General features: G+C 41.0%; 1 protein-coding gene across 3 annotated transcripts; it reads left to right on the top strand.

The window, feature by feature from the left end:
• The first annotated feature begins 13846 nt into the window (after positions 1-13846).
• On the top strand, positions 13847-78275 carry RHOH (ras homolog family member H). Of its 3 annotated transcripts, XM_073608551.1 has the most exons (3): positions 13847-14076; positions 67193-67411; positions 70346-78275. In XM_073608551.1, exon 3 carries the CDS (start codon positions 70539-70541, stop codon positions 71109-71111), a length of 573 nt encoding a protein of 190 aa, XP_073464652.1. In that variant the 5' UTR covers positions 13847-14076; positions 67193-67411; positions 70346-70538; the 3' UTR covers positions 71112-78275. The 3 variants fall into 3 exon arrangements, with proteins under 3 accessions (XP_073464652.1, XP_073464650.1, XP_073464651.1); XM_073608549.1 differs by lacking the exon at positions 67193-67411; XM_073608550.1 differs by lacking the exons at positions 13847-14076; positions 67193-67411 and adding an exon at positions 54474-54631.
• Positions 78276-132106: the final 53831 nt, after the last annotated feature.

Raw genomic sequence — 132106 nt, 5'->3', positions numbered from 1 at the left:
TAAGATTTGTGTGACCGTGTGTATGCAAGACAAGTTTGAGCCAACATCCATCGGAAAAAAAACATGGATTTTGTTGTCCGCAAATCCGATCGTGTGTACGCGGCATTACTGTGAAGAAACTTTTCCATATTTGGAGATTAAATCTCCACAACCAAGCCTCAGTCCAGGGTTTTACTTACCTCCTCACAAAAGGAAATCAGATTTGTTTGACAACTTATTTCTTTTATGAATCCATGCTGTCTGTTGCTTAACCAATCACTGGACGACGAACGCTGATATAGGTCCTCATTTTGAGGACCTGCCGTCGGCAGTGGCGGAGGCAATCCAGTTCCTTCTGCTGGCTAGACATGGAGACAAGTGAGGGGAAGATGGCCCCCACCCGTCTCCATGACATTCCAAGGCGAAAAAACATCACTTCCACTCATAGCTCTTAATGGGCCATTTTTTTTAAATAATTTTTTTAAATGACAATTTTTTTTTTTATTTTTTTTTTTTTTTTTATTGCATTTTAGTGTAAATATGAGCTCTGAGGTCTTTTTGACCCCAGATCTCATATTTAAGAGGTCCTGTCATGTTTTTTTACTATTACAAGGGATGTTTACATTCCTTGTAATATGAATAAAAGTGACCAATTTTTTCTTAAAAAACAGTATAAAAATAAAAGGTAAAGAAAATAAGAAAAAATTTTAAACGCGCCCCGTCCCGCCGAGCTCGCGCGCAGAAGCGAACGCATATGTGAGTAGTGCCTGCATATGAAAATGGTGTTCAAACCACACATGTGAGGTATCGCTGTGATCGGTAGAGTGAGAGCAATAATTCTAGCCCTAGACCTCCTCTGTAACTCAAAACATGCAACCTGTAGAATTTTTTAAATGTCACCTATGGAGATTTTTAAGGGTAAAAGTTTGTCGCCATTCCACGAGCGGGCGCAATTTTGAAGCGTGACATGTTGGGTATGAATTTACGCGGCATAACATTATCTTTCACAATATAAAAAAATTGGGCTAACTTTACTGTTGTCTTATTTTTTAATTAAAAAAAGTGTATTTTTTCAAAAAAAAGTGTGCTTGTAAGACCGCTGCACAAATACGGTGTGGCAAAAAGTATTGCAACGACTGCCATTTTATTCTCTAGGGTGTTAGAAAAAAAAATGTATAATGTTTGGGGGTTCTAAGTAATTTTAAAATGTTTTTAACTTGTAAACAACACATCTAAAAAAGAGGCTTGGTCCTTTTATTACACTCTCCAGTATCTTCCCAACTATAGAAATTAAACTAACAGGTCTATAGTTCCTTGGTAAAGACTTTGATCCCTTTTAAATATAAGCACCACATTGGCCTTACGCCAATACAGTGGTGCTATTCCAGTCATTAAAGAGTCCCTAAAAAATTGAAACAATGGCTTTGAAATGACAGAGCTCAATTCTTTTAGGATCCGTGGGTGGATGTCACCTGGTCCTGGTGCATTATTCACCTTTATTCTGTCTAAATATTTCTGGACCATATCAACTTTGAGCCATTGTGGATCATTTGGGGCTGTGTCATTACCATCCCCTTTATGAACATGAGCTCCCCCATGCTCCTTTGTATACACAGAGCTGAAGAAGGTATTTAATACATTTGCCTTCTGTTTGTCCCCAGTCACTCACTCTAGATTATTTTGTAAAGGGTCTACGTGCTCAGACCTGATCTTTTTACTGTTTTTTTAATTTTTTGGGGGTTTGTCCTGCTATCTTTTGCAATCCGTCATGCGTTTTGAATTTTCACGTCCTTGATTTCCTTTTTACATAATCTTTTATATTCTTTGTAACATTTAAATAATGATAGTGTTCCTTCATTTTTATATTTTCACTTAGCGTCTGCAAAATCTTTGTGTTGGAGGCTTGAAGACAAGATCTGTGGTGATGAGGAGACCCTCTAGCTGTTGTCCTACCAGCCTGGAATGCAGCTTTTCATTAGCACAAACCGTAGCGTGGCACTGGAACTTAGTTGTACAAAATGCCAACATAACAATTATGGCTGTCCAAACTGGTCTTACCAAAGCTCAATAGTGACATGCAGCCAGGATTCCTGCGTGATTTCCCTTCAAATCTGCCACTTACATGCCCACATAACTCCTTTCAAAGGCAGTGTTGCCATGCATTGCACAACAGGGAAGTGGAAGGTGGGGCTGGGCAGACACAGCAGGGATGGGGTGAGGGGTGGAGCAGATCCAGCCTTTGTCCAACGCAGAGAATGGTGCTGGGCACTGGAAGAGGCTCTTGGAGAGAGTGACAAACAGCCTGATATGACAGCTGCAGCCAGCTGCTATATTTTCATGGACAGTTTCTCCCATCCACAGACTTTTACAGAAGGGCGAAATCCGTTATTTTTATTTTTACAAGCTGTCCATATTGATACTGATGGTTGGCAACCCAGGTACATTTTCATGAACAGGTTTGACCTGTCACAAAGACCGTTTTATACTGAATGGGCAGAGAAGCTAAATGGCATGCTGTTTTTTTTTTTTTTGTTTTTTTTTGTTTTTTTTTTTGTTTTTTATAAACTCTTAATGAATCTTGAGTGTACAAAAAATTATTGGGGAATCCACTTGTGAGGCAGTGACACCTTCCTTGTGATGTTTTGGGAGGATGTGGTACTAAAGACAAGTGAGAAGCTGGGGGGTAATTTAACCATTCAGTGCCTACCCATAAAAGTAAGTTTTACATGCAGCTGGACTTAAAAAAAAATATAAATAACATTCTTCTTATTAGTAGGATTTCACTATTCCTTATTGTTACATCTATACATTAGATCACTTAAAGTGTAAATTTGTCAAATATTTATGGTTTTGCTTTCTCTTTCTTTTCTTGTTTCATGTTTGTTGTATCTCCATCTTCCTGTTTCAATTACATTTTCCATTCATTCATTAACCACATTTTCATATTGTTCACATTCTCGTAATTTCCTCTTTCTGCTGTAATTGCTGAAATCCGATTTGTCATGTTGATAAACAGTGTGATTGCTGCATATTTCTGATGAATTTGTGTGTAAAGAAAAGAGGAACAAAATTCACTTTTTAAAGAACTAAATCAGTGCAGACGAATGCCAGTTGCTAGGAGCAACCACCCCTTCCAATATTCAATATGGCTGTGTTTATCATAAGGCACTCAAGCCAAGGGAGGGGGTTGGTAACAGTCAGTCCAGGTAAAGGCAATAAGGAAGATACATTGTATGTGTGCAGACTAATCGGGCAGATTGATCTTCCGCTCAGCAATGCTTGCATAGTTTTTATTGCCAGGTGTCATTCAACAGAGCCAGTGAGTAACTGGGCATCTGGCACACAACCCAGAACCCCTCATCGCAATGTACTAAGCCTGTCTGAACTATAGAGCTGTGGGCTATGGATCTGCATTTAGAGTTTGAAGTATCTGCATATTGATCCCCCTCAGTTCTGGGGCATTTGGTATACTTGGTGTAGCTTCTTGTAACAGTTTATGACTGGTTTAATAAACGTTAAATATGGCGGGCTAATGGCATGTACACACAACCGGACTTACCTTCAGAATAGACTCTGACGGTCTTTCCGACGGAGTTCTGCTGAAACGGAGTTGCCTACACACCATCACACCAAAGTCCGATCGTTTAGAACGCGATGACGTACGACGGGACTAGAAAAAGGAAGTTCAATAGCCAGTAGCCAATAGCTGCCCTTACGTTGTTTTTGGTCCATCAGACTAGCATACAGACGAACGGTTTTCCCGATAGGAATTGAGTCCGTCGGAAAGATTTAAAACATTTCTTTCTAGGTCCGTCAGAATTTTAAAAAGAAAAAGTCAGATGAAGCCCACACACGATTGTAATGTCCAACGGAATGATTCCGTCGGACCTTTTCTGCCGGAAAGTCCGGTCGTGTGTACACGGCATTAGGAGAACAGAGCCAGTAAACTGGGCCTATGCAAGAATCTGAATATTCACTCCAGATATTTCATGTATTTTGTAGCTTAGTTATGAAAGATTTATTTATAGTTGATCAATTACTTAACCTTACTTGCTGTGTAGGCATCATTCACATAACTGTACTGATGCGTACACCCATGCAAAGTTCATCCACGTGGGGTGCACAGGCATTTCGTGCAGCCTGTTGAAATCAGTGGCATGGACCCGAATGCAAACTCTTTGCAGAAATGATTATAGTCTTCATTCGTGGTCTGGTAGTTGCTGCTCCGTCAACTGCTTGACCTCAAGCTGATACCACAGTCGTACTGTCTATCACAATATTAATGTGTTTATCAGGGAGCCATCTATGGGTTGTTAGCTGCAATTGCTGGATCATTCTTTTCAAGGAGGAAGCAGAAAGTGCTTTGTATTTGTTTATAAAGTTTCACCCTCACATCATTGCAGAGCCATCTTTCACTAGTGAAGCTCTCCATTTTTTTCCCTTTGCTACACATATGCTTGGAAGTCTATTTATTGTTTGTTAAAGTTTATGGTATGTTTGGATTACACTGCTATGTATTTACTGTGGGATTTGAAGGCGAGCTGAAAAAAATGTGTTTATGCATTTGAAAGAGGCATATGTAAAAGCAAATTGTAACCTCAGTTTATTTGGTTGTATTGTAGTTTTACAGAACTATCCACAGAGGTAAAATGTTAAAGGAGAAGTCCAGCCTGAGCTCATTTGGCTGGGTTTTTCCTATGGGTCACAGGAGTGCAATTCGTTTTCTGCTCTCTGCTGACGTCACTGAAATGAATCCTGGCACCGCGTTATTACGACAATAAAGTCTGGATCTGCCAGGTGCCTGGACTGATGCCCCTCTCAGAGAGCTGCTGAGAGCCTGAGATGGCCGCTCCCCACCCCTCCACAGCTTAGCGCTCCAGTGAGCGAGGAGGAGCAGAGAGGAGAGCTGCTGTTTGACAGGCAGCAGCTCTCCGCTTAGGGATCTGTGAGAACCAAGCCATCGGTGATGTTCGATCGCTCGGTTCTCAGTGCAGAGGCGCCGGGAGACAGATGTAGCATCGGACCGATGCTGCATCCACCTAGGTAAGTATGAATGGGCAAAAAATAAAATAAAACATACTTCTCTTTTAAAGTAGATGAATAGACACCACTTTTAGAGGATTTTTAAAAGCCCTATTTTTTTTTGTATATTTTGTCAGTGTCTCACTGGTGAGATTAACAGGAAACAACAGTACAGTAAATATCTCCATAAATAGTGAAAATTCCCTGTTGTCAACAGAACTGGTGTGCCAATTAGATGATTTCTCCTCGCCTCCTGTTCTAGGGACAACAGTAAAATTTGGATTTCCTATAATTTTCTGTTCTTGTAAAATTTGTCATAGAGCAAATAGAGAGCTTGTGCATAGAACAAGGATAGGGTTCTGCAATTAAATTTATTTTTTTTTTTTAAAGACAATTTTTTTTTCTTTTTTAGTTTTCGGATAGCATACAGAAGGGTAATATGCCTGTCCCCACTGGGGAGATTTACCGTAATGTCCTGGTGACCCTTGTCACTGGGCTGAAAGTGAGGAAAAATAATACATTTTAACCACTTCAGCCCCGGAAAATTTGGCTGCTGAATGACCGGGCCATTTTTTTGCGATTCGGCACTGCGTCACTTTAACTGACAATTGTGCGGTTGTGCGACGCTGCACCCAAACAAAATTGATGTCCTTTTTTTCCCCACAAATAGAGCTTTCTTTTGGTGGTATTTTATTTTTTGCGCTATAAACAAACAAAAGCGACAATTTTGAACAAAACACAATATTTTGTACTTTTTGCTATAATAAATATCCCCATTTTTTTTTTTTTTTTAAAAAGCTATTTTTTTTCTCAGTTTAGGCCGATATGTATTCTTCTACATATTTTTGGTAAATTGCAATAAGCGTATATTGATTGGTTTGCACAAAAGTTATAGCGTCTACAAAATAAGGGATAGGTTTATATTATTATTTTTTTTACTAGTCATGGTGGCGATCTGCGTTTTTTTTTTTATCGGGACTGCGACATTATGGCGGACACATCGGACACTTTTGACACATTTTTGAGACCATTGGCATTTATACAGCGATCAGTGCTATAAAAATGCACTGAATACTGTACAAAATGTCACTGGCAGGGAAGGGGGTTAACTGTGTTCCCTGTGTGTGTTTCTAACTGTAGGGGGAGGGGACTGACTGGAGGGGATGACAGATCGTGGTTCCTAGCTATTAGGAACTCACGATCTGTCATTCCTCACAGAACAGGGATTTGTGTTTTTACACACACACGTCCCTGTTCTGCCTCTTCTGCCTCTTCTGCTCGCGATCGCTCGTGACCATCGGCACCCCTGCAGTGCAGCGGGCGCCTGCTATCACAATCCCGCAAGCCGACATATAGCTACAGCGATTCACGGGATCGTGCCGACCTGCTGCAGTATAATGACGGCGGCTGGTCGGCAAGCGGTTAAATGATCACTAGAACAGGAATAGAGTGTAAATCTTCCAATGATGATGCTTGTTCCAGTGACAACTAAAGATGGCTATAAATGGATCCAAATTTGCCCGAATTTTGATCGATCTATATGTTGTAATATATTGGCCAATTTATGTATAATATTGTATTGGAGTGCCATGCTGACCAGAAATTCAGTTGCATTGTCCAACTGAATTTTAACAGCTGAAGACTCTTTGATGTGTTAATCTTATACAAGTCTATTTGAACATCTCAAAGGGTATTCAGGTGGTATACACATATCTAAAGGGGACTTGTTGATGTTGATATGCGGGAGTGCAAATTGGGGTGGTTCACGGCTGTTCACGGCTGGGGGTTGTTGTCTGTTTGAAAGACTAAAGCTAATCAAAGTCCTAAATTGAAACGGCCAATCAAATTGCTCAGCCATTCAATGCCTAGTGAATATAACACGGCATTCAGTCTATAGGTTTTGGGGGAGTGAGGCTCATCTGTGTATGAGAGAGGCTTGTCTGTGTATGCACACTCGGACCTAAGACATGGGGTTCTGAATTATATCTCCTCTGTCGGATTTCTTTGTCATCTGTGGACTTTGGACTTTGTTCTGTGTTGGAAGTCAATAAAGTGCATCTCTCTGGAAGAATTGGGTTGCTGCGGAAGAGTACTTACATCATCATCATTATAATACCTAAATATTAATTATCTATACACCCAATATACATATTATACCCGATCACTACATTTGGTGCCGTGACCCGGATCATCATCATCATTATAATAATACCGATATATTAATTAATATATTCGATCACTACACTGGTGCCGTTCAAGCGACCAGAAGAGCATTTTCGGACTTAGTAACAGAAGTCGGTGGTGACAACAATCCTGTGAGGTGGACAGAAGTCTGATGAAGAACCAAGAGCTGTGCTGTGACTCTAATGTCTGGTTGTGACATAAAAGAGTCTGGTCTACAAAATTTAACAAGTTGGGAACCCCAGAATTATTCTCTGGAGACTGGAAACAACAACAAAAAAAGGACTGTGTAGTGTACCAGAAGACCTGAAGTGGAAGCTGAAGGAGTAACTAATGCGGTGAGTAAAATATTTCCTTTTTTTAATTATTAGTAATATAGTCAAAATGCTTACTCAGTGTGAAGCCAGTGTCAGTTCTGATAAAGTTAACAGATGGGTATTAAAATGTATTAAGCGCCATGGCGGTCCTTATGAAATTCCAGAAAAATGTAAGCAGACATGGACGATGATGAAGGAATTTTTAGAGAAAAATGTTTTTGATAGCAAAATTTCAGAAAGTAAAAGAAAAGGTTGTATTATACAGGGCTTGTTATCTTGCTGTTTAACAATGGAAAGTTCTTTGAATAATAAGGTTGAGGAAATTACCCAGTTACAGAAGGCAGTTGATAATAGCAACAATGTTTGTGAGAGGTTACAAAACCAATCAGACACTGAGGCAGTAAATTTAAAATTGCATGCGGTTACCATTGGAGAAGCTTTACTTGAGAAGTCTAAACGTTGTGATGAATTATCAGAGGAAAATGAGAGATTAAAATTAAGAATTATGGAATTAGAGAAGAGATCTCAGGAATGCAGATATGCATCAAATCTTGGATTCAGCAATCTGCAGCAAACAGAACCTCATATTAAATCTGATAATTCATTACCAGCTGCCCCCACTGTGACTACCACAGTTTATAACAATAATAATAATACAGGTGAAGTTCAGCTTGTAATGAAGCCATTGAAACCAAAATTATTAGACGCAATTCTTAAAGAAATAGGAATGGTTCCATACCATGATTTAAACAGATTTTTAAAATGGTTTTGTGACGTGCAGCAAGTCAGAGATATGTACAATCTCAACCCATCTGACTTAGAAAGAGTTTTGCAACATTCTGTAGGAAGTGGTCTTTGGATGAGAATTAAACAAATCTGTATTCAGCCTCTGAGGACAAGGGACATATTACTGGAATTATTATGTGTTTTGTATGGTGTACGTTCTGATGTTACTATTCATGGGAGGATCCAACAAATGCAAAATGAATCTCCCTATGAATTGTCACACAGGATAGCAACTATTATGGAATTATTGGTCGGTAATAATCTTGCATTTGAGCGTGGTGGCTTGATACATATGAGTATGTTTCTAGATGCATTGCATGAAGATATCAAACAAAATATTTTATTAGTTACCCCAAATCCTCATGATTTAAAAGACATATTGTTGAGAGCAGACCATTTATGGAGAAAGTCAAATGAGCAGGCTGTCAAAATTGATTTAGCCACATTGTTTAGGACAAATACTGAACATAAAGATCAGAAGATAATATCCTATGACAACACCCAGAGAGGACACTCCGGGTCAAACATAGGTGATATTAATATGAAAAACAGAGCTGAACAAAATAATAATAAGAAAAGGTCCAAGACTTGGATACCGTTTTCTCAGTTAAAACAGAAATATGACCACCTGAAAATTGAGTATGACAAGATGAGAGGGGAACGTGATAAATTATTACAGCAGTTGAAGGGGGGACAGGGTGTCATGAATGTACAAGATGTACATTCTCCAGATCTGTCTTTGAATGCAGATGACACTTGTCTAGCAGTGGGGGTGAATTAGCTCCAAACTGTAAACGTGTAAATAGTGTTTTGTTTTAACTTCAAACAATGTTTAAGGACCTTGCTAATTAGTTTTGTTGGAGAGTTTTTTTGTCTTTCAGATATTGAAATTTAAATGACGGTGAATAGCAGAAGCACAGTCTGAAATTGCTGGCTAGTGGGGGAGAAACGCTGAATAAAGAAATATATCACTATACAAGGAATTATAAAAAATTCATGGACTCTCAATATTCATCAAGCAATGGACCTTTTTTTTTCTTTTTTCTTCAACGCCCTAATTTTTAATTTTTCTCCCTTTTCCTGATATATTTTACTTTTCATTTTTTTATTTTCTTTATGTTTTATTTCTTGAACGTTATCTTAAAACCAAAGAGAAGCATTTAAACCTAAAAGGATTTTCATAACATCTGTACATATTACATAATGTGTATTGATCAATATATTTGACATCTAAGGTGAGATGCTGCACAATGGCTTGGCATAGAATAAATTTTAGTATGTTGGGTGGTTTTCCTAAATTTATAAGAGGGGTGAGTGAAATTCATCACTCTAGTCATGATTTGAAACTTTGTTGAATCAGTTGTTTATAATATGCTAAAGACTATGACATATATGGATGAAAAAGACCTTTCTACCTTTCATGGTGAAGATACTGGCAAGAATTTCCACTGCTGCTTTGTCTGGATAGAAGATCTGATAAACACTGATGTCAAGCTGATTCTATCTGAACCATCGTGTGGGGGTATATGTATATGTTGGTATACCATTCAAGTGAAATTATGAACTGAATGATCCAAGTAACTGCTCTATTGAAGGCAATGAGGGGTCGGCCTACAGCAAATTACAAAAGCAAATTGTGGCTGGCAATCAACAAATTCTGATACTTGACAGGTACACATCCCAGTCATCATTGTTCAAATAGGAAATGGAAAGAAGTAGATGTGAATTGTAAAATGCTTGCAAGATGGACTCATGAATGTCAAGTGCAAGGAAATATTTTGCAGTACAGTTAACCTTTTTGCCCTTGAAAGTGAGTGCTGGTACATTGATGATTCTTCTTACTATAAAGATGAAAGTAGAGTGTTTGCGTAAAAGCATCTTTAAAAATGGAAAGCTTGAGCCTGGAGATGAGAAAATCCTGGACTTATGTGGATTGGTGTTCCCAGAGCATACCAAGTTTACTTTCAGTGAGATGGTGAGAGATGTGATGAAGTCAGACCAAAGGATGGACTGTGACATCAGCTCGTCTTTGCGCAATATTCAAGATCTTGATGTGATATAAGGCCTAACAGCTATATGGGCCACTGACGTTTACCAAATCCTTTTCCGGTCATGGTCTAAAAGTTATATTATCTAATAACTGTTTCATGGGGATATTTTAGAGGCTGGCGAAGAGAGATGTAACCAGTTTCAACTTCATATTTTATATGAGCCATTGTAAAGCATCCAGTACCTTAAATCGTAATGATATTTTTTTTGTTGTTTGATTTATGGGTCAGTTCTAGTAGTTAGAACCGACCCAAGTGGGGGTATATGTTGTAATATATTGGCCAATTTATGTATAATATTGTATTGGAGTGCCATGCTGACCAGAAATTCAGTTGCATTGTCCAACTGAATTTTAACAGCTGAAGACTCTTTGATGTGTTAATCTTATGCAAGTCTATTTGAACATCTCAAAGGGTATTCAGGTGGTATACACATATCTAAAGGGGACTTGTTGATGTTGATATGCGGGAGTGCAAATTGGGGTGGTTCACGGCTGTTCACGGCTGGGGGTTGTTGTCTGTTTGAAAGACTAAAGCTAATCAAAGTCCTAAATTGAAACGGCCAATCAAATTGCTCAGCCATTCAATGCCTAGTGAATATAACACGGCATTCAGTCTATAGGTTTTGGGGGAGTGAGGCTCATCTGTGTATGAGAGAGGCTTGTCTGTGTATGCACACTCGGACCTAAGACATGGGGTTCTGAATTATATCTCCTCTGTCGGATTTCTTTGTCATCTGTGGACTTTGGACTTTGTTCTGTGTTGGAAGTCAATAAAGTGCATCTCTCTGGAACAATTGGGTTGCTGCGGAAGAGTACTTACATCATCATCATTATAATACCTAAATATTAATTATCTATACACCCAATATACATATTATACCCGATCACTACACTATGGTTATTCCTGTTCAAGAGGAGTCAACCTAGTGGTTGACTCCTCTTGCATGGGGATGTTGCAAAATTTGTGTCTGATCAGTGTATTATGACTGCGGTGGAACCCCCAGTCCTCCTGTATGGGGCCGCTGGGGCAGGGGTAAAAGTATGTGAACAGATAGGGTGATTGGTGCAAAGAAGGGGGAAATAACTGGAATTGATCCCCATGCAGCAGCTGAAAGTCAGCTTCTACTCCTCTCTCTCTGGCCAGCTGCTGCAGGGGGATCCGTTACACTAATTTCCCCTCCCCATCACACCAATCAATCCACATCCTTTTCCCCCTGCTGCCTGGGCCCCTCACTGTGTGCTGCCCCGTGTGTATGCCATACTGTGTACCTCTTCCTCAATGCAGCGCTGCCAGCTTCTCGCCTCTACCTCATTCCAGCTGCAGCCAGCACACATGGCACACAGGGGATGTTGTACATTGGAGAGCAGGGGAAGGGGCTGGTAAATATGTCATATTTACTGGCCCCTTCCATTCCTAAATGAACACTGTGAGTGATTGGTACTGATCACTCACTGCGTTCATTCATAACTGAAGCATAATAAGCAATGTTTACTATTCGTTAGCTTGTGAATGAAAAGGAGCCCCTGTACAGAGAGCCTCTTGTTCATTCATCTGTAGTGCAGCTAAGGCTGCAAAGAAAGGACTAGGGATCTATGCCCCCCTTTCTCTGTTTTAAAAGTGAGACATCAGGGGTCTGATGCCACCCCAACAGCATTGTGAAACAAAAAATGTAAAACAAATTGTAAAAAAGCATTTACAAATTAACTACTAAATTAAATTAAATTAAACTATTAAAAAAAATGAAGGGCTCATTCACCCCATGACCGCATTTACACACAGAGCTTTATTTATTAACTTAATACAGTTTGATCTTTTAGATTTAGAAGGAAAAAGACATGCTGGTAAGTTAATTGTCTTCTGTCTAAATTGGCCCTAGTATGTGTGTATACAGTATGAATGTGAATTAAGTGGACTTTAGATTTTAAGCTCCCTGAGAGCAAGGACCGATGTAAATGTCTGATGTGAATGAACAAAATATGTGTAAAGCGCTATGTAAATTGAGAGTGCTATATACAGTATCTCACAAAAGTGAGTACACCCCTCACATTTTTGTAAATATTTTATTATATCTTTTCATGTGACAACACTGTGTAATTTCTTCAGTGTTGTCACATGAAAAGATATAATAAAATATTTACAAAAATGTGAGGGGAGATACTGTAAGTACCTGTAATAAATAAATGAATACATTTTGCAAGTCATGTTGTGTTTGTGTCTACTAATAGTGATTATAGTGTATTTCTTTAGCAAAAACTTTGTTTTGATATTCTTGGGAAAGGGATGGAGTCAGGTAGCCTGAATTGGGGGCACATGATTTCTAACAGGAACCCTGCATGTATGGTCATCTTAAGAGGGGATTTCCTTTACTTTGGAGAGATTTCTTCTAACTTCTGGCTGTGTCAAGATGACAGGAAGTTAGGAGAAAATTCCCCACTATGGCACAGGTGACAACAACAACAAAAAAAGTGACAGGGATTTTATGCTTATATGCTAACATTTTATTAAAAAAAAAAAAAATTGTATCCTACCGTAATTTTTATTTCCTGGTGCCTATCCATGGCAGCATACATGTGATAGTAGCCCCACCTACTTACGCCCACAGGACCAGTGTATAGCTATAAGCGTTAACACCCACACAACAGCCCTTTCCCTGTACATCACTAGGAACGAACTGGGTGGGTTCAGTATTCTGCTATGGATAGGCACCAGGAAAAGGAAATTACGGTAAAAATGATACAATTTTCTGTTTTCCTGGTGTCTCCATGGCAGCATACATGTGAAAGATCAAGAACTAGCTACCAGGGTGGGAAGCTTCAGCAAATCCTATTATAAGAAAGTGAGTAAGCTACTGACTTCACGCCAATGACCGCTGCAGTGAGGACTACTAAGCTCATCACAGGGAATGAGCTGTTGTGTGGGTGTTATCTCTTTATAGCTATGCACTGGTTCTGTGTCAGAAGTAGGCGGGGCTACTATCACATGTATACTGCCATGGAGGCACCAGGAAAACAGAAGCGGAACAAGCATAGCCTGTCATCCGCCTGCTCAGCGGGAATCAGCGGAACGACCCCCTGGAGAGCAAGCAGAATCTACAAGATGGAGGTGCACGTGTATAAGGGGCCTTCACAGTCTCATGCAAGCATTTCTATAATTTGGCTCCAAACTACCTGTAAATGTGCTGCATGTTTTAATAATTTTTATCTGAGTGAATCCTGTAAGAAAAGCATTTGTAAAATTATTTCTTAAATTTAAATAATTAATTTAAATTAATTATTAATTTAATAATTAATAATTAATTTAAATAATTTGTAAAACAAGAATATCTTTAATAAGAACGTGTACTCTTAGTTCCTTTATGTATGCACTTTGGGACAGTCTAGCGGTGACATTACTAAGGCATATGTCCTCTTGAAATTTATGTTAGAAATAACTGTTTCATTTTTGGCGTAGATTCTTGTCACCAGCACTCCTCGTTCAGCTAACACCTTGTTGCTGCTACTACTGCTGTGGGACAGGAAGCGGATATGTACATTTAGTTATCACACAGCACATATGACACATCTGTCTGAACTGTTCCTCCTTAGCCCCCTCCTTCTCACATTGAGCCCCTTCCAGACGACCATCATTTTCACTACTAAAGACATCCGCTTCGAGGGTCTACAAGCACCCACGTTATGTCTCTGATTACACCAACAGAAGTGGACCTCCAGCCTGGCACCATAGCATCTCTGCATTGTCTGGTAAAACATTTCCGTTTTAAAGCACCTTATTACTACTATAGTTTAGTAAAGAGACAGATTTCTGCACTAGATATCTTTTATTGTACCACTAGTTATTTTTATTATAATATATAAAGGAGTAAAGAGACCTAGCCAGATTGTAATCACTGTATACCCCATTGTATGATTGTGTGGTTGTTTGCTGGTCATGAATATGAAATGTACAGAACCTTCACCAAGTTTCATAAACAATATTCAGATGGATGTTTATTTGAAGCCCTCCAATCAAATGGCTATATTAATATTTGATGCTATAGCTAAAATAAGAGGCCAGTCCAGTTCAAAGCTGGCTTGTTATGTACTCTCCTCCACATTTCTAATGATTTTATTATTTTCATGTTAAATTAACTGGTTGTCTCCACTTTGAAGCCAGTAAAAAAACATACTGAATTGCTTGATTCAGAAATAGTTGTTTCAGCTTTGACTATCCAGTAGACATTTACATTTCTGTAGTTTTATGGGATTCTCAATTGCTCTTTAAGTGCTTACGGAGGAGAAAAAATATTTTTTTGTTGTAATAATAATCCCTCAGCAATATATATTGGCAGCTGGATGAATGGTTTATTTTTTTCCCAAGCCAGCAGAGCAAAGTCTATGACTATTAATTACCAAGGGTATATGAATTTCCAAAGATACTGGGGACCACTGTAACTATATTTTGCTCCAGAAAAGGACATTTTGAAATATTTAAATAATATTAGGCCATGGATTTCCCACTTGTGATTTAAAGTAATGTTGCTTTTACTACTGGTTCAATGGCCTCGTTGTTTCTATAGAGTTCTATGACTGTTTTGTAGGATATAAGTCTTTCTGTCTTTCATTCCATCATCTTAAAGCGTATTTTCAAGTGAATTGCTTCTTTTGGAGCATGTTTATAAATAGGACACAAGAGACACCTTGAAGTTGTTCAGAATAGCTTGTAAAGTACAATTGGGCAACAGACGGAGGGACATTTTTCTTTGTTTTTTTAAATGTGATACCATACAATGTTCAACCCAAGCCTTGATATTTTTACCCCTGTGTTATTACAGTGTGCGTGTCTAGTATACAACTAATAATGAGATCTGTCAGCATAGCACAGGCATAATGATGGCAAACATAATTCCCAGGCCCCCTCCTCATAGAAAGGGAATGTTTAGATAGGCTTTTTAAGCACGTAAAAGGTAAGCAACAATTTTTAAGTATTTTTTAAGGTAGGCTATGCAAATTAAAACATGTAACAAATAAAAATAGTTGTTACTTAGAAGTGAAACTATACTAAAATTACATTTCCGAGTGTTTTACCTGCAGTGTGTTTCTAAAAATTCAATACAAAGAGAAAGATGATCAATGGGAAGCGCCACATTTTTGCGCAGTTTTCATACGTTTAACAATTGCCATTAAACACAAAAAGCAGTTTGTTTTCCAAATCCTACAATTTCTGATTGGGGAAACAATGTCACAAATCAGTTGTATGCATTTCACATTTTGTTAACACAATTTTTAAAGCGTTATGTGTGATTTTGTCGTTAGTGGGGTTGATTTACTATAGGAGTAGAGAGTGCTCACATTACAATGTAAACATTCCTGGAGCATGGTAAATACAGTAAAATTGGGTTCACTTCAGGCCCAATCAAATGCAAGGGAAATGGAAAAAGGACACACAAATGGAAACTGACGTGAACACAGTTTCACATTATTTATTATGCTTTGTGGACGCTTGTTTTCTTTCTTTAGTAAATCGTCCTTAATAAATTCAGTTTCATAAAGCTAGCCTTTGATTATTGCAATTATACTGCATTAATATCATGTGACGAATGCCATGATATTTTCAAGCAGATGGTCTAATGTCTAAAATCCTGCACGAGGCTGTTTCATTTAATTTTGCATTTCAAAACTAAGGGCCCTTTCACACTGATACTTTTTCCTGTGTTTTTTTACCTTGGAAGAAAAATATTTCCCTTTAAATCCTATGGGACTCTTCACACCACTTACAGGTGCAGTGCATTTTGAAAAATCCTGCATGCTGCATCTTTGCGGTGTGGTTTTGAAAATTGCACCAAAAATGCAGCTTTCCATTGAAATTAATGGAAATTGTGGTAAAATCGCTGCAAAAATGCACCGAGATATGCGTTTTAGGCGTGTTTTTGAGTCACATGTCCATTTTTCACTGGTGCAGGCAACTTAAAAATGCACCAGAAACACACATCTGATACACAGCAAAATCGCCGTAAAAACGCATATGCATTTTTACCACAATTTTGCTACAGAGCAGTGTGAAAGGACCCTAAAGCTGAGCAAATGAATTGCATATAGACATCTTCCCTGCAGTAGTTTGCATAACTGGCCTAGCAAAGCATAAGTAGAGCCAGAATAGGAATTTATTATCATTTGACATTATTTGTTTTTATGAAAAAAAAATATCACATTTTGTTTCTCTTGGTCATCCTGTCTTTCGGGCCACACTAGTGCCACATTCTTCCTTGGATCTTGGTGTATGATCAAAAAGTAAAGTGGTAATAGATTATTATTTTGAATTCAATTCTCATTGCGGTATCAAGATATGGCTTTCCCTACACATTTATATTCTATAGATAGTACCATTGGTACTTATTCTGTAATGCAGTGTACTTCTATAGATATTGTTAGTAATTATTCTATAAGGCAGCGTAATTCTATAGATACTGCCGTTACTTATTCTGTAAGGCAGTGTAAAATTTAAGGATGATCTGCAAGATGGGGTGACCCATCACAACCACTCACAGTTGTATTTAATTAAGCCAGATCAGAAATCTGATTGGTTGTTGTGAATTACTATGCTTTGCACACCATTGTTGCACTTTGTACTGCTTCCCTGAATCTAGTAGCTGTAACGATTACTGGGCAGAGAACAGCGAAAGCTCTACTAATTAGAAATCACCTCTTTTTAGACCGAATTCACCCAACCAAAGATTGAAATTTTTATGGCTATGGTACATCATTGTTCTTTGCACCATGGTATAAATCAAACTCTGCGTAATGAGAATTTTTTTTACTGTCAAACAAGATTTATGGCTATTTCGCAAATTAGTTTGTAAGCAATAAGTAACTGTATATGTGAGGCACCTACATATTGTTAATTCAATAAAGACCAGTTATTTGTAAAGATTGTGTTTTCTCACAGATTGCATTACAATTAACAAGATTTAGATGCTAATGTAATAATCTACGTCCTACCCACCTTATCATTACTAAAGCTAGGGAGTTCTTGCCCTTGGAAACAGCTGCACTATAAGAGTAATTTAATCGTGCCTTTGCACAATTATAGATATAAGCTTGTGATGACCACTATGACCATGACTGTTCCAAGAGAACACAGATTTTCAGAGTTGATTCTGCAAAATTCCATAATGTCCCATCACAACCACATAAACTACTATGACTAACGACTATGATGGGGATACTTGCATCTGTTGATCTTTAAAAAAAAAAAAATATTGGCAAATGTTAATATATTACTGATAACACATATTGATCATGGTAGAATAGACATTCTAGAGCATATCAATGTCATGTTTATCAGACTACATATTCAATGACTTTTTTTATCATATGCATTATACAATGTTGCATCATAATATAACATTTTGATGCAACATATCATAATGTTTTATTGTGTGAAGTATCACTGTACAGAATAGTATAATTGTTTAGGCGTAGCTGTCAGTTTGATGTGACATGGCATACTTTCATTGGATCCATAATTCAAATCTGATAAATGAGGGTGAAAATGTATTAGCTGTTATATAAGGATGATTTATATTTCAGATTTTTATTTGCCAAGTTGGCCATTTAAGATTTCAATATGTTTTTTATGTGATAACATTTTTGCAGTTTTTTTTTTGTTGATTTGTGAGGGGGAAACCTCAGCATACAAAATAATCATAGAGTGTTTTTTCTGATTTTTTCCAATAAGTCAACTAAATCACTAAAAGAAAAAAAACATTATCAGATATAAAGTGCAGGCACCTAAAGGAACCTGCACATACCTCGCAGTAGCATCCAAGCCCCAACTGCCGGGCTGCTCTGCCATGCCAAAGCACTGACGCTTAATGCAAGTGTTGAAGCTTACAAGATCCTTCTCGCCTCCTACATATTTCTATTGGCCCATCACTATGACGGGATGCCTTACTGGTCAATAGACATGTGTGATTATTTTTGTACGAATCGAAAATTTGTAGAATTTTCGTAAATTTGTACATTTGGGAGGATCCGAAATACGAATAGCTATGCTTCCGAATTTTGTACGAAATACGAAATTTCGTTAACGAATTTCAGATCTAAATTCCTAACAAGCATTCGGAATTGTTACGAAAAGTTAACGAATCTAAAAGCTAAAAACCCAGGAAGTCAGCACAGCACAGGGATGGTGGGAGCCCCTCATAATGATAAATTCATCATAACGAACATTCATAATTGTTACGAAAAGTTAACGAACCTAAAAGTTAAAAACCCAGGAAGTCAGCACAGCACAGGGATGGTGGGAGCCCCTCATAATGATAAATTCATCATAACGAACATTCGTAATTGTTATGAAAAGTTAACGAACCTAACGAAAATTCGTATTTCGTACGAAATTCTGGACGCGAATTACGAAATACGAATTAATTCTAATACGAAATGGAATTGAACGAAAGAAACAAATTTACTGACGACGCACATGTCTACGTGGCCAATAGGAAACTATAGGAAACTATAGTAAGCAGGAAGGGACTGGAACATTGCATGTTAGAAGGGCACAAAAGTGGGACCAGTAGGTGCCCAATTTTCTTTCAGAGTTAAATTCAAACAAGTGCCTGTATACACAGTATTTGTACATATAAATTATGTGATTGAATTGAAAATTGATCACTCTATAAACACTGTATATGCCATTATATATGAGGTGCTCTGCTCCCCACAAAATAACATTTGAGTTTTGATTATGTATGATCAGTTGATCTCTTAATGCTCTATGAGCCTGCATAACTTGTGTAGGGGTTTGCACTTTGGCCATGCAGTTGGAGATCCATGATTGAGTCTTTATTAAGGATTCTTCTTTTACCCCATATCTGTATTTCTTCCCACTATCCAATAACTTGCCAGTATGTTAACTGAATTCCAGCGTAATGTGTGTGAGTGTAGGGGCATTCAATTGTAAGCTGTTCGGAGTAACAGTCTGATGAGGTTTTTTTTTTTGTTTGTTTGTTTTTTTTACTTTACAGTAAATATTTACTTTAATCATCCAGTTATATACATCAAAAATCCTGTTTTTTTTTTTCCTTGCATGTGACTGGGTATTTAAAGTGAATACAGCCTAATATTATAAATTCACCTAGGTGAGAATTCACTTTGTTAAGTGAATATTCTCTATCCCTTTAATATACGTTACATTTTAATGGAATATGTGGTTGCTTTACTGCAAAATTTTTAATCTACAGTTGTGCTAAATTGATTCAATGAACACTCGTTTTCCTTCAACATAAGTGCAGTAGCTGACAGAAAACTTAAAACAGAAATAGAAAATAATTGTACACTTTTTTTAGGCAGTGTTAAAACAAAGTTTTCGGTTCCTTAAAATTTTTTTTGTTCAAAATTTTATAACGTTATTTGCTACCCTTTATTTGTCCACAGTGTCTGAGAAATGAACACGTATTTTACATATACGTACATGTCTATGTTTTATGGTGGTTAGATAGCTGTGTGATTCAAGTATTAAAACCACACCAGCTAAAAAGTAACGAAATGTTGACCGCTAGGCCAAGTTCTATAGGAGAACAAAGTGTGTGAAGTGTCTTTGTAGCATAAACCTTTTTTTTTTCATATACATATATTTATTGTGTATTTATTTATTGCAATCAATTCAAACTGGCCATATATTTTTACCAGTTTTTTTCAACCAAATTTTTTGATGAAAACAAATTTAAAGCAATTTAATTAAAAAATGTTATTGTCCAGTTGTAAAATAAAAAAAAAAAAAATGCAATAACTGTCCAGAAAAGTACACATTTCAGATTTAGAGAGTTTTTTCATAATTTATACATATTTTTTTTTTAATTTTTAACTGTGACTCCAAATCAGATTCATGATCTGACCAAAGGTGGTCCACAAGCAGGCACTGGGGCTTCCTAGTCATCTTTGTATTAAGCTAAATACAAGCAGAGGCGACGGAACATCAACATCAACGACAATAACAAAGTAATAATAATGTTAGACCTTAGATTCCTCAAGCAGGAATCTTTGAACGGACTTTCACATTCTTGTGAAACGAAGTGTGAAAAACATCTGGCACACTTTACTGAAAAAAACAAGCATGTCAACTAATAATAACAAAGATCGTATGCAAAATACTACATGCAAAACAGTGGTAAGTGGAAATTTCTAAGTTATAAATACTCTTTTTAGCAAAGGATTGAAAAAAAAATGTATTCACTCATAAAGTCTTTTTTTTTAATTCACTGTGTAAATGTTTTGTTTTTATCAACTAATCCGTACATCCTAGATACTCTGGCATCTTTCCAAACATAGTTTTTATGTCACAATGAAAACATCTGCTGAGTATTCCTGCTATGCAGCTAGGATGTACAGTAGTATATTTGTGTCTTAATTTTGTGTAAGTAGAGATGTACCGATATCGGTGCCGATACTGAGCATTTGCACAAGTACTTATACTCGTGCAAATGCTCCGATGCCTAATCCGATAGCTTCCGGCAGGGCCACTGATAGGCCAGTACAGCCAGCCCTGTTGTATCCGGCCTGGCATCCTCAGCGTAGCGCGGGGGGGGGGGGGTACATGCAGCCTCACAGATGATCGGTGCGGCAGTGGCGACAGTTATAAGCACCAATCTCCTTGTATAGCTTTCAATAAAGCAGCTGATTGCCACTCCTCCTCCTCTCCCTCCCGCGGCTGTCAGCTGCTTTATTGAAAGCTATACAGAGAGATTGGTGCTTATAACTGCGTCCACAACTACACCTCTCAGCCCTAACAGTCACCGTGTCCTCCTCCAGCTCAGCGGGTCCTCCTTCGGCTCCTCCTCTGACTCCTCGGGTCCTCCGTGTGCTCCTTCAGCTCTCCAGGTCTTCCTCCGGTCCCGCCCTCATCCCAGATTTGTGTTTACGATACTTCAGTTTATGAATGAACAGGAGCCTCTGTCTCTGTTCATTCGTCTTCAGTGCAGCTGAGGCTGCAGAAAAAGGAACTTGGGAATCTGTGTCCTCAGTCCCTTTCACTGTCTCAAAAGGGAGATGTCAGGGGTCTGTTTAGACCCCTAATATCTCACCAAAGCCACCCCCAAATAATAAAAAAATTAAATAAAAAAAACACTGACACAATTCACCCCCCCCCCAAAAAAAAAGAAAGTACTATAAAATATTACATTCAAAATTACATTAAAAAAAAAGTATTGGTAGTCGGTATTGGTGAGTACTTGAAAAAAGTATCGGTATTTGTACTCGATCTTAAAAAAGTGGTGTCGGTGCAACCCTATAACAAAGTTGTTCACTTAGCAAAAGGAATGCGTACCCTTAAAGCAATTAAAGCGACCCTGTCATACAAAATTATTACAATAACCCCTGTTGCCTGTAAGGGCTCAGGAACATATTTACGCATACAGCTCAAGAATTCAGTGTACTTATACTGCCGGAAATCACAGGTGTTGGCAAGCAGCCAGAGCCAGCTGCCTGTACAAATCAATGGCAGGCTGTCAGACGCCATGGCTGCACACCTGTATCTGCACATCTGAGTGGCTCGTGTCCAGGACTTCTCATCTGTCCCTGTATGCTTTTGAGCAGTCAGATGTGCAGCTACAGAAATACAGCTGTGGCATCTGACAGCCTGTCATTGATTTATACAGGCTGCTGGATGTGGTTATATGCTAACCTGGCCTGTGACTCCTGCAGAAATGCTTGGAATTCTTCCCTGTGTGCCCAAATGTGCCCCTGCGCATCAGCCCTAAAAGAAGAATTAAAAAAAAAAACCTCACTTTTCCCTGTGTCCTTGGCCCCACATAACGTAGAATATAGTAATAATATGAGGTCAGAGGGAGGAACCAGTAAAAGCTACAGGGAAGCCAGGAGATTAACATTTTCCAGAAGACTTTGAGGGGCCAGTGTTTGGTAGCTCTGGCAGCAGCAAAGGTAGATATTTTCTGCCTTCTTTTTACAGGTAACACAGGTTATTATAACAATTTTTGTGACAGGATCTTAAGGCGAAACTGATTTCACTTTGTTTACCCAATCATATGTAAGGGATAGAAAAAAAAAATGTTTGCTATCACATGATTTGGTGATTGAATTATGAACTATTTCTTCCTATTTACTGAGTTAAGTAAGCATTCACTTTGCAAAGTGAATCTGCACATAGGTGCAAATGCTGGCACCATTTTGCATAGGTGAGCAATTGGTATTTTTTATTTTGCACTAAGTTAACCCCTTTAGGACCACCCAACACTTATGTGTGGCACTAAAAGGGTGGGCTTCAATGCCCACAAACCGCACATATGCGTTTCCAGGTGGGCAATGTTTATGTGCTCACTGTGCACTCTCGGCACAAAGACCAAGCTGTCAAAGACAGCTCTCGGTCTGGGCTAAATATCAGTAGCCAGCGGAACCAGCTTCTGATCATGTGACCACTGTGATAGCCACCGCCAATGCTCCCCACTCCCCTGGGCATTCCAAAGTGTTTAAGAGGTTTCCTGCAGTAGATGTCCCCAGTCTGATGAACAATATCATGCAACTGACTATGAACCCAGGTCATTCTGGATCCACCCTAGTGTATTACTAGGCAGTGAAAAGAGAAACAGCACAGTAATGAGCTCATGCTTCTGTCACTCTGCTTTCTCCTCCTATCAGCATGCTACTTGTCAGCACATAAGCTGATTGGCTGCTTGTACTCATTCTTCTTTTCTATCTTTGTAAAGGGACTGCAAAGCCTTAAACCTGTTCAAATTCAGGTATTTACACCAATTGCATTAAAAATACATTTAATGATGTATTAGTGATTACAGTGCTGTATTCATTTCTGTATTTTATATGTGCTTAGAGTTCAGCTTCAAGGTTAAAAAAACACAGCATATAATATAATGTGTGTGGTATAATAACAGTTAAAGTGTATGTCCAGCCAAAACTTTTTTTTTTGTTTTGCATATACTGTACAGTAGTAAGAAAGGCTAACGTCCTCCCCTGAGTTTTATATGTCTTCCAAATGTTATCCTTTGGCGTCCCTATATGATTTTTCTCGATGTTACAATCTATTATAGCACACTATATTTGGAAGGGATAGTATACTAAAATATCTCGAGATACTTTATATCGTCCTAAAAAAGTGGGGGGACTGGCTTTACCAAATTTTAAATTATACTATCAAGCAATTGCACTAACTCGCATGGCAGACTGGAAGTATGCTAGAAAGACTAGACTCTGGGTGAAACTTGAATTGGCACTGGCAGATACTGATTTACCAGCAGTGCCATGGATATCATGACCATTGAGAGGGCTAGCATCCACAATATCTCCTTTGACTAGATCAACCCTGGCAATATGGGACTCCCTGCATACTCGACACTGTTAGGAATACAATTCCCCACTAATACCCTTGCTGAGACTTATATTTCACGCCGGGAGTCTTAGATCAGGGCTTTGATACATGGTTCCCAGAGTCTACACCACTATTATATCAAGTCCTTATGCGGAGTAGATCAGCCAACATTTATGGACCAGTGAAAATACGTACAGCTGTCTCAATTTATTCTGAGTCTCCTGAGTCTTCCACCTTCTCGCTCGTTAAAAGAACTGAACCCTATTGAAATAATTATGCAATATAAAGACCTACCACAAGATTGTATTTCTCTTTTCTATAAAGCTCTGATGTCCTTGCAATACCCTGGGTATCCGGACTATATAGGCCGTTGGGAAAAAGACTTACAAATTACACTTACAGATAAGCAAAAAGATAAGATTATACAATTTTCCTATATGCCCGCTACCTTGAGTAGAATGACGGAGGTAAATTTTAAACTTCTTACTCGATGGTATCATACACCAGTAAAATTACACGCAATGTATAGCTCAACTTCGCTCCAGTGCTGGAGTGAATGTGGAGCTACACATGGGTACATATGGTGGTTTTGCCCTAAGATCTTCTCATTTTGGGAGGAAGTGGCAAAGGTCATCTCTCTGATATTGGGGCGAGTAATTAGATCTGAACCATTGACTTTTTTATTTCACGAACGAAACAACAGATCAGTATAGGATGTCTATGACTCCATGTTTGTTAACTGCTTGTAAATCTCTGATCCCGCAATATTGGGGAAAATGCTCAACCCCTACTATCTCACAGTGGCTACAAAGGGCTGACGAGCTCTGTCTAATGGAAGAAATAACTTGTACACATAAAGGGCTGACAAGAAAATATCTCAAGACATGGGCAAAATGGTTGAATTTAAGAATACTAGAATGTCAGAATACGATTTATTAATTAATACTATTTATTCTTACTGTTTCTGCATCCTCCCGACAGTTTTACTTCTACAATTGTTGTAGGTTCTCCCTTAATCTCCCCCTTTTTTTTCACTTCCTATCCTCCCCCCTTTTCTTCCTTATTCCTTTGGAATTTTTTCTCTTGTTTTTTCTTTTATGTTTCTTTTTCTGTTGCTTCCGCCCTCCTCCCTTTACCTTGCTATTAGAGGGGAGAGGATGGGAATTAACAAGATAAATTACATGGTATTTGTTTCAAGATAATGTTTGGAATTTGCCGAATTGTTGAAAAAAATATATAAAAGAAGTAACCCTAACATAAACTTAAAAAACTTAACTTAAAAAAAAAAAAGTAAGAAAGACTAACCCCCGCTAGGTTTTTACTGCTATCTGGAGCTCCGTTAGAGAGATTTCCCCTTATTTACTGTTACAGTAATAACCCTTTTACCAATCAGGAAGTGAGGGAAAAAACAAATGAAAGCTACACTGACAGCAATAAAAAAAAGCTAATCGCAGTTGTAGCCTTCCCTTATTGTATTGAAAAATAAAAACAAAATCTTTTTAATTCTGTCTGTGTTGCTATTAGATATCTTCCATCACTTCCTGTCTGTTGAAATCATGTCACCGGGATAGTAAGTAAAAAGAAATCTCTACAACAGAGCCCAAAATAGCAGTATAAACTTGATGCAATATAAAAAAAAGTTTTTGCTGGACATATACTTCAAGACACAGCATATGATCAAATGTTGTGAAGAAAATAACACACTATAGTGTTGTATATATTTCCTTCTTCTGCTGATAATGTAATAAATACATTAGATTTTGACCCTGAGTAATCAGTTGTGTTGGTGTTACAGTGTAGTGAATTAGATGTAGTTCAGCATTTCTCAATTTTAAAATAAAGTACGTTTATCCTCCCCCCTTTCCCCTGACCTAACTTAACCCACCTTCCTCTCCATGAATGCATACTTACTTCAGTCCGATAGTTGAGGTTTTGCTGTTTGTTTACATCCAGTGGTGCAAAATCTTCACTGTTCTGGCTGTGCCTGTGCGTTAGTGCCCCATAGAGCTCTATGTGGCTGTGTCCTGAGACCAGAGATGATTGGAGCTGGTCCTATAGAAGTCTATAGGGCTGCAATGTGCAGGCGCATTATGAATTACCCCAGTAAAATGCTTGATTTCCAAAAAATCTATTATATTTTAAATGCTTACATGTTTTATTTTGATATAGCCATACTTTTATATAAAATTTTAAATAAGAAGAGGAAATAACTTCTGAATCCATCAGTACTCCCTTCGATACTATAAATACCGCTGGTTAGGAACCAGAGATGTACACAAATGGGTTAATTTACTAAAGGAATAGAGACTTTCCACGTGGCTTATTAACCACTTGCTGTCCTTAGGCAGTATATATGGCTTTGGGAACAAATGGTTACAGTGTACAGGATCATGGCTGCAACTGCAGCTGATCATGGCTGCAACCTTTTGGGGGGGGGAGGGGGGACAGGATACCTGTCTTTGACAGGTATCCTGTTCCCACTTCCGGGAGCCACAGCCATGGATATTGATGGCACCGCTCGGCTGACTGCTTGGCTCCCTCCTCCCCCCCCCGTCATCGGGCCAGTAGGAGAGAGGAGCGGAGTCTCACGCATGCGCAATAGGGTTCCCGGCGTGAAGCCGTAAGGCTTCACTGCCGGGTTCCCTTACCCACAATGGCGGCGGCAGCATCTGACAGCTGATGGAAACATCAGCTGCGGTGCCAACATCGCTGGACTCCAGGACAGGTAAGTGTCCTATTATTAAAAGTCAGCAGCTGCAGTATGTGTAGCTGCTGGCTTTTAATTTTTGCAGCGGTGGGCGACCTCCGCTTTAAGCTTTGACAATAAATTTGGAGGCTGTTTTCTATGCAGAGCGGCACCAAATTTTGCCCTCTCCAGTTTTAGTAAATCAACTCCACTGTGCACTAAATTGCATTTAAGGGTATTTTTTCCTGAAAATTTGCATTTGATAAATATTATGCGTCATAAAAAATTGCAACAACCACCATTTTCATTTTTCTAGGGCCTCTGCTCATTTAATTTGCAAACTGAACAGTCTTTTTTCCCTTATTACATCAATCTCATCCTGTGTGACACACAAAACACCTCTATTTGAACCATAGGATACATATCACTGAAGTCTAACCCAAAAGAAAATGGTTGTAGGTCATTCAATGAAGGCATTAATCCCAGAGGTTGCTAGAAGTTTCTATAATGTGTTCTTTGAATGCACTGTAGTGAGTGTGGAAAGTCAGCTGTGTTCAACATAGATAGCAAACCATACCTTACAGCCATCAGATGTTGCATAAGTGGCTACCAAAAAAGAGGCACTTACTGAGGGTAGATTCACTCGGGTGTGGTAGGACTGCATTGGGCAATTATTCCAGCACAGTCCCACTGCATTCGCACCATTAGGCCTGGTTCACACCTATGCTTTTTTTCGTGCATTTTCAGTTTTGCAGAAACACACTGCAGTCCATTTAACATGGTTCCTATGGGTCGCGTTCACATCTACCTGGTCAGTTCACACTACAGCATTGTGGTGCACACTGAAAAAAAGTATGACAAGCAGTACTTTTTTTTTCAGCACAGTGCAATGCGTGGCAATCCAGAATTTAATGAACTGTCATGGTAACATTTCAATAAAGTTGGTTTAAAAATAATGTATGATTCACTGCGATCGGCACTGCTGTCATCCCACTGCATCTCACAGCACACCTCCTGCTGGTGTGAATGTAGCCTAAAGGAGCAAATTTATCTTTAACATTAGCCTGTATTTGCAACAAATACACCATCAGGTTCACAGATAATTCGTACTTGTCTAAATTCCGCTGAAATTGCTTCATTTGAAGTGAACACAGGCTGAAAGGAGTCTACCCCTTCTAAATGAAGAGATCCCATCCCTTGTCATCCCGAATGAGGACCCCGGCAAGGAAATAGTCCCCATTTTGGGCATGTCAGGGAGTATGTAATATGACCCTCATTATTTTATATCAGAGATCAAATAGGGTTATAGAGAGAAAAGAAAAAGAATGAGAGAAGAAAGAAGGAAGGAGAAGTAACCCCGCTCTCCGATTTCCACCACCCTGAGGACGCCCTACCCTGGCATAGAACAGGGATCCCCCATCAGATACCGGACCCATGGGTCCCAGATTTTCTCGAACATCTGCGTTCCATCGTTTAAGGTTGCTGTCATATGCTCATTGAGCATAATCCAGGAAATTTTGTGTTTGAGCTGGTCAAATGGCACTACTGCCGATTTCCAAGATTTCGCAATTATAATTTTTGCTGATATAAATATAAACGCTATGAGACAGTCTCTGGAGTTTCGCCGCTGACTCCACCTTACAACCCAGAAGTGCCTGTCTCGGGGACATGATAAGGTTTACTTGGGTGAGAGTGTAAATAAAGTTATACACCCTAATTCAGTACCGCCTCCCCTTAGGGCACTGCCACCACACATGGTACATCGTTCCCTCCTATCCGCATCCACGGAAACATAAGGGAGACGCCCCCGGGATAAAGGTAGCCAGTCTTTCCGGGACCATGTACCATCTTAGTATTACTTTATCATTTGCTCCTATCATTGATGTGTTTATGATTGACTTCAAGGCCCCTTGGGCTATTGTATGCCATTCATCCAGCTCAACTCTCCTGGAAATCTGCTTCCCATCTTTCCATATACTCTAGCTTTACGGAGGAGTTCGTCAAAACAGTTTAAATTTCAGAGATATGTCCCTTGATTTTATTAAACTTCTGACACAAGTATTCCATAGGGGACATGGTAGTTATATCAGAATTCCGCGATATGGTATTCAAGAAGTGTGTTATCTGCCTATATCGTAAGAATTCTGAGGTTGGCATTTGGTATTTCTCTAATAGAACTCTTCTTGTCAGTATGCCCTTATGATCGCATAAGTCTGCTATACGTAACATACCTTTGTTAGCCCACCATTCAAATGTTCTGGGGGTGAGGCCTGGGGTGAAGTTCTCGTTTCCAAGAATAGGAGCCAGTGGGGTATGCTTGGATTTAGTTCCATAGACTTCAATGGTTTAAAGATGTGTATTGAAAAAACGCAAAATGCACCTGCAATATGCAAACTGCAACCTGCACAAGTGTGAATCAGGCCTAACCAATAACTCTGTACTGAGCTATTAGACACTGACAAACTAAATCAGGTCTTTCTATACTACTGTTGTGGCCCATGATATCAGCAAGATCATTATTTCAGTTTGCTACTGGGTATTATTTAAAATATTTGCCCAACAGTATTTCGGACATAGTACACATGATACACAGAGAATAAAATTCCTCAGGTTACCAAATCAGCTGAATTCATGAAATAAATGGGGATCTCAGTTTGAACAGACCAATAGTGGTAAACCCTTCCATTTACCTGTTGAGTACGGAAGCATCCGTTTCCCCTCTTGGATCCTTGCCAATCACTTTTACAGATCATAAAATGCAATTCTGAGGCTGCTGGAGAATTCGACATTTCTTCCTTTTTTGTATGGTGCAGGTCAGGCTCAGAAACATATTGCTTTCAATACATTTCTTGTTTTGCTAACCTGCACTGGATTATGTAGAGCTAGCATTTAAATGGACAACAAATATATATTTCTTTTGATTGTTATATAACAGAAAAAAAAGCCTCATATTGTAAAGTGCAGTGATTGGCTGCAGCACAAAGCAAATAATTAGACATGATTTTAACAGTTTGTAATAGTCATACCGATGAAAGATGGTGTTTGTTTTTTTCAGACTACTGCATATTGTTGTTTATATAGTGCATTTCCTAACATACGTTCTTGCGAGTTTAGTTATTAAAGCGGAGTTCCAGCCGTAAATTTTTTTTTTTTTTTAAGACACCCAAGCTGTTCATCTAACCTAATGTTACAAATGCTAAATATATGACAGGACACTGTATCATAGCATATTTTTTGAGAAAACAGACCTTTATATTCTGCCTGCAGCACGCTTCCATCTTAATTGTGGGCATGTGAAGCCCACAAGTGTTTTCTTCCAGGAACCGGTGCCGCTGGTTACCCAGCATTCACTTCCGGATCTCGAGCATGCGCAGAAGACACAAGGCGTGGCGCCTGATTGTGTCTCTGGTTGCCATCACAATGGGGGGTGTCGTAGGAAGGTCCTGCCCCCTTGTTATGGCAACCAAATGTAAGCTAGACCATGGTGCTTAGCACCGCCTTGAATCACGTCATTTCCTGTTTGGAAATAACGCAATGCTAACAGGCGGTGATGCCCACTGACTCCTGGAAATGATTACACACATCTCCCAGGAGTCAAGGCGCCGCAGGATATGACGGACCACGCCGCAGCGTCGAAAGAGGAGGAAATAAGAAGACACCCTAGCAACAAGGTAAACAACGCTTATAAAATGCTGAATGTTGTTTAACCACTTTCCGACCAGCCGCCGCAGTTTTACTATGACAAAAGGCTCGGCTGGGCGAAACAACGTTATGTAACTTCCCTTCGCCCTGTGGCCACTATGGGTGCGCGCCCCCTGTTTGCCCACGGAGCCGATGCGAGTGCGATCGCTCGGGGCACACAGAGAACTGGGATCTGTGTGTGTAAGCACACAGTTTCCAGTTCTCTGAGGGGAGAAGTGACAGATCGTCTGTTCATACAGAGTATGAACAGCGATCTATCTCTTCTCCTACACAGTCCCCTCCCCCCTCAGTTAGAACACACACTAGGGAACAGATTAACCCCTTGATCGCCCCCTAGTGTTAACCCCTTCCCTGCCAGTGACATTTTTACAGTAATCAAGGCATTTTTATAGCACTGATCGCTGTAAAAATGCCAATGGCCCCAAAAATGTGTCAAAATTGTCTGACGTGTTTGCCATAATGTCGCAGTCCCGATAAAAATTGCAGATCGGCGCCATTAATAGTAAAAAAGAAATTAATAATAAAAATGCCATAAAACTATCCCCTATTTTGTTATTGTTATTGCAATTTTTTTTACCAAAAATATGTACAAGAATACATATCGGCCTAAACTGAGGAAAAAAAATCATTTTTTTATATATATTTTTGGGGGATATTTATTATAGCAAATTATAGCGTTTTTTTTCAAAATTGTCGCTCTTTTTTTGTTTATAGCACAAAAAATAAAAACCGTACAGGTGATCAAATACCATCAAAAGTAAGCTCTATTTGTGGGCAAAAAAGGACATCAATTTTGTTTGATTGCAACAGTGCACAACCGCGCAATTTTCAGTTAAAGCGACAGAGTGCCGAAGTGCTCTGGTCAGGAAGGGGGTAAAATCTTCTGGGGCTGAAGTGGTTAAACTGCGGGATTGTAGCGATTAATGCAAAGATGAAATTATGTGTGGAACTCCACTTTAACTGTACAAACAGACAACAGTCTTCTGTGTTTTTTCATAGGCAAATTAATGAAATTTGGATCTTGATTGGTTGCTAAGGGTTGCTAAGGGTGTTAGTGCTTTTTTGTTATTTTCATATTAACAATAATGAATAATGCAATAATCTTATTGAGGACTGTTCTATATCAGTTTAAAGCACTTTGGTTCTCAGAAGCATTAACATTAAACAAAGAACTCATAAAGTGTGATGGCTGTGAAAGTATAACTGTGCTGCAACATTTTCCTATGTTATATTTTTCTCTTTGGCTTAGAAATTATAGAGTTATAGCAAGGTCTGGCCACTTTCCACACCTGAACTATAGAAAGGCCACATAGGACTGGGTGGAGTGCACCATGCTTCTTATTTCATAACACATTTATTTGTATGCGTCCAAATGTAAAGGAATTCCACAAAATAAAAGCTATACGCTTGTATATAAAGTATTATTATCATTTTTATAAAATTATTTTCTCACAAGCATTTAGGCTTAGAGGAAAAGGTGCTGTAAAAATTGCTGGGGCAGGGAGGACTCCTTATTGCAACCTTTTCTTAATTTTTAATGACATTTTGAAAACATCCTGTTAATATTTAAAGGGTTTTGTCAAAAACATCCCTTTGCATTATAGTGTCCTCAGTACATTAAAGTGAAAGGGGAAGTTCTGCTCCCCCCCCTTCCTCTTTCACATTTGGCAATACATTTTTTTTTTGGGGGGGGGGGAATGGTAGGTACCTGATTTTGACAGATACCCACCCACTCCCCCCTTTCCGGTCAGATCACCAGCGGCGATCTGAGAGGAAGTTCGGTCCCCTTTCTTCACCCGCAATCAGAAGATTGCAAGGCCAATCACAAAGTGCAGCGGAGCCCGCGCATGCACAGTTGGAAGCTGGCTATGAAGCTGCAAGGCTTCACTGCTGGTTTCCCTTAGTCAAGATGCCAGCGCCTGCACCACCCAAAGCCGATTGCAGAATCCCCTTGGGTGAGGAGGGCACTGGATCCAGGGGCAGGTAAGTGTTCTTATATTAAAAGTCAGTAGCTACAGTATTTGTAGCTGTTGACTTTTAACTTTTTGGGGGGAGACTGAAGCTTCTCTTTTATATAAAGTGTTCCATTTTGTAAAAGAATGGTTACTTTAAGCTGCTTATTCCACTGCTTTTCCTCTCTGTCCAGCAGGTGGCGGGACATACCGCACAGCCCCGGTAAGTCAGGAATAAACCCTCAGCTTCAATCTTTACCCACATGCATAGTCTACCCTTTCCCACAGCTCAGTGTTCTGCAAGATTTCAAATTTTAAAAGTTTGTGTCTGGAAATTTATTGGATCTGGAAATGATATATATAAAATTATACTCAATAGCTGCAGCACTCTCATTTATTGATCCGTCAAGAGTAACAACATTGCAATGTTTCAGAATAGCAAAACATTTTGGATCCATTGAAACAGATACAATTGAAAACTTGGATCCTTCACAGTAAAAAAAAAAATCATAGCTACTTGAATCCATTAGCTCGACCTTTTTTCAAGCCTGTCTAACATCAATCACCAAGTATTCTAAATATATGCTAACTGGAAGAGACATCCTCTTGTCACTTTTAAAGGAGTTGTTAAGGCAGTGCTCGAAATCACTGCCAGTCCCTCTGCTAGGATAACATGTAATATACAGTGTATGCCCTTTTTATAATTCTTCTAAATACCTTATTTTTCCTCGACGATCAGAGGTCACATGACCTCTCATCGCTCTCTTCATCTGATGTATGTACTACAGAGGGAGGGGCTGAGATCTCCCTCTGACGTCTGCTGGGTGGTTACGTGACCTCCCTCTGTAGTGCATACATCTGAGGAAGAGAGCAAGAAGAAACAAGGTATTTAGAAGAAGAATTTTTAAAAACGGCATACACTATATACTACAAGTTATCCTAGCAGAGGGGCTGGCAGTAATTCTGAACAGTAATTTTTATACTGCTCAGAACAGTGCTAGAAGGGGAGAGGCAGCTTACACACAGAGCTGACAGGCGGGGGGGGGGGGGGGCAGAGAGGAGAGCCGCCGATGATGGAGGCACGTAAACTGACCACGGTGTCAGAGTTCAGCAGCCATGAGAAACCGTGGTCAGTTTACGAGGCAAAGGTAGAACCAGGCAGGTATTTTATGTTATGGAAGGGACCAAATTACACAGTACATGCACTGTGCTGTTATTCATGTTTTAAAGGAACAGGATCCTTTTTTTTTTTTTTTTTTTCAGGGTGACAAAAACTTTAACTCTTAACAGGTTCATCTTACATGACCTATTAGCCATAGAGTGGACATAGGAGACATATCGCATAACTGATCCTATACCATAATAAATACTCTTATCACAACCTGACTTATTGAAACAAAACACTAAAATATAAAAAATAAGACAAAAATATTGCCAAAAAACATTTTACAAAAACAAACATAAATCGGAATCAACATTTAATCCATATGGCTGTAGAGTATTGAGTTTATGTATCCACTTCGCTTCTCTTTAATCACAATTCCCTTCCCCTATTGATCGATTTGTCTACAACCAGTCAGAGGGTATCCTGTCAGGTTTATCCCAAACGATCAGTGCCACCGGCTATAGCTGGCAACACTGATCATTATATTCTGCCGACGGGGAAGGGTCCCCGCTGTCAGAATACAATAGCTCAGCTTGAAGGATTTCCCCATCCACATCAAATGTCTGGGTAGGGCAATTGGTTAATTTTTTTTTTTTTTTGTTCAACCCACTGGTTGAACAAAAGAAATGAATCATTCATGGCCTTTATTAATCTCTCTTTCTCTTTCACCTCTTTCAATCTGTAGTTTCTCTTGTGCAAGGGTATTTGCTGTATAACCCCTCTCGCATAATGACTTTTTGCAAGATGCTTACTTAGGAAATTGCTATTAAAGAGGAGACGAGAAGTGAATACATGACCTCAATACTCCATTTGGGTCAAATGCGGATTTTGATTTGCATTTGTATTTTGTGAAAAATGATGGATTTTTTTTTATATATATTTTTATGTTTTAATAATTTAGCTTGTGATAAAAATGTATTCTTATGGTATAGGTTAATTTATGGGATATGTCCACTCAATGACTATAGTAATGCAATATGAACCTGTTAGGAGTAAAATTTGAGAAGTGGGTGTCAATTCTTGTTAGCTATATTTAAAGGGTTAGTTCACCTTAAAGAATAAAAATAAATACCTTATGCAGTCCATGGACATCATTCCAAAACGTTAATCTAATCTGATATTAAAAATATGTATTTTTGCTCCTCCCATACCTGTAGGCCATTTGCACATGGAGTGAAGCCTGCCCTGCCCCTTCTGATAGGACAGAACTGTAAAAACTATCTTCTAGGACAGCCCAGCCATTAGTGACCACTAGTGGTATAAGAGCAAGCGCTGTCCTACTGAGGACATGTGCAGCATTATCTTTGGTCTCTGCGGGTGACCTCAGTTCAGTTGTTTAGCAGCGCGCAAAATGCACATGTGCTGGGCTTGGAAGAAGGAGGATGCTTGCTCCTGTACTGCTAGGGGGCGTTCATCCTAAAGGCTGGTCTATCCTACAAAACTGGGCAGGATGGAGCAGTGAAAACAGAATAATCAGAAGCATAGTTGGCAGGTTGCACTCCATGCACAAATGGCCTACAGATATGAGACTAGTATAAATGCATACTTTTAAAATTGGGCTAACTTTGAATTATGGAATGGTATTTGCGGACTTCATAGAACATTTTTTTGTAAAGCTGAACTAATACACACACACACACACACACATATATATATATATATATATATATATATAGTTTTTCTGTGTAATCAGCTGTTTACCTGGAGTTCAGCTTTAAGTTGTTACTAAACCCAGGATCCTGCATTCACTATATCTGGTCTCCCACAGTACACAGAACATGGAAATGCAATTATTTTAGTAAATATAAACTACTAAATACCTTTTCTCATCAGCAGTTAGAGCAGTCTTGTGACTTCTATGAGTGTCTGGTTAAAGCTTGTAGGAGGAGTTTTCAATCTCCCACGATTGTCCTATGAGAATGCAGGACCTCCGACCCTCTGTCTGGAAAGTGCTGATTGGTCCTGTGCTGATCACATGCACTCTCCCAAGAAAAAAAAAAACCTCTCTAGCAACACACAACAAACTGAGCATATGCAGCCTGTCCCCTGACTCTGTAAATATCAGGAAATATATTGGAGTCAGTGGAAGAAGGGGAGGATCAGAGAAGACAGGATTGAACAGCCTTTTTACACAATGCAGAGGATTAATTCCTTAGGTTCCACAGTGAGTATAGCAAGTATGCTTTACTGCATATACAAACTGATTTTACTGTTGTGGGTTTAGGAACACTTGAGGCTGGGTTCACACCATTGTAAATTGGATGCGGAATCCTCGCATCCAATTTGCAATAGCAGGAGATTTTGACCGGCTGTCTATGGAGCCAGTTCACATATCTCTGAAGCAGGTCCAGTGCATTTTGCAGAAAAATTCTGTGCGTCTTTTGGTCAGTTTCAGGTGCAAATTCAGGCTGAAATCAGATCTGAAACGTGAACCAGCACACACCGAACCCCTGCTGTGAGACGGATCCATCTTAGGTGTGAACCGAGCCTTAAGCACTCCTATGGCCCTCCTTGCCTCCATATTGGTGTTTTAATATGATGTGTAGCCTCACTGCCCAATAGACAAAATCTGGAAGCAGAATAGAACAGGGTAAAGGACTGTGTCAGACAGGTGATTATTACCAGAGACACTTGATCAGCTGCGTAATCACTCAAATTCAGCTTCCATTGTTATTGGTCCATTGTTATTGGTGGAAATCCCTGCATCTAAAGCCTGGTAGACACACTGAGGGTTGCATGAAAAAAAAACTGTCTAACCACGCAAGGTTAGTCCAGTGATCTTCCCGGCTGAGCTGTTGTGTTGTGACAAGGAAGGGGACGCCCCTGCCAGAACAGGCCGATCAGCGTTCTCTGCCATTGGCTTAGAGCGCTGATCGGGAGTTGGTCAACTGCTAATTTTCCAGCATGCTAATTTTCCAGCATGCACATCTGACAGAACGGCCGTCTTCTGTCGGACAGACCGACATACACACGGGCAGAATGTTGGCCAGTATTTTTTGTACATTCTGCCTGTGTGTACGGGGCTTAATACTGCAGAAAGTCAGTTGGTAATGAGAAAGCAACAAGAGTGGCATATGAAATGGGCCTTACAATAAAACTTCAGGTTAACAGATGTCTAAATCTGAGAAATTAAAGATTGTTTTGACTAACCATTTTTAATTAAAGTGACCACTATTTATGAATTGTTTTCATGATTTGAGCATTTTAAATTGCCCAGGTTTATGGCAGGTTTATTTTACTATTATTACTTTACTACTGCTTATTTTCGGCACCCTTAGTTGAAAGCAGTGGCCAGGAAGCAATGAGAACGGGTTCTTGGGGTGGGGACATTTAATTGCAAGATAGATAAAGGAAACAAGTGGCTGATTTGCTGCCACATTTCATTGCTGTTGACTGCATAACTGCATAGTGGCATATATATATATATATATATATATATATATATATATATATATATATATATATATACAGGGGGTTTCCAAAGGGAGTTTACATAATCATCAGCAGTGTTCCTGTTTTCGCATCTCCCAAATACCAAATCTTATTAAATGTTAATGCTGGGCCTGTACATGTAAAAGATATCAAATTTCTTGTATTATTAGCTGGCTTTTAAAGTGTCACTAAACCCACAGACGGAAGTAAAACCCCGACAGATGATATAATCCCCCTCTACTCAATCCTAAAATAAAAATAAAGTTTTGCCTTTATTTATACTAAAATAAAATAAATAAACTTATCTATTAGTAGTCTGTTATAGTGTTTCCTATATAGATGAATATCTGGTGGTGTCCCCTATCATTTAGATATGGGAGAAATATATGTGTTTCAATCACCGTAAAGTGGTTGTAAAACTCTGAAATTAAAAATGAACAAAGCATATCCTTCTATAGTGTGTACTTGTCTCACTCCAAAGCACAGAGTGTGATTTCTGTCTCCTCTTGCATTCTGTCTCCTCTCGCATTCTGCAGCGGTCAATTTTGACGGTCAATGCCAACATCAGACAATCAGAGTAGATGGTCCCATCCCCCTCCGGCACACACCAGGTGATTCACAGTATAAGCGTTGCATGTTTCTCTATGAGACTATGAGGAGGGGGCATGTCCTTTCTCTCCACTCTGATCTCTGATTATACTCAACTCCCTGCTCTATGCTGGGCAGGGCTCCCTGCCTTCTGGAGCTGAAAAATGCTGTCTATATTCTCTACTTTTAGAAGCAGCACAAAGAGCCAATCAGTTGTGCTGCGGTGCTCATGTCCTAACAAGGAACATGCTGATATGAAGTCCAGGTTCTTTGTAAGTCCATGTGCACTGAACTGAAATTTCAATCATTCAACCAACTACTTTTTGCAAGCTGCAAAGTACATCCTGCCTAGGTGATAGAAGCGATTATCGGAGGAGGTGTTTGTAGTCCAAATTAGGTGAGCAGCCCAGTGTGACAACAATGCTGCTCCATAGGTACAATAAAGTAAGTGAGAATTGTCACCCCAGGACAGAAAGTGTGTTACTGGCAGGATCACCAGATAAAAAAAAAGCAAAACAAAACTGAAAAAAGAAAACGATTGCAGCCACCACATCTAAGGGCTGATAAACTGAAATATATTATTTTTTTGTTTTGTGTTCTGATAGGCTTTAAGGTTAATGTTATCCGTAAAAACATATATATATATATATATATATATATATATATAATATATATATATATTTGTTAAAACTGAACATTAGGTCCCTTTCACACAAGCGAAATGATCGTATCCGCCTGTCAGTTTCTCAGGACTCAATCAGGCCCTACAGTCTCCTCTATGGAGCAGCGGGTATCAACAGACATGTTTCTGTTGACACCCGCCCACATCTGATCCTGTCTGCTAAAAACAGGCAGATGGGGATCTGTTCCCAATCCGTCTGGCGGATCTGATTGGATGGCAGTCAGGTGTAAATGGAAAGGCGATCAATTTACACTTGCCCACTAATAGAGGATGGCGGGCTGTGTCTATGGCCTCTCTGCATCAGCGGAGCAGGCACATACCAGCCACTCGCCTGCTGAGCAGGGATCAGCGGACAGATTCACCAATGAGCAGACAGACTCCAATAGAGCCCGCCCCGTGTGGAAGGGGCCTTAGTGTGCATTCATAAATGTGCATGTTAACTTGTTACTGCATGCACACAAATGTAACAAGTTATCCATACAGCCCTAAATGGTATTGTGGGATTAGTCTTGTTGATAAATTTTATTTCTTTGTGGTTACATCCGTAACATACAGTAATAATATTCAGTTGTCTACCTGGATTTGCTAGTTTCGGTAATGATCTGTTTTACTGTATTTAATGACAGCAGATATAAAACAGTTTCCATTTCAGTGGTTCATCTCTGATGGCTGTTAAATGTCAGATGCCCAGCAGTGTGGAATAATTGTTTCTGTAAGAATGTTCACACAGAGCACTGCTGATGTCATAATCTGTGTTCTTAGAAATCTGCAATAAAACCTAAATTCATATATTTACATTTTCCTACACAGTTTTTGTCCACAATGCCATGTAACAATATCATTAAAGGAGTATTAAACCCCAAACCAAAATTGTAATATATTGCAGCTTACCAATGTTTAGATGTGGTGTCTTCAGTATTGACAGTGTCTGATAATCAAAAATGCAAAAGCCCCTTAAGGACTAGGAACTCTCAGTCCCTCTATAAAGTAGCACATTGCGTTGTAAACTGCATACAGGAGTATCTCCGACTCTACTGTAGAACTGCTCCCAGCTCTATTTCCTGCAGGAACTACCAGCCCTCCTGGCTGCTTCTCCACCAGCCCACCTGGCTGCTTCTCCACCAGCCCACCTGGCTGCTCCGAAGATCTCCCAGGGCAAGGGATAGGAAGGGTTAAGCACAGCGTTGTCCTCCCGAAACGCTTGCTACATGTGGCAGTCTCGCCCCTTGTGGATCCCTGGGTGTGCTGATGTACTCACACTGTACTCCTTGCTCCCTGCTGCTCCTTAGGCAACATTCTTTTCAAACCGCACTGCTGTCAGGATCTTAGTAAGCCAGCCCAAGCCTTGTCTGGAGGCAGAGCCCCCCCCCAGACACAGAGGTCCCCCCCAGGCCACCGACAGTCTCCTCAGCACTCCATCTTCCACCCGACTCCCCTGCTGGCATAGCTCTCTCATATTTAAGGGCTGACTCAGCCACCCTGCCAGGCCCACTGCCTGGGAATAGACCAAGTTTCCCCAAGTATGCAGATCAGCCCTCTTGGCCTCCGCCCTCTAACTTCTAGAAGTTTCTCCAAATTTCCAGATCCAGGGGGAGCTACCAGAGGTCTGCATCTGTGAGTCATCCAGCCTGACCTGCTGTAATCCTGACCCAATTCCTGACTCACAAACTAACCCCAAGTCATGCATAAATTTGCCTGCACTAATCTAGTAGCACACTAGAGGGTGCTACATAGGACATTTCTAAATGCATATCCATGCATAATGGTTTCTCAGTATTTTTGTTCAAATTTAGCTTTAACCTGTGTTTAGGTGCAGTCAGATTAGCCGCATTTAGAGCAAACAGAACTCTGTGCATACAGGACCTGGTTAGAAACTAAACTCAGCTAAACACGGATAAACACACATAAAGGTATCTAAAGTTGGCTAAACCCACTTTAACAAGCTTCAATACTGGGCTCTTCACCCCCTTCCTGCCCAGGCCAATTTTCAGCTTTCAGAGCTGTCGCATTTTGAATGACAATTGCGCGGTCATGCAACACTGTACCCAAATAAAATTTGTATCATTTTTTTCCCACAAATAGACCTCTTTCACACTGAGGCACTTTACAGGCGCTACAGCGCTAAAAATAGCGCTTGTATAGCGCCTGTAAAGCATCGCTCCTGTCTCTCCAGTGTGAAAGCCCTAGTGCCGGTATAGCGCTGCTGCAGCAGCGCTTTGCAGCACTTTGCAGCACTTTGCAGTGGTTTTAACCCTTTCTCGGCCGCTAGAGGGGGCTAAAAGCGCCCCGCTAGCAGCCAAATAGCGCAGCGAAATTGACGGTAAATCTGCGCTAAAAATTGCTGTGTTTTACCGCCATCACACACACCGCCCCAGTGTGAAAGGGGCCATAGGGTTTTCTTTTGGTAGTATTTGATCATCAATGGGTTTTTTATTTTTTGCTAAACAAATTAAAAAAAAGACCAAAAATTTTGAAAAAAAAAAAAAGTTTTTCTTAGTTTCTCTTTATATATTTTGTAAATAAGTAAGTTTTCTCTTACACTGATGAGGCTGCACTGACAGGCACTGATGAGGCGACACTGATGGGCACTGCTGAGGTGGCACTGATGGGCAGCATTAATAAGCACTGATGGGTACTGATAGGTGGCACTGATGGCTACTGATTGGTGGCACTAATGGGCTCTTATAGGTGGCACTGATAGGCAGCACTGATGGGCACTGATAGGTGGCACTGGTGGGCACTGATGGGTGGCACTGATGGGCAATGATGGGAACTGATGGGCGGCACTGATGGGCACTGATGAGGAGGCACTGACAGGCATTACTGATGGGCACAGGTTGGCATCCCTAGTGGGCACAGGTTGGCATCCCTGATGAGTCTCCACTGATAATCAATACACTGATTATCGGCGCAGACCCCCCTGTCAGGAGAGCCGCTGATCGGCTCTCCTCTACTCGTGCCTTGTCAGTGCGTGTAGAGAAAAAGTCGATAAACGGCACTTCCTGGTTACCATGTGATCAGCTGTGATTGGACACAGCTGATCACATGGTAAAGAGCCTATGTCATAGGCTCTTTACCAGGATCGGAGATGAGGTGTGTCAGAGCGACACACCGCACTATGGATCGCCGCACTGCGTGCCCTCGTGGGTGTGCGCGAATGGCTTATCCTGCTGGAGGTCATATGATGCCCATTCCGGATAATTGAAAGGAGAAGTCCAGCCAAAGCTCGTTTGGCTGGACTTCTCCTATGGATCACAGGAGTGCAATTCGTTTTGCACTCCTGTGAACTGTTTTCAGCAGAGAGCGGGCTGAAGTCCTCTCTCTGCTGATGTCACAGAAATCAGTGCAGGCACCGCGTCATCCTGAAAATAAGAGACCCACTGAGAGCCTGAGATGGCCGCTCCGCCCCCTCCACAGCTCAGTTCTCCAGTGAGCGAGGAGGGAGAAGAGCAGAGAGCTGTGACTGACAGTCTACAGCTCTTTGCTCATGGAGCTCTGAAAACCCAGTGATTGGTGGTGTTCGATGGCTCGGTTCTTAATGTAGAGGCGCCGGGGGGACATATGCAGCATCGGACTGATGCTGCATCCACCTAGGTAAGTATAAATGGGGGGAAATCCTTTACTTCTCTTTTAACCATTTTCTGGCCGTCATCCTGCTATATGATGGGTTGGAAGTGGTTAAAGTGATCTGGGAAGCATAAAAATGGAAAATTGTATACTCAACATTTATGTAATTTTCCTTTCCTGGTGCATCTTCATGGCGGCATATGATGGATTGTGGCTTTGCCCCCTTAAGACAGTCAGATGCAGCCACCATTCTAAGTAACTATAATCATAAGGGTGGGCACACATGCTGCCATGAAGAAAAATTACATCCTGAGGACATCGTAATGAGAAAACGCGTTTACCGGAAGTGATGTCATCATGCAGTGCACCCAGAAGTGCACTAAGATACAGTGTTAAAGGAGCAGACACGTTGTTTTTATGTGCGTTGTGTTTTAAGCACTTTGCATTTTAACTGTATTTCACTATGGGAGTCATTTAGTCTTAGCTTAAGCTGGATTGGGGAATGGAAGCCGAGTGAGGATATCTGACAGATTTTGGTGGGATTGCCAATAAGGAGTTATGTTTCTGGTGAGCCTTTAAAGTGATTAAAAAGTTTCTTTCTTTTTTTACTAAAAAAACCCAAACATGTCATACTTACCTGCTCTGTGCAATGGTTTTGTACAGAGCAGCACCCATCCTTCTCTTCTGGGGTCGCCCGTCGGCGCTCCTGCCTAAACCCCCTCCTGCCGAGTGCCCCAATAGCAAGCTGCTTGCTATTAGGGCACTTGTGCATCATCACTCCTGAGCCCTGCTCTGTGGGTCCAAAAGATACAAAGTGTGGGGCTCAGCCATGCCTGCCACTCCCTCGTCACTAGCTCTGATTGACAGCAGTGGGAGCCAATGGCTTCTGCTGCTGTATCTGAGCCAATGAGGAGCGAAAGAGCTGGATCGAGATCAGGCTCAGGTATGTAATTAGAGGAGGCAGCAGGGGAAGCTGCAGAAGGTTTTTTTTACCTTACTGAATAGAATGCAGTAAGGTAAAAAACCTTCTGCCTTCACAACCACTTTAAGTAGAGCACATTTGTGAGAAGAGAGAGTGAAAATAATTTGCTTTTGTGAGTATAAATCTAAAACCTTCTCTCTAATAATTTATACATACTACACTATGGAATTTTTCTAATTTTAACCAAGAAAAAAAATCTGCCTGTAGAGTGGATATATTTAATGAAAATCTTTTTCAAAGAACATTGGATTGGGAAAATGTTTTTTTGACTCACTTATGGTCAATAATTTCTGGTGAACCTCCATACATTCATCAAATTCACTGCGATTATGGGGAAGAAGTTATGGGGACTGAGAAGGTGTATTTGAATGGAAAAAAAAAATCAAAATTCCAACAAGTGTATATTGATTGGTTTGCATGAAAGTTGTAGCATCTACAAACTATGGTGTATATATATATATATATATATATATATATATATATATATATTGGAACTTTTATTTATTTATTTTTTATACTACTACTGGCAGGGGGGAACTGACTAATTGCCACTGACATTAACAGTGACATTAATACAGTGATATAACTATACACTGTTACTGTACTAATGACCTTGACTGGGAAGGGGTTAACATCTAGGGCAATTAAGGGGTTACATGTGTGCTTAACAATGTGTAATGTGTGCTGATTTTACTAACAGATCTCTTTGTTTCTTATCCCTGCTTTGCTAAAGCCTAAGTTTAGTTAATCCAAAAAAAATAAAATAGACACAAGGTACAATGCTTACCATCAGTGTGTACTTCTGCTGGTTTAGATTAAATATTTCTCTTTCGATGCCCTCCCACCCCCGCCCTGTAATCTTCCGGGGGGTAATAGAACTGACGGAACTGTGACAGGCACTCATCAAGAGTGCCTGATTATCCCCGCTCTTTCTGCCCACCTCCTCTATTCATAGAAGCTGGACGACCGCTTCATAGCTCCCAACTGTCCCTGATTTAGAGGGACTTTCCCTGATTTGGAATAAAGTTCCTCTGTCCCTCTTTCTTCCTCATTTGTCCCTCATTATGGTCTGATTTGTATAATTGTATATAAAATGCACTATTTATCTTTCAAAAAGTGTTTCCCAGTGCTAAACCTTTCATCCAATTTCTAAAATACTGCATTTGTAAATGCTAAAAGCCAGTATAAGGGAATAGTAGAGGTAAAAAAAGCCCTTGTGGGTTAAACCTATAATTTTTTTTTTTGTACAATTCTCATTTAAGGGGTGTGGCAGGGTGTCCTATGCCTACATACTTTTGCTAATAGGTGTCCCTCGTTCCCATCCCAGAAAGTTGGGAGGTATGCAGCTTCTATAAATGAAATCATGGTCTATGAATGAAGGGGGCAGACCTTGCAATATGCTTTTTGTTTGGCTCTACACATAATTAAATATAAGGGTTAAATGTTTTCTTCCTTCTCTAGTTTCACTTGATGTTTCTGTATGACTTAACCATCACCTGCTTCTCAGTTACAGTGGGGAGAACAAGTATTTGATACACTGCCTATTTTGCAGGTTTTCCTACTTACAAAGCATGTAGAGGTCTGTAATTTTTATCATAGGTACTCTTCAACTGTGAGAGACAGAATCTAAAACAAAAATCCAAGGGACAATGTTGTTGAGAAGTACAAGTCAGGGTTAGGTTATAAAAAAATATCCAAATCTTTGATGATCCCTAGGAGCATCATCAAATCTATCATAACCAAATGGAAAGAACATGGCACAACAGCAAACCTGCCAAGAGATGGCCGAACACCAAAACTCACGGATCGGGCAAGGAGGGCATTAATCAGAGAGGCAGCACAGAGACCTAAGGTAACCCTGGAGGAGCTGCAGAGTTCAACAGCAGAGACTGGAGTATCTGTATATAGGACGGCAATAAGCTGTACACTCCATACAGTTGGGCTTTATGGCAGAGTGGCCAGAAGAAAGATATTACTTTCAGAAAAAACAAAATGGCATGTTTTGAGTTTTGGAAAAGGCATGTGGGAGACTCCCAAAATGTATGGAGAAAGGTGCTCTGGTCTGATGAGACTAAAATTGAACTTTTTGGCCATCAAAGAAAACACTATGTCTGGCGCAAACCCAACACATCACATCACCCAAAGAACACCATCCCCACAGCGAAATATGATGGTGGCAGCATCATGCTGTGGGAATGTTTTTCAGCAGTCAGGACTGGAAAACTGGTCAGGGTTGAGGGAAAGATGGATGGTGCTAAATACAGGGATATTCTTGAGCAAAACCTGTACCACTCTGTGTGTGAAATGAGGCTAGGATAGAGGTTCACCTTCCAGCAGGACAATGACCCCAAACACACTGCTAAAGCAACACTTGAGTTGTTTAAGGGGAAACATGTAAATGCGTGGAATGGCCTAGTCAAAGCCCAGACCTCAATCCAATAGAAAATCTGTGGTCAGACTTAAAGATTGCTGTTCACAAGTGCAAACCATTCAACTTAAAGGAGCTGGAGCAGTTTTGCGAGGAGGAATGGGCAAAAATTCCAGTGGTAAGATGTGGCAAGCTCAAAGAGACTTATCCAAAGCGACTTGGAGCTGTGATAGCCGCAAAAGGTGGCTCTACAAAGTATTGAGTATAGGGGGGTGAATACTTATGCACATTGGCCTTTTTCTGTTAGTTTGTCCTTTTTGTTGTTTACTTCACAATAAAAAAAAAAAAAAAAACATCTTCAAAACACGAAAAATGCCAAGGGGGGTGAATACATTTGTAAGGCACTGTACTTATTCTCCCCACTGTAGATGGTACAGCAAAAGAATGCAATGGAACAGGAACAGAATGAACAGAATGCAATTATTTTGGATAAAATACACTTAAATTAATAATAAATAAAAAAACACAATAGTTATCCCGGTTTTTTTTTTTGTATAATGTGAAAGATGATGTTATGCCAAGGAAATAGATACTTAACATGTCAAGCTTTAAAAGTGCTCACACTTTTACAGGTTACCTGTTTCGTATATGTATGCGTTCGCTTCTGCGAGCACGGAGGGATGGGGCACTTTTTTTTTCTTATTGATTTTACTTTTTTTTTACACTGTCCCTTTTTTTTATCACTTTTATTCCTATTACAAGAAATGTAAACATCCCTTGTAATAGAAATAAGGATGACAAGTCCTCTTTATTGAGAGGTCAAAAAGACCCCAGATCTCTCATTTACCTTTAAAAGCGAAAGACATTTTTTTTTTTTAACTTTTACTTAAAAAAAAAAAAAAATTATTTTGGCCCAGGAAGTGACGTCAGATGTCTCCTGACGCTTCTAAAAGTGACCCTGCGGCGAATTCACCTGCGGGATCATTTTTATGTGAAAGAGAACCAGCCATAGTAAAAAAAATGATACTAGCTACTGCCATAACACCGGTAGTAAGGCTCGGCTCACACTGGTGGCTGCGATGTCTGTGTGCATACAGATTGTATGGCTGAATTCGCATTGCATTCAGACCAAACTCGCACAGGACCCTTTTTTTGGTCCGCACCAGAATCGGACCACATGGGTCCACGGTCACACCCATGCGATCCGATTCCTGTCCTGATTGACAGTTCGCACTGTGACATGCAAATTGATTTGGGGGTGTCATTAACTTTCTATTGACACTCCCAGCGGTTTGCATGGCAATGTGAACTGCCTGCGAGTCGGGTGCCATGCGGGAACCCTCAGTGGATTCGCAGGGTTCTCACATCAGACCAATGTGAACTGAGCCTTAGACCCCTTAGGGCGGTTTTCAGGCACTTTAGCGCTGGAAATAGCCTCCCATTCATTCAAGTGTGACTTTTCACACTCGGGAGGTGCGCTTGCGGGACGTTCCGAAAAGTCCTGCAAGCGGCATCTTTGGGATGGGTTGGGAGAGCTGTATTCAGCTCTCCCAAAACGCCCTGCCCATTGGAATGAAAAGCGCTTCGGAAGCGCCACAACACTGGAGTTTTTAACCCCTTCTTTGAGGTTAAAAGTGCCTTGCTAGCGGCTGAAAAATGAGGCTTAAACAGCGGTAAAGCGCCGTTAAAACAAGCTAAAAATAGCTCCTGCATAGTGCCTGTAAAGAGCCTCTCCTGTCTCTCCAGTGTGAAAGCCCATTGGTGCGCTTGCAGGACGGTAAAAAAAAAAAGTCCTGCAAGCCGCATGTTTGCAGCGCTGTAGGAGTGGTGTATACAGCGGCACTTTGCAGGTGGTTTTAACTCTTTTTCGGACACTAACAGGGGTTAAAACCATCCCGCCAGCACCCGGAATAGCGCCACTAAAACAACGGTAAAGCGACGCTAAAAATAGTGACGCTTTACCGCCGACGCCCGCCCACCCCAGTGTAAAAGGGCTTTGACTGCGGGTTAGAAATTGTCTTAGAGGTTGCCTTAGAAGTCGCCAAAAGTAGTGCAGAAACTACTTTTGGGAATCGGTGCGATGCCACAAAGTTAGCGTCTCACCGATTCAGACGATGCTATTGCCGGCAATAGCCATCGATTTGGCATGCGATTTGACATGTCCTCTTGCCAAATTGTGAACGTGGGCTTAACGTCAATGTAATGACATGTTTTTACTATGTGCCGGTCGTCAAGTGGCTAGAGAACTGATAGTGATCGGCTGGGAAAATCCATCACAGCTGATTGACTTTCTATTTATATTGGAAGGCTGCCTACTTACATCTGGAAGTGAAGTACCTATAGACATTGTAATCAACACCTGATTAAGTTTATTCCAGCAACCAAAAATCCTTAAGGCTGGGTTCACACCATTGCGAATTGGATGTGAAACGGTAAACCAGGACGCACCGGACCCCTGCTGGGAGCCACATGCGGCGATGGTGTGAACCCAGCCTAAAACCCTTGGGGCTTGTGTACATTTGCAGTGGGGGGGGGGGGGGGGGGGTGTAACACAGGCAGTTGAGCTGCATATTTACTGCCCCCTTAAACTGCAAAGGCACTCGGATAGGCCATTTAGACATTCCACAGCCGGGATGCTTTGCTTTGTGGTCTCAATGATCTCCCATTGCAGTCAAGTGATGAGGGCTCATATATTTGTGGCCTGGATAAAAGATGTGAAAGTTGCCAATAGCAGTTGAAAACATAGGTCTTCTGCACTGCTCTCTGTGTACTTCTGTAACTAAGGGCTCCTTGGTCCAGAACTGAAACTACAGAGGGGACTGTACCTTATAGTAGGTTAGAATTATATTTTTTCCCATATGGGGTGTTAGACAATAATCTGTACCTTATGCTTAACCCTCGGAATAGATTACAATGTCCATGCATGTTTACTACTACTGTTTTGTCATATGTACACCACATTCATGTGAACCTGTTTCCTGTCTCCTGGCTAATACTATTCATCTCCTTTACTGTTTTTACTGAAAACTTCAATACAAAACTTTGAATAATAGAATTATATTTTTTTCAGGAACTTTACTGATTGCTGCAATACTACAGGAATGTGTGAGGTGTGTCCTGTGAACATAATGAGGAGATTTATTAGGTGCACAGTGCACCTTTCTTTGTATTTAAACTTGTGTTGGGTAGAATTTTTTTTCTTTTACTTCCTGTTAAGACACAGGGATGGGAAGTAAGATATGTCTCCAGTGAGGGCACAGACAGCAGTACATTTTTCCAGGAGACTAGGGAAGGGTTAAATCTTTTTAGGTTGGTATTGCAGCTGTGTGTGAGGAGATTGTATTTTCTTGTCCCTAGAAACCTCCAGTTATCCATATCCTCCATAGCAGGATGCTTGGGTAAATGTCTTCAATGTAAACAAAAAGCTAGAGAAAAAACTGTTTTTTTTTTCCCCTCCCATTTAATTAGGTATTCGATGTAAAAACAGGTTCACCTTATTTACTAACATTCACTTCACAACATATACAGTTTCTATTTCTTTAGAGCAGTGGTCTCCAAAGTGCGGCCCTTTGCTTTTATCTGGGCCTTCGGCAATATTCACCCCACTGTCAGCAACAGAGAGGCATAGTTTGTGCCACTGACACCAGGACACTGTTCCTCCCACTGACACTAATGATGGGGCACTATTCCTCTAATTGTGACCAATAATGAGGCACTATTCCTCCCACTGACACCAAAGATGAGGCACTGTTCCTCCCACTTACACCAATGACGAGGTACTATTCCTCCCACTGACACTAATGATGGGGCACTATTCCTCCCACTGACACTAATGATAGGACACTATTCCTCCCACTGATACCAAAGATGGGGCACTATTCCTCCCACTGATACCAAAGATGGGGCACTATTCCTCCCACTCACACCAATGATGAGGCACTATTCCTCCCACTAATACCAAAGATGGGGCACTATTCCTCCCACTGATACCAAAGATGGGGCACGATTGATCTTTTATTGAAAAGAATCAAGCAACCAATTTTATACAAAAGTAAAAAACAAAACCATAGTACAAAACTTCAACAGAAATCAAAGGAATACACATCCATGTTCAGAATTTATACAATATACACATAGTCCACTACCAAAAACTATTTACATAAAGCAGCAGAGAGGGCCTAAGAGGCACTTCCCGTCACCTATGTACGCAGCCATTTATCAAAAATTAATCAAAAAAATAATAATCTAGGGTGATAAGAGACAGATAGCCACACCCGGGAAAGAGACTCCTGGCAGTCAGGGAGGCTTGAAACCCCTCCACGCCTTCAACCAAGCCCCCCGACTCCACTTGTCTCTCTCAAGAGCTCGAATCTTCCCCACCTCATGCAAAATGTCATACACCACCACCTCAACAGGAATGATTTTTATGCCAAGTGCAAACATGACGCTGTGCATTCCAGGTGAAATAACGGACTACTAGGCTAACTAAAAAAATGTATCCAAACAAAAAACCCCACCAGTATTGAATGCTTCGTACACCCACTCAGTATAACCCAGCCTGGAGAGGAAAGGCAAACCGAGGGCCCACCCTATCTGTTTGTACACCTCTATGTGATGAAGCAGAAAATGGTCCATAGTCTCCTCCTCACCTGCACACTCCTCCCGAGGACAGCTGCGCTCCATCTCACTGCGGAATTTCAAATTGCCCCGAATATAGAGCCTCCCATGGAAGCACAACCAGGCCAGATCCCTACATTTAAGGGGGACTTTATCCAAATTAATCAGTCTTAACCCTGCCCTCAAAACTGGGCCTGGGCAATCCCTTAAGACCAGTGGGTCATGAAAGACTTCGCTCCAGACTCGACTCATAAGGACTTTCCTCGGAACCGATCTGAGATCTTCAGCCGACAATCGCCACTGCCGTAGTAACTTCAGGCACGGAGCGACATAGGCTGGTAGCTGACCACGATGACCCCAGAGATTCTTCACCAAAAGGTGTAGAAAAGGCCTAAACCAAGATCTAAATATGCGTACCCATCCAGGAGGTTCCACTGCAAGCATATTACCAATGTTAAAATTGAGAAAAAGCAGCAAAAAGAAAAGAACTGGGTTAACCATACCTAAGCCACCCTCCCTCCTGGATAGATAGGTGACATTCCTCTTGATGGGGTTCAGTCTGTTACCCCACAGCATCTGGAAGAACACACTACTGACCCTAGCATAGAGAGACACTGGCAAGATGCAAACAAAGCTGACATACAAGAAGATCGGAATCAGGTAAGTCTTAATGAGATCAACCCTTTCCCCTCCTGATGAAGGGGTCGATTGCAAACACATAGAGCAGGGGACTCAGGGGACAACCCTGATGTACTCCAAAGTCAAGATGGGCACTATTCCTCCCACTCACACCAATGATAGGGCACTATTCCTCCCACTGACACCAATGATGGGGCACTATTCCTCCCACTCACACCATGGATGAGGCACTATTCCTCCCACTCACACCAATGATAGGGCACTATTACTCCCACTGACACCAATGATGGGGCACTATTCCTCCCACTGACACTGATAGGACACTATTCCTCCCACTGACACAAATGATGGGGCACTATCCTCCCAATGACACCAATGATGATACACTATTCCTCCCACTGACACTAATGATAGGACACTATTCCTCCCACTGACACCATTGATGGGGCACTATTCCTTCCATTGACACCAACGATGGGGCACTATTCCTCCCACTGACACCAACGATGGGGCACTATTCCTCCCACTGATACTAGTGATGGGACACTAATCCTCACACTGGCGCTAACAATGGAGCACTATACCTTTCTCCAATAGCAAAGAGGGGATACTGTTTACTCCCACTAACACCAGGACATTTTCTACTCCTGCTAGCCACAGTCCAGCCCCCCTAATGTTTGAAGAACTGTAAATTGGCCCTTTGTTTAGAACGTTTGGAGACCCCTGCTTTAGTAAATCAACCCCAATGTGCACAACATATTTTTCTACAAACTATACAAAGAATTATGATTTTTAAAGCAGAAACAAACATTAGTAACATTATTTACATTAAAATTAGACTTTAGAGCTCCTTTACATGGCTGTTCTTAGCTGCACGCTGCCCAGACATTGGGCCTGGGGAAGGAAGGGAAAGGGAACTATGTGAGATCATCCTTTTCCCTTCTACCAGGTGGAAGTCATCGTGTTCCCTGATCAACTGTGCTGGTCCTTGGTTTTAGCCTGTCCATACCAGAAGGAAGTGGTTCATGGAACTTTGCACAATATGGCAGATGGCACCTCTCTAGGCCCCCTGAAGTCTTCTTCTGATTAATAAAGCAACCAATTTTTGGTCCAAGAAATCCTCCTCCTCCTGTTCCTGTTCCTGGACTTGGGTCAAAGCAATAACTCCAAGGCCAATAATAAATAACACGTTATCTCCTCCAATTCCGCAACATGTCTAGTTGACGAATGGCCATTCAGAAACAAACTGAAAAGCGCTAAATGAAAAGTGCTAAATGAAAAACGGGGCCAGACAGGGAATATGAGGATTTTTGCCCAAGTAGACTAGGCAAGAATGAGAGGATTCCCTCCCAGACAGCTTAGGCAGGGAATAGAAGGAGTTCCCCCAGGCAGACTAAATGGGGAATGGGAGGATTTTCCCCAGGTAGACTAGACAGAGAATAGGAGGATTTACCCAGGTAGACTAGGCAGGGAATAGGAGGATTCCCCCAAGACAGTTTAGTTAGGGAATAAGAGGACTTCCCTCAGGCAGACTAAGCAGGGAATAGGAAGATTTCTCCACATAGACTAAGCAGGAAATAGGAGGATTTCCCCAGGTAGACTAGAAAGGAAATAGGAGGATTTTTCCAGGTAGACTAGAAGGGGAATAGGATTTCTTCAGGTAGACTAGAAAAGCAATAGGAGGATTTCCCCAGGTAGACTAGACAGGGAATAGGAGGATTTCCCCAGGTAGACTAGAAAGGGAATAGGAGGGTTTCTCCAGGTAGACTAGACAGAGAATAGGAGGACTTATCAAGGTAGACTAGACAGAGAATAGGAGGATTTACAAGGTAGACTAAACAGGAAATAGGAGGATTTCCCCCAGGTAGACTAGACAGGGAATTGGAGGATTTTCCCCAGGCAGGCTAAGTAGGGAATATGAGGTTTTTCCCAGGTAGACTAGAAAGGCAATAGGAGGATTTCTCCAGGTAGACTAGAAAGGCAAGAGGAGGATTTCTCCAGGTAGACTAGAAAGGCAATAGGAGGATTTCTCCAGGTAGACTAGACAGGGAATAGGAGGATTTCTCAGGTAGACTAGACAGGGAATAGGAGGATTTTTTCAAGGTAGACTAGACAGGGAATAGGAGGATTTCCCTAGGTAGACTAGAAAGGGAATAGAAGGGTTTCTCCAGATAGACTAGACAGGGAATAGCAGTATTTCTCAAGGTAGACTAGACAGGGAATATGAGAATTTCTCCAGGTAGACTAGACAGGGAATAGGAGGATTTCTCAAGGTAGATTAGAAAGGGAATAGGAGGGTTTCTCCAGGTAGACTAGACAGGGAATATGAGAATTTCCCCCAGGCAGACTAAGCAGGGAATAGGAGGTTTTCCCCAGGTAGACTAGACAGGGCATATAAGGTTTTCTCTAGGTAGACTAGACAGGGAATAGGAGGATTTTTCTAGGTAGACTAGGCGGGGAATAGGAAAATTTCCCACAGGCAGAATAAACAGAAACTAGGAGGATTTCTCCAGTGTACTAAACAGGGAATACAAGGATTTCATTCCAATAGAGGTAATGTTTAACAGATCTGAGGCCAGCGGTGGTGTGGAGTTTAATATAACTGCATTTATCCTTAAAACTAAACATTTTTTTCTCAGACCTCATCAACTGTCAAGTTCTGCATCTGCTCATCTAACTTGGTATGTGTTTACTGAAAATAATTGCTGTTTACTGCCAAAATGAAATTTCCCTGAATATATTTAAAGATCAGTAGCTATGCAGGTGCCATAACAGATGGCAGACTCACAGTTATAATGTAAATTTATATATAATGATTACAGGAAGATCTTGTGTTTAGCAATAAACATTACTTTATTTAAATTAATTACCGTCTTGCAACTAATAGAACGAATTTGCCACAAACTAAAATAGGTTGAAAAGTACAGAGACAAGCATGTACTCCCACCCACATTACAATACATTTATCTGTCTGTTCTGAATCCAATTGTTTGAAGATTGCAGTGTGAGTGGTGGTGTCTTTGATCAGATGCTTTAAGAATATGGAGTTGGATTAAATGGAATATCCAATACATAACTTTTAAAATCTCTAGATCTGGAAACATAGGGGTTGATTTACTAAAGGCAAATGGACTGTGCAATTTGCCCTCTGCAAGTGCAGTTGCTCCAGAGCTTAGTAATTGAGGTAAGGCTTCACTTTGCAAAGAGCACCCAATCACGTTCAAGGAAAATAAAAAAAAATGAATTTTTGTTTGCACATGATTGGATGATGGAAATCAGCAGAGCTTCTGCTCATTTACTAAGTTCTGGAGCAACTGCATTTACAGAGCTTTTCTCTGCCAGCTATTTTCTGTGATAGCTGGCAGGGTAATGTTTTTTACGTATAGAAAACAAAATGTGTGTGACTGTCATTCGATCTGAGAAAAAAAATGAGGAAAAGGATAAGTGTGAATAATTGATGTGTGTTACAGAAGATAATCTTGAAAAATGTAGACCATTGCATGATTTTTTAGACTGGCTGTGTGCTAATTTCAATTTCAGTTCAGTGTCCGGAGCCATGCAAGAATTTTTATTTCAGAAAACTGGACAGCTCTTTACCAGGCTTACAAAAACAGATGTTCAGTACCTTCAAAAAAGAAATGGCACTGCACTGCACCGTAATATGTAGTAAACACATATTTTTTTTACTACATGTTAGCATTGTGACTGGGCACTTAAAAAAAGGCAGAAATTTCCACCTCATTTTTCATATTTATTATTAATAATATTTATAATTTTTAAATCAATAACATAGGGCCACCTAGTCCATCTATTTAACCATGCATTTATATCCCAAATACAATTAACAACTAAAATTGTTATGCTTTAAATAAATTACATGCACAGATTTCGGTGGAGACTAATATGTAGTTTGCGTTATTTTCACCTATGTGTAATATGCACTATATTTAAAGAACTGTGTGTAGCCTACCTGGGGTATTTAGCTTTTATTAATTATTATTTTTAGCAGTAATGGTAAAAACTGTAATTCAAACAAATCCTCAGTTTAAATAAAAACCAAAAAATTATACCCCACTGTAAACCTAAATCTACACAAATTGTTCTAAATCTGTGGCCCTAGTTGAACAACAGTCTTTCTTTCCTACTGTCTAAAAATTTGAAAAATGTTTATTGTTAGATTTTAACATATATATTTGATGAGGATAATATTATTATGGTACAATGTATCTTTCCTAGTGCAATGATGGTTGTTAAAAAAAAAAAAAAAAAGATGTATATAGATATATATATCTTTATATATGTGTATATATATATATATATATATATATATATATATATATATATATATATATATATATATATATATATTCTTATTGAGCCAAAAATAATTGACACATGCAAATACTAACTGAAGTGTGTGCTGTAGTTTGGGTTGAGCTTGTGCTTTCTTAAGGCAGATCTCTTTGGTTAGTTGCGTCATAGTGACACTGTCTTATTGGGTGAATGTTAGGTGGATCTTACTTGTTCCTTTTAAGTTCTGGTTGTTAAAGACATTGCTTGGTCTTGCTGGATATAGAGAGAGAAGGCTGTCACTGTGTATGTTGGTAAGTGCTGAATTCCGTTTACTGAACATGTAGTAATATTTTTTCCTCCTTATACACAGATTTACTTAGTACCCCAGTAAAAATTGCAATGACTACTTCCAACATTCTGTAACCTACATCAACCAGATTTTAGATTTATGGGACAATATTAAATAAAGGATTGTTGCAGGTAACGCCATTTTGGACGTGGTTGTTGTAGTGCCTTAGTTAAACCAAGTGATGAGATGTAATATGCAACAACCTCTACATTAGTCCACCCACAATATTTTGGGGTTGCTTCTGACCGTCTGTTCCCTGGAAAAGGCCATAGTTATGATACAGAGCAATCTGAATATGTCCAGTTCTAATACCACATAAACTACTGGAAAGCTTTTTGTGTTAATCTCTGTTCATACATATAGAAGTTTTTGGAAATGTAGTTGATAACAAGATTAACAATTTATAAAAACTTGATTGACTAGACTAGCGATTTTCATTTTATTCTGCACCCCATCATATTAAAAGATAGAAGATTGCTACCTTAGATTTTGTACCATGCAATGCATTGTATCCAGTGCTACCAGGCAATAAATTGTTGTATCCATAGTTATTGGATATGTAGATTTTAGGGGCTTCTTTACACATTTTTGCAGATATAGGGTTTCTTTTTTTTTTTTATTGAAGAAATGTAAATTACCGGTAGTTCAAAAGTGGAACTGTTGCAGCTAATCAGAATTCTTTCATTTTCTCTGTAAAAAAAAAAAATTGACAATACACCTTTCTTGATAGCCCTTTTTGTTTCAAATATATCAGTGTTGAGTAAGATAATGACTGTGTTAAGAGCTAAGCACCTGTATTTTAAAAAACTCCTTTTCCTAAATGCAGTAGCCAAAACAACCAATCAGAACTCTGCTGAAGTTGGGTTAGGTGTGATGGGCTACTGCTGTTAAAAAAAAAAAAAAAACAAAAAAAAACAACTATTCACTGAATACTTTATTTTAGTAGCCGAAGCTTTGAAGAATATACAGCATACGTGATGTGCAATGCACAGTGCTGTTTTAAAAACGATGGCAACATTTCTATTTGTCTCTGTAACAATAAAGAGTGACAGACCTGGAATCTGTATTTGGTTACAGATATTTATCAGCATGCTGAAAATCTCCATTATTCGGCTTTTAACGTATATATGTTTTGATTATAACAAGTGATGCTTGAATTGGTTGTATGACCTGCCCATATCTGGGCATGTATGAAGCATACAGTAGCGGAGCCTAGCTCGTGGGGGTTTTAAAGCTCTCTGAGGTTGCAGGAAATGAAAAAGTCCTGTTTTGAAAAAGGGCCTTTAAATTTAAAAAAAAATATATGTTGCTCTTTCCTTACCTAATAAAATCTTTCTAATGAGACTTTTACTTTTTAAGTCTCAGTGTTTCTGTAGAATACAGGGCTTGAAATTCTGCGTTTTTGGAAAGGGTCGGGGACTTTTTTTTTAAATGCTAAACAATGCTTTTTTGCTTTTTTGGTTCAATAAACTACAATAGAGAAGCTGCAGAAAAGCATGTAGTGTGTTTTTGCCGTGGTTTTACTGTGATTTTGCCGCGATTTGCGTTTTGCATTTTCTAATTTGCCCAACAACAAATTGGCCAAAAAAAAAGCATAAAGAATGCAAAAGGCAAATCGCAGCAAAAGTGCGGTAAAATCGAGTGTGTAAAAACGTAACACATACAGCAAAAAGCACTGCAGATCAAAAGCAAACTGCATAGGTGTAAACCAAGCCTTAAGGTACATGTAAACTATGACTGAAGGGTGTTTAGTACTGTGTATCATAAACAATTGCCTGTTTTACAATATGAAACATATGAGATAGATTTTCACTCACAAGAAGACGCACAATCAGCAAGTGGTCAGGGGCTGGTTTTATTCCAGCGCAGTGCTACTTTACAGCAGCAGAGGTGGAAATTCATAAATCAAGCTTTTATTTTATAAATCTGTCGAATTAATTCTGTTTAGCATTGCCTTGCAGCAGAAAGTTCGCTACCATTTTCAACTTTTTCTCATCCTTTGCAGACTCTTTTCAGCCACTTCCGATCTACCTGCACTACAGCAATGGCTGCATGCATTTTTCAGGATGGATTTTCTGATGTTGACAACAGTGGACCATGCCTGAGTAACGTTTGTTGAAATGGCTACTTGTAGTCTCCATCGAAAACCTGTGTGATAGAAGAACAGTTGGGAGAACAGTTGTCACCATGTAACAGGAAGCTTCTGAAACAAAGTCTTAAAGCAGAATTAAACTCTGCCTTCAATTTTTTTAATAGCCCCTGGGAGCTCTATGCCATCATGTAGTAGTATGCCCAGCATATTAGTACATTATGGCAGACTTGTGTGTGTTTTTTTGGCCCGGATCTGATCATCTCCACCTGTAACCAATTAATGGGTTGATTTTTTAATTAAGCGAATTTTGCCCTTCATACCTCACAAGGGCTGCTTCCTTTATATATATATACGTGTTTTTAATGTCATATTTTTATGTTTTTGATGAAGGCCTAAGGCCGAAACGCGTCAGCATTTTTGGATGATGTTATTGCCGTAATGTCTAAATAAATATTTTCTATGGAGAAGCTGCCGAGTTGCCGGCCTGTACTTTCTATGGATCTATTATGGCAGACTTACCTGCCAAATGATCCCCTCAAGCGCTGCCGTGTTTACATTCTCGGCTGTCATGTCCTTCCATCTTCTCCCGGTCTTCCTTCCAGATTTGGAATTTTTGGCTGCTTGACTGACCAGGAGTCACATCATTTCGGAACAGAACGGTGCTGTAAATGTATGCTGAGCTGTTTACAGCACTTATGACAGAAGAGACCAATAGGATCTCTTCTGTCATAAAAATCCTACCTGAAGTGTTTTTTCTTTTTTTTAAGGTCTCTTTGATATGCCTCATATGAAGGCCGTGATTACTCGCATAGGGGTGCACAGGTGTTTCATGAATCTCTACGCAGGCAGTCCCATTGGGATGCAGCGGCTGCACGGACACAGCCACTGTTCCCAGTGTGACATCCATACAGCAGCAAAGGGACAGCCTGCATGGGGATGCACTGTGCATCCCTGAGCGGGTAAACACTCCCCTCCATGGGCTTGCTGTTATGTGTGCCCTGTGTAAACAAGGTCTAATATCGCTTTAATGAAATTATTATTGGTATTCATTTATTGAACGCTGCAGAATTAGAGATATTGAAATTGAAGTTTGAAAATTTCATTAACATGTTAAGGCTAATTTGAAATTTTAGGAATTATAATGACCCGTTAGGTGTTATATGCAGCATGCATATTATTATTCTTTATTATTATTATTCTGTTATGGTGTTTTTTTTTGCTAGTCTACTAGCTTTCTTTGCACTCAATTTTACCATGTAAAACATCCATAGACCAGAAAAAAAAAATGAGGCGAGATTCTGGAAATGGAAATAGGAAGTTTTATTTTCAAGTATTAAAGGGAGTGAAGCTGAATTTCATTTTGCCAGACCAGAAAGTTAGCACTTGTGGGTTTAGCTGTCTATAAAAAAATACACATTTGCTGTCTATACATTAAATTTTCATCCTATTATTCCTTAAGTGGTAAAATTATGCAGAATATTGGTGGTGGAGGGTGCGCATTGTTCGTAGAAAGCCGAGAGGTGTGCACTTAGACTGTAACATGGGACAAAAGCCAGAACAGTATTACAAGTTGATGTACTAAATTCATGAGCTTTAATACTGGCCACTATCAAGCAATTATCTAGCAATCTCAGCCACTTTCAATCTGCTTTCAATAGCAAAAATGACTGAATGGCTACAGACAAACTACCTAAAATATATATTTTTTTTGCGATCGAAAACTGGTTGAAATTTCTTCTATGCACATGAAATGACTCATTTCATTGCATGTTATCCTGGTCAAACCACACTTTTAGGCATAACATTTTCACTTCTCCATGATAATGTTTTTAACAGCAAAATGCTTCCTAAATCTATATATCTCAGGCTATAAACATTTCGGATTAATTTTGTACAAGGGGAACTTCAGGCAACTAATACAAAGTTAAAATACAATATACAGTGTCTCACAAAAATGTGTACACCCCTCACATTTTAGTAAATATTTTATTATATCTTTTCATGTGACAACACTGAAGAAATGACACTTTGCTACAATGTAAAGTAGTGAGTGTACAGCTTGTATAACAGTGTAAATTTGCTGTCCCCTCAAAATAACTCAACACAGCCATTAATGTCTAAACCGCTGGCAACAAAAGTAAGTACACCCCTAAGTGAAAATGTCCAAATTGGGCCCAATTAGCCATTTTCCCTCCCCGGTGTCATTTGGTGTTATTGCTCTCACTCTCTCATACTGGTCACTGAAAGTTCAACATGACACCTCATGGCAAAGAACCTCTGAGGATCTGAAAAAATGAATTGTTGCTCTACATAAAGATGGCCTAGGCTATAAGAATATTGCCAAGACCATACAGCAGTTTAACAGGACAGGTACCATTTGGAACAGGCCTCGCCATATTCGACCAAAGAAGTTGAGTGCACGGGCTCAGCGTCATATCCAGAGATTGTCTTTGGGAAATAGATGTATGAGTGCTGCCAGAATTGCTGCAGAGGTTGAAGGGGTGGGGGGTCAGTCTGTCAGTGCTCAGACCATACATCGCATACTACATCAAATTGTTCTGCATGGCTGTCGTGCCAGAAAGAATCCTCTTCTAAAGATGATGCACAAGAAAGCCCGCAAGCAGTTTGCTGAAGTCATGCAGACTAAGGACACGGGTTACTGGAACCATGTCCTGTGGTCTGATGAGACCAAGATAAACTTATTTGGTTCAGATGGTGTCAAGCGTGTGTGGCGGCAAACAGGTGAGGAGTACAAAGACAAGTGTGTCATGCCTACAGTCAAGCATGGTGGTGGGAGTGTCATGGTCTGCGGCTGCATGAGTGCTGCTGGCACTGAGGAGCTACAGTTCATTGAGGGAGCCATGAATGCCAACATGTACTGTGACATACTGAAGCAGAGCATGATCCCCTCCCTTCTGAGACTAGACCGCAGGGCAGAATTCCAATATGATAATGACCCCAAACACACCTCCAAGACGACCACTGCCTTGCTAAAGAAGCTGAGGGTAAAGGTGATGAACTGGCCAAGCATGTCTCCAGACCTAAACCCTATTGAGCATCTGTGGGGCATCCTCAAACAGAAATTGGAGGAGCGCAAGGTCTCTAACATCCACCAGCTCTGTGATGTTGTCATGGAGGACTGAAAAAGGACTCCAGTGGCAACCTGTAAAGCTCTAGTGAACTCCATGCCCAAGAGGGTGAAGACAGTGCTACAAAATAATGGTGACCACAGAAAATATTGACACTTGGTCCTAATTTGGACATTTTCACTTAGGGGTGTACTCACTTTTGTTGCCAACGGTTTAGACATTAATGGCTGCTCATTGAGTTATTTTGAGGGGACAGCAAATTTACACTGTTATACAAGCTGTACACTCACTACTTTACATTGTAGCAAAGTGTAATTGCTTCAGTGTTGTCACATGAAAAGTTATAATAAAATATTTACAAAAATGTGAGGGGTGTACTCACTTTTGTGAGATACTGTTTGTGAATTGTTGAAACTTCCAAAGGCTTAGCACTTCTGTTCAGCCAGTCTTGTAGTTTACAGAGAACTCCGCCACATTGCATAGCTGGCTAGGTGACACAACTACTTCTTATTGTAGCTTAGTCCTCTTGCACATAGACACCTAAAAACACCACATTTTTAGCCATTCAGAAGTTTTTTCACTTAATTAAATGCAGTCCATTGTTTTTAATGTACCTGTACAAAGAGGCATGTAAACTTTGACTGCATATAGATCGTGTTTGCATATACAGTACAATACAACCCAAGAATATCTAGAAGACTTTTTCTGTGCATGTACGAGTACACGCAAAAAATGTGTGAGTATCCACGTTTACTTTATGGCCCATCCTCGCGGTTTTATGCGGGAATTTTTCTGCCACTAATCTGACGTTCATACATCAGTACCGTGTGCAAATACCTCTAGCCCCTTAGTACCCTTAGCCCCATATGACACAAATGTTTCTGCCATTGGAAACGTGAAGTTAAACTTTGACTTCCTCTACCGAAAGTCACATTGATACTCCCTGAATTCCTGATCACTAGCAAACGACCAGCGATGGAGATACATATCACTACAGCAAGGGAGTGATGCATTAGGATAAAGTGCTGCAAATATTACACTTTGTCACTGGTGCATTACAGAATTGGCAGTGTGATCCGCAGAAATTACTGCTTTCCAGGCCAGCTGCCTATTCATAGAAATTACAACCCTTATGTTGCTTACTAATTGTACAGTGAACAGGCAAGTGGCACGGGAAGGATAGAGTGGTGTCATCTATCTGACTGTGTAGTATGGCAAATAAATTTAAAAAAGTCTCCACCGTTTACTAGCAATTTTTTGCCAGGGTACACTGACTGCAATGCACATACAGCATAGCTCCCAAGTGTCCCTGATTTCGAGGGACTGTCCCTGATTTGGAACAGTCGCTCTGTCCCTCTTTCCTCCTCATTTGTCCCTCATTCTGGTCTGATCTTTATAGTTGTATATAAAATGCACTACTTATGTATCAAAAACTGTTTCTCAGTGCTAAACCTTTCATCCAATTTCTAAATTGCTACATTCGTAAATTCCAAAAGCCAATATAAAGGAATAGTAATGGTAAAAAAAAGCACTTGTGGGTTTAACCAATCATTTTTTTTCCGTACAAGTCACCTTAAAGGAGGACATGGCAGGGGGTGTGTCCTATGCCTTCATACTTTTGTTAATAAGTGTCCCTCATTCCCATCTCAGAAAGTTGGGAGGTATGCATACAGTGCAGTATATACCACGACTCGAAGTTGCCAGGTGCCAGGAATCGTATAACTCCTGCACACATGCAAAGGATTTACAAATATCCAAAGCTGTGCGAAGAATTAAATAAAAAGACATTGGGGTTTATTTACTAAAGCTGGAGAATGCAAAATTAGGCTCACTTCTGCATAGAAACCAATCAGCTTCCAGTTTTTTTTGCCAAAGCTTAATTGAACAAGCTGAGGTTAGAAGCTGATGGGTTTCTATGCAGAAGTGAGCCTGATTTTGCACTCTCCAGCTTTAGTAAATAAAGCACATTGCCTTTTTACTATTGCATGCTTGAAGTAGGTACTTCTCTTTATCTCAATTCACACCATGCAAGAATGGCCCTGTACGCATGGGCATCAGGTTCAGATGTAGAGCAGAAAGGTGTAAGAAACACATACTGGGGTTGATTTAGTAAGGTGTACAGAATCTTCTCCTTGCAATACTGAATGAGGTGAAGCAAAGTGCACTTCAAACATCCAGTCATTTGCACGTAAAAATACTGATTTCTTTCATTCCCAATGCACGTTTGGATACTTAAAGAGGAACTGCAGTCTACTCACATAATTTGTAAAAAAAACATTGTTGCCATTCTGAAGCTTCCCTCCAACCAGCATATTATTTTATATATACTGTGATTCTGTACATGCCAAATATGTTGCAGAAATCTCCCTCCACTGAGTCTGGCTGCATGCATTTTAACTGTGGGCAGCTGAAGCTGCTGCCTGTTCACTTCCTCCATTTACACACACACAGAGGCACACCTCCAGCCCTACAGCTCTCATTGGCCCTTTTTTGACTCATCCCCCTCTCTTCCTGGCAAACTCTCACGAGAGTGAGAGAGAGCGCTGTGCATGATGTCATAAGCCTAGGCTAATGACCAGACAAGAAACAAGAAGTGGGCTGTATAAGGTATTTACTGGCAGAAAAAAAAATGTTTTACTATCCAAAGTTAAAACAACAACGGCAGAAGATTTAATAGATGGGAAGATGAAAAAATGACTGAAGTTCTGCTTTAACCCCTTCCCGACCAGCCACTGCAGTTGTACTGCGGCAGGTTGGCTCCCCTGGGCGAACCGATGTAGCTGTACGTCGGACCGCCTTTTGACCACTAGGGGGCGCGACACCGGAGCCGATGCGTGTGCCCGGTGGTCCACGCAGAGAGAGAACGGAGATCTGTCAATGTAAACAGACAGATCTTCGTGCTGTCAGGGGTGAGGAGAGCGATCTGTTGTTCATACTAAGTAACCTAAGTGGTTAACAAAAAAAAATACCTGTCTATGGCCAACTTTAAAGATCTAGAAGCTTGGCTTCTGCATTCTACGTTAAGAGTAGCTTGCAGCCTACTCAAAGACCTGCTTTAAAGAAAACATTCCAAAGGTAAGAATATATTTCTGAAAGTGCACTCAGAAGTAAAGTCACTGCAGATCCGAGGGGACATGCAAGGAAAATAAAAAACAGCATTTTAGCTTGCACATGATTGGATGATAAAATTAGCAGAGCTTCCACCGATTTCAGATCCACCCCTTAGATTTACAGCGACTGCACTCCGATTTTTTCGTTTCTACATGTCAAAAAAGGTATATGATAGTTATATGTGCAGTATACAGGGATATACTGACAGTAAACTCCAACTACTGTGAAAGTTCTTTCATGATAATGATCTGTAATCTAAGGACTCTAAAGCCCCTTTCACACTTGTGCAACTTGGAACTGCAAAGTCGCATGACAAGTTGTAACCCGTGATATATCTGTGCAATTTCAAGTAGCAGCGACTACAAAGTAGTCCCTGCACTACTTTGGTCCGACTTTGATGTGACTTGAGGTCCATAGAGCTTCAAGTCACATCAAAGTCGTGGCAAAATCACGCAAAAATCGCGGCAAAATCTTTCAGGTCGCACAAGTGTGAAAGGGGCCTTAAGTGTATTTCCACTTTTACAGTCAAATTTGAGAAAACAAACCCCATGGGGATTATTTACGAAAGGCAAATCCACTTTGCACTGCAAGTGCAGTCACTGTAGATCAGAGGGGGATATGCAAGGAAAATAAAAAAACAGCATTTTAGCTTGCACATGATTGGATGATAAAATCAGCAGAGCTTCCCCTCATTTCAGATTTACCCCTCAGATTTACAGCGACTGCACTTCCAAGTGCACTTTCAGTGCAATTTCAAGTGCACTTTGCACTTGTAGTGCAAAGTGGATTTGCCTTTTGTAAATAACCCCCAATGTGTTGTTGGAATAGACATGAGCCTCTGCTCCGATATGTATTGTTCTTCTTATATGGTAACAAGAGCTCACGCACTAGGCCCTCTTAATTATTGCAATCATACCAATTTGAAGTCTATAAACGGTTACTTGAATTTGTTGTTATTGCATGTTGATGGAAAAGTGAACAAAAGAAAAGAAAATGAACACAAAAATGGAGTTGTTGCCCATAGCGATCAATCTCCAAGTGACTAAAAATAAATAAAAACTGAAAATTGCTGTGCGGTTTGTCAGAAAAACGTTTGAATTTTAGAATTAAAATAAGGTTTTGTCTGGTGTGTTAAAACGTGTGTAGATGTAAAGTAGGTGGGTCCTCATCAGTCATGAAGTGTGTAGATAAACAGCAGTCACAGGGGGATAATCACCAGTCTGGTGGTGTGGGGGTTGCATGTGCTTGGGGGGTGAGGGGGGTGTTGCAGAAGCCTGGAGAAAGTTTGACTGGAGGTATTGGGGAACGGAACAGAACAGGACAGGAATGGACACCCATGTATATTACAACTGGTGCAGGTTTTATAGCTTAAGGTGGCTATATGCTAGTAGAATTTCATTCAAAATGTATTTTGTTAGATTTTCTAATTATTAGTGAGGTCAAATCAACATTCGCTTTCAACTTCAGTGATGAGAAAATTCGAAGACGTAGGATGGAATTTTTTTTTTCTGGAATGAAAGAATTTCTAAAGCTGGCTATAGATGGTTCAACTCTCAACCAGTGCAGCAGGGCCAAGATTCTACCAGCAGGGTCGGCTCCCTGTGCACACCGCCCCCGGCTGGGAACATAATAGCTCCGTGGGAGGGATTCCCCCATCAACACTGACTGTGTTGATGGGGGAATTGAGTGATTTTCTTTCCTATAAGTCGTGGTTGCAGGAAAGAAAATCACATCATCTATGGCCTGTATTACAGTGTAGGTGTTTTTCGTTCAGGAAAGTTGAATGTTTCATTTCAAAATTGAATGTTAAAAGCAAATGAAATTCTGAAGTACTTTCAAATGACATTTGTCAAGTCTTTGAATGTTTTAAGATTTTTTTGTATAAATGTTTGCAGGAACGTTTGTTCAATATTCTACCAGTGTATGTCCAGTTATAAACCTATAAAATGTGTGCATCAGTGGGATTTGGGATATAGCAGAGCTGATCCACAAGCAACTCTCTCCTCTCTTTTGAAATGATTTGGGCTTTAAATATGTTTGTAAATGTCAGTGGCTGGCACATCACTGTCTCGTGACTATGTGCAGCTACCAAATATGAGATCTCTGCAATTTATTATAATAATCATCTGCATGAGCATTTGTAAAAACGTTACAGTCATACGCCAGTTTTCTCATGTCTAATGGCTTTTAACTTCATATATATACACACACGAGTGTGTATGAAGGTCATAGAAATTCACGCACTATACTGACTTTGTTTTAACATATTGTAATATGTGATTAAATGACCAGCCACACTATCCTTTTCGTCTCCAACTGCTCTCAGATTTTCTCATTAGTGCCCATCTAAAGTAATAAATTAAGTATATAAATGTAATACAGCACACACTATACATATGGATCTTTTGTGTTTTCAGTAAAGGTAGGGCTTAGCAAAGCATAGGACCACCTTGGCAAAGTCGGTTATTATATTGTGCATATTATATGTCAAAACTTGCCGAAGTATATTTATTATTACGATAGCTAGGCCTTTGTTCAGTGTCAATCTAACTGATAATGTATGTTACATGTGTTGGGAATTCCCTTATAACACTCATTTTCCTATATATAGATCAAGAAACTCAAACTGGGGATTACAGCATACATAAAGTTTTTTTAAATGTCTATTAGGCTGGGTTCACACTGGTACGACAAACGCTCCGACATTGGGAGCTCATCTTGCATGACCTGTGAAAATTAATGTTTCCCTATGGGAGCCGTCTTAACTGGTCGACACAAGTCGGTCCGATTTTGAAAATGCTCCCTGCACTACTTTGGTCCAACTTTGATCTTACTTCAGCTCATTGAATATCAATGAAGTCGGATCAAAGTCGGATCGCCGTCTTGACTGATCCAACTTTGGCATGCGACTTGTGCTCTGATGATCTTGCACTCCACGCCAAATTAAAAAAAAAAAAAAACGGCTTGGGTTCCCACTCCAAGAGCATACCAGGCCCTTCAGTCTAGTATGGATTTTAAGGGAAATCCCCATGCGGATAAAACGGCATGGGGGTCCTCCCAAAATCCATACCAGACCCTTATCCAAGCACACAGCCCGGCAGCTCAGGAAAGGGGGTGGGGACGAGCGAGTGCCCCCCCCCCCACCACTCCTGAACTGTACCAAGCCACATGCCCTCAACATGGGGGGGGGGTGGATGCTTTGGGGCAGGGGGACCCCAAAGTACCTGGTATTCACGCTAAATATCAAAGGATGTGCAATGGTACTATTGGTTTATTGAAGCTTTACTTTATTCACTAAGGGGTTGATTTACTAAAACTGGAGAGTACAAAATCTGGTTCAGCTGTGTTTAATTAAGCGTATCCTGGAATCTGGTTACTTTGCAGAGCTGCACTAGATTTTGCACTCCCCAGTTTTAGCTAATCAACCCCTAAGCTCAGTGAACATTCCCGTTTCTTTAGTAGGTCAACCCCAGTTTGTAATATTTACTTGATATGCTCACTATGGAAAAAACAATTTGTTATTTCTAACCTACCAAAAGTGGTATAAACCTAATACAGCTTGAAGAATAAGTAAGGAGCTTTTTTGCATAAAGCAGTATTGAAAAAAGTAGGTATGAAATATGTATAAAGTATAATTTTATATATGTATAAAGTATCATGAAAATCAGAAGTATGATTATTAATTAAGGACTGTGTTCCTAGTAGGTGTTATAAGTCCGTAGACATTTTTCACGATTGCATTACATTTGCTAGATCTTGGCTGTATATAGCTGCAAGATGTGTAGACTGTTGTCAACCCTACAGCAGTATGCTACATTAATTTAATGATACATAGGATACTTCCCAATATTAGTGAAAAAATGATAATGGTTGTCTACGTCTAATTAATTTATTTTGCTATTTTAGTGAAGGAAGGTAAATAATATTTTAATTAAATATTTTTTAATTACAATGGTATCTTGTAAGGGTCTGGATTGTACAGATGTTTCCCCCATATATATATAGATAAGTTAAATACAATTATCTAGTTATAGTTAGTAATAGCTAACATGCACAAAGATTTTTAATCAGCTTTTAATCAGTAGAGAGAAGCACAGGATGATAGCTAAAGCAAAACTTCAACCAAAAAGAACGCAATAGAAATGAATAGCCCATTAAAAAAAAAGCTTTTATTACAATATTTAGCTTGAATCTAGAGATTTCCCCAACAGTAATTTTTTTCTGTGGCTAGATGTCCTCAGTCTGATGGGCAGCATCATCAACCCATTTCCTCAGACCCCGCCACTGGACAGTGAAAAGAAAATAAGCTTATTGTGACTCTGGTATCTCTTCCTATTGGCATGCTTTGTGTCATCACATGAACTGGTTGGCTCCCTGTGCTATTATTTCCTCTCACACTCCATAATTGCTGTGCAAGGACTTTAAGAGGCTGATATCAGATCAAATTCAGGTACGCACACGACTTGCATTTCAAAATATGTTTAATGCTGTATCAGTGATTATAGATCTGCATTCATTTTTGTCTTTTAAATCTACCTAGAGTTCAGCTTGATAATGCGCATACATTTTTATTTTTAGCATAGGTTACATTTGATTGTATTTATAATAAATGTTTTTTTCTGAATATATTAGCAGTCCATCAGATGTATATGCTACAAAATGTCTAGTAGATTTAGACAGCATATAAAAATAACTTTTCTCACAAAACTATTTACTTGCTGCATCCAATAACTGTATTTGTCTTATGGCCAACTTTCTTTGTGCTGAATATTCTACTATACTTTCTACTATACTAAGAATTACATACAATAATTATATGTAGTTAATTTAGTATATATATATATATATATATATATATATATATATATATATACATATAGTTTCCACAGTGCACATTGAAGGATGGTGTAAAATAATAGAACAGACAGGGAAATGAAAAGGAGAAGGGACAGATTTCTATAGGGGTTGATTTAGACTCTGCACTTAGCAAGCGCAGTTGCACTAATTTTTCCCAGAGCTTGATGTGGCAAAGCTCTGCTGATTTCCTTCATCTAAACATGTGAAAACAGAAACAAATGCTGTTTTTTTTCCCTTGCACCTCATTGGGTATTATTTACAAAGTAAAGCTTCAACACATTTACTAAGCTCTGGGGAAAATTAGTGCAACTGCACTTGTGAAGTGCACCATCTATTTGCCTTTAGTAAATCAACCCCAAAGTATTCTTGCATTGTGGGCTCACATGAACATATGGATGTATGCTCACATTGTAAACGTGTTTCTTGAACTCAGGAAGAATATTGAACACTGATGTTCAATGCTTACAGTGTGGTCCTAAATAGCTGTTCACATTGAACATCCAATTAATTATATTTTGTGCCCTTTGCTCTGATAAGGTGCACAGGGGAATGCATTTGTGAACATTTTGTTGGACTAAAGTTAAAAAAAAAAAAATCATAAAAATGAATGTGACAAGTTCACTAAGCAATTAAATTTGCCTGAAGCAAGCAGCATGAAGTTCTATGAAGTTTTGTTTCTTCAGGAGATGCACATGTAAAATTCGTAACAGTAGTTAGAACCAAAAACTTTAGGTGTCCAACTGCTTAGCTGATGTATGTTTAGATGCTGGATTGTACACTTCAATGCAAACCACATTTTTTGGTAAATTCACCTAAGGTACATTGTGGTGAGTGCACAGATTATTGCCACATAGTAAATATTCTGGGAATGCGCATGAGTTTTAGTAAATGGGGTCCAATATAAGTATTTAAGGCCTTACGGATTTTTCCTAATTAGTGTAATCCACCGATTTGGAAGGTGTGACCTTGCAAGGAAAAATAACAGGTACAGACATCAAATTAGCTTCCAGAATGTTGATAATGTCTGCAATATGTGAAAAAGCCTATTCTGTAGGGAATGAGTGAAGGGAGTACATTTTCACTGCATGCATGCCAAAACCCGGTACTGTTTAGTTTAAAAGTTGTGGCAAGTCTAGTGATTTGGTAGTATGTGAATTATGGAATTTCTTGCTGTTGTCATCAGTGGTCGATCTACCTCCATGCAACCTTTCACCTGCACTAATATGATTATTTCAGAAAGTACATATGGAAGGCAAAAAGACATTATCAAAAATTTTGGGAAATAAGACATAGTCCTGTTCTCCAATGAGCTTCTGAACTGCTTCTCGTCCAACTTCATTGTATGGCCATGTGCCTGTTTTAGAGACCTAGCATTAAGTATCTATCTCCCAATGATACAGTCCCCATTGAAAGATTTGTACATAGAAATCATATCTCCTCTTAGGCGTATTTTCTCCAGGGAGAATAAGCGTAATGTTTGTAGTTGTTCCTCAAAACTGAGGTCCTCCAGTCCCCTTATTAGCTTTGTTGCCCTTCTCTGGACCCTATCCAGTTCAAGGACATTTGTCCTGTTGTAAAGTGTCCTGTTTTATCCTGTTGTAAAGTGATTGCCCTGTTTAGCATTGTATCATCAGCAAACACTGAAATTGAACTATTTATTCTGACCTCTATATTGCTTATGAACAAGTTAAACAGAATTGGTCCCAGGACAGAGCCCTGCTCACAACTTTAGACCATTCTGAAAATAAGTCATTTATCACTACTCTCTGGACGCGCTTCTGCAACCAGTTTTCTCTCTGGGTACATACAATACCATTAATGCCAAGAGACCTTAGATTGTAAATTACTGTATCAAATGTGATTTTTAGATACGCTATGACTATCACAGGCCTTCCTTTATCCAAATTACAGCTCACCCCCTCATAGAATGATGAAAGGTTGATCTGGCAAAAAACGGTTCTTCATAACATTATGTTTTTTACTACTAATGATACTATTTTCATCAGCAGACTCTTATATGGTCCCTTATCATTTCTTCCAATAGTTTACATACTGTTGATGTTAGGCTGACTATACTATAGTTTACAGGTATATAGTTTGGCTGCTGATTGCCAACCAGGAATAGTCACAAGGTGCGACTCTTGTGTTTAGCGTATCTTAAGTCTCAGTAACATTTATTTCATACAGTACCAAGAATATCGTTTTTCACTGGTTACCTCTAGCAACAATCAGCTTTAGTGTAGTCAGACTAATGAAAGAAAATTCATTTGATTGGCTGGTTATTTAATTTGGTGTATAAATGAATATTAATAATATATTGTGCATTGCTTACTGTATTTATCAATTTAATAAAGTCAGTGTGTTAGTTATGATTAATACAAAAACTGTGAAATTCCCTGTGTGAATACATTAACAAACTCATTAATTTGTAAAAACAGTTATAGTTTATAATATACACCAGTTATGTTCTGCCAGCAAAGTTTAAAGAATTTAATATAAATGAGTAATCATTTTTTTTTCCCTACAGAACACAGAGCCTGCAGCTGGGATGCAATAAAAAGAAGTGACCTTCGTAATAAACACTGACATGTTTTTATAAAAACACTGCAAAGACACTATTACTCTTTTGTCAGTGCTCAGCCCTTCAAGCCTCCATGGGACTCTATTGGAGCTGAGCCACTGGTAGCAGTCAGCTGCTGAACTGTAAACTGTGTAGGAAGATGAATGCCATCAAATGTGTTCTGGTGGGCGATTCCGCTGTTGGGAAGACAGCACTTCTTGTTCGCTTCACCTCTGAGACATTTCCAGACTCCTACAAGCCAACAGTCTATGAGAATACAGGGGTGGATGTTTTCATGGACGGGAACCAGATCAGTCTTGGCCTTTGGGACACATCAGGCAATGACGCTTTTAAGAGCATCCGCCCAATTTCGTTCCAGCATGCAGACATTGTCTTACTGTGCTTCTCTGTTAGCAACCATACCTCATTTCTGAACATAAGGCACAAGTGGATAGCGGAGGTCAAGCAACATCTGCCCCATATCCCTGTGCTGGTTGTGGCCACTCAGACTGACCAAAGGGAAATGAATAACATGCGTGTCCCCTGCATCAGCCCTGAGGATGGTAAGCAGTTAGCACAAGACGTTCGAGCCAAAGGATATTTAGAGTGCTCAGCTCTTGGCAACCGAGGAGTACAACAAGTGTTTGAATGTGCTGTGCGGACAGCAATCAACCAGGCCAAGAAAAGAGCAAGACGGAAACGATTCTCTGTCAATGAGTGCAAAATCATTTGAGTTCCTTGTGACAGAATACATTTCCTCTGCTGTGTACTGTATATAGTAGCATATAAAATGCCACCTGTGCAGCTCTCCTTCAGCAACGTCCTCATGACATTGTGAAATCTGGAACTTATTAACCTCACCAAATATGGATCAGTTTTCTTACAGACAGATGCTGTGGCAAGATGGTCATTTTTCTGTCTTGAATAGAATGCTAAAACATGGAAACAGAGAAACTTACTGGTGCAACAGGAAATATTACAAAACGTGTGATGTTGTAAAGAGCATATTTATTAATTTAAATAAAATACATATCATCAGAAAAAAACAGACTAGGTTATAGCAAGTTTTTTAAAATATAAAAATAATTTTACAATTTATTAAATTTTCAGTGTGTGAGACAAAAGTTAGCTCCACCATGTTTCTTAATCAAAGTCCGGTTGGGTTTGAGGAGATAGTTTGAACACCTAAACACTGGCTACTAATTTTTAGAGCATTGTAACTTGTTAATAATAATTTTTAATCACAGGTCCTCTAGTTTATTCATTTCTAAATCATGTTGCCTGAACCTCCAAGAATATTTAGGATTGTTGTTCCACATTTTATTTAGAGACAGATATGCGCCAAACCACTTCAACCAATTAACAGTTATTTTTCTTCCATCTATTGAAGGACATACAGTGGATATAAAAAGTGTACACACCCCTGTTAAAATGTCAGGTTTCTGTGATGTAAAAAAATTAGAAAAAATAAGTAATTTCATAACTTTTTCTACCTTTAATGTGACCTATAAACTGTACAACTCAATTGAACAACAAACTGAAATCTTTTAGGTGGAGGGAAGTAAAAATAAAAAAATAAAATATTATGGTTGCATAAGTATGCACACCCTTAAACTAATACTTTGTTGAAGCACCTTGTAATTTGATTACAGCACTCAGTCTTTTTGGGTATACGTCTATCAGTATGGCACATCTTGACTGGGCAATGTTTGCCCACTCTTCTTTGCAAAAACACTCCAAATCTGTCAGATTACGAGGGCATCTCCTGTGCACAGCCCTCTTCAGATCACCCTATAGATTTTCAATGAGATTCAGGTCTGGGCTCTGGCTGGGCCATTCCAAAACTTTAATCTTCTTCTGGTGAAGCCACTCCTTTGTTGATTTGGATGTCGGCTTTGGGTAGCTGTCATGCTGAAAGATGAAGTTCCTCTTCATGTTCAGTTTTCTAGCAGAAGCCTGAAAGTTTTTTGCCAATATTGACTGGTATTTGGAACTGTTCATTATTCCCTCTACCTTGACTAAGGCCCCTGTTCCAGCTGAAGAAAAGCAGCCCCAAAGCATGATGTTGCCACCATCATGCTTCACTGTGGGTATGGTGTTCTTTTGGTGATGTGCAGTGCTGTTTTTGCACCAAACATATCATTGGAATTATGGCCAAAAAGTTCAACCTTGGTTTCATAAGACCATAACACATTTTCCCACATGCTTTTGGGAGACTTCAGATATGTTTTTGCAAAATTTAGCCAGGCTTGGATGTTTTTCTTCGTAAGAAAAGGCTTCCGTCTTGCCATTCTACCCCATAGCCCAGACATATGAAGAATACGGGAGTTTGTTGTTACATATACCACACAGCCAGATATTCCTGCAGCTCCTTTAATGTTGCTGTAGGTCTCTTGGCAGCCTCCCTGACCAGTTTTCTTCTCGTCTTTTTTCATCAATTTTGGAGGGACGTCCAGTTCTTGGTAATGTCACTGTTGTGCCATATTTTCTCCACTTGATGATGACTGTCTTCACTGTGTTCCATGGTATAGCTAATGCCTTGTAAATTCTTTTGTACCCTTCTCCTGACTGATAGATTTTAACAATGAGATCCTTCTGATGCTTTGGAAGCTCTCTGCAGACCATGGCTTTTGCTGTAGGATGCGACTGAGAAAATGTCAAAAAAGGCCTACTAGAACAGCTGAACTTTATTTGGGGTTAATCAGAGGCACTTTAAATGATAGCAGATGTGTACTGACTCCTATTAACATGAGTTTGATCGTGCTTAATTCTGAACACAGCCACATCCCCAGTTATTAGAGGGTGTGAACACTTATACAACCACGTTATTTTAGTTTTAACATTTTTTACCCCCCCCTAAAAGATTTCAGTTTGTTTTTCAATTGAGTTGTACAGTTTATAGGTTAAATTAAAGGTGGAAAAAGTTCTAAAATTATTTATCTTTGTATCATTTTTTTACATCACAGAAACCTGACATTTTAACAGGGGTGTGTAGACTTTTTATATCCTTTGTATCTGACATGGTGCAGTCCAAATGATTGCATGAGTATGAATAAAGCATTACAAATACTACAAACTTTTTTTACATTAAAGTTTGAGCAAACATGCACTTTGGAGTAACCTAAGCAACATACAATATCATCATAAATGCCAACTACAGGGGGACTGTTTTTCAAGATACCATAACTAAGCTGTTTCAAGGTAACAAATCATATTTAAAGAGTAACTCCACTTTTGTTAATAAAAAAAACATTCCCCTCTGGGTGATCTATGTACATGATTTTAACAAACTTTTTTGCAGATTCTTCCCTTTTTTTATTCTGAAGAAATAGCTGTTTGTCTGTGTCCATGTGCAAAATGAATTTGAATGGCTGTGACTTTTTCATTAGTGATCAGCTGCTGCACTTTCAGGGTTCTAATGAGAAAAGTTGCTGGGCCTGCATACCTTTAGACGTGATTTCCCTTTGGGAGTATCTCACCAAAAATAAAAATTTTGTTGCAGAAAATGCACAAAATCTGACTTGTATCCTAGTACAGACTTCTGGGAAAATCGGTAATGCCCTGTACACACGGTCGGACATTGATCGGACATTCCGACAACAAAATCCTAGGATTTTTTCCTACTGATGTTGGCTCAAACTTGTCTTGCATACACACGGTCACACAAAGTTGTCAGAAAATCTGATCGTTCTGAACATGGTGACGTAAAACACGTACGTCGGGACTATAAATGGGGCAGTAGCCAATAGCTTTCATCTCTTAATTTATTCTGAGCATGCGTAACACTTTGTGCGTCAGATTTGTGTACACACGATCGGAATTTCCGACAATGGATTTTGTTGTCGCAAAATTTTATAGCAAGCTCTCAAACTTTGTGTGTCGGAAATTCCTATGGAAAATGTGTGATGGAGCCTACACAATTAGGTCCTATCACACATTTTCCATTGGAAAATCCTATCGTGTGTACAGGGCATAAGCCAATCACATAAGCAGGAAATTACATTAATGAAGGAGGGAGGGTGCATTCTGTACACCATCTATGTACAGAACACCTCCAGGTTGCCATATTGCATTGTATTTTACAAAAAATTACAGTGCTGCAGATTGAAAAGGAAAATTAATTTTAAAAACATTCAAACAAAATGCAATAATATATATTTTTTTATTTACTATTTTTTTTCGATTAAAGTAGACTTACCTTTTAACCACTTCAATACCAGGCACTTTCACCCCCTTCCTGCCCAGGCCAATTTTCAGCTTTCAGCACATTTTGAATGCCAATTGCGCGGTCATGCAACACTGTACCCAAATGAAGTTTTGATCATTTTTTCTCCACCAATAGAGCTTTCTTTTGGTGGTATTTGATCACCTCTGCTGTTTTTATTTTTTGCGATATAAACAAAAAAAAGAGCAACAATTTTGAAAAAAAAGCAGTATTTTTTACTTTTTGCTATAATAAATACCCCAATTTTTTTTGTTAAAAAAAAACAATTTTTTTTCTCAGTTTAGGCCGATAGGTATTCTTCTACATATTTTTGGTAAAAAAAAAAAAAAAAATCACAATAAGCGTTTATTGATTGGTTTGCGCAAAAGTTATAGCACCTACAAAATAGGTTAATGATTTATGGCATTTTTATTATTATTTTTTTTTTTTACTAGTAATGGCGGTGATCTGCGATTTTTATCATGACTGCGACATTGCGGCGGACAGATCGGACACTTTTGACACTATTTTTGGACCAGTGACATGTATACAGCGATCAGTGCTATAAATAGGTATTGGTTACTGTATAAATGTCACTGGCAGGGAAGGAGTTAACACTAGGGGGCGATCAAGGGGTTAAATGTGTTACCTAGGGAGTGATTCTAACTGTGGGGGGATGGGACTTACTAGGGGAGGAGACCGATCGGAGGTTCCTATATACTAGGAACACATGATCTGTCTCCTCTCCTCTGACAGGAGAGTTTATACACACAGATCCACATTCCTGCTGTCACAAGCAGTCGCAGTGACGCGGCGAGTGCGTGTGTGCCCCCTATGCTGGCAGGAAGCCGAGGACGTCATATGACGCCCACCCAAGATGGGAGATCCCATCTGCGGACATCATATTACTATAGCCGGGTAATGAAGTGGTTAAACATGCAGTAGAAAATTGAAGGCTAGAGAATTAGTTTGAATGTGTGGTGCATTATAGTTATTATTTAGGCATTTTGAGAATAGAGGCCCAAAGTATCCCACTCCTAACTGTCACCAGTCATATATATCATGACTAGTGCTAGACAGGCAATGACATATTACCTCCCTAGCATGTTACCTCTTTAGCATGTTGGTGCAACACTGTGCAATTTTAGGTTACGTAAATACCAAAATTGTGCCTACTGTACAATGTACTACTTCCAAGCTGAGGGTTGGCTATGTCAAATGAGCTTCAAAGCAAAACTCATGGGGAATAGAACATTTGGACTGGGCCCCTACCAAGATCCCAAGTGTGCAAAACAAAATTACACAAAATGCTAAATTCACTAGAGCTATTTTGAAAAAATATCTGCTGTGTACAAATACAAAGCGTTTTTTTTTCCTTTCATAGCTTGAGGCAGATTTCTTATGCAGAGTCAGAGATTTAGATAAGGGTTTCATAACACTTAGTTAAGACCCCTTTCACACCAAGGCGGTTTTGCAGCGTTTTAGCGCTAAAAATGACGCTATTAAAATGCTCATAAAATGCTCCCCATGCATCTCAATGGACCCTTTCACACTGAGGCGTTGCGCTGGTGGGGCGTTGAGAAAAGCCCTGCAAGCAGCATCTTTGGAGCAGCTTTTGGACGTTGAAAAAAACACTTTAAAAACGCCCCTCTCTATTGAAATGAATTGAAAACGCTGTAAAAACGCCTGAATAGCGCCTGTGATCCGCCCTGAGCTGTAGAAAAGTCACATGATCCCACAAAAAGGTAAACGTAGCAGAATGGAGAGCATCTACAACAACAGGACTGAACTTGTGGGAAGGTCAGAATGATTAAACAGACCATCAAAGTGCCAAAAAAAACAAAATTAAAGTGCCAAAAAAAAGAATTAATCCCAGAAAAATGAAGATTTGAAGTAAAACAAGACACTGCTTGTTATTTTACAAGACACTGCTTGTTTTAAATGATCTCACAAAGGATAAACATGCAAGCAGAAAGATAGCATCAATAACACATGCTTCAATAATGCTTGAAAAACGCTGTTAAAACGCTTGCAGCGTTGCGTTAATTTTAACGCTAACGCCCCTAAAACGCTGTAAAAACGCGGTAATAACGCTAAGGCGTTTAAGGGCGTTTTTGAAGAGCCTTGGTGTGAAAGGGGTCTTACTAGTGCTGTCTACTCAACAATGGGAGCATGAATAAAGAAAGTGACTTTACAGTCTGGACTAGAATATTGTGAAACCGTTTTTTTCCTATGTTAGAGAATTTTCTTTAGTAATGGTATGTTGCACTTTAAAGGATCTTCAATCACCTTTCCAGCTCCCTCGAACAACCTACTAGAGGAAGTCCACAGCAGATCCCCCTTTAGGAATTGAGATCCTGGATGCTTAAAGTGAAGCCATCACTATAGTAAAGAAAATATGTCTGTAGAAGCACAGGGATATTGCACATACAGTATCCCTATTACTTGTCAAAAAGGCTATTTTGCATCGTGGGTGATACCTGGCAGGAAGTTCTACTTGGCTGATATAATATAATATATAATAAAGTAAAACCTTGGTTTGAGAGTAACTTGATTTGAGAGCGTTTGGCAAGACAAACAAAATTTTTTCATAAATTTTGATTTGATATACAAGGGATGTCTTGATTTACAAGTAGCATCAAGTCACAACTGAGTATAAAAGAGGAGAGGCGCCTCTAAGTGTAGCAATATGGTTATATTTAATGAAGGTACAACATGTAGAAACTCACATGGTTGATGATTTAAACAGGCACATCTAAGTATTCAGGCATCCGGGGTAAAGCTGTCCACATAGACCGTCCTCCGCATCACCATCGATGTCATCTCTTCCACGCAGAGCTCCATGAGCGCTTCAAGCCTCACTTTCGGATCACTCTACTGCAGGGTAGTCTTCCAAGTCACGATTGTAGATTGACAGCGATGAGAGCCGGTGGTCCGGAGGATGGTCTATGTGGACAGCTTTACCCCAGGTGCTTGCATATTTAGATGTGCCTCTTTTAATCATCAACCATGTGAGTTGGTAAATGTCATACCTTCATTAAATGTAACCATATTGCTACACTTAGAGGCGCCTCTCTTCTCTTTTATACTCTGTAGCTCCTGCTAGATTTTGCTTCTAATCCCCTTGTGGAGGCTTCCATTTGTGGATGGATATTTTACGATTACACAACCTGGTCACATTGCTATAATCTTTTTATTTGGACTATAAACTGAAAGACCTATGAATAAATGTTGTGGAATGAATCATCTGAGTTTCCATTATTTCTTATGGGCAAATTCGCTTTGATATACAAGTGCTTTGGATTACAAGCATGTTTCCAGAACAAATTATGCTCGCAATCCAAGGTTTTACTGTATCAGCCAATATAATATAATATATTTCCAGTATTGGGGTAGTGCAAGACTATATTTGTCATTTGTCACTGTTGTGTGTGATCCATCGGACATGTCTTCCATCACCCAGACATGTGATCTGCTCATGTATGGGAAGTCAAAGTACTCTTATCAGAAAAGAAAGATCCTCAAGTGTGATTGGTTGCTGTGGTTCATGTCACCATAGTGCTCTCTGTAGCATTTTATTAAATAAGCCAAATGAATCTCATGTATTTTAAAATTGTCCACTTCATTTTATTTTGTGATCTTAGGTAATTGAAAACAAAGTCCTTAAAGAAATAAAACAGATTTTTCCTGCTCTTAACTTGACTATTATTTATAATAGAAATGTCTGTCTCAGTCTGTTTCAATAAATATATGTACCCCTCCTTAATAGCAAAGTTTAGTTCTCAAGCTATATAATTGGCACTAATATATATATATATATATATATATATATATATATATATATATAGTGGAATTTTGGATTACGAGCATAATCCGTTCCAGGAGTATGCTCCTAATCCAACGTACTCGCATATCAAAGCGAGTTTTCCCACTGAAGTCAATGGAAACTAAAATAATTAGTTCCGCATTGACTTCAATGGGATGCAATACTGCATGCGGCTAGAGGCGGGGGGGCGCCGGAGAGCCTCGGAAACAGACGAAAAGGCCCGAGCACACTTCGGCTGACCTCGGCAAACCTCGGAAAGACTCCGTTCACAAGCCTTTCCGAGGTTTGCCGAGGTCAGCCAAACTGTTCTCGGGCCTTTCTGTGCATTTCTGAACGCCGACGATCGGCGCTGTTTGGCTCCGGCACCCCCCACCTCAGGCCAAAAGCGGTACTGCATACCGCTTTTGGCCTGAATCCTGCTCGTTTTGCGAGACAACACTCGCAAACCGAGTTAGGATTTTTAGAAATAGAGTGGATCGTTTTGCGAAACGCTCATTAACCGCGTTACTCACAAACCGAGGTTCCACTGTATATATATATATACACACACACACACACACACACACACACTGAATTTTAATGTCATCCCAGTCTTAGTCAGTAGGGTTCTATATTGAGTTGGCCCACACTTTGCAGCTATAACAGCTTCAACTCTTCTGGGAAGGCTGTCCACAAGGTTTGGGAGTGTGTCTATGGGAATGTTTGACCATTCTTCCGGGAGCACATTTGTGAGGTCATTACATAACATCATTACTGATGTTGGACGAGGAGGCTTGGCTCGCAGAATCCGCTCTAATTCAACTCAAAGGTGTTCTATCGGGTTGAGGTCAGGACTCTGTGCACGCCAGTCAAGTTCCTCCACCACAAACTCGCTCATCCATGCCTATTTTTCTTCTTTTTTAAAAAGCCTTCCTGCTAGAATTTTTTTAGGTTGAGTTCCATAAATCTACATTTTAAAGTATATCATAATAAAGACCATTTCTTTTAATTTTTCTATACAGTGTGGGATTTAAAACCGCTGTCCTTTATTTTTTGCCAACTGTTTTTCATCACGGAGATTTCTGTTCACTTCTTGTCCTGTAGATTCAATAGCAAGTGAGAAGATATTTTCCAATGTGTATGAATATCACCTTTTATTCCTGTTCCAAAATTTTGGATTTACCCTCACTTTCCTTCCAGGTAATGTTGATGATCAAGGTAGTTAGAAACAGCAAAACTCCCATATAGGGGCAAATAAAGCTGTGAAAAACTAACAATGGTTCTATCCCCTCATCTCCGTGTCCACATCTAAAAAAAAAAAAAAAAAAAAGTGGTGTTTTTATGGAATACTTTAAATGTCAGCTTAGCTTAGGAGGGGGGCAGATGAGTGCCTGTCATAGCTCCCTGGGCTCTATTAGCTCCACCACACATGAAGATTAGGGCAATAGGGTGTGATCGGAAGATGAAGATTTCAAGGAATACAGGAGCCAGCAGCGACAGATTAGATTAATGGTAAGTCTTGCCCCTTGTTCTGATTTTTATTTAACAAAACATAGGCTTTAATCACTGCATCTTGTTACATTTGCAATGCCCGTAAACAGATATCTAGGTATATGTCACAATTCTAGTGTTCATCGGCCTAAGTCATTGTTCACATATGATACACAGTGTAAGTTGCGCTTGTTCCTGTAGTGACTGTGAATATTCTTGCGAATGTGGGGGAAGGAAGTGGGGCCTGCGGTTGTCAGAGACATAACCAGTAACTTTATGAAACTCTATTACCAAACAGTAATGTGTCTCTCCACTGAGTTTCAGTCTCCTAGCTGAGAGGTGGGACTAAGCTAACATCATTTCTATGGCATTACTGTATTTTCTGTGGCATGTTTTGCTTACACTTATAATAGTTTATAAAATTCCAAATAATATATTCTGAAAAAGGAAGCAGAAAGACTAAAGTAAATAGTGATATAGAAAGAAACAGGCTAAATAAACAATTTCAAATTTTTAAAAGACCAAAAATCAGTAATCAAACATTTTAGCTTTGATCATAACCAATAGTTCTATAATAATCCATTTGATTCTCTAAATAATCAATTTTTAAGCTGCAAAGAATGCTGTCCACCCCAGACACTGTTCTTATCTTATCTATAACACATTTCTTTTTCTTTCTGTGTTAGGTATTGTCAAATGCCGCGTACACACGATTGGACATTCCGACAACAAAATCCTGCGTACACACGGTCGCACAAATGTTATTGGAAATTCCGAACGTCAAGAGTGCGGTGACGTACAACACATACGACGAGCCAAGAAAAATGAAGTTCAGTAGCCAGTGCGGCTCTTCTGCTTGATTCCGAGCATGCGTGGAATTTTGTGCGTTGGAATTGTGTACACACGATCGGAATTTCCGACAACGGATTTTGTTGTCGGAAAATTTGAGAACCAGCTCTCAAATTTTTGTTGTTGGAAATTCCGACAATGATGGAGCCTACATACGGTCGGAATTTCCGACAAAAAGCTCACATCGAACATTCGTTGTCGGAAATTCCGACCATGTATACATGGCAAAAGAGTAACTGTATATATCTAAAAATCACATGGTTTCACACCTGTGATGCTGGCTATATACTTAAAGCGGAGTTCCAACTGTGACATTTTTTATTTTTTTAGGATGAATATCTTAATATTTAAAAAGTTGCTAATAGCACTTACGTGTCTCTGTTTAAACGGTGTTCGATTGCCGATTTCATTTAGAAAGATCTCTTTTATTCCTTGTTCTTGTATATTACCATCTTGCTTGTGGGCAATGCATGTGAAACCCACAAGCACTATCTTCCGGGCTCTGGTGCAGCTGAGCAACCAGCATGCACCGCCCGTTCTCGCGCATGCGCAGCATGTACGGCGCAGCACCGTACACTTCTGACATTGCCATCACAATGGGCGGCATCGTCAGAAGTGCCCGCCCCCGTTGAGATGGCAACGAAGCCCTCGGCGTTGCCCAGTGACTCCTGGGAAATGATGACAGACATCTCCCAGGAGCACTAGCGAGCAGGGGCGCAGAGGGAAATGACGTCAGGCGCCTTGGAGAGGAAGAGGCAGATTACGAGGGACCCCCTAGCAACAGACCTGAAAAGTTGAGTAAAAAAAACAATTTTTTTCCAAAGGTTGTTATTTGTATTTAATGCAGCTGAATAATGTAAAATTTGTTTTATGACTGGAACTCCGCTTTGAAGCGGATCTTCACTTCATCTGAGCACCACCAACCAGAAACACTATTTCATTCATTTTTAATCATATTCAAAGCAAACTCCCCCATCCATCGATGTCTCCATGCTTTATTTTGTTGAGAAATCACGTTGAAAACCCCCCTAGCATTTCTGGCTGTAGCCATCTTGAGAAAGGGCAAATGATTCATGTAGCATTTACTTTCTGGAATTCATCTACCCTTAGCTCAAGCATGCATGCAGGAGAGTGTGCTTAGCTGTGAAAACCCTCCTCCTCCTTTCCTGAAGACTCCTGGGATGTATGACATAATTTTCCTAGGCAAGAAACCAGGAAGTAACTGAAGAAATAAAAAAAAATAAAAAATTTAAAACAAGCAAATATGATATACTTTCTTATCTATTTACTAATGCTAGCAGCTCGATGATTATAAATAGCCAATGTTGAGTGGGAGAGTGAAGTTCCACTTTAACAGCTTAAAGACCGCCCTACGTGCATATACTGGGGCAAGGCGGCCATTAAGCACAAAATCATGTAACTGTACGTGAGTTTTTCCTTTGGCTCCGTGGCCTGCACGAGCGTGCTGCCAGAGCCCCTCTTCTGCTGTGATTGCACACAGCGGGTCCGTCAGATGCGATGTTCGCCAGGACCCGCCAATCGTTCTGAAGAGAGACAGAACGGCAGTCTGCCTATGTAAACTAGGCAGATCGCCGTTCTGCTAGAGAGGAAAATGGAGATCCTGTGTTTCTGCTAAGCAGAAACACGGATCCCTGCTTTCCTTTAGCGAAAAACACATAGACACAGTTAGAAAGCAACCCATAGGGACACACTTAACCCTTTGATCGCCCCTGATGTTAACCAATTCCCTGCCAGCGTCATTAGTACAGTAATCATGAATATTTTTTAGCACTGATTACTGTAATAATGTCACTGGTTCCCAAAAAGTGTCAAAAGTGTCAGTTAGGTATCCGAGTTGTCCTCCACAATGTCTCAGTCCTGCTAAAAATAACTGATTACTAGTAAAAAAAATAAATAAATAAAAATTCCATAAAAATATCCCATAATTTGTAGACGCTATAACTTTTGTGCAAACCAATCTATATATACGCTTATTGGGATATTTTTTACCAAAAATATGTAGCAGAATACATATTGGCCTAAAATGATGAAGACATTTAATTTTTTACATTTTTTTTTTTGGGTATGTATTATAGCAGAAAGTAAAAAATATTTTTTCTTTTTTCAAAATTGTCAGTCTTTTGTCAAAAAATAAAAACCGCAGAGGCAACCAAATACCACCAAAAGAAAGCTCTATTTGTGGGGAAAAAAAGGACATCGATTTTATTTTGGTACAGTGTCGCACGACGCAATTAGTCAATTAAAGTTACGCAGTGCCGTATCGCAAAAAAATGGCCTGGTCAGGAAGAGGGTAAAACCTTCCGGAGCATCCAGAGCTGAAGTGGTTAAAGAGTTACTCCCCTTTTGTTGAGAAAAAAACACCGCTGGATGGTGTTCAGCCGGCTGCGGTGGAGAGCTTGAAAAAGGAGCTTTGCTGTTTACGTTATCCACAGCCCGCACGCTCGTGACTCGCGTCGCATTCCGGTGACGTCATCCCCCTCCGCCTGGAGACTTCCATGCGCCTCAAGCCTCGTGTTAATGATAGACTCCACCGCAGCCAGCCGAACACCACCCAGCGGTGTACGAGGAACATCACAGGACAGCCCCATGTTTTGCGATATTACTACATGCCTTCTTTTAACTCCAGAAATGTGAGTGCATTGTGAGGAAAATTTTATTGCATATTAAAACTGTTAAAATCTGCACCCAGAGGCACCTCTTCTCCCTCTTTTTGTCTTTTATTTTTGTTGCAGGGGATGCTCAATATCTATTTATCTATCTTAGTGCAGTTTTCTGGGAAAGTCAGTGAGCCAATCACAAAAGCACGAAATGAGATATCCGGGGATATAAATGAGATAAATGAGACATTCTGTGCACAGAACTCCTCCATGTGACCACATTGCATTGCATTTTACAGAAAATTACAGCACTGAAAATTAAAAAGGGAAGGCATTTTTCAATAACATTCAATTGAAATATGATTTGTGTCACAATTGTATGCGCTATATTAATTTTTTTTTAATTACTAATTTTTTCCCCCCACAAAAGTAGAGTTACCCTTTAATGATGAGCAATAAAATGACTGTAGATGTGACATTTCCAAAAGATCATTTGCTTGAAATAGATTTTTAAATTCTTTAAATGAAAGGACTGTTACAGTGAACAATTTGTGTTAATACTGTATGGTGGCCAACATTACTTATATTTATATAAACAAGAGTCTACTTCTGGCTCTTTTTAGGCACTAAGCTTTGTAGTCTCTTTAAAAACAGTATTCTATGCTCTTGGCCACCAGAAACTATCCAGTACATTGTACACATAAGACAACCGGTGATGAATGTAATGTATACTGTACTCTCAATTTACAATAGTTCAGACTGGGCAATTTATAAAGAAAGTGGTAGGCATGCATAGGGTTGGCTGCTACAAGATACGAAAATCGGATGGAAAAATTCATACGACGAGCTGTCTGCCGATTTTCAGATCGTTAGTACGGTGCTTTTGCCAGCTGATTTTGATTTTTTTGTCAGACAAAAGCTGGATGTGCAGATTATTACATTTTTGTTGGATGTGAACTCAACATCCGATTTTCGTTTCATCAGTACGGTTTTCGTACAAAATAATTTGTAAGAGCAAGACTAGGCATGCTCAGAAACGAAAGAATACATATAAAACTGTTCAATGCGTTACGTCACTTCTGACATTGTATTCTGTTATATGAAAATTTTCGGATTGTGAGTAACCTCTTCACTTTGGACATGAGACGGACATTCGGTCATCTGAAAATCTAAGCGTGTGTATGAGGCTTTAATCAGTAGAAGTGGTGGTAATGGTAGAAGTTGTGTGGTGTAACTCCTCTATATATGGATCCACTAAGCAGTAAAGTCATAAAAATACAATCAGCTGTGAGGCAGGAAATGTGTGGACAGGGCAGGCAACATTAAAGCAGCAGTACCACATCAAAAAAAATGATCGATTTACAATCTTGCAGCTTGACTTTACATTTTCTGCTGATGAGGAACCCACTGAGATGAAAGCAGTTGACTGTTGATTTAGTTTGTTATCTTAGCTTTATTTATTGACAGTAAAACTAAAATATCTAAACCTTTAGTTTTGTTATACCTCGTTTCTTGACTCATTTGTGACAGACTGTGTTATGTTATGAGCGAAATAGTAATTTGTAACCAGTGCAGAAAATCAGTCAATCTATTGATAAGACTGCTTTTATATACTGTATCTGATATTCTAAATATGTAGATGGGAGCATTTTTTTGGCAGCTAGAATTTAGCATGCTTTGGTGCCTCACTCTCAGAATATAAAAATAAATATATTAGGCCAACATACTGTTTGTGTGAATTAGTTATATAAAAGAAGTACACACCTCATGCTTTGTATATATATATATATCCATCAGCAACAGCAAACTATAGATCAATTTTAAGCTATTCTTTTCATGCAATACCTGTTCTCACTTTGGTCTTGAAATTGAAAAATAAATATACATAAGAAGGATACATTGCATTTGTGACAGAAGTAAAAAAAAAAAAAAAAACAATAAAAAAATAAATAAACTAATTTATTTTAATTTTACCCGTTGATGTTGTTTGGAGAATAATTACCGGCAATTCCCCAGGGTTCTGTGCTGGGACCAATCCTATTTAATTTGTTCATAAACGACCTGGAGGATGGGATAAACAGTTCAATCTCTGTATTTGCAGAAGATACTAAGCTAAGCAGGGCAATAACTTCTCCGCAGGACGTGGAAACCTTGCAAAAAGATCTGAACAAATTAATGGGGTGGACAACTACATGGCAAATGAGGTTCAATGTAGAAAAATGTAAAATAATGCATTTGGGTGGCAAAAATATGAATGCAATCTATACACTGGGGGAGAACCTCTGGGGGAATCTAGGATGGAAAAGGACCTGGGGGTCCTAGTAGATGATAGGCTCAGCAATGGCATGCAATGCCAAGCTGCTGCTAACAAAGCAAACAGAATATTAGCATGCATTAAAAAGGGGATCAACTCCAGAGATAAAACGATAATTCTCCCACTCTACAAGACTCTGGTCCGGCCGCACCTGGAGTATGCTGTCCAGTTCTGGGCACCAGTCCTCAGGAAGGATGTACTGGAAATGGAGCGAGTACAAAGAAGGGCAACAAAGCTAATAAAGGGTCTGGAGGATCTTAGTTATGAGGAAAGGTTGCGAGCACTGAACTTATTCTCTCTGGAGAAGAGACACGTGAGAGGGGATATGATTTCAATGTACAAATACCATACTGGTGACCCTACAATAGAAATAAAACTTTTTTTGCAGAAGAGAGTATAACAAGAGTCGCGGCCACTCATTAAAATTAGAAGAAAAGAGGTTTAACCTTATACTACGTAGAGGGTTCTTTACTGTAACAGCGGCAAGGATGTGGAATTCTCAGTGGGGGGCATTGATAGCTTCAAGAAACTATTAGATAAGCACCTGAATGACCGCAACATACAGGGATATATAACGTAATACTGACACATAATCACACACATAGGTTGGACTTGATGGACTTGTGTCTTTTTTCAACCTCACCTACTATAATTAAAACATTGAAACTTTATTGCTAGATGACCACAACCAGATAAACTTTTGGCATTACAAATCAAAAGATATGTTGGGAAATTAAATAAGTTATTAGAGCATTAGAGGAAAACACAAAGCACATGATTGCTATATTTCAGCAGACAACAGTTAAATAATACAGCAGGGATATGCAATTAGCGGACCTCCAGCTGTTGCAGAACTACAAGTCCCATGAGGCATAGCAAGACTCTGACAGCCACAAGAATGACACCCAGAGGCAGAGGCATGATGGGACTTGAACTCTGAGTTTTGCAACAGCTGGAGGTCCGCTAATTGCATATCCCTGTAATACAGCCTACCTATAGATTTTCTTTTTTTTAATTGCAGCATTGGCAAGGGATTGGAAGAAATTGAAAGAAGAGTCTATATACAGTTGTGTGAAAAAGTATTTGCCCCCGAGTCTGTCTTTTTATTTTTTGGCATATTTGTCACACTTAACCACTTCAGCCCCGGAAGGATTTACCCCCTTCCTGACCAGAGCACTTTTTACAATTTGGCACTGCGTCGCTTTAACTGCTAATTGCGCGGTCATGCAATGCTGTACCCAAACAAAATTTGCGTCCTTTTCTTCCCACAAATAGAGCTTTCTTTTGATGGTATTTGATAACCTCAGTGGTTTTTATTTTTTGTGCTATAAACGGAAAAAGACCGAAAATTTTGAAAAAAATTATATTTTCTACTTTTTGTTATAAAAAAATCCAATAAACTCAATGTTCGTCATACATTAAGGCCAAAATGTATTCGGCCACATGTCTTTGGTTAAAAAAATGTCAATAAGCATATATTTATTGGTTTGCGCAAAAGTTATAGCGTCTACAAACTAGTGTACATTTTCTGGAATTTACACAGCTTTTAGTTTATGACTGCCTATGTCATTTCTTGAGGTGCTAAAATGGCAGGGCAGTACAAAACTCCCCCAAATGACCCCATTTTGGAAAGTAGACATCCCAAGGAAATTGCTGAGAGGCATGTTGAGCCCATTGAATATTATTTTTTTTTGTCCCAAGTGATTGAATAATGACAAAAAAAAAAAAAAAAAATTACAAAAAGTTGTCACTAAATGATATATTGCTCACACAAGCCATGGGCATAGGTGGAATTGCACCCCAAAATACATTTAGCTGCTTCTCCTGAGTATGGGGATACCACATGTGTGGAACTTTTTGGGAGCCTAGCCGCGTACGGGGCCCCGAAAACCAATCACCGCCTTCAGGATTCCTAAGGGCGTAAATTTTTGATTTCACTCCTCACTACCTATCAGAGTTTTGAAGGCCATAAAATGCCAAGATGGCACAAACTCCCCCCAAATGACCCCATTTTGGAAAGTGGTCACCCCAAGCTATTTGCTGAGAGGCATGTTGAGTCCATGGAATATTTTATATTTTGACACAAGTTGCGGGAAAATTACAAACTTTTTTTTTTTTTTTTTTTGCACAAAGTTGTCACTAAATGATATATTGCTTAAACATGCCATGGGCATATGTGGAATTACACCCCAAAATACATTCTGCTGCTTCTCCTGAGTACGGGGATACCACATGTGTGGGACTTTTTGGGAGTCTAGCTGCATACGGGGCCCTGAAAAACAATCACTGCCTTCAGGATTACTAAGGGCGTAAATTTTTGATTCACTCCTTACTACCTATCACAGTTTCGAAGGCCATAAAATGCCAAGATAGCATAACCCCCCCCCCCCCCCCCAAATGACCCCATTTTGGAAAGTAGACACATCAAGCTATTTGCTGAGAGGTATGGTGAGTATCTTGCAGGGGGGGTTGTGCCACCTGGGCATTCCATGGCCTCCGAAACTATGATAGGCAGTGAAGAGTGAAATCAAAAATTTACGCCCTTAGAAAGCCTGAAGGCGGTGCTTGGTTTTCGGGGTCCTGTACGTGGCTAGGCTCCCAAAAAGTCTCACACATGTGGTATCCCCGTACTCAGGAGAAGCAACAGAATGTATTTTGTGGTGTAATTTCACATATTCCCATGGCATGTTTGAGCAATATATCATTTAGTGACAACTTTGTGCAAAAAAAAAAATTGTCTTTTTCCCGCAACTTGTGTCATAATATAAAATATTCCATGGACTCGACATGCCTCTCAGCAAATAGCTTGGGGTGTCTACTTTCCAAAATGGGGTCATTTGGGGGGGTTTTGAACTGTCCTGGCATTTTATGCACAACATTTAGAAGCTTATGTCACACATCACCCACTCTTCTAACCACTTGAAGACAAAGCCCTTTCTGACACTTTTTGTTTAAATGAAAAAATTATTTTTTTTTGCAAGAAAATTACTTTGAACCCCCAAACATTATATATTTTTTTAAAGCAAATGCCCTACAGATTAAAATAGTGGGTGTTTCATTTTTTTTTTTCACAAAGTATTTGCGCAGCGATTTTTCAAGCGCATTTTTTTGGGAAAAAAACACACTTTTTAAAATTTTAATGCACTAAAACACACTATATTGCCCAAATGTTTGATGAAATAAAAAAGATGATCTTAGGCCGAGTACATGAATACCAAACATGACATGCTTTAAAATTGCGCACAAACGTGCAGTGGCGACAAACTAAGTACATTTTTAAAAGCCTTTAAAAGCCTTTACAGGTTACCACTTTAGATTTACAGAGGAGGTCTACTGCTAAATTTACTGCCCTCGATCTGACCTTCGCTGTGATACCTCACATGTATGGTGCAATTGCTGTTTACATTTGATGCCAGACCGATGCTTGCGTTCGCCTTTGCGCGAGAGCAGGGGGGGACAGGGGTGCTTTTTTTTTTTTTTTCTTTATTATTTTTTTGCTTTTTTATCTTATTTTTAAACTGTCCCTTTCATTTTTTTTTAATCATTTTTATTGTTATCTCAGGGAATGTAAATATCCCCTATGATAGCAATAGGTAGTGACAGGTACTTCTTTTTGAAAAAATTGGGGTCTATTAGACACTAGATCTCTCCTTTGCCCTCAAAGCATCTGACCACACCAAGATCGGTGTGATAAAATGCTTTCCCGATTTCCCAATGGTGCTGTTTAGCTTCCGGTTTCTTAGGCCATAGAGATGTTTGGAGCCATTCTGGTCTCTGATCAGCTCTATGGTCAGCTGGCTGAATCACCGGCTGCATTCTCAGGTTCCCTGTTGGGACAGGAGAGCCAGAGAAAAACATGGAAGATGGTGGGGGGGGCATTCCCTCCCACTGCTTGTAAAAGCGGTCTAGAGGCTAATTAACTGCTAGGATTGCTTTTACATGAAAGCCGACCGCTGGCTGAATAGAATGATGCCAAGATGATACCTAAACCTGCAGGCATCATTCTGGTATAACCACTCAAAGTCCAGCAACATACCAGTACGTTGCTGGTCCTTGTTGGGCATATATTGTGGGCTGCATGAAAAAAAGATATTGATCGGTGGGTATGCCCACCATTAGAATACCTCCCTTCATCCACCCACTTCTAATGATGGGCGTACCGTTTATATATGCCGAAGCATGGGGGCATCCTCCTGCAAAAGTAGGGTTGCCACCTTTTCTTCAAGCCAAACCCGAACACTTTAGTGGCGCACGGCATGGCACCCCACCCGCGGTGGGATTTTTGATGCGATTGTCACCCGACAAATCGCGGCAAAATCACGTAAACAGAATTGTGGGATGCCTGTCACCCAAAAGAAGTTTTGCTTTGCGATTAGGGTGCCTGCCATTATCCCCATTCCCTCCTATTACAAATCTTCTTCCCCTACCAGCACAAATCCTCCTCCCTCCAATACCCCCATGGCAGCCGACAGGGGGTATCACGGGGGCCGGAGAGCAGGGGGTTCGGAGTGGCAGGCGTGGGGGGCAATTACAGAGGAGGGGGGACAATTACAGAGATTGGGTGGGGCAATTAGAGGAGGGAGCAAATACAGAGGATGGGAGGTGCAATTACAGAGGAGGGGGTGCAAATACAGAGATAGGGGGGCAATTAAAGGAGGGGGTGCAAATATAGTACCCCCTGTCAGCTGGAAATGGTGTCCGGGTGTGAGGCAGAGGGAAACCCGGGCACAGACTCCTAAACCTGTACTGTCCGGGTCAAAACCGGACAGGTGGCAGCCCTACGCAAAAGGTAGGAGCAAATCGCTCCTCCGCCCACTGCTGCCCCTACGCTTCGGCATATATGCTGAAGTATGGAACTGTGGTGGTGAAATCACCTCCGACAGCGCTGGAGTCACGGCTTTATGTATCGTGGAAGCAAACGCTGTTGCTGTCAAGATAAATAAATCCGTTCTGCAACTGAATGGTGTACCTGCTAAGCAAATGATGGTTAACAATAAAACAAAGTAACATTACAGTATAACAGTAAGACTTACCATACCTGCAAAGCAAATACAAAAAAAACATAGTAAAAAATAAAACATTTAACGCAACCTGTGCCTAAAATATATATATATGCCGAAGCATGGGGGCATCCTCCCGCAAAAGGTAGGAGCAAGTCGCTCCTCCGCCCACTGCTTCCCCTACGCTTTGGCATATATGCTGAAGTATGTAACTGTGGTGGTGAAATCACCTCCGACAGCGCTGGAGTCACGGCTTTATGTATCGTGGGAGCAAACGCTGTTGCTGTAAAGATAAATAAATCCGCGCTGCAACTGAATGACGTACCTGCTAAGCAAATGATGGTTAACAATAAAACAAAGTAACATTACAATATAACAGTAAGACTAATGAATAAAGATATATCCCGGGGACAAATCACCAGATTGGATGTCCCAGGGATAAAGATAGCTACTTGTGGCCAGAGAGGGCAATCAAGAGAAAAGTATGTAAAATTTAGGTATCAAATTTTATTATCGATTTAAACAGAATCACACAGATATATAAAATATATGCATATTACTTCCCAATGGAAGTTCTAGAACATGGGTCCTCTGAGACCGACCATAAAATGATACACCAAATGTATCGGTTTACAGATGGTGTATCAGTGAAACAGATAGACACACAGGAACTGACAGTACACAAACATTGACACACAGATAACACATGCAGTGCAGGCGCCTGTAGTGATCCACATTTGCATAGAAAACCCAATGGCTAATCGCCAGTATCGGTAATTAAGAATAATAGGAAAGAATAGCGGGCTAACTATGTAAGTGTGGTCCCCGGGGGTGCAGAGAAGCTAAGATTGACTAAGTTGATACCACCGTTGGAATAGAGCCATAGATCATAGGACTGTTTGGAATGCAGTAAATTATAATGGACGCAAGATCTAATAGGGTTTGTAAAGATTTCTAGAATCACTTCATTGCTTAATTGTCCGGGAAACAAGTCCTAAGAATAAGAAGTTAACAGATTAAATTTATGGTTACTATAGAGGTCAAAGGCTATAATCGTGGATCAAAACAATAGTCAGGCTGAAACAAAAAGATGATTGCTCATATACAGATGGTCTATGACAATGATAATCCTGGATGATATAACTCCGTATTGCTGCTCAAGTCTTTATCAGCACACAGTATACCCCAGCTGAATAACCATCAATGGCTGTTGGCACAGGATCTGAGACTGTCCCCAAGCCTTTTGATGTTAGCAAACAACGTTCCAATAGTAAGCAGTTGCCGGTGAGTCTAACGTCCTGGCTGTCTAGTAGTAAACTGCTTTTTCGTGAGTCGCACCACGGAAGAGTCTTGCAGTGGGCTGTGATGTTGTTTAAAGCGGAGCGGCACCGAAAAAATTTTTTTTAAAAGTCAGCAGCTACAAATACTGCAGCTGCTGACTTTTAAAACATGGACACTTACCTGTCCAGGGCGCCCGCGATGTCGGCACCCGAGGCCGAAGCGTCTCTCCGTCCTCGGGTGCTGCCGCCTCCATCTTCGGTAAGGGAATCAGGAAGTGAAGCCGTGCGGCTTCACTTCCCGGTTCCCTACTGCGCATGCGCGAGTCGCGCAGCGCAATACGAATGGTCCCTGCTGCCTCTGGGACCCGTGTGTTTCCCAGCAGGCAGCGGGGGGGGAACAGGATGTGGCGTAAATACCCGCAGATTCTGCGGCTATCTACGCCGGAAGTGGGTACAGATACCTGTAATATACAGGTATCTGTACCCCCCTCCCCCCTGAAAGGTGCCAACTGTGTCACCGGAGGGGGGGAGGAATCTAATGAGTGGAAGTTCCACTTTTGGGTGGAACTCCACTTTAAGTACGGCAATTTTCCGCTTCTCTGGTTCCATGAGATGTGCCGGGGATCACTGAAACGGCATCCATGCACGCAGCTTATGTCGACGCGTTTCGCAACGTCAGTTGAAGCTATGTGACATAACGTTGCGAAACGCGTCGACGTAAGCTGCGTGCATGGACGCCGTTTCAGTGATCCCCGGCACATCTCATGGAAGTGGAGAAGCAGAAAATTGCCGTACTTAAACAACATCACCCGTACAGCTGGAGTCATCTCTGGTAAAACTGCCAGCCCACTGCAAGACTCTGCCGCGGTGCGACTCACGAAAAAGCAGTTTACTACTAGACAGCCAGGACGTTAGACTCACCGGCAACTGCTTACTATTGGAACGTTGTTTGCTAACATCAAAAGGCTTGGGGACAGTCTCAGATCCCGTGCCAACAGCCATTGATGGTTATTCATCTTTTTGTTTCAGCCTGACTATTGTTTTGATCCACGATTATAGCCTTTGAACTCTATAGTAACCATAAATTTAATCTGATAACTTCTTGTTCTTAGGACTTGTTTCCCGGACAATTAAGCAATGAAGTGACTCTAGAAATCTTTACAAACCCTATTAGATCTTGCGTCCATTATAATTGACTACATTCCAAACAGTCCTATGATCTATGGCTCTATTCCAACGGTGGTATCAATTTAGTCAGTCTTAGCTTCTCTGCACCCCCGGGGACCACACTTACATAGTTAGCCCGCTATTCTTTCCTATTATTCTTAATTACAAATACTGGCGATTAGCCATTGGGTTTTCTATGCAAATGTGGATCACTACAGGCGCCTGCACTGCATGTGTTATCTGTGTGTCAATGTGTGTGTACTGTCAGTTCCTGTGTGTCTATCTGTTTCACTGATACACCATCTGTAAACCGATACATTTGGTGTATCATTTTATGGTCGGTCTCAGAGGACCCATGTTCTAGAACTTCCATTGGGAAGTAATATGCATATATTTTATATATCTGTGTGATTCAGTTTAAATCGATAATGAAATTTGATACCTAAATTTTATATACTTTTCTCTTGATTGCCCTCTCTGGCCACAAGTAGCTATCTTTATCCCTGGGACATCCAATCTGGTGATTTGTCCCCGGGATATATCTTTATTCATATGCTTTATACAGGCTACGGTCAGAGCCTCAGATTTAGAGGAGTGGCAGCAAGTAAGCAATCATTATACAATTAGCGGAGAAAGAGTAACTTTGCGGTCATCTTTTTTGTAATTTATGGTGTAACAGTAAGACTTACCATACCTGCAAAGCAAATACAAAAAAACATAGTAAAAAATAAAACATTTAACGCAACCTGTGCCTAAAATATATATATGCCGAAGCATGGGGGCATCCTCCCACAAAAGGCAGGAGCAAATCGCTCCTCCACTCACTGCTGCCCCCACGCTTCGGCATATATGCTGAAGTATGGAACTGTGGTGGTGAAATCACCTCCGACAGCGCTGGAGTCACGGCTTTATGTATCGTGGAAGCAAACGCTGTTGCTGTCAAGATAAATAAATCCGCTCTGCAACTGAATGGCGTACCTGAAAACAAAAAAATGGTTATCAATAAAACACAGTAAAGTATAAAAAAATTGCATATCTGAAAAGGAAACATGGTAAAACATAATAACAATAAAACATTGCAGAATAGAATACAGTAAAAAAGAGCAGAACAATAGAGAGAGAATAGAGAGAGAGAGAACAATAAAACAACAACTATTTTTGTTTTTTTTATTTTATATTTTTTATTTTTTTTTTTTACTTTTTTTTGTTTTGTTTTTTTACACTTTTTTTTGTAACTTTAACTTTTGTAACTGGTACCAGGTTCGGGTCTCTCAAAATGCGATGGCATCTTGGGAGACCCCGTGAATGTGTATCCTAGTCTGTGCAGTGCTGTACCCTATGCTAATACTCAACTAGTGTATGGTAGCGTTCAAAACATTCACCAATGCAAAGACCAGGATTGTCAGGACAGGAGGGACAATAATAGCGGGTGTCATGCCTATATCCGCGCTTGCTGCAGACACAACATCTTTTTTAGGGGGCTCGTTGGGTAGGGTTACTCGGGAGGACATAAAGAAAATGCCTCTCATGCAGCCGGCTTAGTGCATTTGGTTGGGGAAGGTGAGGTGGAGCACCATCTTGAAACAGAAGGGCTCTGATGATCTCTTCCTGGAATTTAAGGAAGGATCCAGTCCGTCCTGAAGCTCTGTATAGCACATGATCGTTCAGCAAAGCCAATTGAAATAAATAAACAGACACTTTTTTGTACCAGCGTCTGGCCTTACGGGCAACTAGGTATGGCGCCAACAACTGGTCGTTGAGGTCCACCCCTCCCATATTTTGGTTATATTCGTGGACACAGAGGGGTTTCTCCACAACACCAGTCGCCGTAGTAATTTGGACCGTTGTGTCTGCATGAAGGGAGGTAAGAACGAAAACATTCTTATTATCCCTCCACTTCATAGCGAGCAAATTATTACACTGCAAGCAGGCTCTCTCCCCCAGCCTAAGACGGAAATCTACAAGCCGCTGGGGAAAGCCCCGGCGATTAGGTCGCACAGTGCCACATGCTCCAATCTGATGATCAAAAAGGTGACTAAAAAGTGGCACGCTCGTGTAATAATTGTCCATGTACAAGTGGTACCCCTTTCCGAATAAGAGTGACACCAAGTCCCACACAATCTTGCCAGCGCTTCCCATGTAGTCAGGACAGTTTGTCGGCTCTACATGACTATCTTTTCCCTCGTAAACCATAAAACTACATGTATAGCCTGTGGCCCTGTCACAGAGCTTATACATCTTGACACCGTACCTGGCATGCTTGCTGGGAAGGTACTGTTTGAATGACAAGCGGCCAGAAAACTTAATCAGGGACTCATCAACGCAGGCAACTTGATGGGGAGTAAACAAGTCTGCAAAACGTTGGTTAAAGTGGTTTACGAGGGGCCGAATTTTGTAGAGCCGATCGCATTCAGGGTCTCCACGAGGACGACAGAGTTCATTGCCATTGAAGTGCATGAACCGCAAGATCTGCTCGTATCGTGCCCTGGTCATGGAGGCAGAGAACAAGGGCATATGGTGAATTGGGTCAGTAGACCAATATGACCGCAACTCACTCTTTTTGGTTATGCCCATGTTGAGGGAAAGGCCCAGAAAGATCTTAAATTCGGAGACTGTAATTGGTCTCCAACCTCTGGCAAGGGAGGACTGGGGAATAGTGGCGATGTGTTGACCAGCGTACAAATTGCTTTGGTCCACAATAGATCTATAGAGATCTTCGGTGAAAAACAGCGAATAAAAATCAAGTGACGTAAAATCAACTGTTTCCACCTGAATGCCGGGTTGGCCAGTGAATGGGGGAAGTACGGGTGCTGCAGAAGTGGTGGGTTCCCAATTAGGATTGGCGAATGCAGCAGGAAGGGCACTATGGGCACGACGGGCCTGTGTTTGTCTTCTTCTTGGTGGCAGCGGGACACTACTTGTGCTTGCCACCTCGCCAGCTTGAACTGCCATGTCACCACGTGATACTGCAGTGCTGGATGTACGACCAGAGTGTACTAGGCCGCTGGTGCTTGCCAGTTCACCAGAAGGAATAGCGGCGCTAGTACTGATCTGCTCCATACGAGGGACCTGCGGTTCTTGCACATCAAGGACAGAAGATGAAGTTCGGGGTCTGGTACGCCTGACCTTAGCAGGGACCACAACTCCGTCGTCAGAGCTATCTGTCATGGAGCTGCTGTCGTCTACAGGATCGTATTCTGAGCCTGAATCTGACAGATGAGTGACTTCCTCTTTACTATCTGTCATGCTCAGAAACGTGTAGGCCTCTTCACTAGTGTACCTTCGATTTGCCATTTTGGGCTCTAAATTTAGTGGAACACTAGTGAGACTCACAGGCAAAAAAGCTCCTGACTGTTAGCGACTCTATCAAAACGCTACCAACAAAAAATGTTAGTGACTGATCAGGCCTGACTCTGCGAACGCTGCAGTTATGTGTGTTTAATAAGTGACAGTGATTGATCGATACTGCACTTGGGTGGGCTGGGCAGGGCTGGGCCGAGGGGCAAAACGCAGGTGCTAGCAGGTATCTGGGCTGATCCTGCTAACACTGTGTTTTTGGGAACCCTAAACTGCTGGGGACGCTAGTATAGATCTGATCAGATATTAATCTGTTCAGATACTATACCACTAAGGGAGGTGTATGCTGCATGCGTGGGTGTCAGCGGTACTGGTGCTAACCTGACTCTGCCTGGGGCGACGCAGACCTTATCTGACTCTAAAACTTAACTTATATCACCGCCGGGTGATTAGGGGGTTAAACCGTTATAAGGTAATAAACGGCGGGTGCCCTGAAACTATAAAAAACAAACTAACTAACCAGTGTCACCCGTAACAGTTATACGGTGATCACTGGTGAAAGGGTTAACTAGGGGGCAATCAGGGGGTTAAAACCTTTATTAGGTAGTATATGGGGGTCCCTGTCGCTATAAAACACTGACGGCAAACCTATATACTTACCTCTCTAACTAGCGTCACCTGTGACACTAATACAGCGATCAGAAAAAGGATCACTTAGTGACACTGGCGACGGGGGGTGATCAAGGGGTTAAAACTTTATTAGGGGGGTTAGGGGGGTACCCTAGACCTAAAGGGGGCTAACCCTAACTGCCCTACCACTTATAACTGTCACAAACTGACATCAATGCAAAAAAAAAAAACTGCTATTGGTGTCACTGTGACAGGGGGTACAGGGGGGTGATTAAGGGGGTGATCGGGGGGTGAATAGTGTGCCTAGTGTGTTCTACTGTTAGTGTAGTGTTGTGCAACTCACATCGATGTCTTCTCTCCTCGGTGCCGGATCAAAAAGACCGGCTCGAGGAGAGATGACATCACTTCCTCTGCCGCTGTTTACATTACAGCAGCAAAGGAAGATTTTCATACGTTGGGAGCGATCGCGAGGGGGTGGCCACGAATGAGTGGCCTCCCCTTCAGCCTGGATCGCTCCCTTAACGAAGCCGACCGCTTCGGGCACCGGGAGGCAGATCACTTACCAGGTACGTGATTTTGCCTGCCCGTGTCATTCTGCCGCAGTATATCTGCGTTAGGCGTTTGGCAAGTGGTTAAATGACTCAGATCATCAAACAAATTTTATTATTAACAAAGATAACCCGAGTAAATACAAAATGCAGTTTTTAAATGATGGTTTCATTTATTAAGGCAAAAAAAGCTGTCCAAACGTGCCTGGCTTTATGGGAAAAAGTAATTGCCCCCTAAACCTAATAACTGGTTGTGCCACCCTTGGCGGCAACAACTGCAATCAAGCTTTTGCGATAACTGGCAATGAGTCTTTCACATTGCTATGGAGCAATTTTGTCCCACTTTTCTTTGCAGAATTGTTCTAATTCAGCCACATTGGAGGGTTTTCCAGCATGAACAGCCTGTGTAAGGTCATGATACAGCATCTCAATTGGATTTAAGTCCGGGCTTTGACTAGGCCACTCCAAAGCATAAATTTTGCTTTGTTTGAACCATTTGGAGGTGGACTTGCTGTTGTGTTTTGGATCATTGTCCTGTTGCATAACCCAAGTGCACTTGAGCTTGAGGTCACAAATTGATGGCTGGACATTCTCCTTTAGGATTTTCTGGTAGAGCTCAGAATTTATGGTTACATCAATTATGGTTTAAGTTATCCAGGTCCTGAAGCTGCAAAGCAGCCCCAGACCATCACGCTACCACCACCTTGTCTGATTGTTGGTATGATGTTCTTGTTATGAAATGCTGTATTAGTTTTATGCCAGATGTAACGGGACGCACACCTTCGAAAAAGTAAAATTTTTGTCTCATCAGTCCACAGAATATTTGCTTAAAAGTCTTGGGGATAATCAAGATATTTTTTGGTAAAGATGAGCCTCTGTGTCAGCAGTGGCTTTGGCCTTGGAACTCTCCCATGGATGCCATTTTTGCCCAGTCTCTTTCTTATTGTTGAATCATGAACACTGATCTTACCTGAGGCAAGTGAGGCCTGCAGTTCTTTAGATGTTGTTCTGGGTTCTTTTATGACCTCCTGAATTAGTCAGCCTCATGCTCTTGGAGTAATTTTTGGAGGTCGGCCACTCCTGGGAAGGTTCACCACGGTTCCAAGTTATCTCTATTTGTGAATAATGGCTCTCCCTGTGGTTCACTGGAGTTCCAAAGCCTTAGAAATGGCTTTGAAACCCTTCCTAGACCGATACATGTATATTACTTTGTTTCTAATCTGTTCTTGAATTTGTTTAGATTGTGGCATGATGTGTGGCTTTTTGTGATCTGTTAGTGTGCTTCACTTTGTCAGACAGCTTCTATTTATGTGATTTCTTGATTCAACGGGTCTGGCAGTAATCAGGCCTGGGTGTGGCAAGTGATTTAACTCAACTTTCCAAAAAATTGTGGTTAATCACAGTTCATTCATGATTCAGCAGGGGAGGGGGCAATTACTTTTTCACATAGAGCCAGGCAGGTTTGAACAGCTTTTTTCCCTTAATAAATTGAATAATAATTTAAAAACTGCATCTTGGATTTACTTGGTTTATCTTTGTGTAATAATAAAATGTGGGGGCAAATACTTTTTCACACAACTGTAACTAAAGCCTGTTGCGCTTTCCATTTAAATATATATAAACCAACAAAAGTGCAATAAACAACCAAAGTATACCATAACTCAATACAGTGCCTTGAAAAATTCAAGGGGTATTCGTACCCCTTGAAATATTCCACATTTTGTCATTTTACAACCAAAAACATAAATGTATTTTATCTGGATTTTATGTGATAGAGCAACACAAAATGACACATAATTGTGAAGTGGAAGGAAAATGATAAATGGTTTTCAATTTTTTTTACAAATAAATATCTAAACAGTGTTGCTTGCATTTGTATTCAGCTCCCTTTACTCTGGTACCCCCAACTAAAGTGGAACCAATTGCTCTCAGAAGTCACCTTATTAGTAAATAGAGTCCACCTGTGTGTAATTTAACTACTTTAACCCCGAAAGGATTTGCCCCCTTTTTTTTTTAAAGGGTAAATTTAATTGAATGTCCAGCTTTATTGTACATTTCAACATTACATGTCAAGATTTTGTGCAATATATCTTAGATATATCTCATTCTGAACACAATATTGTGTAGATAGACCATGCATATGACAATAAAGCAATATTCAAGTTTTTATTCAATAAAAACAGCAGAAATTTGTTACCAAACTATTTATCCATGCTTGTGTCTCTCATGTGTCCCGTTTTGTGTATAACGATACAGTGTATTTTATACTCATTTCCAGTGTTATTATAGTTCTCTGAGGAACTTGCACTTCAGTTATCAATCTTCTACTTCTCCTGTTACCCTTTCAATCCATTTGCCTCATACTTTATCAAACTTCTTTGAGCACCCTCTAGCTTGATAAGTTAATTTATACAATGGTAGAGCATGATTGACTAAGTTCACCCAGTTTTGTACTGACGGGGGAGACGGATTTTTCCATTTAAGGGCCAGAGCTTTTTTGGCATAGCAGAAAACTATTTTCAGAAGGGTCTTTTGTGATGTGGATAACTCTTCTTCCGCCAGGAGACACCTAGCTGGAGAGTATATGTTTGGGAGTTCCAGGGCCTCCTCTAAATATATGAGGACTGCCTTCCAGTATCTTGTCACCTGGGGACACTGCCATATCATATGGAAGAAGTCTCCCTCTGCTGCATTGCAGCGAGTACACTCTGGAGACTCCCCCCTACCCATTTAATGTAGTCTTTTGGGGGTGTAATAAATTCTATGAAGATAATTGAATTGTAGCATTTTGTCTCTGGCTGAGATCATCGAGGGCACCAGAGTATCCAAGGCTTCAGACCAGGTAAGGGACGGTATATCCTCTTTCCATTGTGCCCCACCTTCTCCATCCTAGGGGAGGAAGATGTCAGCAGTGTGAAGTAGTATTTAGAAATCAACTTTGAGTGATCCCCATCAGCTATCAATTTTTCCATATTGGAAGGGGAGAGCGCCACCTCCCCCCCACCATATTGAGCCCTTGCTGTGTGACGCAGCTGCAGGTATCTAAAAAAAAAAAAGTGTTTGGGACTCCATATTCAATCTTCAAGTCTATAAAAGATCGAAAAATCCCATCCCTGAATAGCTGATGGGGAACATGCTCTATCCAGTACCTTGGCTATTTCTTTAAGCTGAGGGTTGTGCCATAGCAGAGCATTGGGAGAGTCTGCTAAGCTGGTGCCCCCCATCTTAGTATTACAGAAATATTTTGTAAGTCATTTTCAATATACCCGCCCCCCCGCTCCGGATATGGACTATCCCTATAAAGAACTATGATTAATGCATCATAGGAGTGAACCTGAGCTGCCTGTGAGGATTTGCCCCCTTAATGACCAGGCCATTTTTTGATTTGGCACTGCGTTGCTTTAACTGACAATTGCGTGGTTGTGCGACGCTGTATCCAAACAAAATTGACCTCCTTTTTTTCCCACAAATAGAGATTTCTTTTGGTGGTATTTGATCACCTCTGCGGCTTTTATTTTTTGCGCTATAAACTAAAAAAGAGTGACAATTTAGAAAAAAAAAGCAATATTTTTTTACTTTTTGCTAGCGTTTTTTATGGCATTTTTATGCTAAATTTTTTTTTACTAGTAATGGCGGTAATTTGCAATTTTTATTGGGAATGCGACATTGCGGCGGACAAATCGGGCACTTTTGACACTTTTTTGGGACCATTGACCTTATACAGCATTCAGAGCTATAAATAGCCACTGACTACTGTATAAATGTCACTGGCAGGGAAGGGGTTAACACTAGGGGTTAAATGTATGTCCTAAGAAGTTATTCTAACTGTGGTGGGATGGGACTGCCTGGCGGAGGAGACCTATCGCTGTTCATACTCAGTATGAACAACAGATCTGTCTCCTCTCCCCTGACAGAACGGAGATCTGTATGTTTACATTGACAGATCTCCGTTCTGTCTCTCTCAAGAGCGATCAGGGGTGCCCAGCGCACATCACAGCCTGCCGGCACACACATCGGCTCTGTTGTTGCGCTGCGGAAGCGCGCACCTCCTGCAGCTAGCGTGCCCCCTGGTGGTCTTAAAGCGGCCGACGTATAGCTATAGCGATTTGCCCAGGAGAGCCAACCTGCCGCAGTATAACTGCAGGGGCTGGTCGTCTAGTGTTTAATCTCAGTATAAATACAGCTGTTCTGTGAAGCCCTCAGAGGTTTGTTAGAGAACCTTAGTGATCAAACAACATCATGAAGGCCAAGGAACACACCGGACAGATCAGGGATAAAGTTGTGGAGAAGTTTAAAGCAGGGTAAAGTTATAAGAAAATATCCAAGCTTTGAACATCTCACGGAGCACTGTTCAATTCATCATCCGAAAATGGAATTTTGGATGTATTGCACAACTGCAAACCTACCAAGACATTGTCGTCCACCTAAACTGACAGGCCAGGCAAGGAGAGCATTAATCGGAGAAGCATCCAAGATGCCCTTGGTAACTCTGGTGGAGCTGCAGAGATCCATAGTTTAGGTGGGGGAATCTGTCCACAGGACAACTATTAGTCGTACACTCCACAAATCTGGCCTTTGTGGAAGAGTAAGAAAGCCATTGTTGAAAGAAAGCCATAAGAAGTCTCTATTGGAGTTTGTGAGAAACCATGTGGGGGACACAGCAAACATGTGGAAGAAGGTGCTCTGGTCAGATGAGACCAAAATTGAACTTTTTGGCAAAAACGTTATGTGTGGCGGAAAATTAACACTGCACATCACCCTGAACATACCATCCCCACCGTTAAACATGGTGGTGGCAGCATCATGTTGTGGAGATGCTTGTCTGCAAAAGACTTGAGACTGGGCGGAGGGTCACCTTCCAGCAGGACAACGACCCTAAACATACAGCCAGAGCTACAATAGAATGGTTTAGATCAAAGCATATTCATGTGTTAGAATGGCCCAGTCAAAGTTCAGACCTAAATCTAATTGATAATCTGTGGCAAGACTTGAAAATTGCTGTTCACAAACGCTCTCTGTCCAATCTAACAGAGCTTGAGCTATTTTTGCAAAAAAGAATGGGCACAATTTTCACTCTCTAGATGTGCAAAGCTGGTAGAGACATACCCAAAAAGACTTGCAGCTGTAATTGCAGCGAAAGGTGGTTTTACAAAGTATTGACTCAGGGGGGCTGAATACAAATGCACGCCACACATTTCACATATTTATTTGTAAAAAAAATTTGAAAACCATTTATCATTTTCCTTCCACTTCAAAATTATGTGCCACTTTGTGTTGGTCTATCACATAAAATCCCACTAAAATACATTTACGTTTTTGGTTGTAACATGAGAAAATGTGGAAAATTTCAAGGGGTGTGAATACTTTTTCTAGGCACTGTATATAACGTCTCAATAAAAATACATATACTGTATATATACAGTAAAATAATGTGCCACGATCACAAACACAACCTATATTAACCACTTGTGGACCAACCGCTCGCATTGTACTGTGGACGGGTGGCCTGCATAGGCAAAGCGTCGTACCTGTACATCACTACCTGCTTCCAGGTTTAGGAAGCAGGCAGTATCCACCTATCCGCATATCCGCCCTCTGCTGACACACACTGTGATTGTACAGTAAGTCCCGCGCAATGATTCACACAGGGGACCTGATGATCAGCTGTGTGCAATCACAGCCCAGAACCCTATGTTGACAATCAACAGAGCAGAGATGCAATGCAAAAAAATGTTTTTAAAACTGACGTTTTTTCAGGAGCAGTGATTTTAAGAATGCTTAAAGTGAAACAATAAAAATGAAATATTCCTTTAAATAACGTGCCTGGGGGAACCCCTTAGTCTGCCTGTAAAGTAGCGCATTTTCCCCATGTTTAGAAAAGTACCGCAGCAAAATGACATTTCTAAAGGAAAAAATGTCATTTAAAATTGCTCACGGCTGTAAGCCCTTCGGGTCTGGTATACACACACACACACACACACACACACACACACACACACACACACACTAGTCTGACTGTATATATATATATATATATATATATATATATATATATATATATAAAATACAATGCCACTAACTAACTAACCTGCCTGCCTAATCTAGGGAGCGCTGTGTAAGCAGCCTTATATAGTGTGGGGCGTGGACTTAGCCCCCCTGAGCCATGATTGGCCAAAGGCACCCTGCCTTTGGCCAATTATGGCTCTCGCTGAGGAGCATGCTGTGATTGGCCAAAGCATGCAGGTCAGGTGTATGCTTTGGCCAATCATCATACAGCAATGCACTGAGGTCTTGCAGTGCATAATGGGGCGCTTGAATTTGCTGCGAACACCCCATAAAGTTCGCTGTTTGGCAAACGGGAGAACACCCGATGTTCGAGTCTAACTTACGATCGACTCAAACTCGAAGCTCATCCCTAGAAACAAATAGATCTGTAGTAAAAAGCAGCACACATTACACATTGTTAAGCACACATTTAACCCCTTAATCGCCCTAGATGTTAACCCCTTCCCAGCCAGTGTCATTAGTACAGTGACAGTGAATAGTATTAGCACTGATCACTGTATTAGTGTCACTGGTGATGTCAGTAGCAGTTAGTCAGTCCCCCCCACCATCAGTTTAATGGCATCCCAGTCTTAGTCCGTAGGGTTCAATATTGAGTTGGCCCACCCTTTGCATCTATAACAGCTTCAATTCTTCTGGCAAGGCTGTCCACAGGGTTTAGGAGTGTGTCTATGGGAAGGTTTGACCATTCTTCCCGTTTGTGAGGTCAGGCACTGATGTTGGACGAGAAGGCCTGGCTCGCAGTCTCCACTGTAGTAAAAGAGTATTTAGATGTCCAAGCCTCCAGTGCTGTTTCAAGCAGCACTGTTAGAAAAAACAGAAAGACTGATAGGCAAAAAAATGTAAAACAAGCTGCAGCGGGAGGAGAGAGTAGGAAGAATTCTGTTTCTATTGGACGTCATAAAACCTGTGACATAGCAATACCTGTTTGTTTCTGTAATTTATGTAAAATGGGTTTTACAACCCTCTCTCACCAATCCTTGCTTGCGGGCCTTAATGGCGGAGGGACCCCTTTCAGCTTTATAGCTCGAACTTCAGATAGACTGACCTGATATATGAAGTATGATGAGGAACTGGCAGGTCCATACTGAGATGTATAGACTGTAAGTGATGTTTGGCAAGATTTGTCTTGACTCACTGAGAAATCACTAATAATTGGCTGGAGTCCTCGCCTTAAATCACTGAGAGGCGTATACAGAAATATACTATCTAACTACCTTTAAGAAATGACCACTGGCCATATTGTAATGGTAGCCTTGAGTCAAGCTGTCAACTCACCCTGGGATTGTTGCTTATTATTCAAGATGGCTGCCGAATGGTGGCCGGAAGTGAAACTGACAGCTTTGTGGATTGTTAAAGATAGCCGTCGTCCTCTCCCTAAGGTAATTGTAGCTGTGGGTGAAAACTGACAGTTTCTCTGAAATATTGCTGACTGTTAAGATGATTACCATCCTCTCTCTGAGGTAATGGTGGCCAAGGATGAAACTGACAGCTTCTTCACTCGGATCCTGTAGCTAGCCTGAGACCGCCAATGCTTCTATATCAGATTGCTGGTCCTAGCCACTCCTCGGCAGATGCATCTGTTGTGCTGCAGGACAGGCAAATCCACCAGGCCTAGTGCTCAGATTCCCGCATCCTCCCTCTTCTTCGGTCTGACCACTAAGACCTATAATTCCCATCCTTCTTTGTTTCGCAGCATGTCCTTCTTGCTAATCAATGATAACCAATGGGGGCGATATGAAATGCCTATAGAGGCTGTGTTACTAGACACGCTCGGGCTTGTTGTCCCACTAACCACCTTACAAAGCCAGTTTTGGCCTTGTTTCTTGAAAGAGGGTACTTACTAGCACCTGGCTATACTTGTCTTGGTCTGTGACCCAATGCAAACAACTCAGAGCCAAATAACACTGTAAAAAATGGTCAGCAATGGCAAATTCTGTTTCTTCAGCTATCTTTAAAATAATAAATCCTGACAATTACCATACCCAATAGTGATTAATTACCCTAATAACATGACTTTATGGCACTGATAGCAGCTCCTAATATCCAATGACCATGACACATGGTGACACGAGCAATATTGATCTATAAGACAGCAGTAATAATCAGCAATCCTAGGAATTCTATGCAAAAGTAATAAGGGAGGTGTATTTGTCACTTTAACCAAAGTCTAAGGATATACTGTATATGTGAAAGAGTACTCTTGTGTAGAATGGTGGGAATAAAGCCAACAAAAACAGCAAAAAAATGTATTAAGGTCAGTCTTCTTTTGAGATTGATAGATTTTCACTGCAGACTGTTGCAGTATCACATACAAGACAAACAGGAAACTAGCTATGAATGTCATTTGTCTCTAATACTTGCTGTTGCATTCACTATCACCCTCGGTTACTAACAAGCCTTTAAAATTTTAAACTCAACCTGCTTTAAGAACACTTATAGTAGGGCCGACTATCAAAAGGTATCATCTTAGGTGGTACTAGACATCACAAGGTGCCATAAAGTACTTTCAACATCCAGCATCCTAACAGTACCACTCGATGCCTCTAAAGTTCCACCACAAATAACAACCTTCCTCCTACATAGAAGTTTTTGGATCTTGTAGTGCTTGTGTCAGGTACCAAGAACTGTATCGTGGGAGGAGAGAGGAGATTTACTTATGCTCCCCATGCTGCAATTATTGGGATTTCTTCAGCGTCAGTGCTGGCTAGCTGTAAAGTAGTGAAGTTAAGTCTGGCACCTTGCTTACAACTGATGGGGAAACCCAACATCATGGGGTTTCAGTAACATTTTGACTGCTGAAGCCAAATTGAAATGTAGCTGTATTTATTATACAAGCATGCAGGTAGAGCAATACAATGCAGAGTATTGGATTCAAATTTGCTCTGACTAGCTGGGGCCTCTAATACAATTTATGCATCCTAAGAAGGGTGTAGACATAACTGTCCATATGCTTTTGTAATTTCATCCTTGTTTCCAGTGGAGGATGTGCAGGTGACAACAATTGTTCATAGAGATTGTTTACATTGGACACAGTCCTCCCAAAACAGTTTCCTAAGGACAGAAAACAATGTCGCAGTTAAAAGGAGGTATAAATAGAATTCTAATGGTGCGTACACACGACTGGACATTCCGATAACAAAATCTATGTTTTTTTTCCGAAGGATGTTGGCTCAAACTTGTCTTGCATACACACGGTCACACAAATCTTGAGGGAAATTCCGAACGTCAAGACGCGGTGACGAACAACACGTACGACGAGCCGAGAAAAATGAAGTTCAATAGCCAGTGCAGCTCTTCTGCTTGATTCCGAGCATGCGTGGAACTTTGTGCGTCGGAATTGTGTACACAAGATCGGAATTTACGACAACGGATTTTGTTGTCATAAAATTTGAGATCCAGATCTCAAATTTTGTGTGAAGGAAATTCCGATGGGTCCGATGATGCCTACACATGATCAGAATTTCCGATGACAAGCTCCCATTGAACATTTTCCATCGGGAAATCCGACCGTGTGTACGAGGCATAAAGCTGCCCATAGATGGAGCAATTTTCTTTCCTTCAACCACAGGAAAAGAAAATCACCCAATTTCCCATCAACACAGTCATTGTGTTCTCCGGCGGGGGGGGGGGGGGGGGCGAGTGAAGCAGTCCCCACTGGGAGAACACAGTGATTACTGTTAGTAGCTATAATAGATGCTAGCTATAATCACATGTAAAATCTGACAGGCTGGTTTTACCAAGTTGATCGATCGAACAACTTGGGTACCATTAGCCTGCCCATACATGGTTAGAATGTCAGCCGGTCCATGTTGAACTAGCCGAGATTCGAACCATCTATAGCCGGCTTAAGGTAGTCCATACATTATGCAATTTTCTTTTCATTTAACCATAGGTCAGTGTTGATGGGGGAGTCCCTCCCACAGTGCTATGTTGTTCTGTCGGTGGGGAGTGCAGGAAGGATTCCCCACCAGCAGAATATAATGATCATTGCTGGAGGCTATAACCACTGGCAGAGATTGGGTGAAACAAATATGTCCCCCAACGGTGCTCCAGGCTCCTCCTCTTCATCGGGTGCCCCTATGGAAAGCCGCTTTCCATGGGGGCACCCATGCGTGCTAGCTCCCAAGTCCTACTGCTGCGTCCATTGACACAGACAGCGGGACTCGGCTTGACCCTGCTCCCGTGTCACTGGATTTGATTGACAGCAGCTGCTGCTATTAATCTGTCCAATGAGGATAGAGACAGCGGCTGGAGCCATTGTGCTTGTGCACATTGCTGGTTCGGATCGTGCTCAGGTAAGAAAAAAGGGGTGGGGGGGCTAGGGGGGAGCTACAGCACAGAAGATTTTTCACTTTAATGCATAGAATGCATCAAGGTGGAAAATCATAAAGTGATTGTAAAGTTTTTTTTTTTCCTTTAAATAACGCACATGTTTATACTTACCTGCTCTGTGCAGAGTGGCTGTGAACCTCCTCTTTTCTGGTCCCCTGCTGGTGCACCTGGCCCCTCCCCTCTGTCCAGCATCCCCATGGGAAGCACCTTTCCATGGGGGGCACTCGTGCATGCTTGTACCCGAGCCCCGCTGTTGCATCCATTGACACAGCACCCCGCTCCCTCGTCACTGGCTTTGATTGACAGCATTGGGAACCAATGGCTCACGGTGCCCCAGCAAAGCCAGCAAGACCCAGAAGTGAGGGGAGAGAAGAGCTGCAGATGTGTTCAGCACTGGATCGAATGAGGCCTCAGGTAGGTAAAAAGGGGGGGGGATGCTGGTACCTAAACATTTTTTACCTTAATGCAAAGAATGCATTAAGGTAGGAAATATTTAAGCTTTACAACCACTTTAAGGAACCAACAATGGCCTTATGGCAATGATGCGTGATGGCACCTGTAACCCCTAAAAGGCAGTGTTCTACATTACAACAGGGACATGCGGTGAGGTTTGTGGCTTGGGAGGCACTGGCTAGTATCAGAGCCAGATACACACAGGTTACATACGTCGTGAATGTTAGAGCGAGAGCAATAATTCTAGCACTAGACCTCCTCTTTAACTCTAAACATGTAACCTGTAAAACAAATTTTAAGCGTTGCCTATGGAGATTTTTAAGTACCAAAGTTTGGCGCCATTCCACAAGTGTGCGCAATTTTAAAGCATGACATTAGGTAGGTATCTATTTTCTTGGCGTAACATCATCTTGCATAGTATAGAAAAAAAAAAAATCGGGCTAACTTTAGAGTTTTTTTTTTTTTTATATTCATGAAACAGGTTTAAAAAAAAAAAAACTGTTGAAAAATTGCTGCACAAATACCATGTAACATAAAAAGTTGCAGCAACCACCAGTTTATTCCCTAGGGTGTCTGCTAAAACAATATATATAATGTTTGGGGGTTCCAAGTAACTTTCTAGCAAAAAAATTATAATTTTTACATGTAGGAGAGAAGTGTCAGAAATGGCCTGGGTGGCAAGTATTAAATTACCATAAGTAAGTAATATACACATAATTATTATATAATGTTTTTTAGGTAATTTACTATATTTTCAAAAACTGTATTCAAGCAAGTGACTTAACGGACAAATTCTTGAAGTTTGAAGTTATAACTTCTAACCAGGAATTTCACTGGAAATAGATAAATTATAACATATAGCATAATAATATATGATTTAGCTTGTACCTTTTCAGCAGGCAGCAGATTCTCATTCTCCCTCTTAACTGTGTGAGATTGTGGGTAAATCTTATACCAATTAACTCATGCTTTTTCCTTCTAATTAAGAGGGCTGGGCTGGAAGGGAACATTTGTCTTTTAGACACATGCCCCTTCTATGACACTGCAGTGAGAGGACAGCCTCCACTGCAGCATTTTTGTTGGACAGCTTGTTACAATGGTGCTTTACCATTGGTCCAAGTCTCCAAGCTGTCCATTAAGCTCAGTGCCTCTGACAAGAAGTGAGGAGAGGTACTGTGAGCTCATCCTCTCAGTCTGCTGCAAACAGAGTGTGCCAGCTTGTATTTAAACTGGCCGCTCTGTATGTAACTTCTGACAGGCTGCACAAGAAGCCCCGTATCTCCGGAACTATAGGTGGCATGAGCAATGGTGGTGTAGGACCTACCCCACAAATTTGGGGTCTCTGTGACCCCAGGTTACCAAGCTACGACCCTTGAAGCTCGATCATTTTTTGTTTGTTTTTTTTATGTTCTTGGCAGGTGAGGCTGTGCTTCACCTGCCATCGCTGACTGCACGTCCCTGCATTACAATCAGAAAATGTTGACATGTGTGCTCCAGTGTCCACCACAAAAAAACAAAATAAAGCAAACTCTTTGGTATGTATGGATACTCTGTTAATGTTAGCACTGAGGAAATCATTATCCATGCAGAATTCTAGTAGTCTGCCAACTGTAACTTTTTTTTATTATTATTCATTGCTGAGGAAAAACAAGTACAACCGAAACTATTTGAAAATGGCTTTTAAATGCAAAATTTTGCCTTCAACTTCTCTTTTCTTCACTGCTGACAACGAAACTAAAATTTTTCATATATATAAAGCTTTGACTATGTATTAGAGTATAATCCCCTAACCATCCTTTGTCTGACATAAACTCATACTGGGCCACGTATTTGTTTATGAAAACTCGAAAATGTGCTGTCTTCTAAACCATATAGAAATGTAGGTTTACCAACTTTTTACCAATATATTCCCAATGAAGGCAGCAAATACAGAAGTCAAAATGTACTGCTGGTCTGTGTAAAATCATGGTATATGTTAATTTGATGTAGACAAAGATAACAGGTACAAACCACTTCAAGCTGTTTTGTGTTCTACTTACCCAATGTCGTACTGCTTCATAGAACTTTCTCACATGCCTCACTCAGCCGCCCCACCACGTTAGATCCTGGCCGTAAGTTCTGGTACTCATTCTGTGATGTGCACTTCCTTCCTGTACTTTCTTAAACCATTTGAAAAATTGGATGGTTTCTTTCATGTTTCATGTGCCACAATGTGTAACGTGTTGTAACATGTTAAAGTCCCTAAACTTTGCAAATAATTCATAAACATATAAACAAACACAGAACTTGCAAAAAAAATATTTGCTAATTAGCTGTCTTACTAATAAAGTGCATGAGTGAGCATTGCCATTTTTTTTGTCTGTGGGCCCCCCCCCCATATATCAGGTGTATATTGTATGTAGGAGACTGTATATATATTTTATGCACTGCAGATCACTGAATCACCTGCCTGCCTGCCTGCAAGTATATTTGAAAACACCAGGAATGGCCTGCAGTCAGATATAGGCTTGGCTAGACTGAAATGCAGTGGATATATATATGTAGGAGACTGTATATATATTTAATGCACTGCAGATCACTGAATCACCTGCCTGCCTGCCTGAAAGTGTATTTGAAAACGTACACCAGGAATGGCCTGCAGTCAGATATAGGCTTGGCTAGACTAGAATGCAGTCGATATATACTGTATATGTAGGAGACTGTATATATATTTAATGCACTGCAGATCACTGAATCACCTGAAAGTATATTTGAAAACGTACACCAGGAATAGCCTGCAGTCAGATATAGGCTTGGCTAGACTGGAATGCAGTGGATATATATATATGTAGGAGACTGTATATATATTTTATGCACTGTAGATCACTGATTCACTTGCCTGCCTGCCTGCCTGAAAGTATATTTGAAAACATACACCAGGAATGGCCTGCAGTTAGATATAGGCTTGGCTAGACTGGAATGCAGTGGATATATATATGTAGGAGACTGTATATATATTTAATGCACTGCAGATCACTGAATCACCTGCCTGCCTGCCTGCCTGAAATTATATATTTGAAAACATACACCAGGAATGGCCTGCAGTCATATATAGGCTTGGCTAGACTAGAATGCAGTGGATATATATGTAGGAGACTGTATATATAGTTTATGCACTGCAGATCACTGAATTGCCTGCCTGAAAGTATATTTGAAAACGTACACCAGGAATGGCCTGCAGTCATATATAGGCTTGGCTAGACTAGAATGCAGTGGATATATATGTAGGAGACTGTATATATAGTTTATGCACTGCAGATCACTGAATTGCCTGCCTGAAAGTATATTTGAAAACGTACACCAGGAATGGCCTGCAGTCATATATAGGCTTGGCTAGACTAACCACTTCAGCCCCGGAAGGATTTACCCCCTTCCTGACCAGAGCACTTTTTGTGATTCGGCACTGCGTTGCTTTAACTGACAATTGCGCGGTCGCGCGACGTGGCTCTGAAACAAAATTGACACCTTTTTTTTCCCCACAAATAGAGCTTTCATTTGGTGGTATTTGATCACTTCTGCGATTTTTATTTTTTGCGCTATAAACAAAATAAGAGCGACAATTTTGAAAAAACGCATTATTTTTTACTTTTTGCTATAATAAATATCTCCAAAAAATATATTAAAAAACATTTTTTTCCTCAGTTTAGGCTGATACGTATTCTTCTACATATTTTTGGTAAAAAAAAATAAAAATCGCAATAAGCATTTATTGATTGGTTTGCACAAAAGTTATAACGTTTACAAAATAGGGGATAGTTTTATGGCATTTTTATTAATATTTTTTTCTTTTACTAGTTTTGGCGGCGAGCAGCGATTTTTATTGTGACATTATGGCGGACACATCGGACATTTTTGACACATTTTTGGGACCATTGTCATTTATACATCAATCAGTGCTATAAAAATGCACTGATTCCTGTGTAAATGACACTGGCAGTGAAGGGGTTAACCACTAGGGGGCGGGGAGGGGTTAAGTGTGTCCTAGGGGAGTGATTCTAACTGTCAGGGGGATGGGCAGTGTGTGTGACGTCACTGATCTCTGCTCCGATGACAGGGAGCAAAGATCGAGTGACACTGTCACTAGGCAGAATGGGGAGATGCTGTTTACAACGGCATCTCTCCGTTCGTCCTCTCCGTGAGGCGATCGCGGGTATGCCCGCGGTGATCGCGTCCACGGGACCCGCGACCCGACTCACGGAGATTCACGGCACACGGCGGCAAATTCAAAGTAACGTACGGGTACGTTACTTTGCGCAGCCGTGCCATTCTGCCGACGTATATCTACAGGAGTCGGTCGGGAACCGGCTAGAATGCAGTGGATATATATGTAGGAGACTGTATATATATTTTATGCACTGCAGATCACTGAATCACCTGCCTGCCTGCCTGAAAGTGTATTTGAAAACGTACACCAGAATTGGCCTGCAGTCAGATATAGGCTTGGCTAGACTAGAATGCAATGGATATATATGTAGGGGACTGTATATATATATATATATATATTATATATATATTTTATGCACTGCCGATCACTGAATCGCCTGCCTGCCTTACAATTTATGCAGCGCTTTACATATATATTGTACATTTACATCAGTCCCTGCCCTTAAAGCGGAGTTCCACCCAAAAGTGGAACTTGTGCTCATTTGTCTCCTCCCCCCTCCGGTGCCACATTTGGCACCTTTCAGGGGGGAGGGGGGGAAGAATACCTGTCTTTGACAGGTATCCTGTTCCCACTTCCGTGAACCACAGCCGCGGATGTTGACGTCACTGCTCAGCTCCCTCCTCCCACCTCCTTCCCCTGCAGCCAGGCCAGTAGGAGAGAAGAGCGGAGTCTCGCACATGCACAGTATGGTTCCCGGCATGAAGCCGTAAGGCTACACTGTCGGGTCCCCTTACCGGCAATGGCGGCGGCAAGCACCCGACAGCTGATGGTGCCAACATCGCTGGACTCTAGGACAGATAAATGTCCTACTATTAAAAAGCAGCAGCTGCAGTATGTGTAGCTGCTGGCTTATAATTTTTGCAGTGGTGGGCAGACCTCCGCTTTAAGGAGCTTACAATCTAAGCACCTGAAAATGTTGTTAGTGTACGTTATTTGCTCAGTGATTGTTCCATTGTTTTCATACGCCCTCTATACATTGGCCAATTCAGGAAGAAAGATTGCAAATGCAATAGTTCTTGGCAACACTAGATTTAAAAGAAAAATTTTCAGCACCAGTCATTTTAGTGAAAAACTGTCACAGACAGACCTACACAGCATAGGAAAGTACTGACAGGAACAATACAATTGAAGGTGACATACACCTTGCAATATTGCCTCAGGGGATTATATTTTACATTTTGCCCTCCATTTCTGATTGAATATGGACAGTATGTGGCAGAAATGTTCTACATTAATTAGTACAGGTCTGTGCTAATGTATGAGTGTAGCAGTCACCCAGTATATTAGTAGGGGAACCTGTTTTTGCAATAGAGTTTAAATGCAGCTCATGTTATTTTAATTAACCCTGTCCCTTCTGGTCTGGGATTCAAAAGCTAGTTTTAGCTCAGGGCTCAATAACCAGCAAAGGATAAAGCAAGGTTATTCATTCAATGGTCACCTTGTAGCTGGAAGTTCAGTTGCATGACAGATTAAAAGCTGATAGGGACTAACACACAGAGTGGATAGGCTGACTCTGAGTTTCAGTGCCACACCACAGTTTCTGCTGAGAGAAACTACATTCCAGGTTGGACAATGGCTGGAGGTTTTCCCCATCACCGATGATCTTGTGTTCCAGTCTCCAACACCACAACGAATGCCATATCATTCTCAGGTTCCTCTGCAACTGGACTTTGCTGCAAGGTTCATCTGGAGTTATCTTTATGAATGACTATATACAGTGCCTTGCAAAAGTATTCACCCCCCTTGGCATTTTTCGTGTTTTGTTGCCTCACCACCTGGAATTAACATGGATTGTTTGAGGATTTGCATAATTTAATTTACAGAACATGCCCACAACTTTGAAGATGTTTTTTTTTATTGTGAAGCAAACAACAAATAGGACAAAATAGCAGAAAGGGTCAATGTGCATAACTATTCACCCCCTTAAAGTCAATATTTTGTAGAGCCACCTTTTACAGCTATCACAGCTCCAAGTCACTTTGGATAAGTCTCTATGAGCTTGCCACATCTTACCACTGGGATTTTTGCCCATTCCTCCTTGAAAAACTGCTCCAGCTCCTTTAAGTTGGATGGTTTGCGCTTGTGAACAGCAATCTTTAAGTTTGACCACAGATTTTCTATTGGATTGAGGTCTGGACTTAGGCCATTCCAACACATTTACAGTTTTCCCCTTAAACCACTCAAGTGTTGCTTTAGCTGTGTGTTTGGGGTAATTGTCCTGCTGGAAGGTGAACCTCCGTCCTAGCCTCAAATCACACACAGAGTGGTACAGGTTTTGCTTAAGAATATCCCTGTATTTAGCACCATCCATCTTTCCCTCAGCTCTGACCAGTTTCCCAGTCCTGACTGCTGAAAAACATCCCCACAGCATGATGCTGCCAACACCATGTTTTACTGTGGGGATGGTGTTCTTTGGGTGATGTGATGTGCTGGGTTTGCGCCAGACATAGCGTTTTCTTTGATGGCCAAAAACTTCAATTTTAGTCTCATCAGACCAGAGCACCTTCCTCCATACATTTTGGCAGTATCCCACATGCCTTTTCGCAAACTCAAAACGTGCCATTTTGTTTTTTGCTGAAATTAATTGCTTTCTTCTGGCCACTCTGCTATTGTCATCCTATGTACAGATACTCCAGCCTCCGCTGTGGAACTCTGCAGCTCCTCCAGGGTTACCTTAGGTCTCTGTGCTGCCTCTCTGATTAATGCCCTCCCTGCCCGGTCCGTGAGTTTTGGTGTGCGGCCGTGTCTTGGCAGGTCCACTGTTGTGCCATGTTCTTTCCATTTAGTTACGATAGATTTGATGGTGATCCTAGGGTTCATCAAAGATTTGGATATTTTTTTATAACTTAAGCCTGACTTGTACTTGTCAACAACATTGTCCCTTACTTGTTTGGAGAGTTCCTTGGTCTTCATGGCAGTGTTTGGTTAGTGGTGCCTCTTGCCTAGGTGTTGCAGCCTCTGGGACCTTTCAAAAAGGTGTGTATATGTAATGACAGATCATGTGACACTTAGATTGCACACAGGTGGACATCATTTCACTAGTTATGTGAAGGTAAATGGTTGCACCAGAGCTTTTATGGGCTTCATAACAATGGGGGTGAATACATACGCACATGCCAATTATTAGTTTTTTATTTCTGAAAAATAGTTTTATGTATATATTTTTCTAATTTTACTTCACCAACTTAGGCTGTTGTGTTCTGATCCATTACATATAATTTAGATTAAAAAAACATTGAACTAAAGGCTGTAATGTAACAAAATAGGTAAAAAGCCAAGGGGGTGAATACTTTTGCAAGGCACTGCACACCCAGGTGTATGTGCTCAATTCCATCAGTTGGGCCCTATGCTTATAGTACTTGTTTGTACATTGAAATTATATACTATTATTTTTTTTTTAAATTATATAAAACATGTATTATTTCCATACTAGTGTGCATCTACTTATGGTTAATGGTATATGCTGGTTGCAGTTCTTCTGCTCCCAACTACTTTGTTTAGATTACTGGTTAATTTCCCAGGAAGGGAACCCCCTGGCCCTGTCCTGGGTGGCAGCACTGCCAACTTAGTTATCAACCCATTCTGAAAACGTAGCAAAGGTTCTGGTTCCTTTATTTACCTATACATTTACCACAATATCCTGTTTGGGGAGGGCCTTTTCTCATATCTCCCCTCAAAAAGGTCTACAGTAGTTATGGAAGATAATACTTGAAAGCTGGCCTGGTTACATCATTTTACCCATTTAAAAATGTTAAGAGAATAGATACTTCTCAGATACAATTTGTTTCACCACATTCAAATGATTCCCTTTGATGGTGTGGGGGTGGGTCCCCCTGTAAGAAATTGTCAAAATAACATTCCAGGTAGGTGGAGGGGTCTGAATTTAGTCATTAATGCCACAATTCCATAGCAAATGCCGACTCAGCCACAGAAAGAGAAGAAGGTGCAGACAGTTTCAAAGCAGCATTATACATTAGTAACTAGGGATGGGCGAACGGTCCGGCCCGAGCATAAGTTCAAGCCGAACTTTCGTTTTTCGGGTGATCCGCGAACAGCTGAACAAACAGGTCATTTGACCGTTTGTTCGCCCCCCCCCCGAAACGACCACAATGCATCGCGGCGCTGAACAGTGCATTGCAAGCCCTGATTGGCTGAAGCAGTGAAAGCTTCAGCCAATCAGGGCACAGAGCACTGTCAGAGTCATGACTGGACATGGTCATCATGACTTTATCCAATCATGGCTCATTCCCGCCTCACAGTATTCTTTCAATGGCAGCCATTTGATTTCGGTGTGGAGAGAGATAGAACAGGGCTCTGTTCAGTGCTATTAGTTAGTTAGTGTGCTATACTGTGCTATTTTGCTTCATTTGTCAGTGTAGAATATTAGTTTAGTGTCAGTCTAGGGATAGTGTGAGTGTAGTGAGGAGGGCCATCATTCAGCTTTGCATAGTGTGCAGCTAGAGTAGGGACAGCTCAGATAGTTTCACTGTAGTGTAGTGGGACCGTGTCATACATACATACATTAGTGTAGTGTAGGGACAGCTCATTTAGTTTAAGTATAGTGTAGTGAGACCGTGTCAGTAATCTTGACATTAGTGTATAGCTAGAGTAGGCACAGTTCAGATAGCGTCAGTGTAGTAACGGTTGAACACCGTCTATTTGATTGCTTTGCTGCCAGTTTAATGCCATTTACTTCTGTGTGCATTACTGCCAGTTTAACGCCATATAGTTTTGCGTGTGTTACTGCCAGTTTAACGCCATATAGTTCTGTGCATTATTGCTAGTTTAACGCCATATAGTTCTGTGTGCGTTACTGCCAGTTTAATGCCATATAGTTATATGGGTGTTACTGCCAGTTAAACGCCATATAGTTTTGTGTGCGTTACTGCCAGTTTAACTCCATATAGTTTTGCGTGCGTTACTGCCAGTTTAACGCCATATAGTTCTGTGTCTGTTACAGCCAGTTTAACGCCATATAGTTCTGTGTGCGTTACTGCCAGTTTAACGCCATTTACTTCTGTGTGCGTTACTGCCAGTTTAACGCCATTTACTTCTGTGTGCGTTACTGTCAGTTTAACGCCATATAGTTCTGTGCATCACTGTAGGTTTGGTGCATTATATTGCAGTATATTATAGTGTATCCGTGGAGTGTGTCTGTGTAGTGTGAGTACTCGAATTAATGTGCACCAAACACCTCTTTACATTGATTAAAGTGCATCTACGTACAGATTTAAACTTCTTCTTTACATTTGCTTATTAGCAACGCCCCCTCCCTCCCAATAATGTCTGGGAGGACAACAAGGAGAGGCAGACGTTCCCTTAGCACTGTAAGGGGGCGAGCAACAAATGGCAAAGTTGGACGTGGTGGTCAGTCCTCAGGCAGGCCATCATTTCCTCTGTTTAGTGAGTTTGCCCGTGCTATCCAGCCACAGCATGCTGAGGAGGTGGTGGACTGGCTTACTTCCTCATCCTCCTCATCCTCTGTCATGCAAGCAGAGACAAGTGTGCAGTCCCCTGCAGTTGCCAGAGTGGATAAACCTGCTTCCTTGTCCACATCTATTCCTGCCATAGCCCCAACATCAGCCATTGAGGATTCAGCTATTTGACCACAGCGTCAGCTACATGCTCCTTGATGATGCCCAGCCATTACTGGATTCAGATGTTGGTTCTGAGGTTGAGGATGACAGGAACATGAGCCTAGAGAGAGGGAGGAACACTGGTAGACAAATTGGCATTCATGTTCCCCAAGCCGCAGCGTATAGCCAAGTCGTCTCCAGTGGTAATGATGAAGGTGGAGGAGATGGAGATGATGATGATGATGATGAGCTCACTGATGCGACTTGGGTGCCAGATAGAGCAGAGGAGGAAACTGAAGGTGAAGTGGCACAACCCCAAGGAGGCTGACATCAAGAAAGAGTAGAGAGCAGCCACCCTATTCCATCACATTCTGCAGCTGTTATCTCCCGGCCCACTCCCCAAAGCTCAGCTGTCTGGGCCTTTTTCAACACATCTGAAGCAGATCGCACTGTTGCTATCTGCAAACCGTGTCTCAGGCACATCAAACGTGGCAAAAACACCAACAATTTGGGTACTACATGCTTAACAAGGCATTTAACGTCCAACTACTCAGCCCGTTGGCAAGAGCACCTAAAAGCCACACAAAAGGGGCACAAATCTGTCCCTCCTCCTCCTCCTTACCCACTTCAGTCTGCCCCTGCAATACTGAGTCATTACCTTTCAGTAGCCTCCACTGACAGGGATGATGGTATACCACAGGGTGTCTCAGGTCCTAGCAGCACATCTGCCAGCAGCACACCACCAGCTGTAGACTGTAGCTGGCAAATTTCTCTGCCCCATCTGCTGCAGCGAAAAATAAAATACAGTCCCTGCCACCCACATGACCAGCGTCTGAATGCAAGCTTGTCAATGCTGTTGGCTCTCCAATGTTTGCCTTTTAGCCTGGGGGATTCTGCCCCCTTCAGTGAATTCGCACAATGTGCTGTACCACAATGGCAGGTTCCCAGTCGCTACTACTTTTCACGTAAGACCGTTCTATCTCTCTACCATCAAGTGGAAGGGAATGTTCTGGCATCGTTAGGCAAGGCAGTCAGCCAAAAAATCCACCTTACTGCTGACACGTGGTCCAGCAAGCATTAGCAGGGACGATATATTTCGTTCACAGCACGGGTAACGCTGTTTGCAACTCGAAAGGATGCAGGACAGGGCTTGGTGCTGCAGCTTGTGCCCTCATGTCTCCATACAGCTGGTGGTGATGATGCCAGACCTGTGAGCTCTACCCCTTCCTCCTCCTCCTCCGCCACCTCCATGCCCTCCTCTGCAGAATTGTCCTATGAACATCAAGTACCCCCTAAGCGTTCAAAGGCCTATTCCCAGAGTCAGACTAAAAGGTGTCATGCAGTGCTTCAGCTGGTGTGTTCTGGGGACAGGAACCACACCAGAGCAGAGAAGATTCTTGCAGCTCTGTAGGGACAGGCCCAGAGGTGGTTCACACCACGCAAGCTAGAGCCAGGAATGGGGATGTCTGATAATTGCTCAAACCTCCTTTTAGACAGGGAAAGTTGACATATATGCCATGCCTGGCACATGTCTTCAAATTGCTGGTGCAGCGTTTCCTAAGTACATACCCTGGGTTGCAAGATGTACTAAAGCAGACCAGAAGAGTCTGTAGCCATTTCAGGAGGTCATACACAGCCAGTGCTTGGTTGGCTGAAATTCAGCGGGAATTCCACCTGCCTGTAAACCGCCTGATTTGTGACATGCCCACCAGGTGGAACTCAACTTGGGGAATGCCGAAACGGCTATACATGCAGCAGAGGGTCGGCAACGAGTACCTGTGCCAGTACAGCACAACGACAGGCTCAGGCTGCCTCGGCTTTTTTTCCCAACACCAATGGCTGATCATTTAGGATGCATGCACTGTATTGTCACCATTTGAGGAGGCCACAAGGATGGTGAGCAGTGACAGCGCATGCATCAGTGACACAATCTCTGTTATGTTCCTGCTGGACCAGACTCTGCGTGGCATTATGGACAGGGCATTGAAGGCAGAGCAGCAGGAGGAAGAGGAGGACTTCCTTTCCTCTCAATGCCCACTTTATCCTGACACCATTATTCCTATGTCACAGAACAGGAGGAGAGAGGGAAGGAGGATGAGGAGGAGGATTCTGGCACTTTCTTAGGCTTCGAAGAAGAGGAAGACTTGCGTCAATCTGTAAGCGATGGCTTTCCATCCCCAGGACCCTTGGGAGTAGTACGTGGCTGGGAGGAGGAAGTTCCAGATGCTGTTATCCTGAGTGACCCCGAGGAGTCTGCTTCTCAAGCCTCTGCAAATTTGAGGTACATGGGCAACCTCATGCTTCAAAGCCTGCGAAAGGACCAAAGAATACGTGGCATAAAGGAGAAGGTTGATTACTGGTTGGCAACCCTCCTTGACCACCGTTATAAGGGGAAAGTCTCGGAACTCATCCTATTCCCACAGAGAGTGCAGAAGATAAAATCTCTTGAGGACACGTTAAAGAGGATTTTATTGAACGGTTTTCCTGACTCCAGTAGGTTACAATGACATGGAAAACGTAGTTTTGAGTCTTCTGTTAGTTTAGAGAGGAGCGTTGGAGAAGGCGTTCCTCCTAAGTGAGGCTTTTTGGATTTTTTTTTAGTTCTCGCCGCCCAGGGCTGTCAGCTTACACATCCCATCGGCAGCGTCTGCATCACATGTTGGACGATTACCTCGGGGCCAAAACAGAGATGGAGAGCTTTCCAGCTGACGATCCACTGACTTACTGGGTCATGAGAATAGACCACTAGCCAGAACTTGCCCAGTATGCTATTGAGTTGTTGGGCTGCCCTGCATCCAGCGTGCTTTCAGAATGGGCATTCAGTGCTCTAGGAGGTTTCGTTACTGATCATAGAACGCGTCTGTCCAGAGACTCCGTGGACCGTTTGACTTTTATAAAAGTGAATCAGTCCTGGATTACCAGCTATGAAGCCCCTGATGCCAATGTCACTGATTAAGTCTTTTTGGGATGTGGAATCTCTGCAGGACTTCAAGGCTGCCTAGCTTTGAGGGTGTTCAATCATTTCATCCGGAAGAATGTTCTTGGTATAGGTTTCATGGGCAAAATTAACACCCAAAGACCAATTTTTCAGCACCAGTTTGACAGGTGCATATCATTGCAAATTTTTACAGCAAGGCCAATTCTTTCTTTCATCAAGAGTACATCTATAGGGTTTACGGTGGGAAGGCGCCCCCTACACCCAAAAAATTATTTTTCTGCACCTGTTTGACAGGTGCATATCATTCCATTTTTTACAGCAAGCCTAATTCTTGCTTTCATCAAGAGTACCTCTATAGGGTTACGGTGGGACAAACATGAACATTTTTATCGTATGATACCAGAACGTATGATTTTTGTTTAATCAGTACAGTATTCATCCAAAAAAAATTGGAGGACCAAGACCATGCATGCTCAGAAATGAAAGAATACATTACAATGCAATACAACACATTAGATCACTTCTGAAGTTGTATTTTGTCCTCTGAGAATTTTTGTAACTTTAGTAACTTTTTAATTTTCGATATGAGATTAGCATGCAAAAAAAAAAATGGACGATCATTCGCCCGATATTCTCATTGTGTGTACTTGGCTTTAGTCTATGTATTCATCATTCCTATTACCTCCCTAATTGTGCCTGTCTATTCCTCTATATATCTGCAATGTAGACTGACTGAAAATATGTAATGAAAATGGTTATTATTATTGGTATTATTAGGAAGGCCGTATAGATATTTTAAGAGAACCACAGGTAAAAAAAATTTAATAGGAGTGCTTTGGTATGTGTAGAGGTTGTCGCAGAAAAGTTTATTATACTGCAACAACAGAGTGATATAGAAGCCCAAGCAAGTTGTATTCTCTGTTCACATAATTCCACTGTAGTAATGTGGTAAAGTTATCACAAGGCATTGCAACATGTGTTGGTACGATGCAATGCCATTTGTTCTGAATGGCACTCAGGATACTGTCTCAGTGCACTTGCATTGTAATGCGGCGTAACGCACTGCAATTCACTAATGTGGGTTGTGGTTGCTGCTCTTCTAAACAAATGGATGCATGCATGATTTTTTGATCTGTTGTGGTGCGTTGAGCAGCCAATTCAAATGAATAGGCAGCCCTAACACGATGCACATTAACACATATGCAAGCCAATAGCATTTTTACACTTAAGCCTAGTACACATTAGAATTTTTTTTTTTCGTTCAACATAGTGGGTTGAATGAAAAAAAAAACAGAAGAGCTCAGGAGGAGCCGCTGTACTAATTATCTGATGTTAGTACAGTGATCTACCCCGTTGAGCTATTATGTTTTGACAAGAGGATGACCCCCCCCGCCAGAACACACCAGTCAGTGCCCTCAGCAATTGGCTGATAAGCGCTGATCTGTAGCCGATTGGCAGACCTTTTTCGGTCATGCCCCTTTGACAGAAGCAGGTCACCCTTTCTGTCAGGTACACATGGGCCAGGCCAGAGTGTTTTCTATTGAATCGGCCGATGCCGCCTGATAATCGGCCCATGTGTACGGCCCTTTAGTTAAATCAGGTTTTAGTCAGCAAAGGTTTATGTTATCATAATTGTGCAACTGCCTGAACATTGCAAACAGAGACAATCTTCACTTATCAGTTAGTGCAATGGAACCTCACATGAAGCAACTTGACCAAAGGTTATTTATCAGTTGCTTATTGTATACTGCATTATTAGCTTTTTAGTTGGTGTTACCCCAAAACTGCTGCTCACCATCAACGTCTTAGCTAAGGAGAGAAGAAACAACTAAATGCTATTTATCATCATTATTAGGAAACACTCTTCTTCTAGAACAGAGTCCCCCAAAGTGGTCCGTATTGACCCCTAGGGTTGATAAAACTATCCAAGGGGGTCAATAAAATGGGTAGGGGTCAATACATTTCTGGGGGTCAGGTGGTTGATAAATGATGGAAGAATGTTTGGGATTAAAGTGTTTGTTAAGTCTAATTTATAAATCACTGCCAGACCCTCTATTAGAGCCTGGCATACCACATTATGTAAGTCATATCTAAAAACGAGCATTGTAAATACCTATTTGGAGCTATCTTACATAGTTACATAGTTACATAGTAGGTGAGGTTGAAAAAAGACACAAGTCCATCAAGTCCAACCTATGTGTGTGATTATATGTCAGTATTACATTGTATATCCCAGTATGTTACGGACTTTCAGGTGCTTATATAATAGTTTCTTGAAACTATCGATGACCCCGCTGAGACCACCGCCTGTGGAAGGGAATTCCACGTCCTTGCTGCTCTTACAGTAAAGAACCCTCTACGTAGTTTAAGGTTAAACCTCTTTTCTTCTAATTTAATGAGTGACCACGAGTCTTGTTAAACTCCCTTCTGCAAAAAAGTTTTATCCCTATTGTGGGGTCACCAGTATGGTATTTGTATATTGAAATTATATCCCTTCTCAAGCGTCTCTTCTCCAGAGAGAATAAGTTCAGTGCTCGCAACCTTTCCTCATAGCTAATATCCTCCAGACTCTTTATTAGCTTTTTTGCCCTTCTCTGTACTCGCTCCATTTCCAGTACATCCTTCCTGAGGACTGGTGCCCAGAACTGGACAGCATACTCTAGGTGCGGCCGGACCAGAGTCTTGTAAAGCAGGAGAATTATTGTTTTATCTCTGGAATTAATCCCCTTTTTAATGCATGCCAATATTCTGTTTGTTTTGTTAGCATCAGCTTGGCATTGCATGCCATTGCTGAGCCTATCATCTACTAGGACCCCCAGGTCCTTTTCCATCCTAGATTCCCCCAGAGGTTCTCCCCCCAATGTATAGATTGCATTCATATTTTTGCCACCCAAATGCATTATTTTACATTTTTCTGCATTGAACCTCATTTGCCACGTAGTTGCCCACCCCATTAATTTGTTCAGATCTTTTTGCAAGGTTTCCACATCCTGCGGAGAAGTTATTGCCCTGCTTAGCTTAGTATTGTCTGCAAATACAGAGATTGAACTGTTTACCCCATCCTCCAGGTCGTTTATGAACAAATTAAACGAGATTGGTCCCAGCACAGAACCTTGGGGGACCCCACTACCCACCCCTGACTATTTTGAATACTCTCCATTTATCACCACCCTCTGAACTCGCCCTTGTAGCCAGGTTTTAAACAATGTACTCACCCTATGGTCCATGCCAATGGACCTTATTCTGTACAGTAGACGATTATGGGGAACTGTGTCAAATGCTTTTGCAAAATCCAGATACACCACGTCTACATGTCTTCCTTTATCTAGATGGCAACTCACCTCCTCATAGAAGGTTAATAAATTGGTTTGGCAAGAATGATTCTTCATGAATCCATGCTGATTACTGCTAATGATACCGTTCTCATTACTAAAATTTTGAATACAGTCCCTTATCATCCCCTTCAAGAGTTTACATACTATTGATGTTAGGCTAACTGGTCTGTAATTCCCAGGGATGTATTTTGGGCCCTTTTTAAATATTGGTGCTACATTGGCTTTTCTCCAATCAGCTGGTACCATTCCAGTCAGTATGTCAGACTGTCAGTAAAAATTAGGAACAATGGTCTGGCAATTACTTGACTGAGTTCCCTAAGTAACCTCGGGTGCAAGCCATCTGGTCCTGGTGTTTTATTAATGTTAAGTTTCCTAAAGTCTATAAATGGTAAGGGAAATTAAGGGATTTTACGGTGCAAATAAACTGAGCATAGAAAATTTTAATTCAACCATTAAAAAACATACAATTTGTACATAATTCATAAAATCTCAATATTGACAAAGTCACAGTGGTCAAGTGGTATATGAGTGTACATATATTTTGGAAGATGATATAGTTGCATACTAACCCGACATGTTTCGCAGTGTCGCTTTTTATGCAAACTGAGAGGTATTATCATCCAACACTCCTATAGATTCTAAGAAGATATAGAAAATTACAAAATAGCATTCATTGTAAATTACAAAGAAATATGAATATACATAATTATTGAAAGACTAGCGCAATGTCTTCTCTGAAACAGCACTATTAGGGTGCTTACCCCCATAATGACCCGAAGTCCAGTCCATCCCTGCATTCACCAACGGGAACTAGAACAGCGATAGGGCCGGATGTGCAACCACAGGGGACAGAAAAGTGGAACTGTATATAGAATACAGAATACAATGTATCAAAATGGGCTATTTAGTAATGTAGGGGAGGTAAGTATATGGCTAAATATATAGATTTTAATAGAGTGAAAAATTGATTTTGCTTATTAAAATTCTAGTAAAGACTCGCAAGAGGTGTGTAGAAGAAGAGCTAGTTAGCTCAAAAAGCAGAAAGCCATTGGGCACTTACTCTATAAATTATTCAGAACAGCACCTGTGAGATGGAGGCGGTCATCAAAACTCCTGCTAGATAGTAGTTGCAGGGGATGGTTCAATAATGCTAATGAATAAAGCAAAAATAAAGTGATAAGATAATGAAGATAGGGGATGAAACTCTACTGAGAGTAACAGAAATTAAAAAGGACTAGGAAGTGTAGATGAAAAGGAATATAACATAGAGGTCAGATGATAATAGCAGTTAAATAAAGATCATCCAGTAAAACTAGCCGGATGGTAGTGGACATATTGTCTCAGTCAGTACATATGGGGAGGCAGATCAACAGTTTAGATACTTTTTGCACTAAATATAGAAAATAATTAGGTATTAGGTAACAGGTGAGTAGACTCAAAATGAAAGAAAGAATGGATAAGAAAAGCGGCTGGTTGTAGAGCAGTGTGTGGTAAACTTACCAGTCACTGACACTGCTGAGAAAAGAGTTCCACCCTCCGGCGCTGACAGATTGCTCTGTCAGATTAGCCGGCTTAAATGCTATCCCCCATCGAGCTGGCGTGTGAAGTCACCAGCTCGATGCGGACGTGTAGGCGCCAGTGCGCATGCCCGAGGAGCCGGAGATCCCATCCTACTACAAGTCCCATGGAGCACCGCGGTCCCACACAGAACCGACATGCGCAGTGTAACACATGGCGATTCCGACTGTATTTCCGCGGCGCCCGGGCTGCACGGATGGGAAGCGGAGCACAACGTGATCCACTGTTGTTCCGATCCCTCAGGAGGCACGGTGCAGGTGGGCACATCACAGGGATGTACCCCGGGCGTCCGTGTGGTTTCGATAGGCCCCGCTGAGACCAATAGAGGAAGGGAGCCAAGAACAACCAGGCTGAGGGAAATCAAAACGGTAGCTGATCGGAGAGGAGAGGACCACACACACTCCAATCCAATCAGAGGATCAAAGAGACAGAGCGCTTACAAGAGACCCATAATAATAAATCAAAAATTTACACATAGATAACAACTGGTATAGATGTTTGTTATACAATAAACATGTATATAAATTGGGAGTTACATAGATCTAAGCATACTGAATCTATAACGGAAAAGGGTAATATATAGAACTTAATAACAAATTAGAAGAAACCTATAAAGGAGGGGGGGTGGGGAAAGGGTGAGAAACAAATATAAGGGAAACATAAATTGAAAATAAATTAATAAAAATCACTGTGCAGATTCACAAGAAGGACTTGTAGCTTAAGCTCTCATTTAAACCTGGGAAAACAGTAGCCCTGAGGGTGTATATCCAGCGGGCCTCGAGCTGGAGCAGCGTACGATCGACGCTGCCCTCCTCTTTCATCCAGCGGGATGTGCTCCAAAGCCAGGAATTTGATGGTATATGGATTGAAATTATGACATGTGCCAACGTGTCTACCTATAGTGGTGTTCATTTGTTTTTTAAGAATAGGTTTTATATGGTCCCTTATCCGTTTGAAAAATGGTCGCTTTGTCTTGCCAACGTAAAAGCCGTCACAGACACATTGAGCCAGGTAGATTACACCTGGAGTTTGGCAAGTTGCTTTGAATTTAATCGAATGCCACTTCCCATTGGGAAGCAGGAAGCGGGATTTGTTATCTACAAAGTTGCAGATGTCACATTTTCCACACGGGGAAATGCCTATGTTGGTTGGGTCGTTGTCAAAAGAAGCTTTAGTAAAATGGCTATGAACTAAACGATCCTTTAGTGAAGGAACCCGTCTGAACGTTATCTCTGGAAATGAATTTATGTATTTCCTGGCTATTGGATCAGCTGATAGGAGGGGCCAGAATCTGGTCAGGATTCTTCTAATCTCGCTGTGTTGATTAAAATAGCGAGTAATTAATCTGACTGTATCTATTTTTTTCGGGAAGGTTTTTGGAGAAAATTAGGGAATCCCTATTTTGAGCCTTAACACGATTATATGCCCTCTTGAGGCATGAGTGATTATAACCCCGAGAGAGCAATCTATACAGATCCTTTGCAGCTACTTGAAAATCTGAATCCTTGCTACAGTTGCGTTTGAGTCGCAGATATTGGCTATAAGGGATATTCCTCAACAGCGAATCTGGATGTGAGCTGTCCGCATGGAGAATTGTATTGCCAGCAGAGGGTTTTCTGTAAAGTGAGGAATCCAATTTTCCATTGACATCAATGGAAATGGTCAAGTCAAGGAAATTAATTGCAGTTTTACTGTATTCCATGGTAAATCTGAGATTGAAATCATTGATAGAGATCAATCTCAGGAAATCATTCAACTCTACCTCAGAACCAGACCAAAAAATCAAAACGTCGTCTATATATACCTATACCATGAGACGACCCTCTCCATAAGATGGACAAGGTCGTCCCTGGAAAATACATCCTTCTCCCACCCCCCCAGGTACAGGTTGGCATACGATGGGGCACACCTGGTCCCCATCACAACCCCCTGCACCTGGAGGTAGTGGGAGAAGTTAAACACAAAGACATTGTGTCTTAAGATATAGTGGAGAAATTCCAGAACAAATTCATTGTACTTATTAAAAGAGGGACCTCTTTCAATTAAATGATTTCTCACTACTTCAATGCCCTTACTGTGGGGGATGGTATTATATAAGCTTTCAATATCAAGTGCTACCAACCATGTACCTGGTGGAAGTGAAATGCCCTCAATGGTTCTTAATAAATCAATAGTGTCCTTGATATATGAGGAGAGAGAAGTAACGTGAGGGTGTAGGTAGCTATCCACTAAACTGCTTGCATTTTCCGCAAGGCATGAACATCCTGATATTATGGGACGTCCAGGAGGCTCCAAAATCGATTTATGTACTTTGGGTAAGGCATAAAAAGTGGGGATCCGTGGGTCCCTTACATTTAAATAATTCCAGGTGTTCTTGTCAATAATTCCCTTGTGATATGCTCTGAAGATAATACTGTAGTATTCTGTATTAAAGTTTTGTATCAGTGTTTTCGAAATAGGTCGATACCATTCCCGATTGGATAGAATCTTATTACACATGTTGACATATTGTGGCACCTCCATGATAACTAAGTTTCCGCCCTTGTCCGTTGGCTTAATTACTATTTTCTGATTGGATTCAAGTGATCTAATGGCTGCTTTCTGTTCGTCATTCAAATTTGAAGTTTCAAGAGGCCGAAGATTGGATTTTTCAATAGCCTGGGAAGTTTGTCTGACAAACGCCCAGATATTAGGGGTTGGCGTTTAAGAGAGGGAAATCCCTAGACTTGGGTTTGAAGGACTGTGGGGGGGGGAAAGACACACCAGCGACCGACAAGCTTGGTGGAATAAGACATCCGGGCGTGTCGTCATTGGTGTGTCCCTCCTCCCAGAGTGACATCAAGTCCTCCATCGCCTGCTGTTCCTCCATACTATCATGAATATTAGAGATCTCGTCATTGGAAAAAGTTTCTCATGAAGGTATGTCAAAAATTACTTTAAATAAAAGTCTACGGGCAAATAAAGTCTAATTTTATTCCTGTCCTCTGTTAACCATGGAGGTGCTTCCTGTGATGTGTCATGAGGATAAACACTGCAGTTTTGGTTACGGAAGCCCCCCAATTCCCTCGTGAAGACTGAGGAGAAGAATAAATTCAATACCTTCGCCATCTCCCCATCCTTTGTAACCAGATGTCCTTCCTCATTCTTTATGGGGCCAATATGGTCTGTCCTCCCTTTTTTTCTGTTTACATAGTTAAAGGATTTCTTGTAATTTTTTTTGCTCTCCTCCGCTATGTGTCTTTCATGTTTTATCTTAGCCGTCCTTATTGCACCCTTACATTTCTTGTTGCATTTTTTCTAAAGTCTGAATGCTGAAGACGATCCCTCACTCTTGTATTTTTTGAAGGCCTTCTCCTTTGCTTTTATATACATTTTTACATTGGAGTTAAGCCATCCAGGACTTTTGTTCGCTCTTTTAAATTTATTACCCAATGGGATGCATTGGCTAATGCCCTTATTCAATATGCTCTTAAAGCAAACCCATCTCTCCACCGTGTTCTTTGTTCCTAAAATTTTATCCTAATTTATACATTCTAGCAAGGATTGTAGTTTAGGGAAGTTGGCTCTTTTGAAATTCAGTGTCTTTGTATTCTCCTTATGTTTCCTATTTGTGTGATTTATACTGAAACCAATTGACCTGTGATTGCTGTTACCTAAATTGCCCCGTATTTCCACATCCGTGATCAGGTCTGTATTGTTGGTAATCTTCAGGCCAGACACAGGACTCACGGCCGCTTTACAGCCCCGATGCGTGGCTTCTGTGGGAGGGGCCGAGATCTCCCTCTGATGTCAGCCGGGGAGATCACGTGGTCTCCCGCAGAAGCCCTGTCTCGGAGCTGTAAAGCGGCCGCGAGTCACGTGACTGGCCAGAAGATGGCTCTAAATAGGTATTTACAATGCTCGTTTTTAGAAATGACTTACATAGTGTGGTATGCCAGGCTTTAATAGAGGGGCTGGCAGTGACCATTGTAGGTTTTTTTTATTTTTAATAATAGCAGCGGGGAGCGGGGCAGAGACAGGGACACAGAGAGGGAGCTGACAGGCAAGAAGGAGGGGGTGAGCGGGAGTGAGGAGAGCATAAAGGACAGCTGCGTATGACAGAGGGACGCACTTTGACCACGGTGGTCAGGGCTTAGCAGCCCTGATTTTGGTGGTCAGTACAGAGAGGGGATACAGGATATGGCAGGTTCGGGAAGGTTGTTTTTTACAGTTTAGAGGGGAGCTGTTTACACAGCACAAGCACTGTGCTGTTTAATCTGCTTTAAGGGACCAGGATCTGAATTTTTTTTTTGGGTGGTTAACAAACACTTGATGAGTTCCACGCCATTACCTATTTCTGAAGGTGAGGTGACTAGCAATGAGACAGTGTTAGCCAGGACTGGGTGGTTAGCTTCCAACAAGAGCAACCATGAGTTGACTCTGTCAGCAGTGTGTTGTTACTGGCCTTGTTTACTAGTATTATTTGTGTTTTGTGCCTGTGACCTTCCATCCTCCCCCTCCTGGGAAATATATTCTGTATATTCTTTTTGATCAAATAGGTTTTTATTAACAAATTTTGTAGGTTTTACAAAAATCAAACAAAGGAAAAAAACAACAAAAAAAACAAAGGAAAATGGTAGAGAAGGTACTCTAAAAAGAGTTTAGCATACATTTCTGCCTCAATCTAAGCCCCTGGGAAATAATTACATACGTATTCATTTCCTATACTAGGTGTGCTCCCGCATCTTAAACTCTGTTGCCCGCACAGCCATTACTTTGAGCACTGCTGTACTGCAGGGGTGGACTGACCTATCGGCACTGTGGGGCCCCATGACAGGCTCTGCAACACTAGCACTGGAAGCTGCTGCAATAGGACCTCTCACAGTGTGCTGTTCCCCGCCGGCCCCTCCTTCCCTCCCGTCCACCCTAGGTGGTTGTACATGACATCATCCGGGACGGACAAGAAGAGCGAAGGGGCCGACAGAGAGCAGCGTGCCATGTGAGGTCCTTATTGCAGGCATCGGGTGAGGCTGTGTACTATCGCCATCACTAAGGAGGGTGGAACAGAGGCAGCCAGTACATATGTAGGGGACCCGGGCACCAACAGGATCGCAGGAGGCACCATGATACTCTCCTGTTCCCCCCCACCCTGTCCCCCTCTGTCCTCCACCCCCACGGTGTCCCCCCTGTCCTCCACCTCCACGGTGTCCCCCTCTGTCCTCCACCCCCATGCTGTCCCCCTCTGTCCTCCACCCCCCCACTGTGTCCTCCACCCCCCACGGTTTCCCCCTGTGTCCTCCACCCCCCACTGTGTTCCTCTGTCCTCCCCCCACTATGTCCTCCATCCCCCACGGTGTTCTGCACCCCCCACGGTGTCTCGCTGTGTCCTCCACCCCCCCATGGTGTTCCACTGTGTCATCCACCCCCCACTGTTTCCGCCACCCCCCACGGTGTCCCACTGTGTCCTCCACCCCCACTGTGTCCTCCACCCCCCTGTGCCCTACTGTATCCTGCACCCCCCACAGTGTCCCCCTGTATCCTCCACCCCCCACTGTGCCCCCCTGTGTCCTCCACCCCCCTATGTACCCCTGTGTCCTCCACCCCCCCACTGTGTCCCACTGTGTCCTCTACCCCCACAACGTCACTCTGTGTCCTCCACCCTCCACTGTTTCCCACTGTGTCCTCCACCCTCCACTGTGTCCCACTATGTCCTCCACCCTCCACTGTGTCCCCCTGTGTCCTCCACCTCCCACTGTGTCCCCCTGTGTCGTCCACCCCCCACTGTGTCCAACTGTGTTCTCCACCCCCCCATGGCATCCCACGGTGTCATCCACCCCCCCATGGTGTCCTCCATCCCCCCCACAGTGTCCCCCTGTGTCCTCCACCCCCTACGGTGTCCCTCTGTGTCCTCCACCCCCCACTGTGCCCCCCCTGTGTTCTTCACCCCCCAACAGTATATATATATATTTATATTTGTGCGTGTTTGCAAACACCGGTCTGGATGAAGTCCAGGACCAAATTTTTGTCTCAGTCCAGCCCTGGAAGCTTGTGTTACAAACTTCGG

Source organism: Aquarana catesbeiana, linkage group LG01, assembly GCF_042186555.1.
Source record: "Aquarana catesbeiana isolate 2022-GZ linkage group LG01, ASM4218655v1, whole genome shotgun sequence".
Classification (NCBI taxonomy): Eukaryota; Metazoa; Chordata; class Amphibia; order Anura; family Ranidae; genus Aquarana; species Aquarana catesbeiana.
Note: the sequence above shows the minus strand (reverse complement) of the source record. Positions and strands in the feature narration are given on the sequence as shown.

Excerpts from the sequence above, each read along its gene's own strand:
- RHOH (XM_073608549.1), top strand. The coding sequence starts at position 70,539 with ATGAATGCCATCAAATGTGTTCTGGTGGGCGATTCCGCTGTTGGGAAG.